At 36.9% G+C, this 144,179-nt stretch overlaps 3 protein-coding genes and 1 long non-coding RNA gene across 12 annotated transcripts in view; 3 read left to right on the forward strand and 1 right to left on the reverse strand.

The window, feature by feature from the left end:
* The first annotated feature begins 1,488 nt into the window (after positions 1-1,488).
* LOC129416275 (uncharacterized) lies at positions 1,489-6,428 on the forward strand. 5 transcript variants are annotated; one of them, XR_012366071.1, is made up of 7 exons: positions 1,489-1,640; positions 1,722-1,884; positions 2,603-2,644; positions 4,502-4,574; positions 4,677-5,063; positions 5,153-5,310; positions 5,909-6,428. It is a non-coding gene; the product is annotated as an uncharacterized lncRNA (long non-coding RNA). The 5 variants fall into 5 exon arrangements; XR_012366069.1 differs by adding an exon at positions 3,162-3,390 and having other exon boundaries at positions 1,491-1,884; XR_012366073.1 differs by lacking the exon at positions 2,603-2,644 and adding an exon at positions 3,162-3,390 and having other exon boundaries at positions 1,491-1,884.
* A 2,464-nt stretch (positions 6,429-8,892) lies between these two features.
* fbxo41 (F-box protein 41) lies at positions 8,893-70,282 on the forward strand. Of its 3 annotated transcripts, none has more exons than XM_055204783.2 (13): positions 8,893-9,013; positions 22,339-23,313; positions 38,119-38,326; positions 39,796-39,869; positions 48,147-48,508; positions 51,943-52,166; positions 52,348-52,463; positions 53,038-53,190; positions 53,708-53,803; positions 55,485-55,603; positions 56,170-56,328; positions 58,155-58,270; positions 62,892-70,282. In XM_055204783.2, exons 2-13 carry the CDS (start codon positions 22,598-22,600, stop codon positions 62,952-62,954), a joined length of 2,406 nt encoding a protein of 801 aa, XP_055060758.1. In that variant the 5' UTR covers positions 8,893-9,013; positions 22,339-22,597; the 3' UTR covers positions 62,955-70,282. The 3 variants fall into 3 exon arrangements, with proteins under 3 accessions (XP_055060758.1, XP_055060756.1, XP_055060759.1); XM_055204781.2 differs by lacking the exon at positions 8,893-9,013 and adding an exon at positions 9,132-9,266; XM_055204784.2 differs by lacking the exon at positions 8,893-9,013 and adding an exon at positions 10,780-10,879.
* A 3,041-nt stretch (positions 70,283-73,323) lies between these two features.
* rnf24 (ring finger protein 24) lies at positions 73,324-112,283 on the reverse strand. Of its 2 annotated transcripts, XM_055204785.2 has the most exons (7): positions 111,766-112,283; positions 109,009-109,062; positions 94,657-94,806; positions 87,184-87,226; positions 86,969-87,010; positions 80,737-80,816; positions 73,324-78,112 (listed from the first exon to the last, which is right to left on the reverse strand). In XM_055204785.2, exons 1-7 carry the CDS (start codon positions 111,774-111,776, stop codon positions 77,971-77,973), a joined length of 522 nt encoding a protein of 173 aa, XP_055060760.1. In that variant the 5' UTR covers positions 111,777-112,283; the 3' UTR covers positions 73,324-77,970. The 2 variants fall into 2 exon arrangements, with proteins under 2 accessions (XP_055060760.1, XP_055060761.1); XM_055204786.2 differs by lacking the exon at positions 109,009-109,062 and having other exon boundaries at positions 111,766-112,273.
* A 17,117-nt stretch (positions 112,284-129,400) lies between these two features.
* smox (spermine oxidase) overlaps positions 129,401-144,179 on the forward strand; it is an 18,837-nt gene continuing 4,058 nt past the window's right edge. The window contains exons 1-5 of one of the 2 annotated variants that reach the window (XM_073862244.1): positions 129,401-129,561; positions 135,020-135,250; positions 135,586-135,816; positions 137,467-137,640; positions 142,124-142,814. In XM_073862244.1, the coding sequence (XP_073718345.1) occupies positions 135,047-135,250; positions 135,586-135,816; positions 137,467-137,640; positions 142,124-142,814 (1,300 nt within the window). In that variant the 5' untranslated portion in view covers positions 129,401-129,561; positions 135,020-135,046. The remainder of the gene's footprint in view (positions 129,562-135,019; positions 135,251-135,585; positions 135,817-137,466; positions 137,641-142,123; positions 142,815-144,179) is intronic. The other variant, XM_073862242.1, reaches the window with a different exon arrangement.

The following is a 144,179-nucleotide window of genomic DNA, read 5'->3' on the forward strand; positions in this document are numbered from 1 at the left end:
AAGGTAGACATACTGACCCGAAATACCTTAAACCACAAAGGAAGTAAAATATTGTGATATGCAACTGATGAGACTGACTGATGATTATACAAGATTAAAGACATAAAACTTTAACATTACTCCACTTACACCTTGTTCACACTGTCAGTCCAAATCCGATTTTGGTGCATATCCGATTGAAATCCATTCCCATTTAGAATGTGCGAACGGCCAAAAACTGGATGAAATTCATTTTTTTTCTAATCAGTTTCAGGCTAAATCCAGAGGTGGTTTTAAATTCTTTTCAAATCGCATTTCCGGAAATCCATTTTAGTCTGACCACTTTGATCGCTTTGTGTAGCTTTTCGGTTACGTCATGCTGTTGAGTCATGTAAAACGTAAGCACGTCAGACGTCGAGGTAGATAGATTGTCGTGCCAGCGCAACGTCATTGCCATAGAAACAGTGCAGATAATTCCGAAAACGTCAGAACGCTACAGGACGCACAGATCGGATCTGAACAGTTGTGATACACAATGTGGACAGTGAGTCTGTCAAATCGGATAAGCACCAAAATCTGATTTGGACTGACAGTGTAAACAAGGTCTATGTGGAGCTGTGGTGCTCCATTGCGCTGCTAAGAAGAGTCCATCTGAGTTGACATCATTTGCCAGCATCACATTTGTAACGTCGTACAACACATCTTAAGATGAGAATATCCTATCTGCTTACATCGCGGACGCAAACATGCTAGCATGTATAATCGGCCCGAGCTCGGCTGCCCTGCGGCAGGTGCGGCTCAGACTCGGCATCGGCGTGTGTTAACCGAGCCGATTGTGCCCCGCAGCTCGCTCTGGCACATTCATTTTTGTTCTGGCTGTAAGCACTGGGCCGATTCATGTTCACCGTAACTGGTAACCCAGCTCTGGCTGTATGATCTGGACCACTTTTGGAAATGACTCGGCTTATGTTAAATCAAGGATGGTTTTAATGGATGCCATTCAATGTAGGCGACTTTCTTTAACACAAATGTAGATTTTTAACTCCAACCGTTTTAGTCTGTCCATAACAAAAGACAGTAAAAAACAAAACATGCACAGACAATCCAAATTAAACCCTGCTGCTCGTTGATGTCCTAAGACACGAAACGATCGGTTTCTGTGAGAAACCGAACTGTATTATATAATTTATACCTCTAATACGGCGCCTTCTTCTTCTTTTGAGTTTTAATGGCGGGTTGCGAAGCAACGTCATAGTTGCATACTGCCATCTACTGTATCGGATGCACGGCTTGAGGGCTATACAGGGACACCCGAAACCGTAGGTGGCGGTATGCACCTATGAAGTTGCTTCGCAACCCGCCATTAAAACTAAAGAAGAAGGTGCTGTGCACGGGCTCATTAGACTACGCATAGTACTGTATTAGAGGTAAAAAAAATCATATAAATACTGTTCGGCTTCTCGCACACACCGATCGGTTCGTTTCTTCGGATATCAATGTGTCGTCACGAGCGGCAGGGATTAATTTGGATTTGTATGTGCATGTTTTTACTGTCTGAGATTTTGTTACTATTCACATGCATACAGACTGAAACGGTTGGAGTTTCTACATTTGTGTTGTACTGAAGAAACAAAATCACATACATCTTGGATGACCTCGGGGTAAGCTGATAAATATAAAAAAATCATTTTAAGATGAATCCCGTACGTTGGCGGCTGTTTTAAACTGGGTGCTCGGCTCAGACCCTTTTGCCAGTATGAAGCCGATTTCAACGGTAACTGCAGAAAGCGTCAGCACGCTCAGCTCATCACTGGAGTAACGTCTGTACAACGGGTGAGATAAAACTCAACGCCTGACTGAATCATCCATTCCCTTTTCGATCCTACGCCATACGTTAAACTTGAGGTAAGTCTTGTGTTCAGTTTCCTTAAAAAGCATCAACATTCACGCTAAGCATAGTTTCAATCGAGTTCCCGTCACATCATATATTAACTCTATTTCGAACTGTTGCTGATTACATGTTGGTTATTATTGATTCGTTCATGTTCCTTTGACATGTTCATGTACTTTTTTCCAGATGAAACAAACATAAAGAATTCATAATTCATTTAAGAATTATTAATTAGGACAACATCAAATTATTTATCATGTCTGAGAAAAGTAGTGCAAATTTTGGATAATATGAAAGTGGCTCCAACTTTTATGGCGCGAACGAAGCTAGCTGGGATGTTAAATAATGGAACGCAATTTTTATTAAATGCAATTTACGTGACTAATATTTACAAGCATAGTGTTCGTTGGAACAAAATTAAGTGGAACAAAATGTTAGCTGGTAGTGCTGTGACAAATCGCAGTTGATCCGAACCACGGTTCGGTTCGCATGTGATTCGCGGATTAATATATACCAGTGTATGGAATGTCACAATTATAGATTTGTGTGTAAACTTAAACATGTCTTGATGGACCCTAATTTATGCACTGTGCAGTTATGCTGGTAGTTGGGTAATGTCATAATGGTTATTGGGTTGGGCTTGGACTAAAAAAGGGAAATTGTAATGGTTTAGTATAATAAGACATTATGTATGGTTTTGTACAATGCTAATCTTTTTTTCTTTTTCCTCAGGTAATCTTGCTTTTGCTGTTCTAAAATAAACACTGCTCTTAGGTAAGAATGGCTGATCAAATGCATTATTTTAAATCTGAGACACAAAGCAGTTAAATCGTTGTCTAATTTTCTGCAAGGTATTAAGAACGACAGTAAGCTTGTTGACGATGATCTGACTGATGACTGATATGTGTGATGAGATTAAAACTAGGGCTGTGCAAAAAAAATCGATACAGCTAACTACCGTGATAGTTAGCTGTATCGATAGTGTATCGATATTTCGATCTCTACTGTCGATATTTTAAAAACCATCAAATCCCTCTGTGTGCGTCAAACGACCTCCTCACCGCTGCTGTAGTTGTCACTGTCCAGTTGTCTGCCATATACGGCCATTCGGCCAATGTCTCAGAAGTTAGAGGGAGTGAGAAAATGGCAGAAAATGTAAAAACGGCTCTATTTTTTACATTTTTGATTGTATTGTGATACGTATCGTATCATGACCCATGTATCGTGACACGTATCGTATTGGGAGGCCCTTGCCAATACCCAGCCCTAATTAAAACAACTTTTCTTTTAGCACACCACCCGTACATGGCACACAAAACAGGTCTTGTGAGGGGGCTGTGCCCACACATAGAAATTCTGTAGGTCCACGGGCTTCTCCCCTTTCAGCGAACATCACAGCGCTTAGTCCACCATCGTGGTCTCCAATCTCCATTACCAACAGCCTGAGTGCTACACCTACAGACACCCCAACCCATGCAGCAGCTGGCAGAAGTCAGACATCAGGCCAAACTGGATTTCAAGTAAGAAGGGCGAGATAGCCCATGGAGAGAAAAAAATCACTTTGGTATTAGGGCTGGGTATTGTTTCGGATGTCTCAAATCGATTCAGATACATTAGATCTCAAATTGATTGGATTGCGATTTTCGATTCAATGATTACATTTTCACTGGCCCCACCACAAAAAAAGTAATAAATGAATGAAATAGTTTTTGTAGTTTTTACCCATTTATTCTTGTAATAAGGTTATGACACCCAATATTTTAAATACCAGTGAAAATTAACAATTATCAATTCTATTTTTGATACTACAGCTAAAACTACTAATATCAATTTCATAGATTAAAGACAAGTTAATGGTTGTTAATAAAAATTAAATGCAAGCAACGCAATATAAGTACAATAGAACAAAGATACAAATGAAGAAATCTGTGCATTTCAGGTAGGTCTAACAGTATTTTTCAGATACAGAAATTGAAAAAAGTAATCAAATGTAAAATAACACGGCATATCTTCACTAATTAGGATTAACCTTTATTTAATCTGCACAAAGTTACAAATCGTTATTCAGTGAAAAGCAGGGAGTGACTTCCTCTTTTGTAGTTTGATTAACATTTAAAAACACAGACAGGTGAAGGTTACTACCACTTTAAGACTAATCCACGGATCAAATTATGATAGGCAATGAATGCATTATTTTTCTACTTCTTCTCATAACCGTCTGTTTACTCGCAAAGGCCGGAATTTTTTTAAAAAATGTGTGAATTTGCAAGGAGAGAACTAGAATTAATTTCGTAATTTGCACGCTGTCGCGCAGCTGTAAGCGCTTGCAGTGTGCGCTCTTCTCACATAGCGCATGCAAGTTCTCTTTCGCTTGAATGCTTAAATTGACAAGGCTTAAAAATGCGTGCAAAATGTAAACTTTTATGATCATGCAGCACTGGCCCAATCGGGACATTGACAGTTCCTTCAACAGGAATTCTTTTCAGATATAATGTAATGAAAATAAATACAGAAAAACGATGAGAATTGATATTGAATTGGCCACATTTAATTTTTTTTTCCTCACTTTTTTTTGCCTATTCCTATTTGGTATATGTGATGAGATTAAAACATATTTTTCTTTTCTTTTAGCACACCCCACCCTTACATGGCACACAAGTATACGACACACAACACAGGTCTTCTCAGGAGGCTGTGCCTACAGGTAGGAATTATACAAAGTGATCTCTCTCGGTTTACTCTGACATATCTACGTACAATGTTTTGCTAGTAATCTGCTATGCCTGCTTTTTCTTGTGTTCTACAGCAATAGGCTTTACGCCCAGCTGCACTGCTTCCTGGGCTTCGGCCGGCTCCTTGTTTCCTGTCTGCCATTATTGGACAAACTGATTAATCCAGGTGTGCCTCAGCTTAGTAGTCACAACAACAATAATCAGACACACCTGGATTTATCAGTTCGTCCGGTAGTGGCGGACGGGAGGCGGGGAGCTGGCTGGGGTTCAGGAGGTGGTGCAGCTGGGCATAAAGCCTATTGCTAAGGAGATCCTCATCCAGCTCGATTTTATTAGAGAGCAGCAGTTGCAGACTTCACCCCTGACCCAACACATTTTGGGCTCCCACTTTCAACTATTGAGGAGCTACAATGTTTGTAGGAGACATTAAATAATCCAGATGAGAAGAAGAATTTGGTGAGGTAAATTATGGTTTAATCAGATCATTCCTAAAAGTCACTCATGCTATATTCCTTAAATAACTAATAAGGTACATGTCTTTTTGTTTCAGACTGTTTTTCCTGGAATGGTCGGAGACAAGACTCTTAAAGACACCGTGGGGTGGGTCCTGAAAAAAACAATAAACTCTTCGTGGCGAGACTCATCAATTGAAGTGGGGTCAACTGAAGCCTGCATTCAAAGGGCTCACTTTGAAAAGTGTGGTTTTGGGTGAGTGTCAGTGCTGGAAACGGCATGAAGTGACATCCCAGGGCTCTACAGTGCGACTGACTCGATCAGTGGCTGGTTGCATAAACCTTTAAGACTAGTCTTAAAAGTTAGTCTTTTTTTTCTTTCTTCAAGACTGATCATAATTGTATTTCTATACTCAAACTCTATTTAAAACATTAACATCATAACATTATCATAAATTGAAATGCATTAATGCTACTTCTGAGCCTCATTAAACAGTCTGTAAATATAACTAAATCCCACATTTCTGTTATATGCCACCTCTGCAGTGCAAAGATGAATTGTGTTGCTACTGATTTCATTTGATTGGTAACTTATTCTTCCTGATTGCCTCTTATTATTCTAACTCAATTTATGAATTTGAAATTTAATAAGGTTAAAATTTTATAGTCAAATATCTCCTTATAATGGGAAGGTTATTTTGTCATTGATCAGAATGTGCTCCTAAATTTTTGAATGTGCTCCTAAACTAAAAAGAAATGTAAGCGTAGAGCCCTGCATCCAAAATAAGTTTTGGTGGTTTTATGAGTAACATCACATGGTCATGCTGACCTCTTCTATCTTTGTTTTTTTTCAGATGCAGTCCGCCGGAATGCCCTGACCAAAGATAACACAGAAAAGGAGATAGAGCTCCTCATCACCAGGTGGTCGGTGCTAGCATATGACAGGGATGGTGGCCGAATCCAGACAATAGACAGACAATGAATTAAAATGTTTTAAATTTAAAAATGTTGATTTTTGGAAAATTCGTATTTGAACTGATTTTGTGTGTGTGTGTGCACCTGGTAATTATCACGTTGTGTCCCCACAAAGATAGGAATACTAGTATTTTTGTGACCTTGTGTCCCCATGAGGAAACAAGCTTATAAATCAAACAAAATGATGTTTCTTGTAAATGTGAAGTAGGAGAAGGGTTTCTGTGATGGTTGGGTTTAGGGAATGGGGTAGGTAAGGGGAATAAAATATACAGTTTGTATGGTATAAAATGCATTACGTCTATGGAATGTCCCCACAAAACATGGAAACCTGTTTGTGTGTACGAGAGAGAGAGAATGTGTGTTCAAGTGAATAAAAAATGCATTAAACGTGAAATCCTTGTTCTTCCTTGTGTGTTTTATTTTCAGTTAATGTTGCATAATGGTTGCTTAGCAATTTTAGTATTAACCAATCAATAAAATCAATCAATTAAACAAACCCAAATAAGGAACAGGATTGGAGGGGAGCTTACGTCCTCTCACTCGGGGTTCCGCAATCGGGCCGCGTTAAAACTGAGTGCTCGGCCGTGTCTTCGGGGCGCGTGAAAACCGAGCGCTCGCAGAGCAATCGGACCTAGATTCATGCCGAGGATCGGCCGAGTGTTCCAGCATTAATCGTTCCGCTTTCGGCCCGCGCAATTTTTGCTAGCTGGGTATCTGATTCATATTCATATAAATATAAGAGAATATCAGATTTTATGCAAATCTTTAATTTACATCCGTGGGTCATATCCGATCCGAATCGAGTCACTTTAAACAGGCAGTGTAAATGCAGCCTGACAGACTACACACGTGCAGTCTCAGGCCGTTTCTCAATCCGTATAGGCAGCCTCCGGAGGGCGCAAGGCTGCTAACGTCATCAAGACGTTTTTATTTCAGAATATTAACAATTATAAAGTTGACTATTATTCTTAGTTAATAGTAAATTGTTGTAATAAGCTTATGACAAGGGTTGATGACGTATGCAGCCTGCATATGCGACATCCGCACGCAGCCTCAGTTGAACGCATGCCTACTGCAGACGTGCATACAGGTTTACACCTACGTGGTTTAAAATATGCTGTTACTGTTTACAAACAAGCAGGCAGTGACTTGCTGGCACACAAAACATTACGCAGACAATAACGTCTGAATGATATTAAATACAGCTACTTAAATAGCCTAATTGATTATTATTATTTTTTTATTATTATTATTTTTTTGCCTAATTGATTATTAACAATTGAGCTAACGCGTAGGTCCTTCCGGTCTCTTTTGGTATAAAATGCTGACCTAAGAAATGTCTATTGTTAATTAAAACCCATTTGTCTTGTATATTTATCATATTTTATATTTCAGCAGTAAGTTAAAATAAAACATAAATTATTTTCTTTCAGACACCATCGTTCACGATCGTAGAAACATCGAAAGATCGTAGAACCGTGGAAAGATCGAAAAACATCGTAGGCCTAGGCCTATAAGTGGATCAAACAAATCTAGGAAATGTTATAGCTTTAGGGATCGCTGTGGTCATCAGATGTCCTTTTACCCAGAAACCAGCATGATTTAAACTTGAAGTTACATACCTGTTTATTAATTTTGTTGAGTACTACGGCGGCTCGGGCCCGTCACAATTTTTCCTCGACGTGTCAAATGCACATGTAACCACAAGATGACGCTATTGTCATGCTGTCCTCTACAATCACCGCACCTGTTTCAGGGTTCAGACTTTTCAATCTATGCACTGTGCGTTTAACAAAGTGCCGATTGTTGGTTTACTTGCTAGTGGCATTTAAAATTGTAATCTTAAAATTGGGTTGAAAGTGTTAAAGAACTTAAACATAAAATTTAAAACATTTAAGATATGCATTTTAAAACAATAATTAAAAAATGTAGCCTATAATAACAATAATATAATTGTTTTATTTAAAATTATTAGCAAAATTATTAGCTTATTAAAATTATTTATCTTAATATTTTTTTATTTTATTCATATAGAGCATTCATTGCAGTTGCACCTTTTCACTTCCTGGTTGCTTCACCTGACTTTTTTTAGAGAAATTAAAAATATTTTTATTAAGCCATAAGAATCACTTGGGGTCCTCTGGGTGATGCAATATCACACAGATGGTTTATATTTGTTAACCTCTTAAAAAAGGCCTTTGATTGTGGTTGTACCAAAACACCTTAATTGTTGGACAAAGTTTTTCAATAATCCTAAAATCCCATGATATTTAAAAGTTTTTGGACACAATAATATATTATTTGAATTTTGTATTATTCAAAACACCATTTTAATAGGCTGTCTTAATATGTTAATTTGTATGGACAGTTGCCCCACCTGCCATTTTGAAAGTTTGAGATTAATATTTATTAATAAAAATACTGGAAATGTATTTAAACTATCTAGGGTTCAAAATGTTACTAGAGTTTAATACAGTAAAGTGTACAACAGTATTTTTTATATGAGAAGAATTCGTATTAGCCTGTAATAAGAGCACATTAGTGAGTCACTTCTTCAGCTGTTATAATGCTATGTTTATTGCTATGTTAATATTACATTATTACAGTATTATATCGATAGATTTTTTCTGTTCGATTAAGCAGACTCTTTAAAATAATATGCGCAGTTAGGAAATTTGTGTTATGCTTTTGTCATGGTAAACAAGCCTACAAGTAGGGCATGTATTTTTTCATTGCGGTGCGCATCTCTCTCTCTCTCTCTCTCTCTCTCTCTCTCTCTCTCTCTCTCTCTCTCTCTTTCTCTTTATACGCACACGCGCGCGCGCGCGTACACACACACACACACACACACACACACACGCCCCTTTATTTCCCCACGCCGCGCGTGTTCGCGCGCGTTCTCTGCTGCAGAGAGCGTCGGTCGTGACGTCATCCTGCCGGAGCGGCTGCTGGGCACGGGCGGAAAATGGGCACAAATCCGCGAGGTGAGAGGCACGCTTTCTGACACATGTAACGTTAACATGTTTTGGAGTGTGACTGTCGGACAGTGTTTTTAGACATCGGTGCAGGGACGACACTGCGTGATATTACAAAACGGCGATTGAGTAGAGAGGCTCGAGGAGACGGACTAGGACCGGGGCTCTATCGCCTACGTTATGGACAAAAATGGTGAAAATCGGGCACGAAATTGTCGGGCACCTCCAAATATAGGTCCATCAATAACATCCACAGATCTAGGTGAAATTGGCATTCTGGATACTATTTCTTATTAAAATATGGCATCTTAATAGTTAATAAGAAAAGAGGCAGAGCCGCATGCGGTATTATTCTCATATCTCGAACCCATGACATCGTATTAAGCTCCGGTTTTGATTATTTTGTGTCTCCACCCTTACCGTACGCACCGTATTTTACGTGACATGTTTGCATACGACTAAATCAGCTGTCAATGACAGAGCGCACGCATCCTGGTGTTTTAGTAGAGAGCTCTTGGTTTCAAACATTGTGAGCTGCCCACCTAGACAGCATTTTTGGGCATGATGTCCCTTGCTTGTTCCCTGTCTGTTGATAGAGTGTGTGACTACTAGTACAGTATATGAACAAAACGAATATGATCAGATACATTTAGGCTACACTTTTTTTGCAGTTTAACTTTAGTCAATTTTGCACTAACAACAAGAAGGCAACATGTTATTTTTCTCCTGTAAATCTACAGGTACCGTGTATAGTTTAATATTTGTATGAATTCATATTCATAGGTCATAAATAGCTTAGTTTTGCAGATTTATACTGTCAAAAGTAGACTTAGCCTATATGTCATCTCAGGAGTCGTAGTAAGGGACAGGCTTTTATATTTTCCTGGATATCAGATTATGAGTGCTTCATACATTTAAAGTTTTTTTCCTCAGAGGTTTTAGAAATGTTCTTATCAATGAAGTTCAGGAACCTGAAAATAAATGCTAAGCTCCATGATGCATTAGTGATGATCCAGAGTGACTGAAGTTGTTCCCAGATGAAATCAAGAACCAGACATCCCACAAAGATTCAGTCAAGGCTAGATTATGGGACTAAGTCGATTGCCACAATGTTTTGTGATGTCTGGTTCATGTCTAATTTAATTGACACTGTAGTTGTTTCTATTATGTTGGTGTGGTATATTGGTTATGAAATGGTCCATGCTCACTAATGTGCCAAGTATTCATTGCAATACTTGATGAAAATGAGACTTAATGAAAAATGACAGAGGGAGATTGGTGCTATTTACTGCTTTAGGCACTGTTTGTCCCCTTGTGTTTGAGTTTTTTTTGATCTCAAGTATTCTCCCCTGAATGTAGTCACGTTTTGCCAGCTGTCATAGACTATATTGTGTCAGTGCCACTTTTTAAAAAAAAAAACTGACCTAAGATCATTGTTAACCATCTGTCATTTTGGGTAGGCTGAGATAGTTTTTGACTATGGATCAGACTGAGCCACCTTTGGGACAAGTAAGGAATTATAGCTGATGTTTATACTGTATATATTTCATTCATAATTGTAAGCCTTGTATGGAGCTATGTATGGAGTTCATTTGGCAGACACTTTCATCCAAAAAGACTTTCAGTGCTCCTACACATTCATTAATATGTTAGTTTTTTAGCATTCAAACCCACATCGTGTGTTATGCTTTACTTAGATCAGCTGGAAATAGTGGTGCACCAGAAAATGGGCACCAGCGTTCTTTTCTTATTTGTCATTCTATAAATATTTTTATTCCCCAGAAGCTGTGATTAGGGGCTTACAGACTCTTAAGGCTGCTACAGTGTGAGCCAGGACTTTATTTCTGACTTTTCTGGCTGCATCAGGAAATTTTGGTACAGTTTTTCATTTTATCTACATTTGATTTATGGTCATACCATACTTTCCGGACTATAAGCCACACCGGAGTATAAGCCGCATCATTCAAAAATGCGTCATTAAGACGAAATAACATATATAAGTCACAGTGGACTATACATCGCGTTTATTTAGAAAATTATTTCACAAAATCCAAGCCGAAGAACAGACATTTAATCTGCAAGTTATTAAACTAAACAATAGCAGACAGAACAGCAGGCTGAATAGATGTCTGTACATTAAAGTAATATTATTAGTTATTTAACGATACACCATATCATACAGAACTTACCTGGAAGGTTGAATAGGCTAAATTAACCGAACAAGCCAACTAGCGTAAAGTTCACAGACTCGTCATTCCGCATCACTGAATCTATTGAATTACATAAATACAGAAGCAGCATATGGTGAACTCTCGCGGCTATAGACGGTAATGTTGTCTCTTGCCTCATAAATGTCTAAATTAATTCATACTGATTTACAAGGTGCACCTGATTAACCTATAAGATGCAGCACAAGCCATATGATAAAAATATGATACTACCTAACATGTGGCATCTAAGCAATATTTTAATATTAGGCCTACAATTGACCTATAATGACGAAAATGATAAAAAAGAAGATAGAATATGATGAAACCATTCTTAAAGCAGATAGGAATAATTTAGAAACCAGGAATATTTTATAGCATAATAGAGGTGTTGACATGTTCAAATTTTGATTTGACAAAAAAAAACTATCACTAAAATGCAATGTTGTTGATATGCTCAATGTATTTGCTGAAATTGTATGAATTTTTGTGAAAAAACGAGGCCTGTTGCTGGCTGTGAAGTGATAATTAAACCAATCCAAAATTCCAGAAACATTAAAGGGGCCATGGCATGAAAATCTGACTTTTTCAATTTTTAAGTGCTATGATTGGGTCCCCAGCGCTTCTATCAATCTAGAAAATGTGAAAAAGTTCAACCCAGTAACTAAGTTTTGGTAAACCCTTCTCTACAAGCACATGAAAAAATAGGTCGTTGAAATTTGGCTCTCCTTATGATGTCATAAGGGGCTCTTATTATAATAATACCACCCCTTAATCTGCACTATCCAACCATAGCGCTGCCATTTGGTGCAGAGACAAAGAGAGAGACAATAATTCACAGCACAAGTGCGTTGCAGTTGCAACAAACCACCATCATTGTGATCAGTGTTTGCATTTCATCAGCTCATTTGCATTTTAAAGGACACACCCAAAATGGCACATTTTTGCACGCACTTACAAAGTGGCAATTTTAACATGCTATAATAAATTATCTGTATGGTATTTTGAGCTAGAACTTCAAATATGTGCTCTGGGGACATCAAAGATTTATTTTAAATCTTAAAATATTCTTGTGCCATGGCCCCTTTAAAACTTATTCAAAGCTGCATAAATGGTAATTTTAGAGAAATTCCCAATTGTCTGTGATTTGTAAGGTTCTTCACAAAACTTACTTTATAAAACCTTTTTACCGCCACCTCAGAAAGCAGTGTTAATGCATTGCACAAATCACAGTTTACGTATGCGACTACAGGCCATTGGTGTCAATTAAATAGAGAACAGACTTTACTTTACAGAGTGAAGAAAATGCAGTAGTTATCCACAGCAGGTGGACTACAGCAACATGGTAAATGTTTGCCAACCTGTATGGAGTAAAAAAAATGTTGTGTAATCAATCGGCCTGCATAAGCTAGTGCTACAGGATGGGAAGTGCGAGAGGGCATTAACTACATTATTGGGAAGCCTCCATAGAATAGTGGCATGCGATGAGCTGTAGGTAATGAGAGATAATTGGCTCAGTGAAAATCCGACGGATCAATAGGAGCCAGACAAGTCTGTAGCCATTGGAGCTTCAACTTTTGGAATTAATCATATAGGCACGGTATGGCCATCACTCCCTTTGGTATTGCTGAGGCAGCGACAAGGCTTTTTTTGTATGATTCATACTGCCATTAGTAATGTCCTGGCTCTTTTAATTGTGTTCTTTCATGTTATTTTTCAACATAGACTTGATGCATGTTTGGCTGTATGTAGTCCACTGAATTAGATCATGAAAAGTGGTCACTATAGTGGTTGCAGAAGAGGGCTTTAGCTTTGTGAGATCTTATGAAGTTGCGATTTATGCATTTCATATTTGTTTTTGGTGATTTGTGGATCAGTAATTCTTTTGAATGTTTTCTATTCAATCACTTGAAAAAGGATAATCCGATGGCTGATATTTCAGTCATCAGTCATAAGTCCAATTGTCTTCTGAGAATCAAAGGAAGTTGCACATTCGCACAGTAACAAAATAAGAAAATGGAGGAAGGAGAGCCTGTATACATGTCCCAGACGTGCATATTTATACACTAGTCTATGCCATTTTGTACTATGTATAAGTGCACTTCAAGTACCCAGATGATGCACTCATTCAACCGAAAATGAAGTGTGTAATGCTAGACCCTTCATGCACTCAACTGCTGAAGTTTGTCTTGTGTAGCAGAAGAGAGAAGGTGGTTTCAGGCGATGTGCGAACAAAGTTTACCTGAGGAGACGCTTATGCTTCAGTCTGACAGTGACTGAGATCATGTGGGGCAAAACAGGTAACATCACAAGTACAATTTTTTAATTAGATTTTCATGTTGACACATTGATACTACCCTTAAAATTAAATTCATTTACTAAATGGTAGAGTACACAGGTAGAGTGGTTTGAGACACAACTTGTGTTTATTCAATTGAATTTTTTTTCACCCTGACATAGATTTTCTAAGGGAAGACCCAAAGGGACACACACACACACATTACACACATTTACAGGGTTAAGTTACTACACTCACTGCATCCTAATTCAGTTAATACTTGACAGGGAATCAGAGTAAAATGTTAGAGGCAGTCGGTTAGCGTGTCATTCCTTCTTACTGTAAACGGTTAGTGTGATAGAATAAGAGGGCTAGATTTTAGCAAAAAAATAGTTGGTAGGTGTGATATCCCATACTTAAATTATTTACAATCAGCTAGTGGAACAAAAACAGATTTGTAAACCTATTCTAGTGAATCTTTACCGTAGCTCTGTTTTTGTGCTTTGTAGGCTTTTAATTTCTATGGAGCTCAATTTTTTAATCACAATATGATGGACTGTAAGGGCTAAGCTGTCTCTGCGTCACAGGGACATTGTTTGCATCCACACGTTCATGTTGGCATATCCAGCTGTATTTGCTCATGAGAAAGAAACCACCAGGAAACAGTGAGGCTGTATGTCTGGATAGCTTTGTCAGACACATGCTTCACTTTGGCCTGCTCTGTCTTTTGAAATATTCTTTTTCAGCAAAAATCACAAACTACAATGCAACCAAATCTTGCCCCTGTTTCTGAATCACAGCCATTGATATGCATTAGCAATTTTGCTTGAATTATTAAATAAACGCGGGATGGCTTTGAACCATGAACCATTTGTGGAAAAATAAGTTTCCAACTGAACCAAAACAAAATAAGTTTTTTTCTAAATAACCACGTATTAGTACATTGATGAAACAAGAAACACTGTTTGGGGATTACATACATACGGAATAATTGATGACCGGCCATTGAATTATTTGAAAATAATGCATTCATTGTACCGCTCAACACAGTCCTTCGATGTTAAATCAGAAATGTCTTGTCTGCAAGTCTTCATTTATCACAAATAGAGTAACACGAGTAACCAACTCATTTACATTTCAGTAATTGTAACTGCGTTACTTGATTAAAAAAAAAATACTTTGTTACATCATTGCCGCTAAAAGTAGTGGAATTACAATAACGGAATTAGTGTGTAACCCGTTACTCCCATCACTGTTTTTACTTGTGTTGGCCCTTTCATTTATTTTAACATGAAATAACGCCTTAAATGACATGACACACACAATGTGTAAAAAATTAACACATCATTTTTTGCAGTGTAGTTGCTAAACTGAACTCTTGAACAAATACCTCTTCGAAAATAACAAATGTTTTGGTTTTCTATGTAATCTATGTGTTGTTTATTTTGCTTGTTATATAAATAAACTAAATTTAAAGTACTTTATTTATTTATTCTTAGTGGAGTTTACCTGAAGTTACATGTTGACCACGAAAGCCGCCTGTTTATGTTGTTACTGCTGAAATCGTCTATACCACAGTTACGACAGACATCGCTCTGCACTGTAAAAAAAAACGTTGCTGCCTTAAATTTTTTTGTTAAATCAACTCAGATTTACAAGTCGTGTCAACAGAAATTAGTTGTCACAACAAAATATATTTGAGAAAAGTCAACTTAAATTTATAAGTTATAACAACTCACCTCTAGTCAGGATAAACAATAGTAAGTTGAAATGACTTGTAAATCCGAGTTGATTTTAAGGCAGCAAAGTATTTTTTAAAGTGTGGTGGTTAGACTTCTGACAGGTCGTATCGGAAAATAATGCATACCTCTGGAACATTTTTCAACCAATCGGAATAAAGAATTCAACAGCCTCGTGGAATAAAGTACATTTCAATCAAAACTTCAATCAAATCTTTTATTGTTCTTTCATGTTTATTTTTGCTATAAATGATTGTACAGGGAAGGGGTAATGAGGCCACTCTGTATAGCGCTCCTGTTTAAATTGACTAGGCAGCTAGAGCGATTAGTCACAACACATTAAAGAGCATTAACCAACATTCAATCAACAGTCACGTTTGTGTTCATATAAATAAGCCACAAACTGAAAATTATTGAATCTTTCACATGCATACAGTTTTACTACCACAAAAGGGGATTTCATACAAAAGGTTTGAAGGGTTTGTCAGGATCCTGAATATCATTATGTGTGTTTAGTCTTGTTTCTAGTGCCAGGATCCTGACACCCTCATATAAGGGGCTGTCCACACGGAGATGCGTATCACTGTATTCGCATTAATTTGTTATCGTATTGGCATTTCATCAACACGGATCCGGCGTTTTGGGAGACTGAATCCGCTGTTTTTTGAAACCGGGTCCTAAAGTGGATAAATCTGAAACCGACACCCTTGCGGTTTCGTCTGTACAGCCAATCCGTATATTTTGTGAAGCGAAAACGTCATCACATCACATGTCGGAAGCGTCACACGTAACAGCAACAACAATAACGGCAGACTACGTGATTGTGTTCGTGCTACACAAGCTACTAAAGCCTACTAGCTTTATTACAGCAAAATCTATTGCTTCTATGCAATTGTGGTGACCAACAAGCGATAATGGACAACATCATACGTTGGTTATGCGCATGCTCAAAGTCTTCTTCTCCGTGTATAGTGTATATCCGTGGCAGAATTACAGCGCCCCATACTGGTCCGGCATATATACTACACCGCTTTCAGTCGGTTTTAGTGGTTTCGTGTTTACGGATTATTTTTTTAGAGCAAGGAAAAAAATGATCGGATAGGGAATGCACCAGCTTCGTGTGGACATAGCCTAAGTGTCTGTGTTTGTCTGGAGAGTCACGTGACCTATGTGTTATGTGTGGCATGTGCTCTCCTGTCTCTAGTTTTAACCTTACCCTCCTGTTTCCTAATTATGTATGATTAGTTTCCTTACCTGTTTGTTATTGTCCCCTAATTAGTTCCCCTGTTTAAATTCCATTGTGTCTCTTGTCTTTGTGGTATCATTGTATGTGTATGCTGTATGTCATTGTCAGGAGTCTCTTTAGTTTTGTCATGTTTGCTATTATTTCAGTCTTGGCTTGTTTTACCCCTCGAGGGAGTTTTTTGTTCTATAATAAAAGTCTTTTGAGTTGAGAGCTGTCTGCACTTGGGTTCATCCACCACCATCCCTGACAGGTTTTTTGATATGGGTCGTATCTTACTATGGGCAGATTTTAGGTTTCTTCCACATCCAAAATACCAGTGTAACCCCTTAAGCCACACTGTTTTACTGTTATTGATAACTATTATATGACATGGCTAATAAGTATGCACGATTATGATTTTCTATGGCAATTGCCGATTTGTTTACAAACAAATGGGTCAGTTCCGATACAGATAAAAAAATTATTTGTTTAAACAACAGACAGGAAAGAATGAAAATGTACACGATTAAGGAGAGTGATATTTTCGGTTGCCGAACATTAAGTGCATCCCTAGTACAAATGCTTGCAATATATAGTTTAAAAGTTTTTGATATATGCAGCGATACCCAATTCTTTTAACATTTGTCGCATCTTCCTTTGTTAATGTACGTTTATGTATTTTGTCTGTTAAACACATTCACATTACTCTATGCTCACTTGTTTCCAACAATCCTCTTGTCCTCACCCCGTCCTTCTCTCCTTGTTACCTCTCTGTGGTGATTCATCAATACTGGCTGGCTTGGTCGTATCCATCTTTCTCTGTGCTTCACATTGTGAGCTTGTATCCGTGGCAACAATAGGCCTCCATCTTGGATGACACAAACATCTCTCTACTCATCAAGGTCAAAGACAATTTTAGGAATGTTGATCGTGATGTAGCATCACACACCAGGCACATTCATAACCTCTGACAGCACAGAACTATAACTCAATCTTTAATACCTGTACACTGTTCAGAAAAGGCATTAGATTGTTTTATTTATGCTTTTGCTCTTTACCCTCATAATGCTGGCGAAGAAGGTCCTAATCAAAAGCCTTTTTGTTATCCTATTAGAGATCTGAGACAGGAGATTCTTCAAATCCCATTAGTAATGAAAAAGTTTGCTTTGTCTCGCTTAGCTTAACATGTAAGACTCAAACCCAGATAGACATTTGTGGGACAACACAGGAAAAGGCCAAGAAGCACCAATAATGATATGCTGTCCTGACAGAATGACATATGAAGATATTTCATGTCTTTTAAATGTAAGATGATATACAGTTATGATGTTGTTAAATCAGTAAGTAGCCTAAGGGCAAGATCTCAGGTTTTATATTATTTGGGAGAATAAGAAGGTCACTAAAATAACCCGATGTGATTTGATGACCAATAACAGCAGATGCAGACTGGATTTTGAGAAGATTGTTTAAGCTTGTTGTCACATTTGTGTTCTTTCAATCATTTTTTTGACATGAAATACAGAATTCTAGTTTTATGCGGTTGTGTTAGAACGGCACCTTTTATTGTTCATAAGTTGCTTATTGAGAGAGTGTTAATGGTTATAGTTTAATTATCAAATAATTTGAAAAGAAATGCATGAGCAACTTGTTGATTTAGTTATGTAGTTAAATCTGAGCACAGTTTAAAACATTGTTGAGATCACTGCTGAAACTCTAGAGGAGCCATCTGAGATTTCTGAGGGGCTAGATTTTTGATGGATTTTTTTTTAGGATTTCCAGCACATGCATTAACATGGCCTTTCAGCTTATCGTTTGTGAAGAACAGTCTAGTAATGGTGTGTAGCCATCCATTAGCTAACTGAGTTACTGGTTTCTGTGTCACTTGTATGTAAGTGATGATGTGGATGGTTCATGCAGAATAATTCACATTTTTGTTTTTGAGGCAGACCATTAATCTAATCTTATGTCATCAACAGCAGCAGCAGCACAGATTTTAAAGTTTACATCTTTATAAACTGTTAAACATCTATTGTAGTCCTACCCAGTCTCGCGAGGTTTCGTGATATAGTCACGTAAATGTTTGAATCTTTTTTCGTGATATTATCACGAATTTCCGTGTTTTTCCGTGATTGTATATAGAATTCATGTTTTCGTGTGATTATCACGTATTGGTTACTCAACTGCTTTTTCCTATTTTCAAACCATTGTCGCTTTGGTTTAGGGTTAGATTTGGTGCTTGCATTAGAATGTCACTTTATGTATTGTTTTTTACAATTTTTTCTGATTTATTTTTTTTATATGTTGCCGGGCGTTAGGGTTAGAGTTGGGTTTGGGTAGGGATGTCATTTTATGTAAATCCAGAGGTGGAAAAAGTACTAAAATATTGTACTCAAGTAAAAGTAAAGTTACTTTAATAATATTTTACTTAAGTAAAAGTAAAGTTACTTGTCTAAAAATCTACTCAAGTAAAAGTAAAAAGTAAATCATTTTAACTTTACTCAGAGTAAAAGTTACTTTTTTTTTTACAGCGGGAAGAGGTGGAGGATTCTAGTATAGTTAAAAAACGACAAGGGAATATACATCTCAAACTAGTTGTTTTTAATTGTAGGAACATCTTTACAATTAAAGTGCAATAACAAAAAGTTAATAAAATAAAAAGCTTTTTTGAAGTAAGAAACATTTATGTAATTGTTTAATGATTTTTACATGTGAGTTATGCACTTTTGAAGGTGGTCAGCAGCTTGTAAATACAATCACTATAGTAAGGTTGTAATTGATGTATTGCTGGTAACATACATTATTTTATTAAACTATATATAGTTTAAATGAGCATATAATGAGATGAGTGCCATGTCTATATACATTTGACACGTTTATTATCTTCTTACTTCCCTGACCTGGGTACCTGATGACCTTTATTCTTCTCTCTCTCTCTCTCTCTTTCTGCAATGTCTTATGACCTGCGCATTCGAGGACGTTTTGAAGTTGTGTTTGACTTGACGCGAAGCTGCTAGACCTCGGAAGATAATGCGCATGGTATTAAAAACGTGTCGTGCAATTTCGTACTTAAGAGCATGAATCCTACCTTTCATAGAAATGAAACACTCGCTTCGCCTCAGTGGAAAGTGGTCGCCCTAAATATGACCAGGGGTTTCTTTCATAAGATTTGAACTGAGGCGGGTCTGCATTAGCGCGCGCCTGTCTCGTCCGTCTCCAAGGTTCTTTTTGCGCGTTCCCCCGAGCCCCGCCCATTTACATCCGTTTCGCGTCTTTATCACCTTGCTTTTTAAAATATTTTTTTACTCAGTAACGGATATGATTTAAAATGTAGCGAAGTACAATACTTTAAATAAAACATACTTAAGTAAAAGTAAAAGTACAGATTTTAAAAACTACTCAAAAAAGTAAAAATACACAAAAAAACTACTCAATTACAGTAACGTGAGTAAATGTAATTCGTTACTTTCCACCTCTGTGTAAATCTAACCCTAAACTGAAGCACAATGGTAAGAAAATAGGACAAAACAGTTGAGAAACCAATACGTGATAATCACACGAAATCGAAATTCGTTATACGATCACGAAAAACCGCGGAAATTTGAGATAATATTATGAAAAAAGAATAAAAAAATGTAATGAAAAAATTCATGAGACTGGGCTGTGTAGTCACACCTAATTTAAAAAAATGTACCCCTGCTGAAAACACTATAAACCAGCATTTTATGGCTTAAACCTTACTAGTTGGCTTCCCAACCTGACCAGAAGGCTGTGCAACTGGTTTACATGGTTGACCAACTGGTCTTCCAGCCTGATTAGCTGTTATGTGCCTGAAACCCTTCTAAAACCAACTAACTCCTAAATTAGATTTTTATACTTGATTATTTGAAGAGTTTCTTAATGGAGGATGGAGGCATTTTGGTAACAGGACTGAAAGAAACAGGACTGAGTTTTTAGCATAGATATAGCAAGTACAGGAAATATAGCTGGATGTGATTGAAGCATAAAGACACTGAGCAAATACTAGTGATTTACCAATTTTTTTATTCGAAAACAAACCGATACCATTAAATACATGATATAGGTGACAGGACGGAACATTAAGATTGACATTCCCAATCATAGCATCAATATCATAAAATATACAGAAAAGTAAATGAGAAAAGTAACGTTTGATCATCACATGGCCTTCAGAAGATCCAGATGATGTCATTTCCTCTTGTCAATGTAACTTGTGAAATATGTTGAGGGGACATGACTAAAATGTGCACTTTATCTAAAATATTATGACTTTTAAAATGGTAATTTTTTTAAGCAAATATGGGATATTGACCTACACAAGAAAGCAAAAACTAATTAAAAAATAAAGATATCTGAAGAATTTTATGCTTTATATATGAAGGTAGAGATGGGGATGGATAAAAATGCTGTTTTCCTCAGTGTTCTAGTTTTTATTAATGTTTTACATTTTTAAGTTTAAATTTGGTGTTAGATTATGCAGGACAGTTTGCTTAATAATAAAATGTATTTAAGAATGAGTTTTCTTGCATTTTTATACATAATGTCCTGGGGACAGAAATAGCACAGATTCAGTGGAATGCCCCAAATATAAAAATGTAATTTTTGAAAGTGCCTTAGTATATACCAATATTTTTCTTTATATGAAATAGACTGTCGGTGTTAACTGAACATTGCCTACTACAACAGATGATTCGATTTGAGATCTTAGATTAATTTTGGGAATTGTGCTCACCTAATCCTCAGATGAATGAATTTAGACCCGACTGTTTCGTTCACTGGGACCTGGTATGTAATTCATGAAACGTGTGCAGTTTAGGTGCTCATCATCATTTCCGCTGAATGTCATTATTATCTGCAATGTGTGCAATACTGTGGGGATGAAAATCCTGGTAATTGGAACAGTATAGAGGACTTGAAGCGCTAATGGGGATTAATTACGTCTTTATACTTGACTTGTGTTAATAAAGGGTCTGTTTGAGAATAGGCTATGGGTGAATTATTGTGACATTTCACACAATTGGTTCCTCCTTTCATGTGCTGTCAAACTATTCCTAGAATGGCTAAAACATTACAGAGAGTACTCACTTTGTATCGTGGCATATCAAAGGATGCAGAATAGTTTGATGCATGCACACATGGCAACATTTTACTTTGCATTAGAGCTCATGAATGCATCCTCAGCAAATTTAGTTTTTGAAACCAGGATAAAACCACTCACCAATATTAGCAAATTTATTTTTTCTGCTTCTCCTTACTGTATATTAGCTAGGCAGTCTTGTCTAGTCTTGTGTTTTAACCATTTTAAGTGCTCTTGTGAGTGGATTTTGACCCGTGAAATCATTACTCATTTTTGCTAGTCGATGTATGATGTATATTGACAAGGATAAAAGGTTGAGACATCCATATGACCTCCATACTTGGATGCTGTCCAGTTCTCCTGTGTCTATAGTTGTTTCTTGGTTTCTGGGTCAAATCATTATCATGCTGCAAAAGTTTATGCTTCACTTTAGTTATAATTTATCCTTTATTTAAACTTTACCAAAGAAATAAACTTTCTCATTAGCCGAGATTGGCAGTTAAAATAAAGGACTGTAGTTCGTGCAGCTTTGTTAAATAGATGCTTATTTTTAACTTATGATGACAACTGATTCTTTAAATGGCAGCACTTTGTATTGCACAAATATAACTGTGTACCTCTAGTGAGCTGATATCAGCTCTTGTATTTGTCAGGCTGCAAGCAAAGCATGTCTATGCACGCTTAGCTATACTGTATTCAGCTGTCAAAGCAAAACTAAACTGAAATTGCTGTTTAAAAGCCTTTTTAAAAATGATCTTTGGTGTTGTTCTGTTTTTTTTTTCTTTTTTAGGACTAAAGATTGAGACCCAAAGAAAGACAAATTAGGTGCAGCGGTAGGAGACTTAATGGTAGTCAAGACATTGTAGAAGAACTCAGTAACCTAAAGGAGAATGTGTGACGATCCCCCATTCCTTCTTCAGCCCTTCACAAACCCAATGCTTTTGAGATGAGTGGTCCTCCGTTGTCCCTGGCCACTGTACCTGCCTGCTCTTGGCAGTGCTTGGTGGCGTGAGCAGATTGCTCCACCCTGGCAGCCACGGGAGCGTGGAATGGCCTCTTTGGACCTGCCGTACCGTTGTCCTCGCTGTGGGGAACACAAGCGCTTTCGAAGTCTGTCCTCCTTGCGCGCCCATCTGGAGTACAACCACACCTACGAGACCCTGTATGTGCTGTCCAAGTCCAACAGCGTGTGCGATGCCGCTGCGCTGCTGCCCCTAGTGGCCGACGGAGCCCTCACTGCTGAATCTCGTTTTCCGTACCGTGAGCTGCCTTGCTCTGGCGAAGAGCTCGGTCTTCCTTCCTCTACCGCTTGCTACCTTCCCAATGTTGAGTTTCCTCTGGGTGAGATTCTGGTGAAGACAGCCATGAGCTCAGGCGATGCCTTGACATCCACTGGGAACAATGCAGTCGCAGTGGCCGCTAACGTGGCCGCAAGCGCTGTGGAGGCAGCTTACGAGGAGGGCCTGGCTCGGTTGAAAGCCCGGGCGTTTGAGAGGCTCGAGTTGGACGAGAGGTTGGAGAAGCTGTCGGAGGAGGTGGAACAGAAGATCGCGGCACGCGTCGGTCGCCTGCAGGCGGAGCTGGAGAGGAAAAGCTCGGAGCTGGAAAAAGCCAAACTTGAGAGTGAGAAGCTCGGTCAGGAAAAACAAGACCTGGAAACCAAGGCTACTGAGCTTTCAAGGCAGGTGGACGTGTCTGTGGAGATGCTAGCCAGTCTTAAGCAGGACCTGGTTAACAAGGAGCAGGAGCTGACACACAAACAACAGTAAGTTGACTTACATACTTACTTAACTCCGTAACTTACTTAAGTTATACTTTCTTAGACCGAACTTAATATTTTTTAACCAAGTGTAGCCATAATGAATATAATAAATATATTTATCCCTTTATCAGAGCATTTAATACTCAGCAAAGCATTGTGGGTGTTTTGTAGCGAATTTTATAATCCACCCTCCAATGTCTTTATTTATATTCTTTTACCTTCTCTCTTCCTTCATTCTCTCTCTCTCTCTCTCTCTCTCTCTCTCTCTCTCTCTCTCTCAAGTGGGCTAAGTTGTAAGCCCCCAAAGGGCTAAAACTTGTAAGTCCAGAATATCTCTGAGCTCCAGGCTGCTTTTCTAACTCTATATATGGTCTGTGAAAACATTACTTTGTTCTCTTATTGCTTTGTGTCCAAGATTAACTCTCATGCACAGGTGGGCTGTTTAATAACATAAGACTTGTACTCTTGTGGGCTGCAACTGTGCAAGTTTTACTGCCTCTGCCTAAGAACGGATGCAAACTAAACTCCACCCTATGGCCCATTTCCTCCAATTTGCAGTGTTTCCCTACTTCCCTATGTGGGAACTTACCTGGATGAGTCGGTTCCAGATGTACATATTGGGTTGGATTTGGGCTATTCGAGATCTCAGACTTGATGCCTGATTGTCTGGTGCATACAGCACACTTTAGCAGGAACACTTTAACTGGAAACACTTCATGATTCGAAGTTGTCCTCTTATTGGTTGAATTTATACAGGATTTCTGGGAGACGTGTGTTGCAATTTTTAAATGGGGGGTTCAACTGTATTTCATGCATTCTGACTTATTAACACAGTTTAAGAGTTGTTTCCTCATGCTAAACATAGGCAAAGTGTTACAGTTGGACGTGTTACAGTATTTACGTGCCGAATGCACTTCACCAGGGTTCGTACAAGTTTCAGAACGTTTTTTGACGTTTCAGTGGTAAGCTACATGTATCACTTCTTTTTATGGGCACTTCCCCCGGAAAAGCATGCCCACACGTCAATTAGCGGGAGAGCAAGAACCAAGGAAGCGAAGTTACAGGCATCACTTCACGCAACAATGGCATGAAAGAAGAAGTGTGTTTTTAGATGTAAGGATAAGTAAGCCAGCATTATGGAAACAATGGATATAGTTTGTTTATCCGGGGTACCAGCAGAGTTTTGCGTGTGTGTTTGTTTAATGCTGGATTTCATTGAAAAGTCCCAACCGGGTCATGAGTTGCATGCGGTAAGTAAGACTTCTGTCTTGTGTTGGTAATAGGCGCGTAAGTGCATATAATATAAACTACACGAACATGTAGTGAATCATAAGTTATCCAGTGTTGTATAAAGTGTTGCATGACTCGTGACTCCCTCCTCTCGCAGTTCGTAACTCCGCCTTCCGAATTTTTTGTATGTTATTGGAAAGAATCTGTAAAGCTTATCTGTCTTTTATAAATCTGATAAAACTAAAGACTCTTTGGAGATAAGAAGGATGTACTACTCTATAGGTACTCCAGATTAACATCAGATACGCAGAAACAGTGTTTTAGAAACAGCAAACTTTTTTACCAGTTTGCTTGGAAACAACACAAAACCACCTGATCGAGGAAGAAAGCTGTCATGTTTTTGTCGATGACAATGCTTCATCAAGATTAAATAAATGCTGCTTTTTAAACGTTTGAGCGGTTCCAGGCATAAATTCTTTAAAAGACGTCCAATAGTTTTGATTGAAGCATTTAGGGGAACCTTACACAGATACTGTATTTTAACGTGTTTGCCATTGTTGTGAGACGTTAATAAATGATGGTTGCACACCGGTCTGTTAATGTGAAGCTATCTCCACGTAGGCGTAGACGATTTTCCTAAAAAAGCGCATCACGATCTTTTTAACAGAAAATCACGATCCTTGATATGAATTGCGATCTTCTTTATAATTTTAGACCCAGGCTCAAACATGCCCATATGACCTTATTATTTGTACAGTTTAAAGCCGCTCTATGCAATTCGGCGTTTTTGTAATTTCCCACTCTAGAACTCCAAAGATAATGACCAGGTAATGTTTCACAATTTCATACAAATATTAGGCTACGACATAGTCTACTAAACTACAGATGATGTTAATAGGATAATAAGAAGTTTATTCCAAGTGTAAAGTGCATATAATAATAAAGTACCGCGTTTGCTAGCTTATAATGTTTTTACATGATTGCAGCTAAATCACAAGTAAACATTACAAAATGCCATGACAAAGTTAATTGTGTACGTTGCATTATCTCATAACACTGTTCGTTATAATGTCACTATACATGATTATTGGTATTTATTATAATAGTTTGCAAATTGTGCATGTTTACACTATTTACAACCTCTAGGCTTATTTATGTCCTGATAATTATGTGAGATATTGACAACTGTTGTCATGATAATTGCATGACATACTACAAGCAAGCGCAACAACATACAACATAGTCCGCAAACAAGTTTACAAATAAGAGATTTACTTACTAGTCCATCATCAAGATCGCCAGATCAGCATCCCTCCAGTGCTGTCTTTTAGCTCACGCCAACGAGTAAAAACCTGACCGAGTGGGACTCTTGTCCGGTGCCTAACGCGGTCAGATTCTCTTTTCCTTTTCCTACTCGCTTCCGAACGCGCTTTCTTAACTTTTAAATAGTTTAGCCTCTCGTCTCAAATTCGCGCGTGTAGTTGTTGTTATAGGCTTGATCGACTTCATGCAGAGCTGCAAGAATCGACAGCCAGATGACGTCAAAGTGCCGTCTCGGATCATTCTCGCTGTACTTTGACGTCATCCGGCGGTCGGCTCTTGCAGCGCCACACAAAGTCGAAAAAGCCTAACGTGTGTGACGTCATTGCCGTAAAGCAAGTCCTGATTCTCGCGAGATTTGTCAGGGGCGGTTCTCTCAAGCTTACATTGCTGGTTTTGGTAGCGGCGTCCTCCCCGAGCTTCAACAGGAGGATGATTCGCCTTACTATGACTTTGTTTACCACCGAAATAACTTTAAAGCTGTTATATTAAAGCTGCGGTCGGCAACTTATTTTATCATATTTTTTGATCATATTCACTGAAACCAACACTATGCTCCGATAGAACAACATCAACTAGACTGTTTAAGAAAAAAACCCGCGCTTCTAGCTCCACCTGGAGCCTGTTATTTGTTTTGCAAAAATCCACCGCTCCCGGTTCATTTGGTCCAATCAGCGCAGGCTGGTTCATTTGGTCCAATCAGCGCAGGGCTGTGTAAAATCTGCCTGTCAATCACAGTACCTGCACGCGCCACAGATCCCCATCCCCCTCGCGCGCGTTACAATATCACGTGCATCCGCCTGAATTCATAGTTGTTTTGGTTTGAACAGCGTGATGGCAGAGAGAACTTTCAGTAACAAACTTCCGATTTCTCGGTTAACAACTAGAGCTAGGAAAACAACCAATGAAAAGAAGGAAACAAAGATAGAAAGCGACTGTGACCGTATTAAAACTAGGATCAATATCGGACCGGCATTTGAAAGGAATCTACGAGATTTCAAGCTGGATGCAGAGCTTGCCACATTTCTTCTCAACAGGTAATTGTGCTTTATCAACCATTGATTGTATTTCGGAGTGTTATGTAAGTAATCTAAGTATTCTTGCTAAGTATGCGTTCACAATAATACTTTTGCACACGCGCTGACGAGAACGTGCTCTGAGGGAGGTTGCTCGGAGGTAGTGGGGGAGGGACATGAAATTGTAAACATTTGGAAACTGCTCAATCCTCCAGAGTTGCCGACGGCAGCTTTAAGGTAAAATAACTGCATAGTGTGTCTTTAAAACACTACATTACATCTCATTGCATATTTTGTTCATAGTAATTTTCAACTCCTCTAACTCATCTGTTAGTAATAACATAATTCAGACTTCATAAGATGATTTGATTCATTGGTGAACAGAAAACACAAAATGTTTGAGCAAGTTTGTTTGCTCAGCGCAGTGTTATGTATGTGTGCACGTGTAGTGTTTGAGCGTGCAGCATTTCTTTACCCAGAGTGCTTTTCTGAACAAAACATGTGAAATACATGACAACTAAATGCAGAGTCAAGTGTTTATGTACAGTGGTTTTTACCTATACGATATACGATATTATCTATACGATACTTGCTGTGCGACTCAGACACATTATTTGGAAGAAATTGATAAGATACAATAGGCATAGATCCACATTAGGCAATAGTGCATTATGAAAAACCCATTTATTCCTATGAGAAAAACAGGGAGAAATCCTCTTTAATAGACATTTTTAATCAATGAAAAGATATTGGTATATGCTCGTAAATTAAGCATATGTTTAGGGCCAGTTAATGGTTAAATTAACATTTGAAAATGACATTCTGAGGTAAAGCAGCATTCAGATACTGAATATTGGCTATAAGGCTTTCAAATGGTATACTGGCTGTCAAGATAAACTATGTTGTTGAAAGACACGCTGTTTTGTTAAAGCTTACCCATAAGTGGTCATTATGTCCCATTCATATAAAATTTCACTGCCCCCAAAATGATTTCTGATCAATATACTGAAATAAAGGGGGCAATTCAGCCGGTGGAGTGGTCTGCGCATTGAGGGTCACGTGGAGTGGGATATTCTCAGCAGGGCTTCATCTGAAATATAGACCCGCCAGGATTGATTTGCAGTTCCCTGTGGATTAGTGCTGTCTTGAGAAGCCATTCACGTACTGCTGTAGATAGGACGAGAAAGAAGCCTCATTTTTTTCTTTTTTTCAATTTCTCTGTTATTTGACCCTTCCTCTATTTTTCTCTTCTTTTTCACTTTGATGATGCAAACACCTCATACTGATCTCTGATCTGATCTGCGCCTGCTCTGCATTGTGTTCAGCATTTTGGAGTAGTTGCCTTTTCACCCCTTGCTGTTTTGTATCAAGGCTATATACAATACCAAAACAAGTTGCGTAGAATGTGTACTATGCAAAATGTTAATGCAATTGAAGAGGCATGTATGACTTTTATCAAACGGCAACTTTCCCAAAAGATTATTGTACTATATGCTGTCTTTTATAATTAAGTTCCATAATTATTGTATTTGTTTAAAATGTTGTGGCAGATTGGTCACGTCTTGTTACTTCCAGAAAATTAAATAGGTGCTTGACACCCTTAATAGAGAGATGAGATTTTTTGAGAGTATAACTTGGTCTTCTGAAAACAAATTTAGCAATTAATTAAAGCTAAGATTATACTCATTTCATGTCCATTTGTGTTACAATGCCCTATTCAGGTATTTTACATATGAATATTCATAGATCAGGTGTCTATTACTTCTTTTATTATGCAAATGTGAGGTTTGTATTGTGATTCATTCAGTCTTCTACTATTGAAGAACCTGCATAAAGCCTTCATAGGCTCACAATACTGCATTCTTTTCATAGTAAAAGATCACATATACCATTTCTATCTTTGTACACAATTTTCTTTCCTCTCTGTCTTTCTGATTGCTTTTAATTAAGCGCCATGGTCACTACAGGGCGCAACAATAAATATTTTGCATGTTTTACAAATGTTTGCAGTCCCATTACAAAAATATTTTATTGTTAAAAATATATTCAAATATTATAATTTTTTGTGTAACACAATATGAATGTCTGTCTTATGTAAGTAGTTGGTTTGCATTGAATATGAAGCTTTCAAATATATGTGCCCAGCATACTTCAAAAAGCAATTTTAGTCCCCCTCTTACATCTTCTGTTTCTTGTATCTACTGTAATTATCATTCATACTCCGGGGACCACATGTGATTTACAGCATTGCAGAATCTTTTCCTTTACTGATCCGAATACAGTGAGCTGCTTATTATCTGTCTGCTGCTATTTTTGTGCACTTTAAATAATTGTTACTGTACAAATGTTACAGATAGATGTTAGATGTCTACCACTTAATGTTTCAGTCTTTTACATTTATGGATTTGACAGACGCTTTTATCCAAAGTGAATTATAGTCCATTACACTGTATGCTTTTTATCAGTATGCCTCTATACCGTTACAAAGTATGTTAATTTCTTCTAATACATCCCATCTGTTGATTGAAATAATGCCCTACTGGTATACTTTCAGTCCTCAAATTGTAAAACAACAGATGTTTTATGTATTTCTATTTGTGGGGCGGTTTCCTAGACAGGGTTTATCCTAGTCCCAGATTAAAATGGATGTTTGAGCTGCCTTAATTTCAAAACACCATGTACTAACATATCTTAATGTATATCAGTGCCATTGTTTTGTCTCAAGATGCACACCAGTATTGCTTTTTGTAAGGTTTGTTTGTAAAAACTACTAAATTTCCTAAAATAACTAAGGCCTAATTAATCTAAACCCTGTCCAGGAAACCGCACCTTTACGTGTACAGTTTAAAGGTATGGTTCACCCAAAAATGAAAATCCTGTCATCATTTACTTACCATCATTTTGTTCTAAACCTGTATGAATTTCTTTTTTCTGATGAACACAAAAGAAGATATTTTGATAAATGATGGTAAGCACACAGCTGCGTAACCATTGGCTTCCATAGTAGGAAACCAAATGTTATTAAAGTATTATGATAAATGGTGAAGATATTTTAATTAATGATTGTAAGCACACCGTTGATGGCATAGATATGTATAAAGGCTAGATGTCTTGTCCGCGCTGCTGGCCAAATAAGTGAAACATCTGCATTTGGCGGCCATCTTACCACCGGCAGCTCGCTCACTCACTAGTAGCATTGAGTTTTAATGGTGCCGGTACTTTTAAATAAACACTTGCTTAAATTTTTACCAATTTTCAAACGGTTTGGTTTGTTATAAACATTAAAGATGTACATATGACACTGCATACTTATACTAAAAAAAATTAATGAAACATCCAGAATTATAGCCAAGTTAAAAACGTTTGTAAGAAACCAAACCGTTTGAAAATTGGTAGAAAATGGGGCAAGTTATGGTCATTTAAAAGTACCTACTGTCAGGAATGGCTAGACAGATGAACCCAGGCGCAGACACGGATAGAACACTGAACAGTTTATTGGACAAAACAAGAAAACAAAACCCACGAGGGGGTAAAACAAGACAATATAGACAGGACTGAATGAACACTAAACTGGACTATATGACATTAAACTAGACTTGACTGACTAAACACTAACAACAAACAATAAACTTGGCTTACTCAGTATTGACACAGTACGATAACAGACAGAACAAAGGGATACAAGACATATATATAGGGGAGACATAATGAGAGGGGCAGGTGATCACAGTTAACAATCAGACATGAGGATAACAAGGGAGCGTAGACAAAGTGACAAGACACGGGAAACACGTGATCTATAACAATACTGAGACCACGTGATCCCACACAAAACATGGGTCTGTCATGATCCTGCCTCAAGACTAGACTAGAACAATGACAGGAGGGCAGAATCATGACAGGACGCCCCCCCTAAGGAGCGCCTTCCAGACGGTTCTCAGGGGCACACTAGACACGAGACATGACAAACTGACCGAATGACAGACACCACGAAAACATGACAAATAAGATCAGCGGCAGACAAGAATTCAATACATACGGTTTAGGATGACATAATAAAAATAACAAACAAGTCAGGGGGGGTGGGGGAACAAAAAAGTTCACAGGAGGTGGTCCAGGGCAAGGCTTGGGGTGGGGAGTCCAGACCGGCTTGACAGGGGGCCTGAAACGGACAGGCTTGGTGGGGACAGGGCAAGGAGGGATAGTTCCAGGCGGATCAGACAGAGGTGGGGTAGGGGGCTTTCCAGCTGGCTGTGGCAAAGGCTGCGCTGAGGGCGGCAAAGGCTGCGCTGGTTGCGCTGAGGGCGGCAAAGGCTGCGCTGGTTGCGCTGAGGGCGGCAAAGGCTGCGCTGGTTGCGCTGAGGGCGGCAAAGGCTGGGCTGGTTGCGCTGAGGGCGGCAAAGGCTGCGCTGAGGGCAGCGGCAAAGGCTGGGCTGGCTGCGCTGAGGGCAGCGGCGGCTGGGCTGGCTGCGCTGAGGGCAGCGGCGGCTGGGCTGGCTGCGCTGAGGGCAGCAGCTGCGCCAGCTGAGTATCAGATGCCGGGGAGGCGGCAGCTGGCTGAAGAGCCGAGGACCCTTTCTTCCTCTTCTTTTTCTTCGGGCGCGGCGCAGAGAGTGAAATTGAAGGAGGAGGTGTGGTGGGCATGACAGGCTCAGTAGAGGACCCCTCGGAAGGCGACTCCCAGGAGATCCTCCGCTCACGCTTTCCTCTGAGACCGTCTGGCTGTGCTGAGCTGCCGAGGATGGGGGCAGAGAGAGCCGGGTCCTCCTGCGTTGCCACTCCAATAATTAAACCCTCAGGAATGGGAGGCAGTGGGCTGGACAAATACCTTGGAGGTGGCGTACCACTATGGTCCTGTTGCTGCTGTTGTTGGGCGAGGTGGTCTACCAGGTCCCAGTAGGGCAACTGTAGCAGACTCTGTCGTTCGTGGAGAGGAGGAGGGTCGTTCAGACCAGCCACCAAATAGGCACTGGCCAGAAACTCGGTGTAACACCCCCTACTACGCTCCACTGCCAGGGCGTAGTCCATGAGAGGAAGCTCTTGTTGGGGTGGAAAGGGCGCTCTACCTGAGAGCGTCTGGGTGGAGATGGATCTCCACCACTCCGGGTCCGAGGCGCACAGCATGGCTGAAGGGGCTGTCTGCTGGGTTCAGTTTTGCTGGTATCGTTCTGTCAGGAATGGCTAGACAGATGAACCCAGGTGCAGACACGGATAAAACACTGAACAGTTTATTGGACAAAACAAGAAAACAAAACCCACGAGGGGGTAAAACAAGACAATATACACAGGACTGAATGAACACTAAACTAGACTATATAACATTAAACTAGACTTGACTGACTAAATACTAACAACAAACAATAAACTTGGCTTACTCAGTATTGAAACAGACAGCAAACAGATCAGGATGACACAGTACGATAACAGACAGAACAAAGGGATACAAGACATATATATAGGGGAGACATAATGAGAGGGGCAGGTGAGCACAGTTAACAATCAGACATGAGGATAACAAGGGAACGTAGACAAAGTGACAAGACACGGGAAACACGTGATCTAAAACAATACTGAGACCACGTGATCCCACACAAAACATGGGTCTGTCATGATCCTGCCTCAAGACTAGACCAGAACAATGACAGGAGGGCAGAATCATGACACCTACACCATTAAACTCAATGGTACAAGTGAGAGAGCTGCCTGTGGTAAGATGGCCGCCAGGTGATGACGTTAGAGACTCCGCCGTAACACATCTAGCCTTTATAAATATCTATGGTTGATGGTACCCTTTGAATTCCAGTGTATTTGTTTTTCTTACCATGGAAGTCAATGGTTATAATCAGCTGTTTGCTTACCGTCATTTATCAAAATATATTCTTTAGTGTTCATAATAAAAAAGAAATTCACACAGGTTTAGACCAACACGAGGATGAGAAAATGATGACAGAAATTTCATTTTAAGGTGAACTATCACTTTAAGGTTTGAAAATTCATGCCAAAAGAATAGTTAAAAAATCTTTAAGTTAACTAATATAGCATTATTACGCACCTTGATGAATATTTCACCCAAAAATGAAAGGTCAGTGTAAATTATGAAATAATTGTTTGGGTAAACTATGCCTTTAATGAGTCTCTTTGTCAAGTTGAGTTTTCCTGGATAACTTTTCATGTAATGAAATGCAAGAATCACAAATTATGTCAGTATTTGTTTTTGTTTTGGGTCCAGTAATTCTCTAATGCAGCATTTCCCCTCTGGGTGCATTGCAAATAGCTTTATAGTAACTGCTTATACAACTGGTATGTGCTCTAAATTCAGTATGGACATTTTATTTCTGCATGTAAACACCCACAAGAGTTCTTCCATTTCTGCATAAAAATGATGAATATCCATGAATATCCATGTCAGGTTTTGGGTCATGTGACAATACAGTATACAAGTTAACAAATGCTCTGCATGCTACTGTATCTATCATACTTTTTTTAAATAGAACACAGCAGAAACCCATTGATTTACTACATATTCAGTACAGTAGTATATTATTTTAAAGACAGCAAGTGTTTAATATTCATCAATCTTCTCATGCTAAGAATATCCCTCGATACATTTTCTTCAAGTGCATGGAATATTCTCCTTAAAACTGAATGAAATAGCTAATATAATCACTTGTCTGTAAAACTAATTGTGTGCTGCTTGTTGTCTCTGTAAAGCAATAAAAATCACTTTTGTTTAAAGACATATCCCACAGCCATCCAATAGTTGTTTCCATGGAAACCAGTCCAGATATCATTCTTTAGTCAGTGACAGATCAAGGTTTCTCTAAGCATTTTCCTGCTAATCTAGAAGTCTGTGAATGCAGAATACTGAACCTCGTCTGTCAGCACTGGCAACATCATATCTAACGCAGCTTTAACACATTGCTGTTAGATAAGTGTGCTGCAAAAGGTCATCACACAATTTGTCAGTATCTCTGAAGAGTAGTTGTGTGATGGGCTTGATCTTCAGGCCACCAAGTGCTCACACACATTCACCAATTAAGTTGGTTTAGGCAAGTCATAATGATCAAATATCGATTCTATTGTGTACGTTCCAAATAGGTTGTGCATTCCAATTAATTTCAATTCAACTGCAGTTGGTTTTTTTTATTTAAACCTTCATAACTTAAAAACATAATACAGCTAATTAGCACCATAAAACAAAATAATAACATGATAACATAATAATAAACATGTTTAGACAAAAATGTAAAAAAATGGATTTATCTCATTTTGCACCGAAACTCTTCATTTGCAGACGTTTACCTGCAGACAAGAGCTTGAGGACAAACTAGTCTTTTGATTTCAGCCATATGTACCAGTGGTCCTCTAAAAAAATATTAAACCGAGTCTGCCTCTTTAATGCTTGTACCCTTGGAATTTAGATATCAGCTTTCTGAGCAGGTCTTATTTATATTTACGTTCCCTCTGTGAAGATGCTTCAGTCAGCTCTGAGACTATAAACTCAAGTGATTAGTGCAGACAGCAGGATTGACTAAAATAAGCTGCTTCTCTCACTCGGTTGCTATCTGTAGGTCTCCCAAAACCGATATATCGGTTATCTGTTTAACTGCCTGATTTGTGCCAAATATAAGGTTTAATTTCCTATTTTTAGTAGATTTTAGTACATTTAGTGCATAATGCTGTGTACATCTTATTAAATTGTATTACATGCATATATCAACATTATTTCTGTCATTCTATTTATTGGTATCGGCCATTTAAAAAACATTAAAAAAGACTGGAGAAGGAAGTCAGTGTTCATTTGTTTGAAGTCATATAGATAAAGGCATTAACTTCATCCTCATTAAGCTCTATTAGTGTCCACAGAGAAAAAGAAAACCTGATAAATAATTGAGAGTTTGACCCTGAAACAACGGCTCTTACAGAAGAATGCTCTCCACTATCAGAATAAGGAATTTTATAGACATACTAGCACAACTGTTCATCTGCTTCGTTCATTTAGCCCAGCTGGTTCCTTCCTTTTCTTTTTTTGGGCTCTTACACACCATCTGCCTGAAAGCATAGAAAAGGACATTTCAGAGTATGCTGCAATAATAAAACCTGAAACAGTGAAATCATAGTATTTGCCTGAAGCAGATAAGATGCACCAATGGTGTTCAGATCTACTGAAAGACTCCATGAAATGCTTTAAAAAGTGCATTTAAAAAGTTGTGGCATGAGATAGCTATGGGCTATTAATTGCTACATTTACATTGATGCATTTGGCAGACATTTTTTTCTAAAGTGTCTTACAGTGCATCCAAAGTATGCATTTATATCATTATGTGTGTATCCTGGGAATCAAACATGACCTTTTGCAGGAACAGTGTGCTATTTTTTATTGCTTGTCAGTTGTGGTTATTATTACTGTGCATTCACACCAGACACGGAAGAGGCGGCAAGCGCGAGTGATTAACATGTTAAGTCAATGCAAAAACGCGAATAGGCATCCTGCGGCACGGAAGGCGCAGCTCGAATGACGCGGGATGTGCAGAGGGCGTTGATGGCGGTTTTGCGCGACTTGAGTGTTGCTATGGGAAATGCGCGAGTTAAAAAATCTGGACATTGACGGATATTCGCGCCGCGATAACCAATCAGAAGCTTGCTGTAGTATTGACGTGATTACAGGAAGCGAGCGGAGTCACAGAAGCCCCTCCCATGACCCGAATTTCCGCATGAATGTCTCGAATGACTAGAATTTCATGCGCGAATGAAGCAAGTAAACTCAAAATATTCAAACGTCCATCTACGCTTGAATAGCGCGTTTTTGCCGCCTCTACCGTGTCTGGTATGAACGCACAGTTAGGGTATATTTTCATTATAGAAAGCATTTTTGGACAAAAGCATATTTTGCATATATGTGGCAAACATTGGGGGAACACAAGTGTGATTTTGTCATCATATAAATATTGTCTGGGTTGTATTGATAGTTTCAGTTAATTCATTCCCGTCTGCATTTTTTGTGATTTTCACAAACGTTTCACAAAATACCTTCCAGGAAAATGTTCTTCTATAAAAATATAAACATACAAATATATCAAATATAAGAACAGACCCTCTGCTTTCAAACAAACAAACAAAACGGGACAAAATGTTTCATCCTATCTTCATTTGTTCTCTTTTTATAGCCTCTTAAATATGGGTAGGTTATAAACATTTTAATTAATAGCATTTTTGTAAAATAATTTTGTTAGAGATCAGGTTCAGAACGATGATCAAAACATACACGGAGTTTAAAATGATGTTAAACTAGTTTTTGCTTCAGTTTTTTATCAATTGGCCATCTAGTGGATAATAGCGGAATTACAGATTACCGTAAAAACTCGTCAGGAAAGCATAATTGGCAGGGAAATGTTTTCTTTTAATTGACAAGATAACTCGTCAGTTGCAGGGAAAGAGTTATTGGGTAATAATGGGCAATTAAATATACTGTAATTTATTTTTACATTTACATTCATGCACTTGGCAGATCCTTTAATCCCAAAGCAACTTACAATGCATTACAAGTTATACACATTCTCAGTATTTGTGTTCCCTGGGATCGAACCCATGGCCTTTTGCTTTCCTAATGCAACCCTCCAACCCAGCATTGGGTCAAAAAGGGACACTGGGTTAAATTACCCCAGAAAATGGTTATATTTGACCCAACTATGGCTTAAAACAACCTGACATTTTGGGTTGAAACAGTACAGCATAGGTAAAATTACAAGCCAACTGGTTGGCTCTCGTCCCTTTTTGACCCAAAGCTTGGTTGAAAATAACTACAAGCTACAGGAACTCACATGCATTATGAGTAATCGACGTTTGTACATTGTACTCATGTAAATATATAAACATTTATTTTGTCAACATTTAGGAATGCACTTACATGTACTATACATGTTCATCATACCAGACTGAAAGCCACAAAACCTGTTGATTTCAAAGCAATGCATGTAAATTACAGGGTTGCTCTTCCGGTACATTAAAGACAAATGCAGCTTTGCCAAGCCGACCAAAGAAATTAGATGCCGGCCCTTTAATTACAAGAAAGGCCATACAACATTGAGATCGACAGATACAGTGAGTGGCAGAGAAGTAGCGGCCATAATGCATTTACATGTGTGTGTGGAATAGCATAGAGTAAAAACTCGTTTTGATTTTGCATGCTATTAGTCTGATTTACACTCTTGATTGACTTTCATGCAGATTGTTGTTGGTTTGTAAGAGAAATGAAGCCTACGTTTGCTTTCATTCCTTTGAGCCATCAGAGTTGTTTATAGATTATTCTAAGTAGCTGCTATTGACTGTGTTCAATACAGATATCCTCTGTAGTTTTGATATTGTGCTACTTTGTTTGCTACAATTTGTTATTTTTCATTTATTATTTACAGTCTGTCTCTTTCTAGTGCTCTTCAAATAAAAACTCATTCTTCATTCATTGATTTGAGCCTTGATTCGGTTATAAATCATTATGGTGGTGGAGAAGACGCATCCTAGAAGTAATAATTCTTATGCGATGGATTCCATATCTCAAATTAAATTATAAAATATCTGTAGCATAGACTGCAGTCTAGCATGATAATTTAATAGAGTCTGATCTGTATCATTGTCATTTATCATTTGGGATTACAACGTTACATGAATGTGATTAAGAGTACATTTAAACACACTGATTTATATTATGCTGCTTTCAATTATCGAGGATGATTAAAACATTCAGTGCATTAACAATAACCGCTTCATTCTTAAACTGTAGGGGAGCAGATATGAACAGGCAGCCAAGAATAACTGAGGTGATGATGTTGACATTTTTTATTTGTACAAAGACATTTCCTACACAAAGATAACACTCACTGTGCTTTCATTGGATGTCCACATGCTCCGGGGATTTGCAGAATGCTGAAGATAAACAAACATGAAAAGGGACAAATGGGAGGCAGAGGGTGATGAGTGTTACAGTAGATGCCCTTTTCAGATTTGTGTGACAGGTTTTACATTAGCATGTGTTTCATTTTTGTCATAGGAAATCCCAATCTGTTGGTAGGGGTGTGAATCCAGTCATGTGCACGTAATACTTTATATTTTTGGGAGCCTAGAAATAGACACAGTTTGTCAGTTTTACGAAGTACAAGAGTTTACAACCCCTCAAGTGTCTATATCTATATTGTGGAGGTTGCCAAGTATTGTCAGTCCTCACCAATTTCAGTTTTTTCTCACTCAGAGAGGTGGCCCAGATCGATCAGTTCCTGCAGGAAACAGCTGCACGTGAAGCCAACGCCAAAGTGCGTCTTCAGCAGTTCATTGAAGAGCTGTTGGACCGGGCTGACCGTGCTGAGAAACAGCTCCAGATTATCAGCAGCTGTGCCACAACTCCCAACGGCAGCCTGGGACACTGCAGCCTGCAGGGATCCAAACCTAATGGACGGCAGGTACAGTAGAAAAAAACCCATGGTGGTTTATTGGCCAATAACTGTTATGCAAAATAGTTTCAATTCTAGCTTGACTGCTGAAAATGTAAATGTGAATCAGTGTTGATAATCTCAAAGCATAGTTTAGCTATGAAAAATCATGCTGTACCTTGTAACTCTTGTACTGTAAATCTCGGACATGCTTTGTAATGGTTATGGTCTACAGTTACTGTGGAGCACAGTAAATAAATCTGAATTCAGCACTCCAAAAATGTCACTTACTAAATCGCCGTCTGCGGTTACCTGAACCCCCAGATACCTTAATGTGTTGATAGCTCCTACCAATTGTAAATAATGGAGCCATACAGACTGCATACAGATCACCAAGGACCAATCTGGCTTTTATTACCCGAGTAAACGCAATTTAAGACATTTTTGCACGGTCAGTAACATCCACACTCACTCCACTGTGAAACAAACTGAGTTAATGTGTCCCATAATATTTAAATAATTCAACTATATGTGTATGTTGGGGTGCTTTCACTATACAGCTTTGGTTCATGCAGATGACACATTCAGCATTCAAGCAACTACCCTTGTGACATCATCAGGGATTAATTCATTGCCCTCAATCCTTGGTCAGTCCTTGTGCTGCACAACGCTTGTGAGATTGACGGTCTCATTTCTGTGGGCACAACGCCCAGTGTGTGTTGGTAAAGGTGTGTGTGTGTCCTGTTAGCACTATGGTACCTTGCCTGGCCCACATTTTCTTAGGTTTATCACCCAGCCATCTAAAGCAGCTATTTAAAGCCACAGTATTTATATTTCTTCTGATTGCTGAGTCGTATACTTGCATATAAAATATATTTCACGAGGATAGGTCTGCTATAGGATGTCTTGTTAGCAGGCTGGCTTAGGGGCCATCCACACTAGGGACAATAACAAATAACTATATAAGGTACCTATAAAACTCATTCTAAAGCCTGGAGTATAGTCTGTTTTTAACATGTATGCATGTCTTAGCATAGATTATTTGACTCGTACGTGTACGCAGACGTTTGGTGCATGCGCATTGTGACAAAATGCAATGCATCTACTTGGCTACATACTACATTCTCCTGTACGCTCATGCCCGACCTACATGTACAAATGTGTGCGCCTACTATTCTGATTTTAAATTTGTGAAACTTCACAAAGCGTCACATGCACTGTACGCAGACCCTTGCGTATGCGTAAAATGGGACTATGCTTTGGTTTAAAAAATAAAGAGATGTCTATGGCAAAACTAAATGATAAAGATACAGAGGAGAAAGATATTTCTTCTTTGCCTTTATCATTAACAGTTTAGACAGCTCTGTGGTTTTATCTTGACACTATTTGATTTTGCTTATATTTTGTCTCTTTCTGATGTAGATATGCCTCTGTTTTGTTTAGTAGGCATCATGGTTGGAATAGACTCATCATAATGTCTGTCTCTGTTTCACCCACAGAGAAATTCCAGCATCTCCGGAGCATCCAGGGGAATGTACCAAGTGTCCGATCGCCGTTCCTCCCCTAGCACTGCGTAAGTCTTGAGATAGCAGAATTCTGGCTATTGACTTTTTTTTAAAAACAATATCAGTTGTTTCCAGCAACATCTAAAGTGGCTGGTTTAATTTGAGATGGTAAAGAATTTGATTTTACCTCACAATAAGAATCATAAATATTAGTTAAGTTTTTCTTTAGAATTATTTGAAGAAAGTGTACGAGGAGGCAAAATTTACTATTACATCACACACTCCCTTTTCTTTCAATCAAATGTTAAAGGTCCAGTTTTCCCTGTGTTTTTGAAGCCTTGATTTTGTTTACGGTGTGCAATATAACATATCTCGTGGGTAAAAAACAAAGTATTTTTTACAAAATTTACTTATCTCTGTAGCGCTGTTTTCACTGTTTTAAAAACGGGCTGATGTCTTCCTTGTTCTATGAAGTCCCTCCGAGTTATGATTGTGTAGCTGGTTTAGTGTGTTGTGATTCGACAGCAGCTTAGCTTAGCCAGAGCTGTTTGATTTTAGCTGGTGACTGGTATAGTGTTGGGCGATATGCCCCAGTTTGAGATCATCCTATTGTCAGCCTTGCGAGATTGTCGATACATGATATTATTGGGGGCAGGATAGTAGTTTACCAATTTATTTATTTATTTGTTCATTATTTTACTGTTTATGACAAGTCACTTGATTGATGCACAAAAAAGAAGCAAGGGCAACACTGTCATGACCACAACCTTCTTAGAACTGATGCCATTAATCCGAGCAGCAGAAAAGCCCAGGCGCTCAAAAATTTCCTGCATGCCAGGGAGCGGGAACAACACACTCGCCAATTTTATTTCTCTGCACGCTAACAACCTCTCTAGCACAAGGAAATGACAAAGCTGTGCATAGGGCAAGCTCATGTTCGAGTCCAAATCATGCACATTAAAGAAGGAGTCCATGCCGCGTGCATTCATGTTCGAGCAAGAGTCCAAGACGCGCGCATTAGTTTCAGGTGCATGCGAGAAGGAATCCGCATCCTCTCATGCGAGGAAAAGCCCGCAATGCGCATATTAATGTGAGGCTATGATGATAATAATAATAGTCATCGGCAACTATCGTCATGAACGCCTGCTATTGGCGATATGTCTGACGATCACCGATACATCATACTATTGTCTATCGGCACAAACCTAGCGACTGGCGTATTCTTGTGGACGGAGGTTAGTCAAATATTGCAATATATCACAATTTAAATAACTATAGAGATTAAACAGAATCTTAATAGTCTATCTTGAGTCACATATTGGTAAAATATTGTAACTTTGATTTATTTTAAAATGTGGCACCAGACTTTTGCAGCTAAATCTCAAATAACAAAGATTGCGTTTTATCTGCTTTATTCTGGAATCTGTCTGGTTTATGTGTCAAGGAAAAAACTGTTGCATTTACCTCAGGGTTAAACCACTCTGTAATATCTCAGACATGCAGATGATGTGTGAAAATAGTTTTTTAATGCACAGATACACACACACACACACACACACACACACACACACACACACGCACGCACGCACGCACGCACGCACGCACGCACGCACGCACACACACAAACACACACACACAGTTTGTCTGGCAAAGTAAAGTACAGTATGTCAAGGCATAGGGCCGTGAACTTATGACCGTGAGTACAGTCAGTACCCAAAGCTTTTGAAGAGACAGTGATGAGTGCTTATTTTAAATGTCTTTGCTCAGTCCTTCTTGTGTGTGTGTGTGTGTGTGTGTGTGTGTGTGTGTGTGTGTGTGTGTGTGTGTGTGTGTGTGTGTGTGTGTGTGTGTGTGTGTGTGTGCGTGCGTGCTTGTTTGTGTGTGTGCAGTATATGTCAGCGTATGTGCACAAACAGACTGTGGGTTTTTACAAATGCAAATTGTATACATTATTTACAGTAGATGTCATGAGTTTCAAGTCATGCCACTATGCGGACGTTAGCCGAACTTAACAGAGGTCATTTACTGTATAGTACACAGACCGTAGAAGTCTTAAAGGTACAGCAGCCCAAACTGTTTAGATGTAAGGGCCAGAAAGATAATGGAAATGTAAGGTTAAATTATGTCTATTTATGGTGCAAGAAATGTTGACCTGAAGGAAAATAATTAACTACTTCAAAAGGATAGAAAAGGACTTATTCAGATTATGAAATAACTGGCTACTAACCAACAGCACTACATTGTATATTTGAATAAGTTTTGTTTCATTCAAATGTTATGTTTTACAATCTTTTATGTCATACATTTTTGGGGGGGGTGGATGAGGGGTACAAGTAGGGGCTACCGTACACTAGGGGGACCACACGCCGAAAAAGTTTGAAAACCGTTGCCTTTAGGTACAAATATGTATTTGATACCAATATGTATTCTTGAGGTACAGGTAAGAACTCTTTAGGTGCAAAGCTATACTTTTTGAAAGGGTACCGGTCGAGTGACAGTACCCCCAGACAACAGTGTATAAAATAGGTGCTATATAACGCACCTTTGTGTTGCGTATCTTATAAAAGGTTCAGATCTGTGAATAAAATGGCACCATCTGTCTGTTGCATGTGCGTGTATGTCTGCTACGCATGGGCAGGCATGTGCATCGAGTCATTTGGTGCACTGACATGAAAGGAAGGAGAGTGGGTTGCAGAGTCTGTTATCCCTAAATAGTGACATCACACATGCCACAGGTCTTCCTCTTGAGTCAGACTAGAGAGAAAATATCAGACAGTATTTCATTATGACATAAACACCATCACTACTTATAATGACATAACATTCATCATGAGTATTTTAATACCACTTGTTTATGTAATGTTTAAGGGAAACCAACATGTGCCAAACATGTTCCAAATACGTAAGGAATAATTGACGACAGACCGTCAAATTATTCAAAAAAGTGTGCATTATTTTCAAATAATTCAAAGGAATAGGTCAATTCTTCCGCTTATACCATGGTTACCACAAACATTGGGTCTCATTCATTAATTATGCGTACACACAAATTTGTGCGTGAGATGTGCGTATGGATGTTTTCACGAACAACAAAAACTTTCGTATCAAAATGTCTTCTAAATGTACGCAAAAATTCAAGAAAACCTAAAACCACTCGTACGAAATAATCACGTACACTATAATCAAATACTAGGCTATAATTATAATGTTTATAATAACCTTGATATATATAATATACAATTTACGTGATTATATTTTATATTACAATATTTTCTGTATTATATATTATTATACATGATCTGTATTATTATACATTTATATTATACATTATTATAGTCTACTTATTTTTTCTATACATATAAAAAAGATGCACGTAATGACAAATTGTCATGCTTTCTTCCTCAATTTTTAAATCTCTATATAAAAGCATTCATGTGCGTACACATGTGTTGTGAATTAGGCGGAAAGTTTTCGTGAGAAGTTCAAGTGTGCGTATAAATACGAAAAACTTACGCAATTATAAGTGAATGAGACCCATTGCTCGTGTGGTTATTTTCAGACATTTGACAGGACATATGTGCGTTTATCCCAAAATAATGCATAACCGTAAAATATTTCTTAACCAATCGCAATAAGCATTCAACAGCCCTGTGGTATTATAAATAAATATTGAGTACCAGATATTAAAGCGGCAATCTCCGTAACTTTTGCCAGTCTATCAACAGCTCTGTTTACAATATGAAATTGCAGGTTACTTTACATACTTTTCTTTATGTGAGCTAAAGTCAAACTGACCTTACAGAGAAATCGTACCCAGTTTTTATGTAAAGGTTATTGTTAAATTACAGATTGCAGCTGTAATTTAGATGGTTTCAGCAGTAACAACATAAACACGCGGCTTTCATAGTCGTCACGTAACTTCCGGTAAACTCTGCGAAGAATAAATAACAACAAAGTCCTTTTAAAGTAGTTTATTTATATAACAAGCAAAATAAACAACACGTAGATTACATAGGAACCCAAAACATTTGTTATTTCCGACGATGTATTTGTTTAAGAGTTCAGTTTCAGCAACTAGTCAGACCATTAAACAAACAGAAACCGGAAGTAAAGTTCGGACCAGACTGCACGTGCGCACGATGAAACGGTCTATATAAAGTACAATGTCTCTAAGGTATTTAATTGATTCTGACTGACCCTGGTCTGTACAGGAAGTATTTTATGTGGTTTTTTAAACTTTTAGACTAGGAAAAATTGGTCGATATCTGTCACTGTGGTGGTACCCTTTTAAGTACACCTTTGCACCTATAGAGGTCATATTAGTACCTCAGAGATGCATACTGGTACCAAATGTATAGATATCTGTACCTAAATGGTACGTATTAGGACTTTTTTAAAGATACAAGCTTGGGACCATTTTTTTTTTTTCTTTTTTTTTTTAAGTTTGACAGTGTAATTGTGAAATTTCATTGTGGAACTCCATTACATTTATTATGCGTTGGTCGCTTACAGCTCAGATTTTACATTTATGTACCATTGGTATACACCATATATACAGTACATGGTATATATATTTTTTTACTACAAAAATGTATTAGTCTACAGAGTTGTTCTGTTGACTACAGTAACACTTTGTCTCTTAAAGGCTCAGTAAAAGTCTCTGAACTGTAACATCTGGAGAGTAACTAAGTGTCTGGCTGGAATCCCTTGTGGAAATTCTGTTCCTGCTATAAGCCTTAGATGAGAGCATTCCTTACCCACAATTCCATGCGAACTACAACACTGATTTAAGTTTAGTGATATCTCTTATAATAGGAAACTATACAGCCCTGTATCCTGAGGTCAGGCGTGTTCATTACAATACTTTCTTCTTTCCCAAACTTTTATGTAGATAGCTGTGACTTACTATGAGTAAATTCCTATTTTTAAGTTGATTTCATTAAAAAGTGTGCTTTGTGTGAATCACACCGGTGGCAGACATAGGAAGTGTTCAAGGTATCACATTCATTATTTCTGGTGATGTTGGAGGAAGTTTTTTGTAGTGTCTTGGTCTTGATTTAGTGTTGTGAACCCTGAGCTCAGTGCTGAGAACCATCATTAACTGAGAGGTGTTTTGCTTGAGAATGGCGGTGAGTCAACTATTATAAGTAAAAAAAATATAAGGAAATAACCCATTACTCATTCAGGCTAAAAAAATAACATTTTGTAAAGTTAAAGCTATTATTCTTTCTTACCACAGTTTAAGTCTCATATTTCTAAATTAGAGGGTGTGTGTTTATGCGTTGGTAGATTCTCATGCACTATATTTCAAATCTTACGAAGTCATAGAAAAGCTTTGTGCATGAACAAAAATCAAAATAAAAAATACGCACATATCAGTTATTTCTTACATATGTCAACTAGGGATGGGCATTCGATTAAATTCTTTTAGTCGATTGTCGGGAGAATTAACGATCGACTATCGATTAATCATTAATATTTTTATAATAAAAAATAATTATTTAACTTTTATAATTCAAAAATGTTGAATACAAAAATACAGCGCGTTTTCCTCCATGAGACCTTTATTACAAGATCAACTTGTGGCAAACAGTTAAACTACATTTAGTTAGACAAATGGAACATATATGCGCTTGAATATGCGGTGCTCTAAAGCAGCGGAACCTGCAGCTGCGAGCCGCATTCTTAAAAAGAGACCTCATTTGTTCCAAAAAATCATGACCTCTTCGTGATTTTAAAAAAAAAAATCAAAACGGAAGATCACAGATAACGGAGTATGGTGTCAAATATTGCACCCTGTGGTAAAATGTTGAATTGCTGCCACACAGTGAAATTAATTTAATTGCTTCAAGACACACGCTAAGCTAGGCAACGCAACCTGCATTAGATAAAAAAAGTATTCGATTAATCAATAACAAATTAACGTAATCGACTAAATTCTTAACGATCAATTATCGATCGTCGATTAATCATGCCCATCCCTAATGTCAACTAGGGTGACCATACTTTATTATTATTAGTACAGAAAAGCAACCATTACATTTTAAGGTAAGAATTAAACTACAATTGTATGTCTTATGTTTTTAACTGAATGGCGTATGCCAGGGGTCGGCAAGTAACTTTGGCCGCGGGCCAATATTTTTTTTAGCCAGTAGATGGCGGGCCAACTGTTGTTGGCACACTTACGTCTTATTTTGAATTAGCCTAGTATAGGCTATCTGATCTTTTGTCAAGAAACATTGTCTTTATTTCCTATTTAAAAGACGAAAGACGGCATTAAAAATGGCTAAAAACATGGTAATGGGTCTGTGTATCATTCATTCAATCGTTTTTTTTTTCAAATTAAAAACAAAAATGAAAAAATTAACCACCACAGGTTTTCTGATTGTGTGCTCAGATAAAAAAATTAATTACTGGATTAGACATTTTTTTTATTTAACTCCTTTATAGGCATAATATATCAATGAAATCATTTTAAACAGATCAAGTACTATAGTGGTAATATTACAGGCATTTGTGCTCTCATGAAATACTCTTACAGTCCGACTTTTGAACTATTCCTTTTTTTATTAATATTTAACCGGGACACACACATACACACCTAAGGTTTAAGGAGGTCTCCGCTGGATTGTTTTTTGTCCAGCTCCGACAAGGTTCTATTCATAGATTCATTTGTGTTCACCCGCTTTATTTCCCGACCTGACGGGTCCGCAAAACTTAACGTCACGTTTCGTTTCCAGAATCTCACATTCAACTGTCTCTAACGAAAAGAGACAGATAATTTTAAATGTTATACAAAAATTGTGTTCGTGCCAATAAAAATATTATTTTAACATTGTATTCATTGTATTTATAATGAAATATAAATAATAAATTAAATAGGACAAAGCCTCTCACTCAAATTTCTCACCATCATAAACCGAGTTGGTTGCGGAGTTGCTGTTCAAATTGCTGAACATCCTCCTTTGCCAAATTTATAACGTTTTAAACGGAGGTAAAGATCAAAGAACTATGCGTTAGGAAAATTAATAATGGCTTTATTTTAATAGACATGTAAAACCATATTTTGGCGGATTACTTTCATTTTTTTAACGAATTTACCTGCCCATTTAGTCTTAATAATTAACGGTAAACGAACTTGACTTGCTGTTTTCGAAGGCAGGTCGAACCTTAGGTCGGGTGCTCGAGCCCCAAGTTCAAGTAGCAGAAAACAACAGTATTCCTTTCAAATCTACTTTAAAAGTGTATTAGTTAAAATATTATTGCAGTAAAAGAGTTTATTTTTATCATATTTTGTAGTGGTTTCTAAAAGCCAGCAATTACTTTTCAGTAATTTGCAATGTCACGGAGTTTAATGTCTTCACGCGTGATGAATTGACATGATTTACGAGGTAAATTTGCAAATGATTCATGAAGTCATACCTCTGCAATTATTTGATCGATTGTGTTTTAGAAGAAGCCTATGCTCAAACTCTAATGACAGTTATGATCGCGGATGCGCTGGTAGAGAAAGAGAACGAGAAAAAGCGGCCCGTTAAGATAGCTATTATACGCATTTTTTTCAGGACATTCTTGCTATTTGTCAGTGTAGCAATAAATAATAATAATAATATACGCGAATAAATAATAATGAAAAAAGTTCAAAAGTCGGACTGTAAGCGAATGAGACTTACAGGAAAGCATGGTTGCTATTCAAACCCTTATAAAAACCCTTATTAAAATGTAATCTGTTAGTACCTGATCTGTTTAAATTTATTTCATTGCTATATGTCTGCTAAGGTGTTCAATTAAAATTTGTCCGAACCCGTTTTCATTCTTTTTTTTATTTTTGATCTGAGCGCACATTCAGAAAACGAGTCGTTTGATTTTAGTTCAGGAAATAAATAATAGAAAAACAAGTCGTTTTTCTTTATTTTCTTTTTGGTTTTGATTTGAAAAAACGAATGAAGGAATGATACACGGGGACATTTTTGTAAACTGTTATTGTAAAATAAAAAAGTCTGATTAAAAAAAAAAAAAAACGGACTTCAAATTAATCCGGCGGGCCAGAAAATATTGCTGGCGGGCCACTTTTGGCCCGCGGGCCGCCAGTTGCCGACCCCTGGCGTATGCGGTCAACAAATACGACTTCCGGAAGACCGACCGAAATCCTGGCCAGGACGTGTCCGGGAAGAATGGCACGTATGGTCACCCTAATGTCAACTAATTATTAGCAAGGCCTGATTCCTGATCTTATCGTTTTAGCTCATAACATTTTTTAAAGGCATAAATAGTTTCATGAATTAAAAAACATCAATATCGTGGCTGTTTTTTCTCTAAACTTCCTTTTGGACTTTTCTTAACAGAGCATCGGGACGAGGAAAGTCAGTGTCTCAAGGTTCAGGAGGTTATGACAGTGACAGCGTGGACCTCCATGCTCTGGAGGACTGCCCTGATGCTCAGTACTATCACGTCCAGTGCCGGCTTGGGGAGGGAGGCGGAGGAGGCTACGAAAGAGCAGGCGCTTCTCGGAGTTGGGGTCTCCGCAAGCAGGCCATCCAGAACTGGCAGCGCCGGCCATACCGGAACAGCACAGAGGGAGAAGAGGGTGACGTGTCAGATGTGGGCTCCCGCACCACCGAGTCCGAAGCAGAGCTGTGGGAGCAGGACAGGAGAGCGGAGTGTCAGCAGCACGCGGCGAGCCGTGGGGGATACAGACTGGCTTCAGGTGCGCTGACCCGAGGAGTAAAGATCTTTCTGTCTGTCTATCTGTCATTTTGCAGTATGTTACTGTGTGAGATAAAAGCTTGAATACCAGTTTTTTAGGCCCAGGGCTCTGGGTCCCACTGTGCTCACTTTCTAAACAATGACGATACAGTGAGGTCAGAAGATCAGGACGCCAACCGAAGGAAATTATGTCAGCATGAGCGCGAATGCCGTCAGGACAACAGGCCAGAGAGCAGTAAGAGCATGTGTCAGAAAGCCATGAGTAACGTTCAAAGTTTTCCACCTACTGACTCCAAGTCAGCGTAGGAAGAGTGTAGCGTGAGTAACAGTCTGCATAATCCCAAACCATATGCATCACAAAGAATGGGACCTGGGGTCATAAGACTGGGGCTAGTTGTCAGAAGGGCACACAAGTGTGTTTTCTCTTGCGGTTGTTTTGTATGTTGGTTGCAAGCCCCTAGGCTAGTTCAAGAACCTCTTTGTAAATTCAGTGCTAAATTTCACTGTCGTCATACTTTGTTATAGCTGCTGGGTGAACAAAATGAAGAGGAAAATATAACCACACAGGATACATTAAGGCAATGGCTAACAAAGAAAATGTAGCCAAAGCATTTCTTCTTCATAAGATCCTTGCCTGACAGGCCAAACCCAGTCTCACGGAGTTGCGTATAAATAGCACAAAGTGTGAAGATCGTGCATACGATACGCCAGTCCTCCCCATTCACTTAAACAGCGTTTTATTTATTGGTTTCTCAATTTTTGTCGCTTGGGTTTAGGGTTAGAATAACTTTTTGTAACATAAAAATGACATCCTAACCCAAACCCCAATTCTAACCCCAACTCCAAGCGACCGTGGCTTAAAAGTAGACAAAAACCTGGAGAAATATATATTAGTATAGTATATTAACCTGATAAGGAACACTGTGCCGTACACGGTACACCCCTCCCTTGCACGTGAGGCTGCATAAACGTCATTGTAACTTTGAAGCATTAAATCTTCAAAATATATGGTCATGCGGCACATCGTTGAAAAGCTTAGACTTTCAGGATTCCATTAAGCGCACACAAAGCATAATATGATTTTTAGCAGTCATAAAACTGTAATCTAGTTTTTAGTTAACTGAACCGGGCGGCGCAGATTTAGGATATTTACTTACCTTCAAAATCTTCCCTTTATTCGCTTCAGTGAAATTGTCCAAAACAAATTGTTTATTAATCACCCAAAAGTCCAAGGAAATGGAATATCCAAGCCTTTTAATCCAAAATGATGTGTTCATCTCACAATCTTGACTTTTCTGACCGAATTACGATATAAATAGTGTATACAATTAGTTCACTAATGGACATTCGTTCGAATCTCACTCTTCATTCACAATTTATAATGAATATATTCGGATGTCACGTTTATTGTGCAACGTCTGAGGAACAAATACGCCCACCTTGTGGAATTTCAGCCGTTCCATAAGGGGCCACATAACCTCTTTAAGCAAATCTGAAATCTAACCCTAAACCCAATCGAAAATGGTTTAAAAACAGAAAAAAATTTAATAGAAAGACAAAAAAAGATGCGCCGTTTAAGTGAATGGGGAGGACTGACGTATCATATGCACACCAAATTGGAATTTGGCACATGTATTGCTCGATTTTCACACTTCGTGCTATTTATACGCATCTACATGAGACTGGGTAGTTGTTACCTTTTGAAATTGTGCTGCTTTATATATTGGTTTTATGTCATTTTACTTTCATGTTAACCAGGCTGTTAATAGGGTGACAATATGCCCCAGCACCTGTCAATAGATGGTTTATTACAATATTGCCAGTAAAGGTTTTAAACATTATTCTTTTAGTTAAGAACCTATACTGAGATTTAAATAATAAACATTATCTAGAGAAATATTCTTGTTTTTAACCATCAGATTGTGCAGGAGAAAATGTAACCTCTGCAGGATATGTTTTAATCAACTGACCATTCAGAGCTTTTTTCTTTCTTTTCTCTTTTAACTTTCTATCATGGCTAAGAGCAAGACTGTAGATGAAGCAGTCTAGTGAAATCTCTACCAGCAACCGCCCATCAGTTTACAGCTTCTCTGCTGTTGTTTAGCACCATTTGATCTTTTTTTTTTTTAAAGAGACAGCATCCTATTTCTGTGACAGCTTCTGGCAGATTTTTCTTGATAGATAGATGTGTAAATTTAGGCAAATGATGCAAACACATTTTTCAGAGGCTAAATCTCTTTAACATGGCTTATATGACTCAGGAGAGCCGTCTGTCAGGTGGGAACTGTTAGAGAGAGATGGTTGGCTGCTGAATGCATAATTTGGAGGATGTACAGCACCTGTGGGAGGGAGTGAGAACAGCCCATCCAGTCTTGGAACTATTCATTAATGTAGTTTTGGCGCCACTATATGGACATGTTTAGTATTGCAGCAACTGCTAATACAAATGTTCAAATATGTGTGGGCTTGAAAAGGTGCCATAGAATGAAAACCTGTATTTACATTGACAAATATGAATATTATGAGCCCTGTACATGGTAATGACATATGGTACTGTAAGCCTCAAACATGATTGTTTCCTCATTCTTATGTAAGCCTTGTGCATGCCAAAGTCAGCTGGAAAACAGGCCAATCTCAACATAACAGACTGTGACGTTACAGTCAAGATGTACGCCACAGCATTCAATTAATTACAATATTGTTACAATGCTAAAAAAAAGTTGTGACTGCTGAGTTAGAGCTATATGCTAGTTAATGTTGTATGCTATTGTTAAGGCTGAAGTTCTGGCTTTCGCGTCGTGCCTAACAACGCCCCTTAGCTGTTATAAAATGCACTGTAACCCACTGCTTCTTGGGGCTTATTGCTTTATTATTCCCTGTGTAATGTAGGATAATATCATAAAAATTCTAGACTTTTTAAGCACACGTGCTAAACTGTTTGCTTTAAATATTTATATCTTCTGTATGTGAATGTTGATTCATACCAAAATGCGTTTTTGCATATTTGTGTTCAGCACATGAAAATGTCTCGGGTTACGTATGTAACTGTTGTTCCCTAAGAAGGGAGCGAGATGCTGCGTCTCCCTTGCCATACTTCCCGCGTCCCTGTAACGCCGTCTTTGGCAATATTTCAGATAACGATTTACTTCCTGGCTCCCACATCAACCTGTTTTTGTCGTTAAGTCTCACAATTGGTTGGATTTGATATACACATTCCGCAGTGATGCAGCACGAGTTCCCTAAAAAGGGAACTGTAACAATATATCTTAAAAGGTAACACAATGTAACTTTGCTCTCACTTGAAAAGTGTCCCCACATTTAGTCCTTGAATTTGAGGATATTGCACCTGGAAAGTCCTTGAATTTGAAGTTAACTAAGGTGTGGGAACCCTGAATGCATTTCTCTTATTTTCTTGCTTTCTCTGTCTCTCTGAAGGAGGATATAAGCATTGCCGACACGACAAAAGTCCCTCTAAAATCAGTGAGGTGATCAGTCCTGAGGTGCTGAAGATGCGTGCCGCTCTCTTCTGCATCTTCACCTATCTAGACACTAAAACGCTCATGCGGGCCGCCGAGGTGTGCCGGGATTGGAGGTTTGTGGCTCGCCATCCAGCAGTGTGGACCAGAGTGCTGCTGGAGAACGCTCGCATCTCTTCAAAGGTTAGCAACACTATTCATACCAATACTTTATAGGCAAGGCAATGCATATTTTTAAAGAACCAATGATAATTGATCAGAAAACCTTTTTGTGCTAACATTAACATTATCTGTTGATTGTTAATTATCTGAGTATTCTTGACTGGTAAAAAAGCCAAGTTGACTGTCTCTCGCTGTGTTTTAGTTTTTGTGCACGTTGTCGCAGTGGTGCACACAGACCCATTCCCTGATCCTCCAGAATCTCAAACCCAGACAGAGGGGCAAAAAGGAAACAAAGGAGGAATATCTGAAGAGCACACGGTAACTACAGCGTCCCACCGCACCTGGTGTTTATTGCACTGTACTGAACCTGACTGCTGCAGACTTCCCACAGCTCCGCACACCTCCGCCTTCCCTCAGCGCTATTTTTGCACTCATTCCTGATTGCACTTTCACGCCAAACAGATACACGCTCGCATGCACAATCTGACACGTGTGAAGTGTTTGTCCGGCTTGAGAACGGAGCAAAATGAGATGCCTGTTAATTGCTCTGCTAATTCGCCTCATCCGGAGTGACAGTCAGAAGCCCCTGGAGAATCGTGTTTGCAATAGACACGTTGGATTTACATGTTAATAAAAATTTGGACTGTCATGTATGCAATTTTTTGGTTTTGTAAAGCACACGAGGAGATTACGAATAAGTGTATTTTAATGTTAGTGTCTGACACTGTCAGTCCTCATTCACTAATAAAAAGACTTATCAGCTTCATCATTCTTTAAATTTGCATCCCATGTTAGAAGTCCAAAGGTTTTGAACAACATGGTGATGGGTAAATGACAAGACCTAACTCAAACTATACATATGCTAGCTGAAACCTTTACATTTTTTGTTTAGTGGCTGTCTTGAGGAGGGTCTGGAGGCCTTGCTGAAAGCTACTGGCAGTAATCTACTCATCCTGAAGGTGTCTCATTGTCCAAATCTATTGACTGATCGCTCGCTGTGGTTGGCTAGCTGTTATTGCCGAGCGCTACAGGCTGTCACATACAGGTTGGTCCACAAGGGGTCACTATATTACTTTTAATTTGCTACATTTTTTATACAGAGCGACTTTGTATTCAATCTATACATTTATTTTATCAGTATGTGCATTCTCTGGAATTGAACCCATGACTATTGCAATGGTAATGTAAGGCGCTACCAAGTGAGCTACAGAAAAACACTGCATTTGGATGCTCTGGATTATTTAATTCAGCTCAGTTTGTAACTGTATAACTGGCTCAGACAACTAGTTTCCCCACATAACAACTTTTTAATGCCACTTGTATCTTTTACTTAGAAGAAATAAAGTCACAAAGAAAAGTTTTCTTATGCACTTAGTTATATTTGTGCTTATGAAATGTATACATATACACTATTAGCCATACCATTACGTAGAAAGGACCGTTGTTATTGTGTCTGGATATTCTGTTACTACAGACAGATCAAAACTGGGAATATAATGACAGGAAGAGAAAGAGCAGGTCTGAGTCCTACACCGGTTTCTCAAATGTCATATGTGTGTTAGGAGCGCCACAGACCCCGTTGGACAGGAGGTTATCTGGGCATTGGGAGCTGGTTGCCGAGACATCATTTCACTACAAGTGGCACCATTACATCCATGGTAAGACAGAATATGGAAAAATCTTTTTTAAAGACAGTCACATATACTGTATGTGATCCTATCTGTGAGATCCAGGCTTAAGTCTTATTATTGATTTATGAGATTATAGGAGCATCAAGTTTGTTTTTACTCATTCATTTCACACAGGATTTCAATCTTTGACATGACCTTACTCAGTCAATATTAAAGGCGGAGTCCACGATGTTTGAAAGCCAATGTTGATATTTGAAATCACCCAAACAAACACGCCCCTACCCCAATAGAATCTGGACCTTCTGTTGATAGACCCGCCCCACACATACGCAACCCGGCATTTGATTTGATTTTATTGGCTATAAGTGTGTTTTGGTAGTCGGCCCGTCTCCTTTTCCAACGCGTTTTTCAAACATTGTGGACTCCGCCTTTAATGATATCAGTGTTATATTTTCACAGAATGTTAATTATATTATGCAGGATGATTTTATGTAGCAAACATTAAATCATAAAAATACTTTAGCTGGGTGTTTTACAAACTGTGTCACGTATTTTCTGTTTTGTTTAGCTCATTCCCCGCCAGCTATTTTTTGAAAAGTTGCCCGCCAGCATTTTTGTGATTTTTTCAAAAGTTTCACAAAACGCCTTTCAGGAAAATATTCTTCTAAAAATATATAAACATACAAATATATCAAATGAAAGAACAGACCCTCTGCTTTTAAACAAACATAAGCAAACAAACAAACAAAACGGGGGGGGGGGGGGTGGACGTTTTATCCTATCTACATTTTTTTCTCTGCTTATAAACTCTTAAATATGAGTATTTTTCTAAAAAATAATGCAAAAACTTTTTAGCAAAAAGCTGAAATAATAGCATTTTTGTGAAGGAATTTTGTTAGAGATCAGATTCAGAGCGATTATCAAAACATGCAGAGTTTAAAATTAGTAAATCATTTTTTGCTTCAGTTTTTTATATATTGGGTAAGTTCGCCATCTAGTGGATAATCGCTGTATTACAGATTAACATAAAACCTCATCAAGAACATTATATGCAAATGTTTTCTCTTAATTGACAAGATAACTCGTCAATGATGGGGAAAGAGTTAAATAGCTTTGATAGCTAAAATATATTGGACCACCAAATCAGTCCCAGGGACAATTCTTTGAAATTAAGATTCTGAAAGTTGAATATATAAGCTTTCTGTTAATGTATGGTTTGTTAGGATAGGACAATATTTGGTTGAGATACAACTATTTGAAAATCTAGAATCTGGTGGGCCCAAAAAAGACGCATTTAAGTCCAAATGAAGTCCTTAGCAACTGCATTCACTCACAACAATAACATTTTGATATAGTTATGGTAGGAAATGTACAAAATATCTTCATGATACATGCTCTTTACTTAATATCCTAATGATTTTTGGCATAAAAGAAAAATTGACCTTTTTGACCCATACAATGTATATTATCCAGAGTCACATATTAATTTGGTTAAATATATGAAGTTTAATATGAGCATTTGTAAGTGGTATTGGCACCTTTTAGACCTGGTACACTGAAGATGATTATGAGTGGTCAGCACTAAGCCAGTATTCTGCTGGTAACGTTACACTTATGCTAAGATTAAATTAGTAAAGAACAAATTTGTCTGTAACCTTTGCGTCTATTGCCTCTACATCTATTATTCATAATATATTTCTTCTTGCAGTCAGCAGCCAGCACGCTTCAGTAACAGGTGCCTGCAGACGATTGGCAGATGCTGGCCACACCTACGAGCTCTGGGTGTGGGCGGGGCAGGCTGTGGCATACAGGGACTGGCTTCTTTGGGTAAGTAAGAATGAAGTGAGTGTTAATAATACATCAAGCTATCAGGTTTTCATTGAAATTGTGTAATAGCCTTTGTATAAAGAACATACTACTACACACAGTATCTTATATCATTTATTTAAAGAAATACAGGAGATTTAGTAGCAGCATTCTTACATAGTTTCAAACATTATTATTCATAAAGGTGTTTTCAGATCAGCACTACATGGCTACTCTATATTCTACTATCTTTCAAGCATAGACATTAACTAAAGAGCGTGTATGTGCTATTTGCATGGCACCCTGGGACACACACAGAGAGAGATACCTAAATTAAACTTTAACAATAACATGCTCCTATGATTAAACCAGAGGAATGTGTTTAAGTGACTATCCTATAAATAAATGTTTTCAACAGTTTTTAAGTACTGTTCTGTACAGACTAAACTTACAGTTAATGGTTTCAACCTTTATAAAAACCACAAGACTTCCTGACTGCATTTGTAGCTGTTATATACAAAGTCTGATTCTGTAAGATTAACAAAATAAGTGATTTTTCTTGATTTTCTCTTTGTGCGTGTCTTCAGCGAGGAACTGCATGAGACTGCAGGTGTTAGAGTTGGACCACGTCAGTGAGATAAACCAGGAAGTGGCTGCTGAGATGTGTCGTGAGGGACTGAAAGGTCTGGAGATGCTGGTGCTCACATCCACTCCTGTTACTCCTAAAGCCCTGCTGCACTTTAACAGTGAGTCCAAATGCTGATTCACATACTGATTTGTCATTTATAATTTATTTATTCTTAGTTACATTTTTGCATGGGTGCACATCAGACATCAGCCAAATTAAAGCTTGATGTCAAAGATGTTTCAAACACTCAGGTGCGGTTTCCTGGACAGGGCTTATTTAAGCTGCCTTAATTCAAAAACATCTTGCACTGACATATCTTAACATATATTGTTTTGTCTCAATATGTATACCAGTTTTTGTTTTGTAAAAACTACTTAAATGTCTTAATACAACTAAGGCCTAGTCCTGGCTTCACCTAAACCCTGTCTGGGAAACTGCCGCTCAGTGTTTTTTAAATTATAATTTGAATCAATTTGCTATTTTGTCCCAGTTTTTTCACTGTTTTTGCACGTAATTCCAAGTGGCATTTAAAGCAACACCAAAGAGCTTTTTTTACCTTAAAATAACGTTTCCAAAAAAGTTTCAGTCGTTTATCCACTCGAAATAGGGTGAACGGCACTTTCACATTTGCTTTGCAGCTTGCTTTGCAGCTCTCTATTGGCCAAAACCGCACTAAAGAAGTTTTCAATCGTTGTGTCGCAGTCCTGTATTTCGAGTGAAAACTACAAAAACTTGCTTTACGGCAAGTTACAATCCAATCAGAGCCAGCTTTGCTGCAGTAGGCTAAATTATTTACAACAATGGTAATGGACAATTCCGCTTCCAACCTGTAGGGGGAGCAAATAGCAAAAACTCTTTAGTGTTGCTTTAAAAGTAGTTTAAAAAAAAATTCTCCTCATACTATCACGCTATAGGTCATTTTGTTAGTTTTACCTCTTTCCCTGCCATTGACGAGTTATCTTGACAATTAAGAGAAATTTGCATAAAAAAGTATTCCTGATGTTAATCTACGATTATCCACTACATGGCGCACTTGCCCAATTTATGAATAAACTGAAGCCAAAATGTATTTACTAATTTTAAATTCTGTGTATGTTCCTTCTGAATCTGATCTCTAACAAAATTCCTTCACAAAAATGCAACTATTTCATCTTTTTGCTAAAAAATATTTTTAAAGAAAAATATCCATATTTAAGAGTTTATAAGCAAATAAAAAAATATAGATAGGATGAAAGTTTTTTCCCAATTTGTTTGTTTGTTTGAAAGCAGAGGCTCAGTTTATTCATTTGATATATTTGTATGTTTATATATTTTTAGAAGAAAATTTTCCTGGAAGGCATTTTGTGAAACTTTTGTGAAATCACAAAAAATGTTGCCGGGCAACTTTTCAAAAAATGGCTGGTGGGGAATAAGTTAACACAATATTTGTTTCAGTGTTCAAAGCTTTGTTCAGAGAGCAAAGATGTTCGAATATTTGGCATATCCAACTCAAATCTGTGTAGCTTTTTATAATCTGAACAGCATGTTGAATATTCACAAACCTGATGAAAACCGTATCTGATTGTGAGAACTGATTTGGATCGTTAGAAGTTGGGCCATGTTGCTAAATGCTAATCGCCATAATCTTTTACCGGGCAGAAACATCTGGATCTCCGATAACCCCACCCTTGTGATATTCCTTGTAACAGGAAGTGAAGGGGGGAGATTCACATTTTTGATTAAAGATTATTTTAAGGGGAACATAAATAATAAAGTCATTTAAAAAACGCCACAATATACCAATAAAAACAAAGTTTTTAATTTCAATATCTTGGCGATTTTAATAATTTCACCAGATATTAAGAATTGGAGCTTTACATTTTGAGTCATGAAATACTCCCACACTTCCTGTGAAAGAAATCCTCTTCTTTTATTTTCCCTGCCCACTCTCTTCTCTTTTCACAGGTGTGTGTCGTAACCTAAAGTCCATTGTAGTGCAGATTGGTATAGAAGACTACTTTGAAGACCCCAACAGTCCTGAGGCCAGAAAACTGTTTGATGAAATGGTGAATAAGCTCCAGGTATGGGATTATCAGAGCAGATGTTTTCTATTTTCAGGTCTCAGAAGTGAAGGCCAACAAAAAACTGCTCAGTGCAGGACTAAGGGCCAGATTTACTAACAGCTTGCGTCAACGCAAACCATCATTTTGTCGTTAAATAACGACTGTCAGGGTTTACTAAAGACGCGCAGTGGATCATCACTGAAAAGGTGTGGTCTAGTTATTTTTGCGACTGATCTTATTGAATATGCATTTCTAGGAGTTTCCCTTTCAGACGCAACATTTTTGGGAGGAGAATATTTTTAAAGTATTCACGCAATGTAATTTAATAATGTTTGCGCATGTGCTATGACTGGTATTTGCGCCATTATTTAACACCGAAAGCATGTCTTAAATTAAATTCTGATGCATTTTTTTTTGCAATAATTGCACTGCTATTAGTATATTAGACTGCGTCTGTCATTATGGAAATCAGCTGTTGCGCCTGTGTTATTTAATTTGCGCTTTTTTAGTAAATAACCTGGAGATATTACCACTCCCATCGGCGCTTTTTTGGAATTGCGCTGTCATGCTAATTTGCCCCGTTTAGTAAATCTGGCCCTAAGGCTGTGTTTAGACGACAACGATGTAGTAAAAAAACTGAAAAGTGTCCCTCAGCATTTTGTTTTATGCCAACTTTCTCACTCTGAAATACAGGACAAAAGATGGCAGCAGCGTGAATATGGTTTTGTGTATACAGTATATTTAAGCCATTTGTCAAAATGATAGCTAATCTCCTTATTAAATATAAATTTACAACTCTTATGCCTTGTCAACATATGGTTGGTTTATTAAGAGTTTGTTCATTTACAGAAGGTACTTTTAACACAGTCCTTTATTTGAACCATTACCTTTAATGTCTAAAACAAAACACTTGCATGGGTAAAAAACATGTTAAAGGAATATTCAATTTTCTTAAAAGAAAAATCCAGATAATTTACTCACCACCATGTCATCCAAAATGTTGATGTCTTTCTTTGTTCAGTCGAGAAGAAATTATGTTTTTTGAGTAAAACATTGCAGGATTTTTCTCATTTTAATGGACTTTAATATACACCAACAATTAACACTTAACTCAACACTTAACAGTTTTTTTCAACAGAGTTTCAAAGGACTATAAATGATCCCAAACGAGGCATAAGGGTCTTATCTAGCGAAACGATTGTCATTTTTGACAAGAAAAATAAAAAATATGCACTTTTAAACAACAACTTTTCGTCTAGGTCCGGTCCAGCGCGACCTAACGTAAATGCGTAGTGACGTAGGGAGGTCACGTGTTACATATATAAAACGCACATTTGCGGACCATTTTAAACAATAAACTGACACAAAGACATTAATTAGTATCATTCCACATACAACAACGTCAGAACGGTCCTCTTTCAACACACTTGTAAACACTGGGGCGGAGTTTCGCGTTCGTCTTCTGTGACCTCTTGACGTCATGACGTATTGCATGGGGTCACCTGGCGCATCACGACCAGATCTAGACGAGAAGTTGTGCTTTAAAAGTGTATATCTGCCATTTTTCCTGTCAAAAATGACAATCGTTTCGCTGGATGGGACCCTTATGCCTCGTTTGGGATTGTTTGGAGTCCTTTGAGGCTCCGTTGAAAGAAACTGTTGCGTGTTGAGTTGGGTGTTGATTGTTGGTGTCTATTGAAGTCCGTTAGAATGAGAGGAGTCCTGCAGTGTTTTCCTCAAAAAACATAATTTCTTCTCGACTGAACAAAGAAAGACATCAACATTTTGGATGACATGGTGGTGAGTAAATTATCTGGATTTTTCTTTTAAGAAAATGGAATATTCCTTTAATCTTACGTGTGACAAACAAAACTAACATAGATTCAGTGAGCTGTAGTTTTTTTTAGAGTTAACATCAAATACTTTAATTTTAAATACACTGACAGGCTGTAAATCAGAAGTGCAAAAATTTCCAAAGTTGGAATGTCTTGGGGCATTACAGATTGAGGCGCTTAATAAGGCAGGACTGGATCGGCGATCTCTAAAGAATTGAGAACGAACTTTGTAACTATGCAGATATTATATACATGCACAGACAGCCAAGGAACCCACTATATAAACATGAAATTGTATTATTTGAACGTCTTAGAAAAAGGCTCAAAATACGGCTAATACAGGACTGTTGGCACCGTGCAGAGAGGTTTGGCAGCCAGGCACGATTCAAAGACCTGTAGCTAACATTGTATACTTTGATTTTACACAGTGACATTAGCTCCGTGTAATAGTTGGTATGCATCAGATATCATATATGAATAAAGGTAATTTACTTGTCATTTTGTTATCAGCAATAATGTCAAGTGCATGCAGGATTTTCGGTATCGGTTTAGCTCCAGAATTTTCGATCCGGTGCATCACTAATGAGGAACTGTGAGTCAAATGAAAGTGATTCATCTCATCCATATGGTTTCTTTGAGGGCACCGGAAGCTGCCTCCTCTCTGCCTCTAGATGAGCTGGAATAGGAAGGGAAGCAGGTGGATTAGCCCACATTAAAATTCGAGTTGAAAGTTACAAACAGCACACAGTGCTGAGGCTGCTGTGGATGGCACTTGTGCATTGCTCCCTCTTATATCAACTTATCTTAAAATATTTTGTACTTGTTAAGAAAGTGCCCACAGTGTATTTCCAGCTCAGAGTTGAAACAGATGCTAAATTAGTTGTGAGAGCTCTGACCATAATTGATTAAGCCGTGTATTTTTAAAGGGGTCATGAACTGCCTTTTTTATTATTTTGTACTATATTCTGTGATCCACTTATGGTTTTACCTACAAAAAACACAGATATTTTCCACCATCTCGATCTTAAAACACTGTTTTTAGTCATGCCGTATGAAAGACACCCACTGCCATTATTGGGTAACAGTGTTATATAATAACTGATCTATAACAAAGCAATAGTAAAACAGGATAAACAAAAACTTTACTCACAGACATGTGTTGCCCTGTTCCTTTCGCCAGATCCAATACAGAAGGCATAGCTTTGTCTTTCTGCAAATCCTGTGTCAAATTGTTCCTTGTTTACACACAAATCTGAAGTAAAATGTAGTAAACAAATGGACACTGTCTTACATGATAAGAAACTCTATGATCAGCCCTATTGACCAAGTTACAAAGTTAAAAGGGGTTTGATTTTACTGTGTGAGATTAAAAAAGTTAAAGGCGGGGTGCATGATCTCTGAAAGCCAATGTTGATATTTGAAATCAACTAAACAAACACGCCCCTACCCCAATAGAATCTGGACCTTCTTTTGATAGACCCGCACCACACATACGCAACCCAGGCAACAATGTTTGTTAGTAGACACAAGTGTGTTTTGGTACTCGGTCCGACTCTCTTTTCCAAAGTGTTTTTCAAAAATCAAGCACCCCACCTTTAAAAGGATGAGACAATCAAAAGACTTTAATAAAATTAAATAAGAATGGTGTCCCCGAGGACAATGAGACAAACACACCGAGTTCCTAGTGCCGTGAAGGTCATCACACCACTGATCTACTGGCTGTCCTTCAACGTGATGCCCAGCCAATGCGCGACCAACGACCACCGGCTGAACCAGTTTAATCCGCTTACCCGCTTCCTATCCCTACCGTGTTTATATATATATCAATATATATGAATCTCTCCCAAGGGTTTTTGTCCTTCTAGGAGTTTTTCCCACTGGGTTTTCTCCTAGGGGGTTTTTCATCCCCGGGAGAGTCAGCCAACTTTGCCTTAACTTAGCACTTTACTATATATGTTACATTATTACTACGCTCGCTTGTACGGTTTATCCCAAGCCCCTATATTCTACCTCTTATATTATCTATTGATTTTTTGTGTTTTCCCCTACATCTACTCATGTAAAGCTGCTTTGCAACAATTAACAATTGTGAAAAGCGCTATATAAATAAAATTAAAATTGTATTTACAATGTACACAAAAAACAATTAACAAAAACTTAGAATGTTAAAAGCATGGAATACAATACCATAACCTAAAACAAAACACAAAAATCTAAAAGTCCAAGTGTGTTAAAAGTCCAAAGTGTAAAGTGTTCACCGTGTGTACTGTATACAATCTAGTGATGGTCGCTTTTGAAACACTGCTTTGTAAGGCTTCAATACCTTTACAAATCATTTGTTTTGAATCATTGGTTCGGAGCGTGTTTCAAACTGGCCAAGTCACGTGAATTTATCAAACGAGGGTTTGTTACATCAAAACAATTTTGAAATGTTTCAAAACTCCGATGGTTCACCATTAGGGGGTGTTGATCTAAATATTAAAGGGACATTCCACTTATTTTGAAAATATGCTCATTTTCCAGCTCCCCTAGACTTAAACATTTGATTCTTACCGTTTTTGAATCCATTTAGCTGATCTCTGGGTCTGGAATTAGCACTTTTAGCATAGCTTAGCACAATCCATTGAATCTGATTAGACCATTAGCATTGCGCTAAAAATAACCAGAGTTTCGATATTTTTCCTATTTAAAACGTGACTCTTCTGTAGTTACATCGTGTACTAAGACCGATGGAAAATTAAAAGTTGTGATTTTCTATGCACATTTCAACACATGCTAATGTATTTTTGCTGTCTGTCTCTCAGGCGCTGAAGAAGAGGCCTGGTTTCTCCAAAATCCTTCATGTGAAGGCTGATGGCTTGTGCTAACTCTGCTGGGTTGAGGTCAGAGCCATCTGAAGGTTCACTGTTTATTTCGAACCGATCGAGTCATCGTGTCCTCCTTGAAACGAGGAAGAAATCAACACGTCCTCTTCAGTTTGAACACCAACCACCAGTCAATCATATCGCGACGGAGGCAAACATCTGTTTGATTGGATGTGAGGCAACCAAATACAGGAGTGTGTAGACTGTACCTAACCAAACTTTGAGAAAAGCAGTCAGACACATTTAAAAAATATCACAGACTAAGGAGTGTTCTCCTTCTTGCCAAACAAACTAAACTTTAAGAAGATCTCTGACTATGTCTTCTCTCCCTTCAGAGCACAGGGCTGCAGGTGGGAGATGCCTTGTTTTGCAACCTGCAACGTAAAATCAACGTTAAATCCAAACAGCACAAATTTAAAATGCACATTTATGTTGGGGTAAGTTATACAGCTGTGTGTTTGTAAATGTGGGAGTGGTTTTTGTGATAAACGCGATTGCTTCCCCAATATTCAGCAAGACCTACAAGGAGACAGATTAAGTTATTAGTGTTCACTTAAGAGAGCATTACTCTTTGAACTGAACGCATCGGTCAACCATATTACCAGGACAATTTCAACATAATCACCAGCTTCGGACATGGCTTACCGATATCCTTATTTAGGGATGCCTTGTCTCCATAGAAACTACTGTTACATACAGCAATTGTGTGTCCATAGCAGGAGTACAAATATGAATGAAGAAGCCAGTAACCATGAAAACTTCGTCCACCTGCAAGATGTTCATTCATCAGCTCATCTTCACCTTGTGTGTCACCATTCAGTCCTATTGCCAAGACAAGAGTATCTCAAAGGGTTTTTGCTTTCATTTTTTTGATCTGTTGTTTCAGCAGGATCATAGAAAGCCCTTATGTGCCATCTATAGGTGTAGTGTGTTCTTGCTTTATTTTAAAGTTGATAATTTTGTTTAAACCCAATGTGCCATTAGTGAACTTTGTCATTGGAACCTAAAGTTTTTTAGGTCATACCATGCCAGGTGTGCGCTTATCTAAAGGGATATAAGGGCAAATTCATGTAGTGAGGTGCCATGGTGCTGTTTCATGTTTGTCTCCATTCATCAACATTCTTTGTAACTCAGGCAGGTGCTCCTGAACACCCATGATGTGCCCGATTTATTTCAGAGGGTGCCATTTAACTGCTGTAAACGTGGACGACACTGATTAGGATCATGAATTATGAATGTAAAACATTGCACAACCGAATAATGGAGTTCTTACACAATTGGGCTTTTGGTTCGGCAAGCGGTTGGGCATGAGAGTTTGATTTGATCGGTTGGCGTAAAAGCAAGTGAGACACGCTATGAGTCCGCTTGAACAGGTGGTCTATGGTGATGTTAGTGTGAACGGCATATTGTATGGAATTAGTATGACATCTTTACGTCTTAAATTGTGAAGGTGAATTCCTACTGAGGTACAACCTTTGCATGCTCCTGGTCACATTAGTGCAAAAAAAGAGATTAATTTCCCTAATTTCTCATAGCATGTGTCAGAATATTTGCCATTGGAAAGCATTCTTCGCATCTCTTCTGCAGCAGACAACATAGTGTGCATACCCATTTTGGTGACAAATCAAAAGGGAACAAGCATCCTTTCCTTATAAGTGGTTTCTTGGATATGGGGGTAAACAGCTAAAGCTGGTACTTATGATGCAAATAGACACGAAAAATGGGGATAGGGGAATATTCTAACTCTGGTATGGACCATGCATGTATGACAAAGACATGTACAACTAGACAGGACAAAAAAAATAATATTTAAGACTCTGAAATGATTTCACTACTGATATTTATGTGTAAAGGCTCTGGCTTCAGGGTACACTGTAAGAAATACTTTGCTGCCTTAAAATTTTATGTTAAATCAACTCGGAATACAAGTCATGTCAACAGAGATGAGTTGTCACAACTTATAAAATATAGTTGAGAAAAGTCAACTTAATTTTATAAGTTATAACAACTCACCTGTAGTTATAACAACTCATCTCTAGTCAAGATAAATAATAGTAAGTTGAAATGACTTCTAAATCCGAGTTGATTCAACAAAAAAAAATTTAAGGCAGCAAAGTCTTTTTTACAGTGTAGGGTTGCACCAGCCATTCGTAAGTTCTTTCACAAACTGAAATGTAAAGCCCCATAGTAGCCCACTAGCTAGTGTGTACACTTAAAATGATTTGTTGGTTCAACTTAAAAAGTAAGTTACCTGCAAGTTAATTCAACTTAGAAAATGTTAGGTAGCTCAGAAATGTTTTGTAAAAATTGTTGTGTTAACTAATATTTTTTAAGTTGAATTAACTCAAAATTTTAAGGCAACCAAGTAACTTACTTTTTTAAGTTGAACCCAGTGTGAACACTTAAAATTATTTGTTGGTTCAACTTAAAAACTAAGTTAACTGAAAGTTAATTCAGCTTGGAAAATGTTAGGTGGCTCAGAAATGTTTTGTAAAAATTGTTGTGTTGACTAATATTTTTTAAGTTGAATTAACTCAAAATTTTAAGGCAACCAAGTAACTTACTTTTTTAAGTTGAACCCAGTGTGTACACTTAAAATTATTTGTTGGTTCAACTTAAAAAGTAAGTTACCTGCAAGTTAATTCAACTTAGAAAATGTTAGGTAGCTCAGAAATGTTTTGTAGAAATTGTTGTGTTAACTAATATTTTTTAAGTTGAATTAACTCAAAATTTTAAGGCAACCAATTAACTTACTTTTTTAAGTTGAACCCAGGGTGTACACTTAAAATTATTTGTTGGTTCAACTTAAAAAGTAAGTTACCTGCAAGTTAATTCAACTTAGAAAATGTTAGGTGGCTCAGAAATGTTTTGTAAAAATTGTTGTGTTAACTAATATTTTTTAAGTTGAATTAACTCAAAATTTTAAGGCAACCAAGTAACTTACTTTTTTAAGTTGAACCCAGTGTGTACACTTAAAATTATTTGTTGGTTCAACTTAAAAAGTAAGTTACCTGCAAGTTAATTTACCTTAGAAAATGTTAGGTAGCTCAGAAATGTTTTGTAAAAATTGTTGTGTTAACTAATATTTTTTAAGTTAAATTAACTCAAAATTTTAAGGCAACCAAGTAACTTACTTTTTTAAGTTGAACCCAGTGTGTACACTTAAAATTATTTGTTGGTTCAACTTAAAAAGTAAGTTACCTGCAAGTTAATTCAACTTAGAAAGTGTTAGGTAGCTCAGAAATGTTTTGTAAAAATTGTTGTGTTAACTAATATTTTTTAAGTTAAATTAACTCAAAATTTTAAGGCAACCAATTAACTTACTTTTTTAAGTTGAACCAACCTTATTTACAGTGAGGTCAAAAGTTTGGAATCACTTGACTAAAATGTTTCTCATGATCTTAAAAATATTTTAATCCAAAGGTGTACTGTGTTAAAATGTTTGAAGTTAAAAATACATTTACCATTAAATTTAATAATAAACAATTTATTTAAAAAAAATGTTTTAAATAGATGAATTTTCAAAGAAAAAGCAGCCAATAAGAATGGAAAAGACTCATTCGATATTATTCACAATTCATCTAAAGGCTTCTTGAATCCTCAAGAAGCTTGTTGATAAAATGGCAGTAGTAAGATTTTGCAAGTTATATAATAAAATATATCAGAGTTTAGATTTTATTTTGGATGCTTTTAGTCACAACACAATTCCCACAGTTACATTTGTGTTATGTAATAGTTTTGATGAGTTTATTATTATTATATAATGTGGAAAAATATAAATAAAGAATAAGCAATTGAAGAGTTTCGTTGCAAAACGAGATAACCACCGTTTTTTTAATTGTTCAGAAATCTCATTTTTTGGTTGTGCATTCCAATTAATTTCAATTCAAATGCAGTTGGTTTGTTTTGATTTAAACCTTCATAACTTATAAAATACAGCTAAGTAGCACCATAAAACAAAATAATAACATGATAACATAATAATAAACATGTTTTGACGAAAAGGTTAAAAAATTGACTTGTCTTGTTTTGCAACGAAACTCTTCAATTGTTTCCAAACTTTTGACTGGTAGTGTTACTCAGTTGCACCAATTATTTTTTAAATTGACATAAATTTAAGTTTTAAATCCTTAATTTTTGCATTACAATACCGCATACTTGTTAATAATGCAATAGGTATTTTAATTCCAACAATTGCTTTTTCATTCCAACCATTACCCGTAATCAGTAATCTAAGTAAAATTTGATTATATAGTTAACTGTCAATTGAGTTTAATGGTGCAAAGCAAAACTATTTAACACTGCTAAAGTTGTAACTTGGAGTCTCTTTAACTCATTCCCCACCAGCTTTTTTTTTGAAAAGTTGCCCGCCAGCATTTTTATTTGTTTTTCCTAAAAGTTTAATAAAATGCCTTTCAGGAAAAATTTCTTCTAAAAATAAATAAACATAACAATACATCAAATAAAAGAACAGACCCGCTTTCAAACAAGCAATAAGCAAACAAACAAAACGGGGGGAAAGGGTTTCATTCTATCTTTTTCTCTGCTTATAAACTCATATATTTGGATATTTTTCTTGTTAGAGATCAGATTATCAAAACATACACAGAGTTTAAAAATGAATAAATAATTTTTTGCTTCAGTTTTTTTTATTGCCATCTAGAGGATAGTCGCGGTATTACAGATTACCATAAAAACTCATCAGGATCACGTTTGTTTTTTCCATGCAAATTTTTTTTTCTTAATTGACGAGATAACTCGTCAAGATAACTCATCAATGGCGGGGAAAGAGTTAAGTTAAAACTAGGCTAAATTGTAACTTGCGCACAGCTAGTACAACAGGCTCCAGTTGGATAGACTATATAGCCATAAAAGCAATTACATCACACTACAGTACAAAATCAAAATGTGTGTTTATATACACTTGATGGTTGCAAAAAGGTTTACTGTGAACATTAAGAAATTTAATGTGTTTTACATATGATATGAAGTACCATTCTAATAATAACATATCATAATGCTTCTTAAAAAATACTGTTGATGCAATAATACAAATGAAAGTAATGATTTCTGACACTCTCAGTGCTATACCACTTACCCATGAGGCATTGCTGCTCACCTTGGCCAGTCTGTGAGCTTAAATCGTTTCTTAAATAGCTCTAGTCAAGGCGAGCACTTCATGCCTTAAAATACATCACGGGGCTTCATTTACCTTGAAAGCAGTTGGCGAAGATGAACGAGTTGGTTACTTTTACTGAAATTTGCAACATGATGTGGAATGGAAACCTTAAAATATACTGGAACCTGCCCACAATACCATATAATGACTTAATGAGTGTGCTGGCACTCCTGTCTTCTTGAGGACTCTAAAATCTGTATGTATATGCTGTTTCTATAAGAAAAGGAGTTGTAAATATTTGAAATGTAAAATAAAGAAAGAGATCATCTGTAGTGTTTAAGGGGACCGCGAAAGATTTCCCGTGTGGTGCCAGATGAAACGTGACTTTCAAAGTTGCAAAGCAGTATGCTGTGTATGATAGATGCTTTATATCGAATGTGTATCAGAGTCCTATAGAAATGGAAATAATTTAAAAAGAGAGTACAGTTTATCAGCTATTTATTTCTATAAAAGAGATGTCTATGATGATGGCATGTTTGTGCTAAAGCATTATATATCATGTTGCCTTTTCAATTGTTCTGCTGTAGATGTTATTAGATTATTAGAGATCTGAGCGCTCTGGATTACTGCTTGCTGCCTTTCATTTTTAGACTGAGCAATCGTCGCACCATTACAATAATAAAGTAATTGCTAATGTTTAGTATTAAGCTATCGGTGTTATCATTTCTTTAATGTTAACCTCTTTGAAGAATTGGACTTGGATGTAATGCACTTTTCTTTTAAGGCGGAGCTCTTCAAGCGCTCTGTGATGGTTCGTGAATCATGTGCAATTTACCAGAAGACTATCAGCTTTCCATGACAAATGTTCAGTCTGTTTTTGTGACTTTTAATTGGAGTGGTCCTATTTGATGCATAGCATTAACCTGCCATATAAATAAATGGTATTATTCAAATATAAATGTAATGCTTGGTCATGTGAACATTTTATTACAGTTTTATTTATTTATTTGTTTTTTTAGATTTAGTTTGATATGATGTGTGGAGCACATGAATATGAAAACTGATTTGACCAAATTGAAATGTAAGCACTTATTTTTTATCTGATATTGTTTAGTCAAAAAAATTCTTCTTTGTGACCGCTTAGATATAAATGGATTTTGAGCAAAAATAACATTTAAAAAATGTTTGTTTATTTATTTAAACTGGCAGATTGGAAAGGAATGAATCTAATAAAACACAATACCACTTTATCCAGGGCGACTCAGAAAGATAAATCCATGATATAACCAGTTGTTTTGTACCGCAAGAACTTGAAACAATCAGTTATAGTGGTGTTCGCTATTGTAGATGCCGGGTGTTGTGACATTTCATGTGTAGCTGTAGTTGTAACCATTGCAAATAAGCAAACTACTGTATTATTACGAGTATTTCAAAAAGACTTAAATCTGCAAACAACGATTACTATCATCATTTAAAGTTTTTTTTTTTTTTGTTACATTTAAGGTTTGTGAAGAACAATAAAAATGGCAGGATATGTGCAAGATTGAAATAACATATTTAAATGCCACAGCCTGTGATAAAAACACAAAAGTATACGTTTCTGTATATGCAAAATGATCGAGTCTAAACACCTCTCATTTGACCATTTTTTATTTAATCTTTGTTTTGTTAGATTTGTCTTTTTTGAAACTCTTTACTGTACTATTCCAGCTTTTTTTTAGCTAAGATATATTTAGCAGCTTGACATTACCTCTTACACTCTTGCTTGAATGAATGATTGTATTTTTTTGTTCTTGTTGAATTGCTTTCATGCATTACCTCAAACGTCTTCAGGCAACAAAATGTGAATTGTGTTGCTTTTTATATGCCAAGAGATAAGTGAATTGCATTGACCTTCTTTAATAAATAACCTGCATATCGTGTTTCATTGCACACAAAGGCAATTCATTACCCAAAGTTATTCGGTTTATTATTGATAAATGTTCATGTTTAAACACTCTCTGGCTGTGGAAACAACTTTATTTTTAATTATTTGTATCGATGTGGTTTGCTTAGTAGCTTTTCTTATTGTCTGATAAGTTTGCGAAAGCTAAATAAGAGTGTGTTGGATTTGTTTACATTCCCAATCTCATGCCATTTTATTCTAAGCATAATCCTATGAGAACTTATTATATAATAAATCTTATGAGTTATAATAAAAACCTGATACATATATCGTGTGAGAACTTTGCCTTTTATGTGTCCATTAAGATTTCTTCGCAGTCTAATTTAATAGACAAAAGCACCATTCACATACTGTATGACCACATTTAACACTGTCAACTAAATGATTTTCTCCTTCCTAGTGTTGTCTCTGTGATAAACGTAAATACAATAAAACTAAGTGACATGTGGAAAGATGTACTACAACTACTTTTCAGCAAATAGTTCCTATTGTGGGCCATACATTGTGTGCAATACGTCTGTTCTGTGTCTTTTCACATGATTAGTATTTCAAATTATATATATCACCTTTATATTTTACAAAAATACATTCTAGCTGTCCACCAGAGGCCAGTAGTGTACAGCTTGTGTGTATGCTTATGTATACTGTAAATCGAATGATCCATCAATCTATTCTCTATACTCTATAAATCTCTATTTAACGCAGGAAAACAACCTGGACAAGTGTACAGCCCATTGCCATACAAAAAAAGGTCTTATTAAAATAATAATAAGAGATGCGCCGATGTTAAATTTTTCCACCTATACGATAGCTGATTATTCAGACTAATATCGGCCTATACCGATAGTTTGGTGGTTATATTAACTTGCATTACCAAACTTCTGAAGATGACATTTTCTGAATGTTATTTATTCATATATATTATTCATATATTTATAAATATCCTATAAACCTGAGATAACCTTGACAAGCTGTATATTGTTGGAAAGGTCTGGGAATGTAGTTTTCATATTTCAAAGCCATTTAATGATAGAAATTTAGTAGTGCCAGTAATTTTGTTACTTGTCACTGACCCCGTAGGAGTAAATATTCATATATATTCATAATTCTAATTTTCTTCAAATAAATCGATGAATCTTCAATAATCTTGACAAACTATATAACGTTTGGAAAGCTCTAGGAATGTAGTTTTCATATTTCAAAACCTTTTGGCATTTAAAACAATGCACAGACAGTAATTTATTAATTTGTGACAAGATAATGCAGCTAAACGTTGACACCTTGTGGCCTTCGTTGGTAAAACCACTAAAAGTAGCTTGAAATTTGGTTCAGAACTTTATGAGACTTGTGCCTTTATTGTTGTGGTGTTTTGGGAGTAAAACATTTAAATTTTTATATACATTTGGTTAGAGAGTATATACTTTATTGCATTATTTTTATTATTTCAAATAAATATAAACTGTGATAACTATTTTTTTATATTTACAACTTCACAAACACTTCAGTGAAACACTCTAAATCGTCTTCTTTAAAACAAGACCAAGAATTTGCTGCTTGACCAAAGAATGCCAGAGTTATAGTAATTTGAAGGTGCATATCACATTTTCAGGGGGGGGGGGTGACAGTTAAAGGGTTAAACTTTTCTTTACATATAAACAGAGCTCAAATTGCATTTTCCTAATCTCTTTTGATTGACAGGATATATCGGCCATGACTAGCGGCTGTTTTTAAACTATCATCCGATAGCTGATGATGTGAATAATTGCTTTTATCGAACGATATGCATTATTGGCCGATATATCGATGCATCTATAAAAGTAATAATGCTAAATAAAAATGTAAGCAGATAAGTGTCCTGTGCACAGCTTAGTGTTATTTGTCAAAGGTGTGCTTAATGATGTACTATTACTGTATTTGTTTCCATAACCGTTTACATATAAACCTGTAGTTGCACACATCATGTTTACAAAACTCACATTCTTTCTCAAAGTCTGTATTATGTAAACATTTATTATGTTCCACCATTTTTAGGTGGAATTTCCCCTTAAGAAAGAAACCCATAGCTATGTGTGTGTTTATTTATGTATAAAAGGCAGCCCTCTCAAGCTCTTGCTCTCTTATCAGCTTATCTAAACTTGTAAAGTAATTGATAAGCTGGCAGGTGATAGGCAAGGAGTATAAAATAGGTTAGTAGGACAGCGTAAGCCAGTGTAAACACAATGTTAGTGGTGCTTGCCCATGTGGACGGTTGAGTTAAGAGTGGTTGGTATCTGCAAACTGGACCAAGACTAAAAACTAAAAACAACTCTGCTTTCAAGTTTCTGTAATTGTTTGCAACTTAATGCATTACATTTTGTCAATTTTATATTCATAGTTACATGTTTACTTTTTTATGTTGCACATCATTGTATATAAATTGAAGACCTTCTTGCGATTTTCTCTCATGCAGCATCATCCGAAAGCAAAAAGTGTTTGTTTTGTAAATAAAGAAATATTTAATCTGTAAATATTTAAGGTACGATTGAAAATATGAATGAATGAAAGTAAGCATTTTAGTACATGCTCCAGTATCTCACATCCACTCCACAGTACAAACCCTCAGATGTGGCTAGAAAAGAGCCATGAGTGTGTTTACAAATGTTAATGCTTTACTTAGATCAAGGTCACTTATATAAACTGGTCTTCAGGATCAGTTTTCCAGTGTGCACATACTCTTTGCCGGTGTGGGTTTGCAGGCCAGTATCTCTTATGCTAATCGGTCATAAACCATTTTATTAACTAAGCACATATGCACATGCATTCAAACAATGTAAATGACAGTCCTCCTGTATGATGCCTCGTTTCATTCAGGTTTTACACCTTTAAGAAAAGCTAGCCGTGGCATATTTCCGACACTCTTAAAAATAAAGGTTATATAAGGGCTCTTCATGGTGATGACACAGAAGAATCATTTTTGGTTAAGAACATTGCCTCTTTATCACCATCTTTGTTTAAAATATAAAACTGACGAGTTACTTGTGATTACTTTGTTTTTGTGGGTTGAAATTAAATGATGTCGAAAATAGACCCGACAGCTCACATTATTCATATTTTAAGCTTACTTTTGTGAATCGGGGTAAGGTAATGGTTTTACATTAACTTTGAAAAGAACTTGCGCAATAAATGCACATGCACAAATGCATAATTTTATCTTAGTGCCTATCGGTACACAAGAAAAGTGTTAAAAGATAAAAAGTTGGCACAGTGCAGTACAGATGCATAATAATGCTTTTTTATTTGCATGTTTCAATAAAGACAACAAATATGCATTATTTCAAAAACTTGGCAATTTTATTTACAATTCAAGTCAGTCACATGCAACATATTTTAATGAATACACACAAAATTAGCAAAAAAAGCATCTTTGCATTTTTTCTCAAAATGTTGATTAAATATACAAAAATATAGTTTACAAATACTGTACAGAAAATATTCTGCTGCAGAATTCTTACTTTTACAAACATGTTCGTGAGATTCACAAACATTAGCAGTGTTAAAACAAGACTGTGCTGAGAAGGGATGGGTAACGCTATCTCATAGCAATTCCTACGCATTTTACAAGGTAGTTAATTTAAGTATGAATTCGTATGTCCACATTTTTGTACAATTTGCTTCTTTCCAGGTGATGTTGGGGTTTTGTTATTGTTTTTATGGTGTAATACATCTGAATTCTCGTGAGATCAGGCTGGATGGGGCTCACACATGTGTGAGGTCACAATGGAGGGAATGGTAAGGAGGTGGGGCAAAATTACAGTTGTGGACAAAATATTGGCACCCTTGGTAAATATGAGCAATTAAAGCGATCAAAATATTTTTCCTTTTGAGCTTTAAATAAAACAATAACAGAAATACAATGTTTCTGTCAAGTAAAACCAAAAAAGCGGGGGTAATATACAATAAAATACAGCTGGATCTTTATTGTTGTGAACCTACTTTTAGGTCCTGGACATCTTACTCAGATACATGGCATTATGGATTATATCAAATACCTTCAGAGAAAAAAAAGCCAAACTCGACTTGCTCTTTGTATTTGCTGAAATTGTATTTTTGTGATTAAATAAAAGATAAAAAGGAGAAAAAAATTCAATTTATTTTTCAAGCTTTCTTTGGACATATTTACAAAGGGTGCCAATTGTATGTAATGAGGCATGAGGCAAAAGTTTAGTGTGGGTAAGAAGAGGCAATATCAAGAAGAACTAAGGTGAAGGAACAAGTGGCATATTTTAAGGTGTTTGTCAATGGCTTTGGAATATTCGCGAACCTACAGCGTATACATTGGCAGTTCAGCTTTAATATGATGTATCAAATCATTTCAGAAATCAGTATTGATGTTCAAATTGTCATGCACCTTAGTAGACATTAATCCAGTTCTATTAAAATGACTAATGCTTTACAATCATGGTGCCAATCTCTACCTAACAGCCATTAAATAAAAACACATCTTCACTTGGTATAAAAAAACAGAAAACTACAAATTTCAAAGTCAAAATTTGGTTAACCAGATATGGCACTTAGCAAAGCTCAATATGCAGAGAAAAGCTATAAGTTAGTTTATCACTTATGATTCTCACTATCCTTTAGGACTACCTACCAAGTTTGCTAAGTTTAGTTCACGTTTTTTTAACAATGTCCACAAAAACAGACTTCCTTTGCCCAAACCTCATTATCTCTAAATTAGGGTTGTTAGAAATAACTAACGAAATGTTAGAGGTTTTACATTGTTGCACACAATAAATAAAACAACTGCCTCATCTTCAGTTCCACCTCTATCGAGGCACCAATACAACTAAAACCACCAGGTATGAAAAGTGCAGTGACGTAACTTTCGATTTTAACTACTTTCACATTATAATGACACAGTCAAACCACAGCTCTCTACACGCATACATTCATTATAAGAGTAAATCTTTGTACATCTTTAAGACCTGCTATGGTAAAAAGCCAAATATATGATCCTAATTTAGGACTCTGAATTTAACAATATGCATTCATGATAAGAATTTACAGAAAGAAACCCTCAGTGTTTTACACAAGTGTGAAAATGTACACATGTACCAAAATGTACCAGAGCCAACAAAAAAGAAAACATTTTTTTTTAGGCAATATCGATGTTACAACAGTATCCTCACCTACACAGCAAATGCAAAAAATAAATTGAACTAAATAAGCTAAACTGAAAATTTGAGATACTGTGCTTGGTGGGTAGTTTGTTTGCTAATAAATGTGTAGTACATGAGTCCCCCATGACCAGATCGCACTTTGAATCAAAACCACCAGCACAACAATTGTGCCGATTTAGTTGTGGGTTTATTAAAACCATACTAGTTATTGTTTTAACAACTACTTTTAACTATTTAACTTTTAACTCCCCAAACCCCACTCCATATACAATATTATACATATGCACCGATATTTTAACGTGGAAGGCACAGAGACCCAGCATGCCATGAAAATTAGCAGTACTACTATAGAATGGGGAAAGAGCCAGAGCTTCCATTCTATTACAGAGAATAAAGAAATCTGCTGACCGCATGCACCCGCTGGCTCTGAGCCGAGACCAGTACTGTCTCTATGAGTGGTGGTCATTGATCGTAATTTAATAAAAAACGAATCAGTGTTGAATTGATTAATTGATAGACTAAAAGATTCTGGAATGATACTAAACTAGACACTTTGTGTCATCTACTATAGGTCTATAATGAGAGTATTCACCAATCCTTATGACGTCAGGTCAGGTTAGTTTGTTTCTGTAGCGCGGCTATTTGATCGGCTTCACTAGAGCAGCATTTCATTTATTGATATTTGTTGGATACATCTTATGCCAAGTAACTACGCTTTTCTATCTAATCAGAAAGATATGGGGTGCTACAGTATAAGAGACAGAAGAAATACACACAGCCATACATAAAAGGTTTGATGCTTTGCATCGCATCACAGTTCCATGGAAGAAAATTCCACGCAATAAAAAATCAGATTTGAATGTTAGGTGGAAAACAGTATAAAGATTTATAGACCAGCAGTATCTGAGTCATTTAACCTAATTTAATATTTAAATTTATTAATGCTTTGGGCATATTTTGTTCACTTTAAAGTTGATTTAAAAAATAATAATTTTGAAATTGAAGCCAGAAACTATATACTAACTAACTTCACAGGGAAAAAAATAGTGCAAACAGGTTTAGTTACCTGGATATTGGAAAATATATTTAAATGACTGCCCCTAATATACAATGGGAAAATAAGTATTTGACACATCAGCAACTTTATCAGTAAGGGGACCTCCAAGTGGGCCACCGACACAAAACTCCCACCAGATGTAGCCATCAAGCCAAACACTGAACCCATACAAAGAAATCAGAACATCCAAGTATACAAGTTGAATCATAATAAGAATGGGCCAGAATCACTCCTGAGCAATGCAGACGACTGGTCTCTCCATACAAGAGGGGTCTAGAAGCTGTAATCACCAACAAAGGCTTTTCTACAAAGTATTAAATAAAGTGCATTCAATACTTAATCCCTGTGCAATTTCACTTTAGTTATTATGACTCAACTTGTATACTTAAATGTTCTGATTTCTTTGTATGAATCGAACACTTGGCCAGATGGCCACATCTGGTGCAAATGTTGTGTCAATAGCCCACCCAGAAATCCCCCCACTGACAAAAATGCTGATGTGTCAAATACTTATTTTCCCCACCAATATTTTCATGTTATTTGGAATAATCAATAGAAAACTAACTATAGTCCAATTTAGAGCATTTTAAAATTGTCTTAGCATTTTGGGGTATTACGAAATATAGTCTTGGACCAACTGTAAGAATTCGTACGTATTTTACGAAGTGGGTCCTCCGTATTATCCCACTCATGTGACGTTGTGTTAGGGACGGGTTTATATAATTATAATCGCATTTTTGTTCGATTTACTTCATACGAATTTGCCAACATATTTGTAAAATATGTAGCAATTACTGTGAGATCAGGGTGAACATTACCAAATGTGCATGTTTGTGTGTATTTAACACAGCTCGTATTTTTAAGCATTTCAAACACAAAGACTTCCACAGTAACAGTTCAAATATTGCTGGGCCACAACCGGACCCTCATAAGACAAATTCTGTACACATTATTGTTTTGGACACCAGCTAAAGGTCTTAGTGATGCACATGTTACCGATACAGCCCTGTAGTCTAATTTTTACTCAATTTCAGAGTCCTAGATCATTGTTCGAAGGCAGCACTTACAAATATCACTAATAATAGGCTGTATTTGTGACTTTTGTTCATTAGCTGGTACTAAATTAATTTCTACCGACTATCAAGACATAAACACAATCAAACATACATACATATACTGTACAATGGAGAGCTGTTGTCCCTTAAATATACATTATAAAGTTACCGTCCCTAATCATAATACAAAACTCACTTTTTGCTCTGTGGCTCTGTGTACATTAACAAAAGGAAATCAAATTTAAAATAAGATCTTGCTACTATCATATGTAACTAGGCTTGCGTTTAAAATTGTTTAAAGTGCTTGTTAAAAAAAACATTAGTTAAAAAAGTTGTGTTTTGTTATTTTTTTCAGTTCTCAGTATTTTTTGCCCCTTACTAATATCTTCAAAAAAGTGCTTTGGTGTGGAACGGTAATTATAAACATGTTGACTCAACTCTTCTTCATTATCCCACAGAAAAAAAACAAACCCAAATAAAAGAGATTGTGTAATTCAACTACTACTGTACATTTGTAAGTCCTTGTAAAGTCACCAAGGCAGAAAGCGAACAGAGGCAGGTCAAAGGTGACTGTGGCTCCGGGCACAAATCCTGCAGGCTGTCATTGGATATGAACGTGTACCTGTACAGAAGGGAGTCTCTGAAGGTTGAGGTGGTCACTATTTTAAGGAAAAGCAGGAGGGGCTACACCATGTTCTCCACTCCAGGCAGAGGTTGCTGCGTCGGGGGCATAGGTTCGGACATGCTTTGCTGCTGAGCCAGCTGTAGGACGGGCATGTTGCACAGCGGGCAAACCTTCCTCACCTCCAGCCATTTAATAAGGCACCTGAGAGCGACACAAAAAGATGAATGTAGAGGATGAAAGGAGAACTAAATAATGATGTGACTGTAATTTCCCAGATCACCAGTGAAACTGTGTGGCAGTATAAAATGTGATCAATCCCACTGTTCTTGTAAAACTACCTACTACAAATACATTTTCTTCTTTTATCAGCAGAAATATTTTGACCAATTTTTTTTTATCTTTTAATAAATTATGTAGACCACTAGCAAACTTCTTGTAATATGATGGTGTTTCTTTACAGGGCTCTCTGGATATTTAAGCAGAGTGGGAAGGAAGCCCATGTGGAAAGTGAAACTGATCTTAAATCCTGATTGACGCTCATCCCTGAACTGATGAATAATTCACTGTAAGCACAGATCTATTTTAGGCTCGATCAGATAAACAAACAGATCTATGATACAAGAGACCCTTTTAACCACTTATAGAGTCTACAGCATGTAGATTTATAGCTACATTACTTTCAAGTGCCATATAAAACCGGACCAAAACCAGTACACAGTTATCTAAATATACTGCATAAAATTATAAATGGTCCAGATTCATTTAGTTGTTCATCGCTGGGCTGAGGGAGTGAGGGGAAGTGGAGGGGGAATATCTGTCACATATTTCGTCAAAGTGTGACATGCAAAATCATATGATATACATACATCATATGATTTAGTGATGTGTTATAATAGGAATTAGGTCAGTCTGAGTCTTTGTAGTCACAAAACGCTAGACCCTCACATCGAAATCTGATAACACAGATCACGGGAGACACATTGGAGCAATGTGTTTTGGCTTAACTCTTCTTATCAGATGACAAGAGACAGCTGTTAACAGGACCTAGTTTAACTCTTTCCCCACCATTGACGAGGTTTAACTCGTCTATCAACTCTTTCTCCATCATTGACAAGTTATCTCGTCAATTAAGAGAAAACATTTGCATAAAAAAGTGTTCCTGATGAATTTTTATGTTAATCTGCAATACCATGATTATCCACTAGGCTTACTCAATTTATTAAAAAACTGAAGCCAAAACGTTATTTACTCATTTTAAACTCTGTGTATGTTTTGATAATCATTCTGAATCTGATCTCTAACAAAATTCTTTCAGAAAAATGCAATTATGTCAGCTTTTTGCTAATAAAATTGTATTTTTAAAGAGGAAAAAAAACATATTTAAGAGTTGAGAAAAAATATAGATAGGATGAAAAGTTTTTTCCCCGTTTTGTTTGTTTATTGTTTGCTTGAAAGCAAAGGGTCTGTTCTTTCATTTGATATATTACAGATGTATTGTATGCAAATATTTTTAGAGGAAAATTTTCCTGGAATGCATTTTGTGAAACTTTTGTGAAAATCACAAAAATGCGGGCGAGCAACTTTTCAAAAAATGGCTCCTAGGGAAGGAGTAAAGAAAAAACGCTTCCCTGCCAATGACGAATATGTATGGCTTTCCGCAATACCGGTATTATCCACCAGGGGTGCTCTCAGACTAGGGCAAACAGCTGTATGTCCGTGTATGTTTTGAGGATAACTCTGAATCTGATCTCTATCAAAATCCTTCACAAAAATTTAATTATCTTGAGTTTTTGCTCAAAATTTGGTGTTTTTGAAGAAACCAACCCATATTTGAGAGGTGATACAAAGACAACAAATGAAGGTAGGATGAAATGTGTTTTTTTTTTTTTAAAGCAGAGGGTCTGTTTTTTTCATTTGATATTGTATGGTTATAAAATTAAAGTAGAACATTTTCTGGAAGGCATTAAACTTTTGTGAAAATCATGAAGAATGATAAAAAAAACATTTTTTAAAAGAGTTAAAAGCCAATTTTTGTTACATTGACCAAGTTAACATCAAAGATCAGATTTTCATGCTTCCTTTAAAGCACAAGACTCTTTTGAACATCATTATATCATGCTGAGATTACATGTATCATAAAGTTTTGCCTAAACTTGTTTAGTCCATGACAACTCCAGTGTGTGCTGTCACTGCAGCAAAACTTGTGAGGGAAATATAGGGGGTCATCACAAGTAAAAAAGCATCAATTTGCCAAATTATGGTTTACTTGAAATCTAACAATGTCAACAAACTTCTGTAAGGATAGGGTGTATTGCTATAATTATAGTTAGGGATAGAAAGAATATAAGTCTATAAGAAGTCCTCACTAATGTAGTCAAAAAACCTTTGGAAGCAAACTGAATTGTAAAGGGCAGAGAGCATCTGCCCCTATGACAAGAGTCCAAACTTTACTGTGACATTTACTCTGACATACTGTAGAAACAAGTGCTAATGTCTCACTAACCTTGCATTGTACGGGTAAAATTTCAAACACTGCCTCAAACAGGAAGATCCATCCCTTACTCAACCCATTGGCCGGCCAATCACACGCAGCAAAACAAACTTTAATTTGTTGCAACTACTACATCACAAATTTACATTTATGTACAGTGCATTACAAGGTATACATATGTTTTATCAGTGTTTGTGTTCCCCTGTCAAACCCATGACCTTTGCCATGCTAACACAATGCTCTATTATTTCTGTATACAGATTTGCTGTTGGACTGTTAAAGCGAAACTAAGTTTCTTCCTCTTTAAGAAAGCAACAACTGCCAGAATACTCACTTTCTGTGGAAAGCATGTTTACATGGGCAAATTCCCAGCTCATCTTTCTGCTTGAACTCCTCCAAACAAACCGCACAAATCTGGGGAGAGAAAACAATGCGTTTAAATCAACAGTCAAAGAATAAATCTAAACATCACTGCACTCACTGAAGGAAACTCTGTTTCAACATTTGCATTTTCATTCATGTGTAAGCCAGTAAGGGCAGATCGCTGACAATGTCCTCCTGGCTTTATTTGCAATCTAGCTGTAAAATGTAGCACATGAAGATCTAGATATGGTCTTCTATCTCAAGAAATAGCAACATTTTATGGACCCAGAATTCACTGGATTTTTTTTCTGTTGAACTTGTCTAGACATGGAGCTATGAAACACTTTGATTTACAACCCGTCTCATGTTAGACAGCAGAATGCTATAAACTTTTTAAACTAATTAAACAATGATATGATGATGATATGATTATGAAAGCAATATGAATTGTTGCATAAGTCAACCAGATGGTTCCTTTCAAAAATTCAAGAGGAACGCACAAGAACACAAACTTTAAGGTTGTCTACTTTATTTGCTTATTTAATTATGTGATATACAGTATATTACCCAAGCCATAGGCCATAGTGATAAAGTGCTCGAGCCCCCACCAAAATGGCAGAGCCCACCAAAAATATCAGATAATTAATTTCAATCAAAAACATTTTTGAAATTTGGGAGCCTCTCTGATTGGTGGATCTCACCAGAAAGGTGGATCTCGACAATGCTTTGATGAATTAGCAGAATAAGGGGCGCTTCACATTTCGCATCTAAAACCGCACTCAACCGCGCCTTTCTCTTCCTTGCCAAAGCACCCCGTAGCGTCTGCGGTTGCTAAGCAACCTAACATTGTGCCAAGCACCCACTGACGTAAAAAGAAATTGGAGCCTAGAAAATAAGCAACAAATTATCAAATTAAACTTTTTTATGTTTTGTTAATGTCGCTATGCATTTTGTGTTAGCATGCTAATTAAAGCTAAGCTAACAAATGCAAGGTAAAATACAATGTGTTTAGTCAATCTTGAATTCTTTCCCAAAAATATCAGATATGCTTAATTCATTTTAATCAAAAATGTTTTTGAAATTTGGGAGCCTCTCTGATTGGTTGATCTCGCCAGTTGGAATATCTACAATGCTTTGATGAATTAGCTGAATAAGGGGCGCTTCACATTTCGCATCTGAAACCGCACCCAAGCGTGCGTTTCTCTTCCTTGCCAAAGCACCCCGTAGCGTCTGCCGTTGCTAAGCAACCTAACATTGTGCCAAGCACCCACCAATATAGAAACAAATCTGCACCTACAAAATAAGCAACAAATGATCAAACTAAACTTTCTGTGTTTGGTTAATGTCGCCATGCATTTTGTGTTAGCATGCTAATCACCTTGAAAGCTAAGCTAACTAATGCAAAGTAAACTACAATGTGTTTAGTCAATCTTGATTTCTTTGCCAAAAATATCAGATATGCTCAATTCAATTTAATCAAAACCTTTTTTGAAATTCGGGAGCCTCTCTGATTGGTGGATCTCGCCAGTTAGAATTTTTACAATGCTTTGATGAATTAGCTGAAAAAGGGGCGCTTCACATTTCGCATCTAAAACCGCACACAACAGCTCCTTTTCTCTTTCTTGCAAAAGCACCCCATAGCGTCTGCTATTGCTAAGCAACCTAACATTGTGATGTAAAAAGAAATCAACACCTACAACATAAGCAACAAATGATCAAATTAAACTTTTCTGTGTTTGGTTAATGTAGCTTTGAATTTTGTACAGTTAGCATGCTAATCACCTTGAAAGCTAAGCTAACAAATGCAAGGTAAACTACAATGTGTTTAGTCAATCTTGATTTCTTTGCCAAAAATATCAGATATGCTCAATTCAATTTAATCAAAAACTTTTTGAAATTCGGGAGCCTCTCTGATTGGTGGATCTCGCCAGTTAGAATTTCTACAATGCTTTGATGAATTAGCTGAATAAGGGGCCCTTCACATTTCGCATCTAAAACCGCACCCAAGCGTGCCTTTATCTTCCTTGCCAAAATCCCCATCTAGCGTCTGCCGTTGCTAAGCAACCTAACATTGTGCCAAGCACCCACCAACGTAAAAACAAATCTGCACCTACAAAATAAGCAACAAATGATCAAACTAAACATTTTGTGTTAGCATGCTAATCACCTTAAAAGCTACGCTAACTAATGCAAAGTAAACTACAATTTGTTTAGTCAATCTTGATTTCTTTGCCAAAAATATCAGATATGCTTAATTCATTTTAATCAAAAACGTTTTTGAAATTCGGGAGCCTCTCTGATTGGTGGATCAATGCTTTGATAAATTAGCTGAATAAGGGGCACTTCACATTTTGCATCTAAAACCGCACCCAATCATGCCTTTCTCTTCCTTGCCAAAGCACTCCGTAGCGTCTGCCGTTGCTAAGCAACATAAGCGTTGCATAGCATTGTGTCGAGCACCCACCGACATAAAAAAATCTGCGCCTACAAAATAAGCAACAAATTATCAAATTAAACTTTTTTGTTATTGTCGCTATGCATTTTGTGTTAGCATGCTAATCACCTTGAACGCCAAGGTAACCAATGCAAAGTAATCCACAATGCGCCTAGTTGATCTTGATTTTTCATTGTCACAAATGTATTCACAAAAGGCTTCTTCTTCGATTAGATAAAAACATAGCTAGGGGAAAGGACACTTATTACACCTTGTTATAGTAACACATTATTGCAAACGTGACTGATACACTGGACCTTCAGGATAATATATGTTCTGCACAAAGTAAATAATTCATTAACCTACATGTTGAAAGCAAACATGGAAACAAAGGAAATGAATAACTGTAGTAATTGTAAGAGAACAAAAGGTGTTTCAGATAAACAGTGCTTATCGTTGGTGTAACTACAGTTCTATACAATTCTGTGTGTGTCATTTAACAATATAGTTTGTATACAGTGATTTAGGTGTCATTGACTCCTCAATAGCCAAAGGGTTGGAAAATGACTGAGACACATCAGTTCTCTGTTAAACATGAGCAGACGTCTCAGCGTAAATTACTGCTGAATACACACTGCTGGGTTTTGTGAGAGAAGAATGGCAAGATGGGACAAAAAGGCCCATGTGTTTTTATGTGTGTATTGCTTCTTGTGTTCTGCACAAAATCGACAATGGGTTAATTTGATTGTTTTTATAGGCCAATGTGTTATACATGTCAGACATTATGTGTCATCTCAGTTCATTATTAACACAATATGTGAACAATAAAGGCAGTGTCATTGTTATCAAAACACTAAAACCAGAAGTGCAGAACAGCGAAGGTCATCTTTTGCCACTTTTTTGCAAGCAATTCCTTATTTTCCATTGTATTTGGTTTGATCCATTCACATACATCAGTAAGTAATTCTTACAATTTAATTTAAATATATAGTATTCAATATATTTTAGTCCCTAAAGCTCTCGTTCGAGTTTTATTAACCAAGCAAAACCTGCTCTCTCTCTCATTTGGCACTACAAGAATGTAATTATAGGCCATTATTGGTGTCACCGTGGATTGCTATGCATTATTGACATTCCTGCTCTCTATCCCTTCCCTTCTCTATGGCCTTTTGAATTGAGCAATTCAAAGGCCTCCCGGGGTGCTTTTAACAAACGGAAATAAACCTTTACATCCACTGCTCGGCCATGTTCACTGCGCCACTCTCATCCATGTGATCTATCACCCAGAGAAGTGCAGCTACCCGTGAGTCCTACAAAATACAAACCTTGCGACTTTATTTCTGTCACTGCCGCAGAATTACGCATGATTAATTGTACTCAATGACACTGTGATATTTATGTCCGTGTTGCCAAGCAGAGATCTATATTAAAGTCATCGGGAGCCTGCATATATACGCTAGATTTTTGCACTAGTGCAATGTCAATCATCTGTTCACAAACTGAACAATGCGTCTGTGTCTTACAAGAACTTTATTTTCCGAGGGCTGAGATTATATATATTCGTATAACTCCTCACGTAGATCACGTAGCTTATGCGAGATCAAGGACAGGGGTGGGAGCACAGCGGGAAGCCTTATACGTATGCTTATGTAATGCATGTACATGTACAGCAGAGAGCTAAACATTTCTTGTATTGTGAAAATCTCTCACGCACACAATCATAACATTGTTTTTCCCAGTTGGACACGAAAACTGGCCAGCTAGTAGTCCACACCTCTTTATGCAAGACCTTTATTTATGTCTGAGCACACATGCAAATGGTAACCAGATTTATCACTATAGCCGACCGGACTTACTGCATGTTAAAATCCCAAAAATAAAAGCGTATTTTATTTGATTCCTAAGTGATGCTTACCTAGGCTTAAATAATGAAAATACAACATAACCTCTGAGTGAAAATTATTTCTACACCACGAGTGTTTGCAAAAAAGAAAAAATGAGGGGCGTCAGGAAATTCCAGGGCGGTGAGCTCTGGTGCCCCACACCTCAATATTGTCGCTGACATTTCATTAGCACTTACGCATGATGTCGGGACAATGGCCAACTAACACGGCAAAGATAGCAGTTGTATACGAGTGATCTAGGTGAAGGTTAAACATGTCATAGGCTATCTTTAGCACGATGTTATTAAACACAGGAGCACTGATATCCTTGTAAATGTCCTCATATTGGACATAACATGTCTTTTGGGTTTAACAGACCATATTCCGTAACCACTGACAGGTAAAATGTAACTGATATGTACTAATGACACGGCTGACATTGGTTACTATGGTTACTGTGTAACTATGCAGTGATGAAACTCATTCTCAGCCAACAGGCCATGTGAAAGAAGGACTGTGCTAATTCAATGGTCTGTCTTGTCGTGTCTCTAAACCAGCTGACTGACTGAAGTACAAACAGCAAACGAGCAAAATAATCTTATTAGCATGTATAGGAAGTGCTCAGTGTAGGTTTTTGCCAGTAAAATCCACCTAACTGAAGGTATACATTTACATACTGTATGAAGAGCTCAGATGTAAAAAAATAGATAATGATATTGACTTGGCACATATTACCGTATTTTCCGGACTATAAGCCGCTCCGGAGTATATGCCAGATCATTAAAAAATGAGTCATTAAAACGAAATAACATATATAAGTCGCAGTGGACTATACGTTGCGTTTATTTAGAAAATGATTTCACAAAATCCAAGCCAAAGAACAGACATTTAATCTGGAAAGGCAAGTTATTCAACTAAACAACAGCAGAGAGAACAGCAGGCTATTATTATCAGTTTATTAAACGATAAACCATAGCATACAGAACTTACCTGGAAGGTTATAGGCTAAATTAACCGAACAAACCAACTAGCGTGAAGTTCGCATACTCGTCATTCCACATTACAGAATCCATTGAATTACATAAATACAGGAGCAGCATAGCGGCTGTAGACGGTAATGTTGTCTCTTGCCTCATAAATGTCAAAATTAATTCATACTGACTTACAAGGCGCACCTGTCTGTAAGACGCAGCACCGGCCAATAGGGCTGCACGATAAATCGCATGTGTTTGTCACGCGCATCTCGTCAGTAATGCCGGTTCTTTGATTAGTATTAAATCGCCAACAGCTGTTTTCAGATGGAGCAGCTTTAACTACACAGAGCCGTAGTTCACTGACAAAAACACTGCTTATAGACCGAAAAATACGGTATACGTTAATCAAATTCTTTCACTTCAAATGCACCTAATCAACTAAATCATTCAGACATACCCTTGTTGGCAGAATTTGTTAAACACCACACCGTCTTTTTAGCAAAGACCTCTAAATGCACGTATGAAGAATTGAATGATGGCACATGTTTTTTACTGGGTTAAGATAGGTCAACCTAATAATTTTGAATATCGTACCATTTTTTTAAGCTTTTTTATTTCAAAAGGACAGTGAAAAAGTGGAGAGTTTTGGATGTACTTAGAGGGTTTTGCCGCGAAAGACAGTCAAATGTGTAAAATACCAATAAAATGACTAAATTGACATTTATGCAAATAAGGCATTTTAGTTAGTGACTAATAACTTTTTCATTATCACTGAAGTGAAATTACTGAACCTAAACATAAGAGCCTGATAATAAAAAAGGTAATTTACAAGAAAACCTGCCAGATGCACTTAGGGTTTTGCATCTGAGCTCTTTGTATACATATGAATAAGAATATCAGTGGGATACTCACCTCATGTAAGTTTAATTCTTTCACTTTTTCCTTTTGAATAACCTGTAAAATAAAAATAAATAAAAAAACATATTGATTACATTTAATGTTTAAAATGAAACAGAACAGAAACATTGCGAAGATCAGTAGATTTGCTCTATTTACTTTTATACAAAAAGAGTTAAGTTGTAATAAGGGACATAAAAACAAACCATGTCAAGTGTTTGAATAGATACCTGTTTGTATGCATAGAGTTCTTTGTGCGCCTGATGCCGCAACCTGGAAGAGAATATTCATTTTAGTTCAGTGCATGATACAAAAAAATTTAAACACCTGGAGAGACATTCAACAAAAAATCTAAACACCAAAATCGTCCATTTAAACCATGAAAGTGCAAAAAAGTCAAAGCCCTATCCATTTGAGGTTTCATCGGGTGTGTAAAAAGAAAAATGCAATGTTTGAGATTTCGGACCACTGTGCGTGAGCTGTTTATTTATTCCAGCTGCATATGGTCAACATCTGTTTGGATCTCATTTTTCATAATTTGATAAGATGTAGCTTTTAGTACCCATAAGGCACTGCTTCCGTGATGATGATCATTTAAAAAAACTGACTATATACTGTGTAATATACTGCATGTTGCTTTCTTTTCCAATAGATGATGAAGTTAATGTAATTGTAATAATAGTTTCTGTTAATACTTAGCACACTGAGGTCAATGTGGCTTTTTATTGCCTTGCTTTTTAACTAGGGCTGTCACAATGAGTAAATAATCTTCTCATCGCAATTGTTTGATCTCATTGTGATGATTTCAGATCACCGTAATGATTGCACATCTCTCTAAAAAAACAAGGGGGAGCTGTAGCGCCTGTATAAACGAGACGATATTAGATGTCGTTCCTTAACTGACAGTGTAATGCAAACTGCAAAATGCAAACACATTGCAAAACCATTCAATACTGTGGAAAAAACAGCATTTAAAGAAATGCTGCAAAACTTTGATAACCAGTATGAACTATTATCATTAAATAATTACTTTTAAATATGTGCTATATGTGTATTAATATTCACTGCTAGGTAAACCTTAATTTAGTTTGAATAATCACAACAATGTGTGAAAATTATTTCCGAACAAGCAAAATGTATGAGAATTAAATGCCAAAGCAATAAAACAGATAATTAATCGTCATAACCAGCAAAGCCCTAAAACAGGCAAATAATCGTGATAATTATCACAATTTATTAGTCAATTAACCATCAGCCAGATTTCATAATCGTGACAGCCCTATTTTTAAGTGATTAAAAGTTAAAACATTCTCAAACTCAATTTCCATTTAATGATCTTAGTATAAGCTTTTAAGTGCCATGTGTTCAAGTGTCATGAGCTGAGGGTCTTTTCAGGGTAGTTTAGTTCTTCTGGTCTGATAAAGCATGGCCAGTCCTCAGCACTTTACACCCACCGCAAAGTTGTACTCCGTGTGACTTTACCAGAACTATATACAGATACTCTTGGCAGGAACACAAGAAATAAAAGCGGCAAGCACTGGACATTCATAAACTACTCTGATGTTGAGTAAGTGTGTGTGTGTGTAAGTGAAAGCCTGATGGAAAATAACTGGAATGCATCAGGCATGATAGAGGAGTCTCTAGTGAAAGAAAATGCTATTTAAAGAAAGCCAGCAAACACCAGACACTACGTTTAGCCTCTTGTGAACATGCATTCTGAAGTCTCAATGCCATTAATGCATGATGGACTATTGAAGCATTTGTATTATTCCAGCTTTGGCTTATTAATCTTGGTCTTTTTTACTTGCTTGTGGTTTTCGTTTGCTGAATTCCTTTCCATTAAATTGCAGCGAAAGATTTAACAAAACGCTTTTTAGCAATGCACAATGTTTCAGACTTGACCATAATTATTTCCTGCACAAAAGAAAATCAGCTGATAAACAAGATATAAAACTGCAATATTTTACAATAGCCAAAATCACTGTTTATAAAAACAATATACATATAGAAAAAAGATTAAGTATAGAGAAAGCTGGACAGATATGAGAATGGAGACGTATATGTTGTAAAATTTACCTCCGTTACAAGTAAGCTTAACCTCTCGCAGCAGAGTGAGAGGAACCTGTAAAACAGGCAGCACAGTCTAGGAAACAAACTGACATACTGAAAAAGACCAGCAGATAAAGCTACAGAAACTCCCTTTGCTGGAGGCATATGAGTTAGCAGATTGAATTTATGGCTTTTTTATGAGATTTATGGTCTTAATAATTTTCTTGATCAGTATTTTCTCATGTCTACCAATGCTTGTACAGACTTATTGTACAGGCTTATTCCCATATGTACTTATTGACTTGACAGTGCATTCAAAGGTACAATGGCCAAAAGTGATGTCCAAATTTGAACAACATCTTCACTCTTTATTCAAATATTTTATTAAAGATGCATTAATGGGGCTATTTCACAAGACTTTTTTATGATGTCTCCCCGGAGTTCGTATGTGAAGTTTAAGCTCAAAATACCCCACAGATAATTTATTATAAAATGTTAAAACTGGTGTGTCATTTTGTCAAGTCCTTTTAAGATGCAAATGAGCTGATCTCTCCACTAAATGGCAGTGCCGTGGTTGGATAGATTAAGGGGCAGTATTATCCCCCTTCTGACATCACAAGGAGAGCCAGATTTCAATATTACCTATTTTTTCACCTGCTTGCAGATAATAGTTTATCAAAACTAATTTACTGGGTTGATCTTTTTCACATTTTCTAGGTTGATAGAAGCACTGGGGACCAAATTATAGCATCTAATATGATATGTGCCTTTAAAATATTATATGCATGTTGCATTGGTCTGTTTGGAGTATAAACAGAAGCTCAGCTTTGAGAAGAATTTAGGTGCACAACACATGTGCAAAATTTATTAAGACATGGGCAGGGACATGGATCACCGAATAATAATAATAAACAAATACAATTCTAATTAAAGTATGCATTTTTTAGCTTTCAGCTTTTTTTCGTGTGTATATTTGAATAATATAATGCTCTACCAACTGAGCTAGAAAAACTCAAAAGGAATTTGTTGGTACTTATTTTAATCCTTAACTTTAAGACCTATTCTCCTAAAATCTTACCTTAATATCTTACACAAGTTTGCTTCTCAAGTAAATGTATATTTTTTTGTGTTTTTTACAAAAACACAAGACAAAATACCCTTAAATACTACAGTAGTCGAGTGTTGCAGTTCATCATGCTGAAAACCTTCTGATCATTTCCCTTTGTTGTCAAATAACAAGCACTTGGCGTAACTGTAAGCTTAGCTGTATCGTAATAGCTGTAGCTCTGGCAGACGTGCGTGTGAATGTTGATTTTCATCCCCTGAGGATGGCTGCGCTAGACAAACAGCGCTCACCCACCCTTTTTCTTCTCTAAGTGTGTGCTCACCGGACACAGGGGCATTTCACATTTGTGTGCCGTTGCTGGTGCGCGGGTGCTACGTGCGGCGTCGTGTCAGCCCGTGTTTTTGTTCTGAATCACGACGACCTTCACAGGTCTACTCGATCTCACGACGCACTCGTCTTTCACATAATGAATCTCCACGGGGCCGCACGACTCTCCAATCTGGTGGCCCTAGATTCAGGATACAACGTTCCTGATAAAATAGCTGCTTATGTTTACGAATAAACATGTCAACACACATACAGTCTCAACTTAAAAGAGCATCTGTAATGTCAAATGCAACTGTTAAATGCCAAAAAAAGTTGCGTCTAAGTGCTCTGCCCTCTTATTGTTTCAAGCGAAGGTAAAGTTAAAAATAGCAGTGAGAATGTAGCTATGTTAGGTGCTATTCTGGTACTTGCTGAATTGGCGAATGCTGTCATTTCCATTTTTCACTGCTGGTGTGCAGTATTAAATGTGCAGTTGTCTTAAATGTATTTGGATATTTATGGCACACTTAAACAATGTATGACGATCATTGCATAGATAACAAAATGTTATCACCAGGTGGTGTCTGCAAACAATCTAATCTTTGTAGTCATGTCCACAAATGCTTTAAATCAACTGGTCCTTAGATTATTTTTAGTACAGTGTATTTGGCAGGTTTAGTACATTACAATAACAAAATGTCTTACTAATATTTGCCAAAAGTATACGTTTTATTTGAAAAATGTGCCAACTTTATCTTAGTGTCTTTATGTGTCTTCCAGTGCCTTACTGTATATCATTTAGGAGTGTAGCAGTAAACAAAATTAGAGGTTCGGTATGTACGCCAGATTTTATGTCACGGCTCGGTTTGGTTTCGATACAGTTAGGAAGATGGAATGCAAATCATAATATTTTTGCCATTTATTATTAAAGGACAAGTTCGGTCTTTTACACTTAAAGCCCTGTTTTCAGATTGTTTATGATGAAATAGAACGGTTTCGACTGAAATTTGGACATATGATGCTGGCTCGAGAATTTTCGGTTTCTGTTGTATCACCCACTACCTCTACAATGGCTGTATAGGTGTACTGGAACAATCCTTCCTAAAATGCATTAAACTTTTGCTTACAAAGACGTGAAACTCACCGAGTGGTCAGGGGTGTTCACTGATATGCTCACACAAAAATCGCTGCAAAAGATGCTTTCCAACAGGTGTTTTACCATTAATATTAGGCTATAGTATCATTTGTTTAATGATTCTATTATTGATGCTTTTTAGGATGACACCTGTATTGGTATGTTTGTAAAGTGACCTAGAGTATCGTGAAAAGCACCTATAAATACTGTATTATTGTTATTTTAATTATGTGCCAACTTTAATAAAAACATGCCACTTGGTGTGAAATTCTGTAAGCTTTACATTATTACATTAATACATTTGTAGTGTCTTACACACTTTAATAGTGTAAATATACATTTTGAGCCATAGGTCTAACTTTGTAATGCGGAAGACATTCAGCATTTTTGTAACTAACTGGTAAGACTTTCTTATTTATTAATGTTAAAATACTAATCTTCCAATACAACTTCAGTGGGGGGGGGGGGTCAAAACTTGTATAAATGAGAAAAAACGTACCATCTCCCCAACTGCACTGAAAAAACGAACATTTTGGTGTAGTAATATTTATTAGATTAACTCTTATAATTTCTACATAATAATAATAACATTTATTGAGAACTAGATTTTCCTAAGTAAAATGATGATAAATACACAATTAATGCATGTAAAAAAATGAACTGTGTGGGAATAGTAAGTCTTATTAGATATTATAAGTAAAATTTACTTACATTTATTTGCACATGTTGTAAGGAATACCCACAATTCTTTGCGCCTGAATATTTTTATTTTTTAAGCTTTATCACAGAATAAGAACTGATAAGAACTTTAACTACTTAAATATTTGTTAGCAAAATGTCATAAAGGTTTAAGCTCTTATATTATTGATGTTGTTTTGTTGTAAATAATAATTTTGTGAAGTCACCGTTTAGGTGATCAGTGTTTCTTTACATGAACGCTGTTCAGAACATTGTATTGTAATTTTCTCCACAGTGCTGATAATGCATGTCAGAAACACAGTTTGTGTGCGTTTCTGTTCCGAATCAAGTTTATTCAATGACTGACTTGTTGTCAGTCATGAATTTTGTGTTATAATGCAATTTATAACACTAAAAATAACTAGGTCCACAGGAATATGTTAAAGAAAATAACAAACAAAAAATACGATTTATTTAATATTATTAGGACAGCAATGCTTCAATTTTAAAAAAAACTAATAGACTTTACCTAAACGATTAAAATAAATCTAACTTCTAAATAAAATAATTAAGTAACATTTAATTAATTATTTAACATATGTTTTATCATGCAATTTTAAGTAAATTTTATTTGATTTTAGTATGTAAGTTTTACTTATAAAAAGCAGTAAATTTTACTTAAAAAAAGTTCGTGCAAATTGTTACGAGGATTTTTTTAAGTAAATTTTACAAGTTGTTTTTTTCAGTGTGGTTAGAGTGAATTTGGATGAGAGTTGTTGGTTCTCACCGTCTTATGTAAGATATGCTAGATAATCGCACAGTAGGGCTATGTTCTGACCTCAAGGCATGTGGTCAGATTGGTTGTTTATCATTACTGGGGTTTTTGACACTAGAAAGGCTAATCAATGTCCTGTTTGTAACAGAAGCAGCTGCTGTAGCGTTCATGCAATTTATAAAGGAAGTTGATGACAAAACCGCTTCCTCGAAGATGCAAATAACTAGTTTGTCATTGTGTAAGTACAGCAAGCTGCTTTGAGTCATGTAATTGTGAAACTTCAATGCTTTACGTTCATCTAAATGGAAACTACTTGAGATTTTTAAGCAGCGGGAGCTTGTAATAGTGGTTTATATATATATATGTGTGTATATATTATCAAGTCAGTGGTTCTCCTAGCTTCTCCAAACTGTGCTGTTTGATCTTCTCACTCTTCAAGAGAAGCTTTGTTAATGTATTGAACACACACACAAACTAATGTAACAAAACCACTCAGGCAGAAATATTCATGGTCTTTTTTTGAAATGCCATACAATTGCCTTGTTTTCCAGAATGTTTTAGATTTAGTAGTACTTTATTTACAAGGCAATAACACATTGCTCAGATACAATCTTGCATTGCAATTAGAAAAAATAACAACCAAACAAACTTACAAATGTGTTAATACGTTGGCTAGCTTCTAAAAATTGTCAATGAATAAAACAATTACTTAAATCTGCAGTAGTAAGTAAAATGTTTTCTGTAGCAACTTTCCATGTATTATATATAAATGCAATATTAAATGTGGAATTCAAAGAAGTTGCTCATTTATCTCCATTTCCTTATAGACCCCTTCAAGGTTTGTAAACATTGAATGACGATCGGGTGCGCGCGCAGCATGGGGTCAAACTGTTCATACCATTTAGGCTTAATAATTTAATCTAACAGGGCTGAAGAATGATGACTTACCTCAAATGAAGTGGGCACTACAAACACAAGCCTCTTTGATATTTGCATTGTCCCAGTCTGCACGTTAATTGCTTGCAGACGCAGATGTTGTATTTTTTTGTTTTTGAAATTCTGAATGAATCGCGAAAACTTAACGGAAGACCTGGTGCGATTTTCACAGCCCACGACGTAAGTAGGCATTTTTGACGATACCGAATAATACGCAACTCAATCTGCTGTAATGACTTTTCTGACCCTGACATGCGCAGTGGGAACCGCCTGTGACATGAACCGTGAAGGGGTCTATTGAGCAACCACTAATAATTAAGATACGGCCCTGAAATTCAAAGTTGGTTTAGTCTTCAAAGTGAAAATTATTAAAGCTCCCTCGTGTGCTATGGACACGGTACGAAGATGAAAGAGAACTTTCCCTCTCCTCCATCATCTGTCAGCTTTCCTCAATCCTCTCACAGGAGTCTTTAAAACTCCCCTCCATTTTGTACTGGTTAAATTAACCAAATGGGACCTAGGATTCGAATCTCTACCAGGTGAGTTATAGGCAAACAGCAAATCCAAGCTAAACTATCATATTGGTTTCTTGCAAACCAATCAATGTTGTTTCAACCAATCATGATGGGAAATACTGTTCAAAATCTTCAGCAAATTTCAATACCATGATAAAGAGGATAAAAAGCAAATGTATGGCATTTCCAAGTCTTTTAAACACATTCTCCAGCCGCACAGATATAAGAGCGAGGTGGTCTTACCGAATCAGATAGCAGCAGAAGAGAAGGCTGAGGATGAAGACGAAAATGGCCGTCCCAAAGACAACAATGTAGATGTTCAAAGGAAGGTTCTGGAACCCTATATTCGGCATCCTGAAACTGTAATGCTGTAAATCTGAGGTCATGGATAACCTGGAGAGACGGACAGCGAGACAAGAGGAAAGGGGTGGGTGGGGACGAACATGAGAATGAGAGAGAGAAAAAACAAAGAGTGATTCATCGATCACAAAACGAAACGCCAGTGAAGACCAAGTGCCCATTAGTGCAGTAATCTATCATAGTAATCTATCATTCCTCTGCCAGCTCAACCTCAAGAGGTTTGATCCATTTTGCCAAGGCACATCCTGGCGAATGCTCTCCTCAGTATGATTACAATCTTATACACAACTGGGCATCATTTCTGGAGCGTTTCCACAACAACTGCTCGTGTACCCAACAGACCAATGATTAAACTCATTAATGCATTATGCAGTGCACATAATATTCCAGAAGAGAGAGTTTGAGAACATTGGTCCTGCAGGAGCTATTAAGTAATACCCACACTGTCTATCTGTGGGAAATTAGTGTTAACTAATGTACTAGCATTCCGTGCAGCTTTCATTTGGTCCCCTCTGAGCGTTTAGTTATGTGTAAAATTTATTTTAGAGTGAAGAAATACTCAAACTAAAACATTACTGAAATGACTAACATCATTTATATAGTCTAACTTTCCTTGCAAAAACGATAAGAAAAACCTTATACCCCATCAGTTTACAGCCCTAAAATGTATTCTAGTGCAAATGTTAATTTTTTAACCCATGAAAAGAAGTGATGCAGATATTATTCTAAACAGGAGCACATTTTGTTATATACTAATATAAAGAATTTAATTTATTAACAACATAAGTCAGTAGAACGTTCCTGCCATGATGCAAAAAGCAGTTTTAGAAGTTTTAGAAGTAATCTATTTTTTGATAAACGCTTGCACCTTGTAATACCACAGTTCAACTACAAACATTATGGTCAAGCTATGGTCATGCTAGACTTTCAGCATGCAAATTTTCTACACGGACACTTTCGTACGTGGGCAGAAACTGGATATGACATCAAGTTTTGCTTTGTATTTCCACATCATGGAATTTTGCTGTATGACGTTTTTACTGTACGAAATAGGATTGTGCAATGCTGATATTTTAAGTTTGTCCTCCACCAAAAAAAACATGCCGTGACATTTAGATCATCTATAGGTCACACGTCTTTATGATACGAATTAACAGGTCAGAGTTCACCAAACTTGAACTTTGCATGAGCTTGCATCTGCCACATTCTCATTCATATGAATGTAAGTCAATGGAATGAAAAGTCACTTGTGCCTGTGATTTATTTTAGTCACTGTACATGTTGTAAACAACAGAAAATGGTCACTTTGACACAATTGCAAACATTTGAACGTTAAAGGAACACGCCTACATTTTGGGAATTTGGCTTGTTCGCGGTGTCCCCCATAGTTGGATGGGTCCATGCATACCTTTCTCATCTCCGTGCGTGCTGTAACGCAGCCCCCGCTAGCTTAGCTTAGCACAAAGACTGGAAGTGAATGGCTCCAGCTAGCAAACTGCTCCCAATAAGTGACAAAATAACGCGAACATTTTCCTATTTATGTGTTGTGGTTTGTATAGTCACACCGTGTACAAATAACAAGGTCATATGAGACAGCGATCTTTTAACAGTATACATACTGGGAACTATATTCTCAGAAAGCACAGCACTGCTACTTGGGCGGAGTGATTTGCACAACTCTGATCGAACTCTCTACTCCTCACCAGGGGGCTTCACGGGTGCTGCGAGCAAATCACTCCGCCCAAGTAACAGTGCTTCGCCTGCTGAGAATATAGTTTCCAGTATGTATACTGTTAAAAGATGGCTTTGTCTCATATGACCTTGTTTTTTGTACACGTTGTGACTATACAAATCACAACACATAAATAGGAAATTGTTTGCGTTATTTTGTCAATTATTGGGAGCAGTTTGTTAGCTGGAGCCATTCACTTGCAGTCTTTGTGCTAAGCTAAGCTAGCGGGGGCTGCGTCAGACCGAGTTACAGCACACACGGAGATGAGAAAGGTATGTATGGACTTATCTAACTCTGGGGGATACGGTGAATAAGCTAAATTCCCAAAATCTGGACATGTTCCTTTAAGTGCAAATCTGTGTATTATGACAGTGAATGTATTTCACTTATTTAACCAAGTTTCTGTTTGTATAAGAGCCTTATTATAAGTTAGATACTCTCTTAACAGTTTAAAATAGTTAAAAGTCTACAAAAATCTACTCATAAAAATCTAATTAGTGTAATATTATTATGTTATTATATTATCTGAACCATAGCTATTCATTGTCAGAATCATCACAGGCATAGTCATCGAACTTTTGATTACCCCGTGCATGTTTATTTATAGCACGACTAGTTTACCTTATACTCTAGCTTATATTTAAAATAGCAAGCACCTTGCCCCAGTATGCACATAACAATAGCATGACTAGTCATTGGACTCCTCCTCATCAGTAACTTCCCCATCATCCGATCCTTTATCTCTGAATGTGAAATAGTCCATTATAACTTTGCCCTCACATCACAAGCCTAAGAGGTGAGCAGAATCATTTCTGTTATTCTCTGAGATTTCAAGATAACAGTGTATACAAATATTTTGAATGGCATAGTTTATACAGGACTGGTGGGAAGTGCTTTGGGTGTTATTTAGGGCTTTACTGCCCGACAGGATCTTGTCTGGACATGCCTTCAGTAGATAAGACTAATAGCTCATGTGAGATTGAGGAAGAGTCAGAAAGTAACCGTGTGTGATGTAACACATACATCTGGGTGTTACCCAATATACTTCGCTCTCCCTCTCATTCTTTGAAGCTTCATTTTCATTTTCCTTGAAGCACTTTCCTTTCTGTCCTGGCCCAGTATGAATGTGTGACACATTGTAAAACACACCTATTTACACCCAGATACCTACTGACCAGTTCCACTAAAATATATTTTCTTTCACTTTCTATTTCTACCCAACACACCTAATCTATCCCCATGCAAAGCTTTGAACCGATGACTGTAAACATCCAAACAGAAGATCAATAACCAACTGCTTTCACACATGCTGTTATCTCAATAACAACACTCCTGATGAACTGATATGTACCGGTAAACAGCACTTAATGTTTTCTTGGCAATGTTGGAAGACTAAGTGTCCATGCCATCTTTTTTGCCCCTGGGCTGTTAAAACCACTCCTTTAGCCATGAAAACATGGGCGGTGTATGGTTATCCATACCCATTTCACTTCACACATTCCTTCTAAACAAATTTATTGGCATTTTGACGTCCTCTGACTCAAATATAAACTTAGTACGCACTCAAAACACACAAAGACATTTGTTAGCATGGCTTGGTAAACGTTCACAAGTATGGAAAGTAATCTGGAAGCACCTGCATATTGAAAGATTAACTAGCATAAGATGCTACTAGTATTATTCAAATGTAAACCCAAGTATTGATGTCATGATTTATGGGTAGGATTGTATGGTGTACTGCAGTGGTCCCCAATGTGGTGCCTATTGTCAAAAGGTTGATGGTTTGAGTCCAGGGTTAATCAATTTCATCATGGTTTCTAATATAATCTAATATGCATTCTAAATATTGTACATTTTTTATTCAAGTCTTATTTGAAGACTAATGTGATATGAATTGGCAGTATATGTTATCATAAAAAACAAATAAATCATTACACTGACTGCTGTTCAAGTAGGCTTGCCGCGATGGTCGGTGAAACGGTGATAACCGGTGCTTCAGCCTCTCACCGGTTAGATCACTTGCCCACCGCGACACCGTCTTTAACCGTCGTTTTGATATTTTCGTGTAATTAAATCATTTAGTTTCGTAAGAGAGAGCAAACACAACTGAATGTGTCTGCTGACTGAATTTAGCGGAGCTGAACGCGCGTCACGTCACAGAGAGCAGCAGGTGTCAGATTTCATTTATTCCTGTCAGAGTGTGCGAGGCGAGCTGACTGACCAGACGAAGGCAGAAGCCGCGCCCGCGTGCTCACTCGTTTTTGTTATAATATACATAAATGATGTTTAATATAACCGAGATCGTTTTGTTCTTGTGTTTTTCATCAAGAAAAATAATAAAGCCATCATTCAAGCAGCGCTTTATGGAGAAGTAGCCGGTTTGCTCTGCTTGGGACTGACAGGTTCTGTGAGAATTACCTGGGCACATTGGCCCTCATTTATCATTCTTGCGTAGAAACGGGCGTATATGTTGGCGTAAGATTATGCTTACACTCCTCTCACCGCCTGATTTATGAAACTGTGCGTACCGTTAATATTCAGGTGTACGCAATATCTGCCCTTCATAAATGCCGCGGCTGAAAACGATCCTCATTAGAATAACAAGCCCATATAAATTCAATTCTCCGCCTCCCCCACGCCCTCATTTTACGCCATTGACACACGAAAGACGGCAAAGAAGAGAATCCGGGGAAGTGAAAAGAAACAAAATTGTTTTATTTGGGAGTTTAAAGAGTGGGATTAAAGACACATTAATAATTGGATGACAATTTGTAATATTCTTATTATTTTTATTATTAATTGATATTTAGAAGTATAATTATTTATTATTATTATTATTATTTACTGTTGCCTACATCTAAATTCTATGTCTGCTTAATGGTTCAGTTAATTTTTTTTAAATAATATTTTAAAATGATGTAGTAACTTTTGTAGTGTGTTGTTCTGTATTTACATACAGTTGTTTGTTAGCTGTATCTTAGATCCAGTTTGATACAGAGCTCCGGATATAATTCAAATTAACAATTTGTTTCCACGACATCCACATGTTTTACTAAGCTAATTCATAATTTGAAGTAATAATAATTGTAATAGTAATTACGAAATATTATAATAATTAATTCCAAGGAACAAACTGTTGAATATTGGGAACAAATTCTAAATTTATGGCCATACTTTAGACTAGATAAGAAAAAGAAGTGTCCATAATGTTGCATAAAAGATAATTCGTGGCCATGATTTTGTCCGCATGTCATCATGATCGGATTTATGGCTCCATTCAACACAAGCATTTTACCTTACCTCATCTGTATTTATTTATCATCGAATGGTATGTAACTAGCTTACCTTCTGATGCATTATTACCATGTTTTCGTAGCACATCCTTGTGCTTTCTTGCAATGTGCCGCTTCAGATTCCAGAATGAATATTTGCTTTTACAGTCTCTCCGCACTCCCTTTTAATGTTTTCTTCCTGTCCAATCTTAACTTTGATTTCTACTTTACATTTATGTATAAGGCTTGAATTCCATAACTTATTGCTAGACGTTTTTACAGATTCTCGAACTAGCAAATTATCAAAGGGCGTTCTGGGTTCAGCGAGCGGAATTTTCGGAAAAAGGCGCTATGATGGTATTACCGCACCGCTCAACGCTCCGATCCGCTCACGTGCTCTGCCCTGAAACGGCTCGCAACTTAAGGAATACATATGCATACAAATCAAATGCTTTGGTAAAATCACACAAATTAAACATTGAAGTTCATGTTGCAAAAAAAAAACTTAAGTTTATAAATACTATTGTTGTTGTTTTTTTTACAGTGGGTCATAATATATCCAGTGTTGGGTGTAACGCGTTACAAAGTAACGCGTTACTGTAATAATATTACTTTTTTCAGTAACTAGTAGTGTAACGCATTACCCGTCTGAAAATGGTAATATTATTACAGTTTTCCCGAGCTAGTTACTTGCGTTACATTCGCCAGTAGCACCTTCATCACACAAAGGCACACGACAACACAGAGAACAAAAGGGAAGTGGAGGAGGGCGTGAATGGAACAGTGATTGGTCTAAGTTTGGCACGAGGTATCATTTACCATCACCGATTGGTCGACACCCGGCAGCCAGCGGCACACTCAAAGACAGATCGGGAAAATGGAAGCGTCAACAACGGCAAGCTTTTTTTCAGAGGAAGGTTCGCTAGTTTCGACGGGAGGAGATTCAGTCATTATTTTATTATGTTCAACGGAAGGAAAATAACTTGACGGTGAAGTGCACACTCTTTAATGTTTCTCCGAACGCTGTGCCCCACGTCCGGTAGCGGGTAAGGAAGCCAGCAGTAATTTTTATGTTGTATTAAAATGTGGTGTATTTACGGTGTGTTTTCTCGCCGTGGAGACCTTGATGAATGTGAGGTTATGCCATGGTCTCCCGGTGCTCATTTCATTGTTTGTTTGTATGTAAACAGGGGTTGCGTGCAGGTTGCTTATCCCATCAATTTTGTATATCAATTTTACCGTAATTGACGAAGGCTGTGTCTTTAGCTTGAGTGATATTAATGATATTTATTGAATTGATTGTGTATTTATTACTTTGCGGTGTTAAATTGATATATTTATATGTTTGGGTGTTGGATGAATTTGCTGTGCATTGCTGTGTATAGTGGGTGGGTAAATAATGTGCACTAACATCATGGTATCCCCCTGCTAAGAATACAGAACTCTTGGAAGTCTTAATCAGGAAATAATTTATTGTGAACGTCATTATTTCATCAGCTGTCCATTTAAAGGTGTCCATCTAAAAATAATTGCAACCTGTTGTCATCCCTGTATTTTGAATGAGTAAATTGTTATCAAATTTAATCTAATAAAATTGTAACTTTTTATTGATTTGGGAGTTTTGTGTTTGGATGTTTTCTTGGCCGTGGCTTGCCCAAATAAATATTCTTGTCCAGAAAAAAAATGTAACTAGTAATATAACTAGTAATATAACTAGTTACTTGCTCCAGGGAGTAATAAAGTAAAGTAAGGCATTACTATTTTTGAGAGTAATATGTAATAAGTAATATATTACTTTTTTGAGTAACTAACCCCAACACTGAATATATCATATACTATTTTAGTTTGTCAGTGCGTTTTGTTGTGTTAGGAATTTTTTTCTGTGCATTTCCTAACTCAAAACGTGCGTACACCACCTCCTGAGCAGGCGTAGGATTTGAGTGTGCCGTACGCCAACGTCCATATTGATAAATCTCAAAGTCACCGTGGTTTTGGGTGTACGCAAGGTGTACGCTGGAAATTTGGTGTACGCACTTTTGATAAATGAGGGCCACTGACTCAAGCACTAATTAAACCAGCTGTTGCACTCGCATTGCACGCAAATTCATACGCGATTTAACGCAGCGTACGCAAGCACTGCATTTAAACAGTTGCGTAATTCAAAAGAGAAAGTAAAATGTGCACGTCTGCATGCGCATTTATAAGCCCCTCCCACTCAGTGAAACCGGGATCACCGGGTTTGTGACGCGCTGATTAACCGGTGAGAAAATTCTGTCACCGCGGCAACCCTATGTTCAAGCACTATGTTTTTTTATATTATGACATGACTGTACAAGCCTTGTATTTTACATTAAAGTATGTAAATAACCAAAGTTAATTTTTGTTTCATTTTGTTTTACTTTTGGTTTCATTCTTGGTATGAAAACTTTCACAACCCCAAGAGAATGCAAATTTTGTCTAGCCATACCGATCATTGCCACACTTAATTTTACATGTACAGTACTGTGCAAGTGTCTTAGGCCACCACCACCAGACTTGTTGTTTTAGAAGTTTTAATGTCCATCCATATTTATTTTTTCATCTATTTTATTAAAATACAAACAGAAAATACAGGAAATATGTACAAAAAAAAAATCAGCACTAAATGTCTTCTTTAAGCATTGTCTGTGTTTAGTGTGGCCTCTCTAAGTTGGCACTAAACACATCTTTGGCGTTTTTGAGCAAAATTAAGTAAAAATACTTAATTTCTTTAAAATTAGAAATTAGGTTTAATTTCACTAAGGTTTAAGAGATCCTGCAGTTCCCTGCTATTGCTCAAGTGGAAGGGGAGTTTACCCTAAAAACTTGACACATTAGTTGACACATTTTTTATACAATATACACATTTTTTGTATTTTCTGGATGTAATTTTATTAAAGAGACTGAGAAACAATTATATATGATCTAATTGTGGCGTGGTGGCCTAAGACTTTTGCACAGTACTGTATGTGTACAACATGTCAAATGTATCTCCATTTGAATTGTATCTTATCACAGTATCCAGAAATGACCAGAAAACTGTGTCGAATAACGGTTACCTTAATAAAGTAAAAAACTTAAGGTTCTCAGTATAAGCAATTAAATTTTTGATTAAATACTGCATGTTTGACTTGTAATAAAACAGATTTCTTAAGACTTAAGTTTTATTGCTCTGAGCTGTTGTTCTTTGGTATAAACCCAGTCCAGCACAGGAGATGCATTCAGACACAACTGGCTCCTCCATGGCATTAGAGAAATGAATCAATAGCATTATTGACTTCATAATCACGGGTAATTAGGTAACAGATAACAGATTGATAACAGACCCAGCTGTGCCAAGAAAACACCAATTTACAGCATGATGGCAAATGTCAGCAACTCAAGATTACTGTTTACAATTTAATATCAAGTTTATGACATAATTTCCTTGTTTGTTTATGACATAATTTAAAACATCTAGCACTGTTAGGGGGTTTCCCCAAGTGTGTTAATTGAGAAGCAGACATCATCCCTTCCTGTCTCATGCATGATGGACAGAGTAGGACATTTATGTAACTTTTCTGGGTATTTCCTAAACTGAACAGGTCAAAGAGTCTAAAACTTTGAAAGCTATTATTGGGAGGAGAAGAACAATAATCAAAGCTTTTAAAAGTCACAGTGAAGACACTGTAAATAAAATGACAAGACTCAAGAAACAGCATGTATAGAGGCCTGACAGTTTTCCTGGCCACTTTCCGTAGATCCTCAAAGTAGGGATCTGTTAGACAAGAGATCTGCCAGAGCAAATGTGTCCTGGCTCACTATGGATAAAGCTCCAACTACAAAGGTGTTTTGAGATGTCCATCAGGCCAATGCTACCAGCCAAAAAGGTGGCAAATGAAATAAACAGCTTTTTCTTTTGATCTTCAGTCAGTACCACAGGGTGCCAGACCTTTTCCCTTTGCAAAACACAAAACTTGTTTTTGTGTCATGGTTAAAAACGGGACAGTGCAAGGTAAGTAATATAGCCCAATATACTTTCAATAGACTAAGATTTACTAAACAGTGAAATTCCAAAAAAGTGCATATGGGAGTGGTAATATCTGCGAGTTATTTACTTAAAAGGTGCAAATTAAATAACACAAGCGCAACAGCTGATTTCCATAATGACAAAGCAATCTACTAAGAGCAGTGCGAATAAGTTCAAGGTCGCAAATATGCAAACAAAGCCATAGTACACTGAAAAGAACTGGAGGACCAAAAGATGAAGGTTTACAAGAAGGTTTAAAACACCTGCTATTGTGTGATTTCTAGTCGTCTCTTTTATTTCATCCAGCAAAAAACAACATGGCTTGGCAAACAATATTCTTTAATAATATGTTCCTCTGGCATTGCAAATAAACTCTTATGTTTGGAAAAAATCCTCTGCCTTGTACTGGCTCTGCCAAGCCTCCTATTATCAGCTACAATAGCAGCTGTTTCATAATTTAAGACATGCTTTATTGGCGTTAAATAATGGTGCAAATACCAGTTATATTATACACGCAAACATTAGTAAATCGCATTGCATGAATCATTTAAATAATCTCCTCCTATAAATTTTGCGTCTGAAAGGGAAACTCCTAGAAATGCATACTGTATGCAATAAGGTCAGTCGCAAAAATAACTAAACCACACCTTTTTGGCGCTAATTATCCACTGCGCATCTTTAGTAAATCCCAGCAGTCGTTATTTAACGCCAAAATAACGGTTTGCGCTGGCGCAATAACATAAACAAGCATTGCATAAACAAGCATTTCTGCACTATTGAAGCAGTGAAAACATCAGTATTGAATGGGGAGATCGAGATAACTTTAAAACTTCTGTGTCATAAAACTAAGTTTCACAAGTTAACCTGACAATGAATTATTTGGATTGGTAATGATTATCAAGGTTTATACTACGGGCCTGTTGAATGCTTTATTCTGATTTGTTGAGAATATTAAATTTAACTGCCCCTCGTCAATTATTCCTTACAGGTTTAACAAACTTTAACTAACTTGAGGTTTTTTAACTGTTGCTCTGCCATGACAGTGTTGACCTGAAGTAAGAAACTGATCATGTCAGTAAACAATTTACATGCAAGCGAACTATTGGATCTTGTAGTGACTGTAATGCACATTATGTTATGAAAAGGCTTTAATATAAACAAGACATCCTGGATGTTGACTGACCCAAGAAAAATTTCAAAGTCTGTTACGGGTAAATTCAAAAACTTTTCTGATGTTATAAAGCAGAACCTGGTTTATTCCAGGATCTCTCACTTTTTATTCCAGAATCTCTCACTTTCTTTTTCTATTTCTTGTTCAACTTTTTCTTCTGTTCTATTTGTCTATAACAACATGCTGACATTTACCATCACGTTTGAATTTCTACATGAGTCATACCTCACTTTTACACTCAACACAGATGCAAAAGGAACTATTTATTGCAGCAAATAGAGCTATAATTGCATACTTTGTGTTCAAGCCTGATTGCTAAAGTGTTTGCATAGCCAATCGTGTTGTGAAAGTCACTGAAGCAGAACATCAGCACACAACCTCTATATGGCCTATCAAACGTTGTCTGGCAACACTGACACAGTGGCACGTTTAGTGCACATATATTTCTTGCATCCACTAATAGGCACTTGTAAATGGAAATATCCATTTCCTAAATCCAACACAATCGGATGGTAATTTCTAACTGTTTTACCAGGTGGCTAATTTTTATGAACTTATTTGAAAGTTATCCCTTGTTATCCCACCCACCATTACGGCCAAGAACTGAATGTATTTATTCTGGCAACACGCACCTACTGAGCAGCAAATGTCTGCACTCGCACCTAAACATTATCAGTTGATCGTTCCCCTTTAATAACTATTTACACCTCAAACATGATCAGAAAAGTGGTGTTGTGATGCATACAAAGGTATTACCATGAAACAATGTGACATCCGTTATAAGCAATTTACTTCTCTCATCTGGACAGCTGTCAGTAAATAGGGGCATAAGTCCAGTGATCTTTTGATGCAGAAATCGAGGTAAAAGTGTGAACTGCTGAGTCCTTTAAAACAGGACCATGATTTGACAGTTTATTTGAACATCACAGGTCACACTGGTTTTGTCTTCTCTTATTCATGTTTAGAGAAAGCTGTCTGTTTGCACTCTTTCGCAACAACGTCCCCAGCCAATTTCCAGCAACTTGTGGTGAGCCCCTGCACCAGAACAAAGACTGCTGTCTCAGCCTGAAATGGAAATTTCCACTGAGCCTAGAGCCCGGGTTATCCCAGTTGCATGTTTGAAACTTAATATTACAACAAAACTATAGGGCCTCGAGCTTTGTAAGGAGAGTGATGCTAGTCTTGACAGTGTCAGTTTCAGACTGGATAGTAAATACATGATCACAAGTCTGCTATCACGGCTTACATATAGTTTTTCATTATACATGATTATCCTATCTGTCACTGTAGCAGTTGAAGAAATTCACTAAAATTGCAGCGCTTCTTACAAAGCTGTTCATCTAAGGGATTTAAGATAGCATCAAATGGTTATTGTCTGAATATGAAGAGCTCAGACGCAAAAGCTGCTAAATGCCACGTCTAGCAAAGATTAGATAATGATATTGATTGATTGCTCTCGGCACATATTATATGTTGGTCAAATATTTTCACTTATAATCTGCTTAATCCCACCCATAAAATGCATTCAGACTAGCTGTAACTAGCAGTAGCAGAGAGACACAGTCTCATTGGTTTCAATATAAGCTTGGCGAATTCCGGCGACCAAAGCGACATTGACCGTGCATGTCTAGTTACGCGACAAAGTTTAACTGGAGTTAAACATTAGTTACTGGAGTGGACGGTACTCATGTGGGTGATTCTTATGAAATCCAGACTTAAAAGGTGTCCACCATCAGATTTTTTAAAAAGCCCTTGACGCCAATTTTTTTGCACACATAAGATTAAGATCTGAACTTACTATAACCATTATTTTTAGAGGATTTAAAAATATTTCCTATAGAAATATTTACATTTTTTAGATGATCATTATCAAAAATCATTACCGCAACATATTACATTAAATATATGCATTTACATACTCATGTTTCGGTAATGAGAACTAAAAAGTTGTCTTGGTACTATGACAAACAAAATTTCAACTTTTATCCGGAGAGAAAACTGCTTACCTGGTAGCCAACTTGAGTGTCACAGTCAATTATGTCCCAACATTTTTTTTTTTTAAATGTTAGTTCAATGAGGGCTTAAACAATGATTGAAAATTGTTGCGGAGGATGAGAAAATTTTTCTTGGACACATTTATATTCCTTATTATTGTCTCTACATTTACCATTGATCACCAAATACTACATGTTTATTTACTGTAAATGTTTATAGTATAACATGCACTGAAGCTTTTAATTTTTTTAGATTTTTAATTATTAATATTTCCATGTCAAAGAACCCAAATCCCGTCATGGACACGTTGCTGTAATGAAAATTTCCCCTTAAATGTAGAAAAAAACAATAAAATTGGATTGTATGATGTCATTTGAAACCAAATGCAAAATAGTACGTGAAGAGATGTTTGTAAATATATGCTTCTAATTTTGATACTCTTACTTTGCATTTACTTTTTTTATCAAAATGTTTCATCATGACACCTCATGATAAGTATAATTTTGCGAGAATCACCCGTTTGTTTATGACAACCAAATTAAGACACGCCTCCTACGGCCTCTTTGAAAGAGACGGGCGACACACAGTAAAAAAGTCGCTTATAATGTAAATCTATCTTTAGGCCACTCAAAAAGAATTCCACAACGCCACAATGATTTTTCACCAAAGTCCTCTAAGTGCACAAAATAAGAATTGCCGCATGCATGTCAATGTGCAATAAGTTTCATACGATATCGAACGATACGCTGGTATCACTTTCAGAGTGCTTTTTTTAACTGATGAATGATAAAGCATACTGCCAAATGGACTGATGCTGATCAGATTTTTGCTGATGTCCTCTTTCACGATGTTCAGCACGCTCTGATATTGACTCAGCTATTGCTCCTCTCATGCTGAGTATATGCTGGCTCCCAATACTGGTCTGAGAACAGATCTGTCATTGCAGTATGATGGTGGGAATCTTAGATTTATATCCAGTCTTGTGAGCTTAAACAGTAACATAAGATGTCACAAACAAGCTTCAGAAGTGACAACAGCAGCTGTTGCCCCCCGTTTACCCTATCAGCCTGCACTCCTCAATGGCTTTCCCCTCACAAACCCTACTCAGACTTCATCACTCATAAACAACTGGGTTTACTTTTCATCTTCCCTTTCTGTTCCTCCTGTATACATACACATGCACACACAGTAACACTAGAGATAAGAAAGATCATTTTCTATGTCTACAAGATTAGGAATGTTAAAAGGTAATTGTCTCATATTTTAATGAGTACCAGACAACAAAAATACAAGAGCATCAGTTTGTTAAAATGATCATAAGCTGTTAGTGTAAGACAAAGCCTACCAATTATTTCCTAATGTTCCTAAACTATGATAACACACACATATCCTACAAGATTACTGGCAATGAACAATAACAGTTCACACTTGGTTGATTCCCAAAAATGTTTCTTCTGCCTTGTGTTAGCTTAGTCAATATATGTGACACTGCATTTGAAAACCCAGATTTGTTTCTTGTGGTTTACAGTTTTCTCAGTACAGAACATTCTGTGACAATATTAACTTGATATATTTAATATTGACTGAGTAAGGTCATGTCAAAGATTAAAATCCAATGTGAAATCAATGACTAAAATCAAACGTTGATTCTATAATTGATTATGAGATTTTTACCTTTTAGAGATTTTTGATTATGAGATTTCACAGACAGTGTCACATATATTGCACAATTACATTTTATAATTTTTCAATCAATTTTAAATTTTATAAATGCTGTACAAATATTAAGTAAATGTTGGCATAAATCACAGCCACCTCAATTTCTAGTTATTAGTGTCTGCATTGACTACTAGGAAAAATCAATATTATTCAAACATTACTTTTGAGTATTTTAGCTTTGCCTAAGCTTAGCGATCAAACATACATAAGAGTTTTACTATTTAAAAATGTGAAGAATCGCTAATAACTGCCCATTTTACATGAAAATCATGAAAATATTTTGTGTTTGTGAGAAGTAAGTTTGTGCTCTAACACTTACACTGGCAGATATATCATCTCTGTGGATGTTAGACGGGATTCAGAATTCAGGAGCCTGCAAAACATGATGACTAATTCACGTCTGTGTTATTTAAAACTTACATAATCTTACTTTTTTCACCTCAAAGAAAAGGGGAACAAACATGCAAATCTAGCTGCTGAAAAATAGTCACCTTAGAAAAACATCACTATTCAGGATGTTCGTCTCTACAACATATTTTCTACCTAAATAAAAGAATTGCAAGTAACTAAACTTACCACAAATGACTCATGAGTCATATCAGGCTATAATGTAGAACTTTTGCGCATTGCATATGACTGAGGTTCAACAGCTCATTTGCATGTTAAGTTGCCTCAAATTTACATTAGCCAAGTGTGCATTTATGTAAGTCATAAGCGTACATACAAGCATTTTTTTAATTGATTAAAAAGCATAAACTCCACAAATGACCACTTTAGATTTACAAGATAACAACCTCATACATATTTAAAAATGCAGTGTGAATGCAGATTAGAGCTGGGTCAATTATTTATTAATAAACTGTTGTTAAGAGCGAGCTATGAGTAAATGTTCATAGTTTTCGAGTACAGCTCCACATAAGGTCACACCGTTGACCCTTTCACCATAGGGGACTGTTCCTTTTATTGACTGACTGCCAGGTTAGCAAAAGGCAGACTGACATCTCTGGACATTGTGCACAAAAACAAGTACCTGAATGACATTTTTACTATCCCAGCAAGCAAATTTTGGCTAAAACAAGGTTTTGGTCAGTGAAAATAATAGACGTCTGAGAATAGATGATATACGTTTATGTTTAGAACACGTAAAAGAAATAAAAGCAAACACATTGAACACCTCTTCGGGTTATTTTGACAAAATGGCATGTAACCAAATTAAGGATATTTAGGGTAGAAGTTTGTTACTCATTGCCGGAATATATTGGGTCAATAGTTAGTCTCAATTTTTGCTTGCTGGGTATTAGATGCTGATCAGCCAACTAGACTAAAAAATCGCATGCACAAGCTCGGTGTACTACACAAGGAAGAGACCTGACCTGCCTCTCAGAATCCATTAAAGTAAATTAATTCATTTCTTGTGAGGACAAATAATAAACAAATGATGTGCTTAGTATGTCTATGGTACAAACAACGGCAACGTTTAGACCTACACCATAAAATGTTTTGCCGGGTAATGTGGTAGCTGATGGGTCATGACCCAAAACGTTTTGTAGGTCTGTTCTAATTGGGTTGAAACAATGGATCAATTTAAACGTCCCATGTACAGTATGTGTTGTTGATATAAAATATATGCTGTACTGGATCACTACTGGATCCAATGTAAACCTTTGTCATCTGAAGCAAACAAAATTATATAAGTCAATAAATCTATTTTAATTTGACTACATAAAGGAATAGCTGACCTAAAAATGAAAATACTCCCATCAAAGCCGTAAATGTGTGGATAACCGTAAACCCAGCTAATGGGTAGTTATAGTTTAAAAAGTTATGATGTAAGTTGGAGACCATCAATTGCATAAAAAACAAGAGCCAGACAAAGCTGACCCTACTGAAAAATCCAGCTAAGACCAGCATAAGCTGGTAGCTGGTTTAAGGTGGCACCAGCTGGCTCAAGATGGTCCTCCTAGTCCGGCAAAGCTGGTCATGCTGGTGGGTCAGCTGGTCTTCCAGTCTGACCAGCTAAGTCCAGCTAGACCAGCTTAAAAAGTGACCAAAACACAACTAGACCAGCCCGCCACACCAGCAAAACCAACCAAAACCCAGCCGGGAGACCAGCCAAAACCAGCTCACCAGTGTATGCTGGTCCCAGCTGGATTCTCAGCAGGGGTAGAAAGTACACCTGGGACGGCATGAGGATGCGTAAATGATGAGAGAATTTTAATTTTGGGGTGAACTCTTCATTTAAGTTACACCAATAGTATTTTAGGGGTAGAAATAGTATTTTAAGGTTTTTACATTTACAGTGTATGATTATACAGTCATTAAAGTTTAACATGTAATGCAAATCATGCATCAATGCAGCACAACTAAAAACAATGTGCTGCAGTGCAGTTCAATACGAAGATTACTATTGTGTTTACATTGGGCAACAGCGGCACGTGGTAAACAAAGAAAGAGCTAAAGCCTCGAACATTCTCATCGCGCGTTTCCCGTCAAAATTATGACGTCGAAAAGTTTGACACAACACATGAACGCACGAACATTAGCAAACACATGAATCTTTAACCTCCAACACAGATACCTGTATCAAATGTCATAATTCTCATATTAACTTTTAGGCTATTTTAATTTTGAGTTGCATTAGATCAGTCATTGATGGATAACTGTTACGTTATTCCGATTGAATTTGTACTGTATCTCTCCAATAGTAGGCGGTGTCTCTCTCTACCAGTTCAGTCTACACATGGCAAAGAAGACCATCTGATGCTAGAAACAGCTGCAAATATGCATACCTTTGATTACATTAACTATCATAGATGTATTAACCCCGTTAATCACTTAAACACGCTAAAAGTAGCCGCTAGCATTCTGCTATTAGCAGGCTAACGGGAGCCTGCAACGTTACGGGACGCACAAGCAGTTTCAAGAATTGAAATATTACGTTTTTATGAATACCCATTTAAATCACCGCGTTTGAAAAAAGAATAAACATAAAAAAGATATATATCCTTCTATATTCATTACAGTATAATAAGCATATTATTTATAGTCGCTAGAGGTGTAACGTTAGGGGACTTACCAGCCGTTCATCCGCCACTCCTCCCTCCTGCTCGACCACAAGCCAACACTGATGAAAAAGCGCTCAAATTCAGATTAAATCCGGATTAAATGCACCCTTTACTCACAACCTACTACAAATAAATCAATCAATCACGTCTTCCTTATGTGCATAAACCCGTGCGCTGTTTAACAGTTCATATAAACACCCGTTCATATAAACACAAGCATCGCGGACTGCTAGTTCATAAACTGTAAAGCAATCTAATCATTCGTTCCTCTGATAACTGGAAATAGTAGTAAGCTGTACGAGCTCCTCGTGAACGCAACGCATGGGATAGTCGATTGAGATTTTTGGTGGTGGGTGAATATGAACTGTGCACGTAGCTCACGACACGTCCCTCCTCCTTCACGCAGAGAGTGGAGTTCAGTCTGCGCGTGTGGGGAGCGATGCAGATGCTCACAGAGAGGGAGGGGGACTGGACTTGTATGCGTATGTTTCTAAACATTACATCCTCCTGAAGTCAAGCTATGAATCAATACTAGTATACGTTAGTCTAATAGATTATCTTAAATTGTATTATGATAAAGTATTGTATATGATTTACTATACTTTGTTAGTAGCCTACATAAGTGTTCTGTATTATTAACTATAGTGAATTGATATGTAGTAAATAACACATAACATAACATAACATAACATACGCAAATGTCATGAGTTTGATTCCCAGGAACACACATACAGGCTACTGATAATATATAAAACTAAATGTAATGTAATAATAATAATGCAAACAACATATAATATAATAAGAATTCCATGTTGAAACTATTTTAATGTATGAAAATTAACATGTAAACATAATAAAAGTTTTAGTTGTTTCTATAAGATCATATGAATTAAAAATATGTACTATATTTAACATGCATATAAGCAACATTGCTAAACTTTTTCATGTTATATGAATCTTAGCCTGCCAGAGAGTTTAAATGAGTGCCCAGTGCAAACCGTCTTTGGAAAGCACAGCAAGTGGGCACGCTTGGTAGAGATATTCAAGCGTGTGTGCCACTGCATGCCAATGAGGTGCCACTGACAGACACATATTGTACCGGCGCCAAATGTGCGGAATTGTGGGAACTCATGAATAGCCTCGTGGGGGTGTTTCGGGAGTCCGGGATGGCAGCACTTACAAAGCCCTATTGAGGTCGCCACACCGGGCCCTAGACTGGCACAGAATCAAGTGACATGCAGAGTATAAAGAGTACAGAAAGGCAGGAAGTATTATGCTTGCTACAAACTGATGAACTACAATGGTCTGACTCTAATAATGTTTGACTCGGTGCCTAAACATCCACTGCTTTAAATACTGCGTCCACTTAACAGGCAGTGATCAGATGTTATAGACCTACATGTTATACATGTGACCATGTTATATACCTTATCTTTAATGGTTATTTTGAGGCTTATTAGTTTGTCTAGCAATCTCTCTATCATTCTTATCTTATCATATGTAGGGTCACAGGGAGTGCTGCTGGTCACAGGCCTATCCCAGCATGACTGGGCCAACTTGTAGACAACACCCTGCATGGGTATGTATTTATTGTTTATTTGATTTGTCTCTTTTTTCCAGGCAATAACCTACCCAGTAGCTTGAACACATTGAAATTGTCGTTTTAATTAACATCTATGTTTAATCTACAGAGATATTATCTTATTCAATATCTTGTTATTACTGCATTATTATGGGCACATAAGTGCTGAATTCACAGTGCACTTCTAATTGCAACATGACCAAACACTAAACTGTAACATAATTTCCCAGCTAGTGATTTGTGATACGGTCATTGAATAAAATAGAAGTCCATGTCATAAAGATGTCAAAGAATTCAGATTTTCTATGAGTATTCATTCAGAATGAGTATTCATTGACCTGCTGAACTGAATTCATCAATTTTTTGTAACGCTGATCTGTGACATATATATGAGTCTTTTATACTTTAGCACAGGGGTTCTCAAATTGGGGTCCAGGGACCCCTTGTGGTCCTCAATGCTTACCCAAGAGGGCCGTGAAATAATTGATTATGAATTATATAATTGTGTTGTGTTATTGAGAAGGGGATATTGTTTATTTTATGAAAGGTTTTAAGATAATTTGAAAAGCAATGTAATTTGAACAAAACAACCCTCTTAAAAATACATACGTTGAATCACTATGAAACAAGTGTACAAATATGCTTTAACCCTCATAAGACCCTATATACCTGTATACGTTATAGTCCCTTGGGTAAAAATGACCCCAGAGATTAAAAGAGTGATTACAAAAAATATATATACATTTTAATGATACAAATAATTTATAACTTTTTCATTTACTTCCCATCTATACAATAATGCTGTGTTTTGGGAGATATGAAGTGCTTTTACACCCGTTTACCACTCAATTTTACACCATTAGCTTGCCTGAAAAATATCAAATTTTTATGAAAAATTGACAAATTATGATCTAAATTTGATTTAAATTGTTTTTAGATATTGATCTAGATGTTATGTGTTGAATTCAGCCATTTGGTGCTTAGAAAAAAGTGTTTTATGGTTACAGTTTAGGAAATAAATCACTTTGACCAGCAGAGGCCCATAGAGACCAATTCATTTTACTGTATGTGGCCAACTGCTCAACCTCAGTAATTTATTGATACATTTTGTGAATTTATGTTTATATAAACATTAGAAAGGACATAAAAAAATAAATAATTAATAAATAATTCAAATAGTATAATTTTTTTTTGTAGTTTTTGATGCATTTTGAAATGTCTGATATTACAAAATGCCACAGAAATTTGATTGAATGTAAGTGTGTGTGTGTGTGTGTGTGTGTCCTTCTTTGTGTTTGCGTGTGACTTTGTCCTTCTCTGTGTGTGTGTGTGTGTGTGTGTGTGTGTGTGTGTGTGTGTGTGTGTGTGTGTGTGTCTGTTTTTGTGTGTGTGTGATTGAGCATGTATTTTCTATGTAACATTTGTGCTGTAGTACCAGGCCTACCTTTCTGTGTTGAAATTTTCAGATTTATTCTGGATGCATTGCTTTTTTTGACAAATAAAAAGAAAAAATGTTTTTTTGCATTTCCCATTCATTTCAATTGGGGTCATTTTTACCCCCAAGGGACTAATTAAGTTAATTTTTTACACCTCTTTAGAACGACCGAATCAAGCCCAGCTTTTTTATATGAATCTTGACAGATAATCTGGAAAAGTCACAAAATCTTATTCCACTGAGATACCATGTTTCTAAACTAAAGAAAAGTGGCTTGGGGTAGAATTGACCCCAAGGGTCTTATTAGGGTTAAGGTAAAAATATGCTTTGATTACATTAACTATCATAAATGTATTAACCTTATAAAACTATACAAATTTTGAAGGGGTTCTTGGAAATTTTTGTTCCATGTAAGGGGTCCCCTGACCACAAAAAGTTGAAAACCTTTACTCTAGCAGACAACTAAAAATACTTTTAAGTATTGTGTGTAAAATTGTGAGACAACAGGGAAGCTATATCCATCTATCTCCATAATCAGATAGACTCAAAATTGTATTTTCTTGACCTCTAGTGTTTGAAATTTGCCATTGCATTTGTGGCAGAGTAAAAAAATCAAGTGCTGCACTACATTTTATAGTTTAAAGTTTGAATTCTTATGTTATGCATCACTTAATGTTTATCATTACTGTCAAAATTTACTCTAGCACTTAAAGTGGATATGATTTCAAGCCAGTGAACCACCTTTAGTGCTATTTAGCACTGATTTTTAGAATGTACATGCCTGTTATGAAAATACATTAATCCATTGGTGGGTAACTAAAACCACTCCTTTGCCTCGGTGGCAAAAAGATTTAAATAGATTTTTAAAAACACCTGGCATAGAAGTAGAGAGCTTCTCCTTTTGCTGGATAGTGTGTCATGTGACAGCGTCAAGGCTGCCATTTCTAAGTGCTGATGGGTAGGATGAGGGGACAAAACCCTTATTATCTCAACCGTTGCATAGGTTAAGATAAATATAAATAAATACTCAGCGAGTGTGCTACTGTATAATGTTTTCATTTGCTACAGATGATTGAAAATAACTTCCTATGAAATGTAATAAAACATGTCAGGTACATCATCGTAATTTTATTGAATAAATACAGTTGTTGTTGTTTTTCAACTTGTTATGGAACTTAAAAAATATATTTTATAAATATTATTTTATAACATTAGGCCATGGAGTAATTTTTATGTACAGTATTAATCAGAAAAAATAATTATATTTGCTCTCACTGATTTTAGTTTAGGTATGTTGAAGAACATTAATTATCTGCATAATTTAAATACATTTAAATAAACTATGAAGTATTTAATAATTTATGCAATACTTTAAATTATAACAATGTATTCATAAAGAAGTATAATATTCATTAAAATATATTCATAGCTTTATGTATCCTCTAGGTGGCAGCAAATACAATTGACCTGACATGCTTATAAAGACTATTATTTTAAACATGATCTCATCCGCATCAGGATTTGAAGCTTAACTAATTATAAGTGAGTAATGTTTAACCTCTAACAGCAATGTCTTGGTAAGACTGATAATGACAAGCGCTTCGCTTTTTTCTTTCTCTCATATTTGAAGCTTCACTGATGATCAGGCCAATGATCTACAGTAGCAGGGTACATATGACTCACAGATCCTCTCTGTGTCAGTAGCAAGTGAAGATGAATGAAGTTGCCATGGTTTCACTGAGCTTATCACATTTCTACACAAGACTAGATAAAGCTGTAAGACTGTAAGAAATCAGCGTAGCAGTATTTCAGTATATCATTCACTAAAATTTCTGTAATTAGATGGCTGTGCTTTTTCTAATAATTTTTATTAAGATTTGTGGAATAGAAATTGGTTCCAGTTCAATAAAAGGTCACTTCTTTGTGGCTTGCCCAGTGCTGTCTACCCTTCTGAAGCAGAACAATAAATCTAATGGTTTTCATTTACAAATACCATTATGAACCATCAGCTGTATGCCATTAAAACCCTTAAAAAATTCCTATATTAATAAATCACTGTTAACAGAAGATCTCATTATTCTGTTTTTCTTAATGTTCATTGGCTGTTTGCTTGTCTTTAGTAGGTAATCGAGCCTGTGGCATCCCCTACAGCTAGAGAACAGTTGCGTAACATCCTCATGGCCTCTTTGAAGAGATGAACATTCAGCTCTTTGACTTTTTATCCTTTAAAATACATCCTTTATGTATAACTACTTATGCTTAATATAATGCTACAGCGCTTTAAAGTACCAATTAAAGCAGAATTTTTTGGCTTGTAATGTAAGTAAGAATGTCTGTAAACTAGTGCTGTACTTCAAACCATTTACAAATATTCACATATTTCAAAAGGGGAAGGAGCCACTGAATGTTTCTCATCTTCTTTTATTCTGTAAAAATTGCATCAGTGCATCAAACAAAGCTGAACATTTTAAGGCAATGAAATGGGTCTTTAGGAACAAAATAGAAATTTCACAAGACATTACTAAATAACTCGAACAGTATCATCACAATAAATCAACAAATACTTTCTTTCTCTTAGATATTTTTGACATTTTGTAATTTGCAACTAATATTTTCATTAATAAAAGTGATCTAAAAGTTTTACCAGCCAAAGTTGTATTGATTATCTAGTGATTAAAGTTGTGACACTAAGCACCACTGAGGAGAATATCTGCTAATGTTCACAACATTCATTAAGTAGAGTTATCCTAAATGGCTGTTTTTTAATTTATAATACAAATAAAGAATAAAAAAAACTATTCAATTCACTGTAATGTATTTTAATGAATTAATTTTGTGACTGGTCTTTTCTTTAAAAAAAAAAAACCATTTCTCATGAAAGGGTTACACTGTAAAAATGTTTTGCCGGTAGTTGCCCGTAACTTACCATAGATTTAAATTTATGTTATTTACTGGCAACATTTTGTTCAAAGTTAAATGAACATTAAATATTTACAAGTCTTTGTCTTTACAGAATAAAACTAGAAAAACAGCATCAAGCTAAACATTCTGGGAAACAAAATCTGACGCAAAAAAACAGAAAAAAGTTGATGATGATTTCTGGTTCCCAGAATGCTTTGCATGAGGCTGTTATTGTATAGTTTTATTCTGTAAAGATAAAGATTTGTTAATATATAAAATGTATTTAACTTTGAACAAACTCTTGCCAGTTAATAACATAAATTTAAATCTACGGTAATTTACCGGCAACCCAGCTGCAATAACATTGTAATTTCTACAGATTTTTTTTACAGTGTATGGTAAGTAATAAGTGAGTCTATAAAATGCAATTCCTAAATCGTACATCTCCGATTAAAAACATTTACAGAGATAATGTATTCATAAGTCTCTTGTCTAACATAGCAGACCTTGTCTACAATACTGTGCTACCAAAGGTTTTTCACAACAATGTCATAAAAGAACAGTTTTTGTTTCCTTAAAGAACCTTTCAGTCAAAAGTTTTCTAAAAAATCATTTCAATATACATAGAGTCTGAAACACAGAGCTTATGAAACCATAGACTGTAAAAAATGTTGCATAATAGTTAGCTGTTTGCCAGTAACTTACTGTAGCCTAGATTTAAATTTATGTCATTTACTGGCAACAGTTTGTTCAAAGTTAAAACATTAACAAGTATTTGTCTTGATGAACAAAACTATAAAAAACAGCCTCATGCAAAGCATTCTGGGAGCCAGAAATCCTTATCAACCTTTTCAGTTTTTCCTTTAGATTTTGGTTCCCAGAATGCTTTGCATGAGGCTGTTATTTTAGTTTTATTCTGTAAAGACAATACAGGCTTATTCTATATTATTTACTGTTGCCAGTAAATAACATCTACAGCAAGTTACTGGCAAACAGCTGCCAGTAATACTGTAATTTCTACAAAAACTGTTAAAAACATTTTAACAGTTTATAGCCAAAAATAATTATTTTTTTGACATTGTGTAGCACCTTTAACACACCTTTAAGAGTGTGTTAATGGAAAACAACTGCATAAGGCAAAATGGAGATTCACAGCATGTAGATCTGCAGTACATTTGCCTCTGTGATCTGAGTCTGTTTGGAGATTTTGACTGTCCAGAGAATAGCAGCATGTGTCTGTGAGATTCACAGCTGCTGACCCATGACATACAGGTCTGTTAGGAAAATATGAATGGCCAAGTTCAGAGCGTCAGCTCTGGGTGAATGTGAAAAACAAGTGGTGATGGTATAGTCAAACTACAACGAAACATTTATGGCTACAAAAAAAATCAACAGATTTTGTCTCAGAAAAATGTCAAATAAGCAGATTAGTCCAGCCAACAAGTCAATATAAAGGGACATTTAAACGATTACTCCATTTTCTTAAAAAAATCCAGATAATTTACTCACCCCCATGTCATCCAAAATGTTGAAGTCTTTCTTTGTTCAGTCGAAAAGAAATTAAGTTTTTTGAGGAAAACATTACAGGAATTTTTGGTTCCTTAAAATTCTACAGTTTCAAATGGCTCTGAACGATTCCAAAACGAGGCATAAGGAAAAACAATTGTCATTTTTGGCAATATAAAAAATGCACTTTTAAACCATAACTTCTCATCTTGTGCCAGTTGTGTATGACGTGTGAGCGCGACTTCACGTAATTGCGTAAGCTCATCGAAAGGTCACGTGTTACATATGTGAAACGCACATTTGCGGATTTTAAAGACATTAATTACCATCAATACACATACAATAACGTCGGAACAGTCCTCTTTCACCACACTTGTAAACACTTGTTTCGCATACGTCATCCGTGACCTTCTGATGTGATGACGCATTACGTGAGGTTGCACTGGCGCATCACACGACCGGTGCAAGACGAGAAGTTGTGGTTTAAAAGTACTTATTTTTTATTTTTCTTGCCGAAAATGATAATTGTTTTGCTAGATAAGACCCTTATGCCTCGGTTGGGATCATTTAGAGCCATTTGAATCTGCATTAAAATGGCAATTTTTAACTGCATTGAAACTGTAAATTGTTGGAGTCCAATAGAGTCAATTAAAATGAGAAAAATGTTTTCCTCAAAAAATAAATTTCTTCTCGACTGAACAAAGAAAGACATCAACATTTTGGATGACATGGGGGTGAGCAAATTATCTTGATTGTTTTTTTTTAAAGAAAATTGAGTATGCTAGTATTATTGTATGTAGTACTGTACTTCAAGACCGGCTGTTTTACAGCACAAAGGAAAATGTCAGAACTTATATAACCACCATCTAATCTAAAATCTAAAAATGAAAGGCTATGAGTTGGTAGACTTAAACATAGGACTGTACATCTATTGCAAAATACTGGTGTGAAATCTCCAGCGGAAATAGTCTTTAAGCAAAAGTCCACTAAATCCTCCAATGAGGTCCAGAGTGTTTGTGTATGTTCTTTGGGGGTTTGGTGACCTCTCAACTTGTAACTTTGTGTACATGTGTGTTTGTGTATAATATGATCCTTGTCTCTCAGTCAGGGTCTGACCCGTCTGGCTGTGAAGGTATGCTGACTAACCCAGCTGATGGAGTGTTTACAGTATCATTTTACAGCATGCTATAGAGGCAGGGGGTAGGACAAGGACAACCTTAACTTTTAGTTTCTAATACTAATAACAATCCAAATGCCATCTTTATATTCAAATATATCAAAAAACAACTTTTTCTTTGAATAATACACTGTCAGAAAAAAATGTACAAAATCTTTCTTTTTTTTCTGTCGCTGGGGTGGTAAACTCCAAGGTACCTTTTGGTTTATACCCTAAAGACCTATTGTGTACTTATTTTATACCAGTTAAATTTCAGGATAAAAACTGTTAACTGTACCTTTAAAGGTACACAATAGATCCTAATGTACCCCAAAAGGAACAACATTGTATTATGTTATGTATATCTGTAAAGGTATAAAACAGCACCTCAGGGTACCACCCTGGTACATGTTAAGGTACATATTAAGACCATATTACATATTACTTCCTGGGGCATTACTCGATTTTAAATATGCACCTAATGTGTACCATTAAGGCACAGATATGGATACATTTGGTACCGAGTTGTACTGTAACAAACGTAACCCCAAATATTTTTAGTAGGCTACAAAGTGTCTATAGTACAGTATACGTAGGTGCTTGAGCTAGCTTCTGGATAAGCTGTGACCCATGTGGTGTTGTAAAGGTGAAGTGTTCAGATTCCTGTTCTGTTACTGTAAGAAACCTGGAACGGGACCCATCATTACTAGCATTACTGAACTCTGCTGATTTGTGCTATCAACTGTCTTGGATGTTTTTTTTGCTGGTTATAAACCAGTGTTGTCAATTGCTAGATGAATCCCCTGATAGGTACTTTTGCATATAGTTAACATGTACTAATACACACTTACACACCAAAGGAAATGTAATATTGTGAATCGGACCTATTGCTCTTTAAATGTGTTTATACACTGAAAATAATTCCTTATTGCACTTAAATTTTTAGGTTTATCAACATGAATTTACAATAAATTTCAACTTTTCTGACACTGCTGATGGTTTTTACTTCTATGAAAGCTACAATTTCGTTGTTTTCAAGAGTCTTCAGGTGTGTAAGATACTGTGTAATTCCACAGGTCTCAGAGAAAGCACAAATATCACAGTTTAACTTAGAGGCTTCAGCACAGATCTGGACTATGGTCCCTGTCCAAAAGACCTCCGTTTCAGTCCACCACTGTCAGGCCTCAAGCGCTTCCTTCCTATGATTCAGACAGAGGATATGGACCATGTTATTACAGGCACACCCAAGGTAAGACATGGGATCAAATTATGTCGGGTGTCACCTCACACAGAGTACCACAACCTAAGAATAGCAGGACGGAAGACACACGGAAAATGATAGGTGTTGGAGGAAAAGGATGCACTCCTAGTGTTCACTAAATGGATTAGACGTACACACACCCATAGGCATTTCCAAGATTTGCTGAATTCTTTATACATATTACCACTTTGAACAAAAATAAAGTACATTTATATAACACAATTATCACCCAAGATATTTGATTTTAGTTTCAAATTTATATAGCAATTTATTTCTTCCTATTTAGGATTCTTTTCACGAGTGCTTTAAAGGTGCTTCACAGTGAGGCCATAGAATAACCTTATTTGGTTCCTCAGAGAACCATTTAGTCAAAGGTTTTTTAAAGAACCATTTCTTTATACTTTTTATAATCTAAAAAAAAAAAACATTTTTCACCTTAAAGGAAAACATTATTATAAACAATATTTTACTTTGCGCAGTAATATTGATGGAAGTTTGAGCGAGAGAGGGGGTAGTCAGGAGGGGCTAGGCTAAATGCTAACACATTCACAACGCGCTGTACCAAGATGAAGTGTACAGATTGAAAAAAGATAGGTATGTATTTTTTCCTCTAATTTGAGGTAAGAACATAGTAAAATGTTGAAAAATGGTGGTGTTTTCCTTTAAAGAAGAACACAGAGTGTACCATTAAAGATCAGGTGTATTGTTGCTTGATCAGACTGACCCTACGTGTCAAATCATTTACAATTTATATTCAAATTACCATATTCAAATCTCATCTCTGAAGGGTGTGAAGATTTAGACTATAAAATTCTTAAATTTGAAACTGAATCAAAATGACCTGCAACAGCACATTACAAGGGTGTCAACATAATTTACAGTCACGGACAAAGTTTGTGTGGGGTATTTATAAAGCATATCAGCTTGTGGTCATGAATATTAAATAAATGATGTAACACAACTCCGACCGCTTTAATCAGCTTATAACGAGAGGGTGGGCTGCCCTGATAAGTTATGGCACATTGGTGAATGAGATTTACTCGTAACTCAGGGTAACAAAGCACTGTTCCAAATAACCACAATGAACAGAAAGTTACGTAGCCAAGTGTTGCGCAACCAGGGGTCTCATGAATAAAGCCTGCTCACGCAAAGGTTGTGATCTATAAAAAAAAAAAACTTGATGGGAGAATAGGCTTGCAGGGTGGGATCTGAGGATGATTCATATATGCACACTTGCAGGTGATTTATAAAGGGGGCATGGCTTTGTTTTATAAGCCAAATATTTTTTGGCTTTTGGGCGCACGTAAACTTTTAGTAAGGATCCTATACACAGTTTTATAAATGAGACCCTAGGGCTGTAAGGGGAAGCATGCAAAATGATGGAGAGAAAGAGAGAGCAAGCACAGACCGTGTCGATCAAGAGATATAAGTGTCTCGTCTCGGCTTGTCTGTTAAAATTCCTCCCACATTAGGAACAGCATGTTAAAGATCTGTTTGTACATCACTCGCACTTTTATTACAAACACACACACACACATAAATGCACACACAGCCTACGTACCTGATGACCCAACCAGGTCCCCATGATAACTGCACACTAACAACACATGAAATAGGCCCAATATTGTTGTGATTGCACTGTGGATGGTTGAAAAGGGTAACCTGGTCTGACGATTCAAGATTCCTGGTGCATCACGTTGACGTGTGAGCGCGGACACTTTGATTACCAACAGGCTTTTGGATAAACTGTTTGGGGGTCACAGACCAAACGATGTTTTTGGGACAATTTAGACCCCGTTTTGACAACTGGACCCTCCCTGACAGCTGTCAGGTATCTGACCATCATTGTGAAAGTGCACCCATTTAGTTTGGATTTTATTGTGTCATAGAAAGTATTGTAGCCTGCTCTGTAGCGGCCTGTGAAACCCAGGCCTTACTCAGTCAATATTAAATGTATCAAAGGTTATGTTTTCACAGAATAATCTTTACATTATGTAGGAAGATTTAGGGCCCTATTTTAACGATCTAAAAAATGCAAGTGAGAAGCTCAAAGCGCAAGTGACTTTGTGGGCGGATCTTGGACGCTGTTGCTATTTTCCCGGCGGGAGTAATAACTCTTGCGCCAGGCGCAAATCAATAAGGGGTTGGTCTGAAGTAGGTTCATTATTCATAGGTGTGGTTTGGGCATAATGTCAAATAAACCAATCAGAACGCTATCCAACATTCCCTTTAAACGCAAGGGCGCAAGTTCCATTGCGGGTTGCTATTATTATGACGGATTAACCAGGCGCACACCAGGAGCGGTTCACAGCCGAGGAGACCCACGTTCTTGTAAGAGCAGTCAAAGACAGAGAAGTTGTTTTGTATGGGGATAGGAGAAACCCGCCCAAATCAGCGTCGGTTAAACAGGCGTGAGAGGAAATAGCCACAATTGTCTCATCAGCTGGCATCCCCATCGTTGCGCCAAGCGGTACATGATGTCAGGTGACGGGGGAATCCCAAGCTTGCCAGCATAAATCGGGCACGCAGTGTAACAGAAGGTGAATCTGTCTTTACACATGACCTGACACCAGCAGAGGCCACCACTGCGTCCACCCTCACCGCTGAAAGGGTTTGGGGGCTTTGAAATCGGACCCAAGAAACGCAAGCAAGGTCCAACCCCAAAGTACACTTACAAATCAAGTTCATATACATTAAGGTTTCTTATGAAAACATTTTAATTATTATTTACATAAAATAAACGTAATACAGCCACACAACAAACATATGAAAATATTTTAATCGTTATTTGCATGAGAATTTTTTAACGCAGCCACACAATAAATAAAAACTATCACCACAATGCTCACCACAATGATTTCCCTTAGCTCATGTGTTAATATTTTTTATTGTAACAATTTATGATTTGCAAAAATAACTGTTGCATCTGTGTAGATTAGATAAGCAAAGTGTGTGCGCGTTGTGCACGCTATACATTATGGTCAAGAATGCGCCTTTAAAATAGCATAATGAACCACGCGCAACGTGCCACTGACTTTAGACTAGTTTTTTGCGCAATTGTTTTTTGAAACTGCAAAATAGCATCAGGGATGGTTTGTGCCGGAACACGCCTCCTTTTTTGCGCTGAACCGCCCAGGGAGCGCAAGTTCATTCCCTAGTTTGCCGACGTGCGTCGGTGGAGGGAAAAACCCGCTGTGCGCCGGTGCAAAATACGAATGATACATGCGTCACTGACAAAGTCAATTGCGCTGGGTGCAAGATAGGGCCCTTTATGTAGAAAACAGTAAATCACAAAAAATAAGTTTGCTGGATTTTCACAGGCAGGGTCACAAATATTTAAGAAAAGTCTCTTTTTGTTCTCTTTTATAATTTTCTAAATTACTTATGAAACTTGACGTTGCTGTACTGCGAGCATTGTCTGCTCTTTTTAAGGAAAATTTGCTGCAATGTTCCACACAGGGTTCATACACAGACTAAAATTATAAACGCAACACTTTTGTTTTTGCCCCCATTTTTCAGATCTAAGACTTTTTCTAATAAAAAAGGCCCATTACTCTTAAATAATGTTCACAAATCTAAATCTGTGTTAGTGAGCAAATCTCCTTTGCCGAGGTAATCCACCCACCTCACACGTGTGGCATATCAAGATGCTGATTAGAGAGCATGATTATTGCACAGGTGTGCCTTAGGCTGGCCACGATAAAAGGCTACTTACTTTAAAATGGGCAGTTTTATCACACACAAATCTTTCAACATGGTAAGGAGCGTAACATTTCCAGCTGACGTCAGAGGTATTCAAACCAAACCCAACATAGGCTACACATTAGCTGGCCAATCAGGGACACAACGCTTTTCAAATTGATGAGTTTTGTCCAAAACCAGTGTGTTTCAGGAAGACAGGGATATCTGGAGCTACAAAAATGAACAGTGTGTGGAAAATAATGTGTTTTTTAACTACGCAAACACATTGTATTATACTAAATACACAAAATAACGTTTTTTTAATGAAATAGCTCTTTAACATACTTAATGTATGTAGATTATAACATAATTTTAATGTTTGAACTATCCCTTTAAATTTCAGAGGAGACCATTGGGTCCATCCAAGAATCGTGCGGTGCATTTTAACCATATAACTTTAGGATCAGCCTCCCCATTCCAAACAAATGATACGAGAAAGTAGAAACCACAAAACAAATCAGCCCACAAGACAGCCACTGCCAACATCCACAAAGGCCAGCCGATGAGAACTCTTCCACCCAGTTCCTGTGCTTGCTTTAATTTTGCATCGATGAAAAGACACTTTCTTCCTTCTCTTTTGTACTGTGGAGGCACATTGCCAGTGCCAATTGGACTGAGAACGGAGGCTAGGCGGGCAGCATTCACAATGTGTAGTCTATGCACTTCTCTGAAGACACCAACAGAAGAGTCATTCTAGTAGACTCGTTCACTGGTAAAGGCCTATTACCACATTCCACTGCATTCCACTTATTCAGCAGACTCGTGTCTATGTGTGTGCTGGTCACATAACAGAAGCCATTTCTATTTACTTGTATTTGGTCCAGATGGCGGACAACATATACAAAAAGAGACAATGTATTACTGACTATACTCTCAGGACATTGTGGCCTATGGTTAGAGTGTCTTGTAACGCTTGGGGTTGCCGGTTTGACCCGGTTTTTGCAACGAAACTCTTCATATATAGTGTATATGTATACATACATAAATTAGAAACAAATTAAACATAAAAACATTTTGCTTTTCATATGTCTGTGTGCATTTATTACGCACAGTACACACACACATATATTATGCAAACACAAACTTGAAAATAAGTGGGCGATGTCAGAGCTGATAGTCTGGGCAGGACGCTGACATACAGTATAGCTTAAAAAGCATTATAATGACGTCTCAGATGCTTAAACTGTCTGTAAGTAAATTTCTTTACACGCTAATGACTCAATGTTTGCAAACCAAACACAGGGTTTTAATGAGCTACTGTATTCAGTATTGTCAAAACAGAGGAATTTGAGCAGGTTTCTCATTACACCACCCTCAAACATTTCTGCTCTGCCCTGGATTACTCACAGATGACATTTGGTAACGAATTTGCTTTCCGACAACTTCTAAAGAAATCTGAAGTTCTTTAAATAGACTGTTTTCTTATTCACTGTTGCGCTGTCTGACATTATTTGCATTTCAGCAAATCTGAAACAACTGTTTCACCGATTTGCCTAAACAACCAAGTGCTGACTTAAGAGATTCTGAATAGATTTAAGTTACTCTTAAGTGTGACTAACCACAGGCTGAGTGGTGACTGCTTGGCTTTGTGGATTTCAGACACTTAGTAGGACACTTTTTCTGTGGGCTCAGCATCAGTCACGCGGTAAGCATCAACGTGATCTTAATTTGATCGAAATCATTTTGCTGGTATGAGCAAACTATTTCCTATAGCCCAAAGCAAAGATTTAAAATAACTTAACTAAATATAAATATGTCTAAACATACAAGATTTTAGACATTTTTAAAATATATATGATAATAGTTATTTGCAATTACAAAAAATACATGTGCATAATCCTCAGTGTTTTAATTATAATCAGTTGGCTTTGGCATGCATGCATTCATGGGTTTTAAATAGTTTCATATAGCTTACAAGTAAAAAAATACTGACCACTGCTAATCCTCTTTAGATTTTTTTTACCAAAGCATGTAGAATGTGAACTTTTTAATATGCCTGTTACAGGCCTTTTCGTGTTTGCATGTTTGACATAAATGCTGTTATAGTAGTTTATAGGTGTTTGAGCTGGTAGCAGCTGTTTTGGGGTTAGTGAAAGAGGAAATTCAAGTAAAAAGAAGTATGGCTTTTCCAATGCACACAGCAAAATCACTAGTGTTAAATGTACACTGCTGGTCTTTATATAATTACTATGTCAACTATGATTGATAATAAGAAAATTTACAAATTAAAAAAGATTAAGTGCCACTGTGAATTAACCTGAATATTCTACTGCTGATATTTCAATCAACCACTCAACTTTTAAATGAATTTCATCTAAAGGTTTTGTTTGTTATGGCAACATGGTACTGAATAAACTTTAATACTACACTGACAGAAAAAAGGGATAGTTTACCCCCCCCCCCAAAAAAAAAAAAAAATTGTCATCATTTACTAACTCTCATGTTGTTACAAACCTGTATACATTTCTTTGTTCTGATAAACACGAAGGAAGATATTTAAAAAAATGTTTGTAACCAAACCCGTTTACTTCTATAGCATTCTTTTTTCCTACTATGGAAGTGAATGGGGTCCACACACGGTTTGGTTACAAACATTTCTCAAAATATCTACTCAAAACAAAGAAATTTATACAGATTTGTAACAACATGAAAGTGAGTCAATTATGACAAATTTTTCATTTTTAGGTGAACTACTCCTTTAAATAAGTACCCTATCTGGGCCTGTATCTTTCAAAAATGTACCTTTTCAGTCATCAGTCATATATCTCTAGGACACCATATAAGAAAACATAATTTTGCTAAAGTTGTACACATGTGACCCATCAGATATACACAGATGTCTAAGAAACCTATTTCTGCCATTAATTTGTTGAGAAATATTATTAAGCAATAAAATACAAAACATTTTCCCTGTTTCCTTGAAGTCCTTTCCAGACAAGCACAAGATTTCTTTTACACACGCACATTGCACTATGTCAAGGATAGTTTATTATGCTTTGTGGAAAACATAGCAAGTTTGGGTGGAAAACATTGGTGAAAGCAATGTACAAAGAACTGACTACTTTATGTGTGAAAAAGATTAGATAAATGCAGAGAGACAACATTATTATTATCATGTAATTACTTATTTACATTTTTAGAACAAAATTATCTATTCACAATTAATCATATCAGGACATGAAATGTACAGACATAACAAAATGAGTAAGTATTTTGTAACAACAAGGACACGTTGATCAACAGCTGAAGTCACAAACACGAAATCAAACGTCCTCTTTTCTCACTTTCTTGGTTAAAAATGGGAAATTAATCTGCTAAATTGTATTTACATTGACACAACAGCTCGAAATGAGATTCTGAGAAGAGAATACTGATTAAAAGAAATAAAAACATGTAAATAGCAGTCTTTGTGAAAGTGAGTAAACAGTAAAGTACATCTCTAAGTTGAGTACATCTTGTTCCCAAGTACTCTTGAAAGCATATTCTGCAAAATCGGTTTAAAGCATTATGCGTTATCATAACCTTTCCCATGGGGTGTATTTGGGGAATAAAACAATCTTCCATATCAGCTGTGGCTTATTTCTCTTGTGGTCTCTGATAACAGTAATGCAAATTTACAACACAACATATTCAGATATCATTTGTGTGTCTACAGTACAATGAGTGATATCCCGTGTTTGAATAAAGGGTTCTACAAGATTAATAAATAATTACTAAATGTATATAGAAGTAGTATATAATATGACTATATATAACATATAACTACATATATAGCCACTATATATTTAACATATAACTACATATATAGTCACTATATATAACATATAACTACATATATAGGCTATATAGGCTACTAAGAAGAACACTAATTTTACTAGTTTAATGTAGTAAATAGTAAAATACAATATTTTTATGTGAGGTAGAAGCTAGAACTTGTTTGTTTGGCTTTAAAACAATGAATCAAGTCTAAACAGACCCGAAGTAGTGCTGTGCTTTGTATACAGTCCAACCCAGCTGAGTTAAACAGTGAGTCACGCCAAGACTTTCGTATTGGATTCAGGGCTGTACGTCACAGTTCCTCATATTTATTTAGCGAGGAGGCAGCGGCATCGACCAAACTGGCTGCTTCTGGTTTCAAGACACATAAATACAAAGCGATACGCTGCTAATACACAAAGGACTGAGAGGTTCGCGCTCCGGTTTAAGCTGAAGACGATAAAGTCAGGTAAAGACAATACCACGATTATGATATTGTATTACGCTACAGCGCACGTTTACGGTTTAATGCTCAGTGTTTGTTAATCGAGACATTGCGAATCAAAGCTGAATTGTAAACAAAACTGACTACCAGGATTGATCGCTTACGGTCGTTGTTTTGAAATGATACGGAACATTTTTTTTTTTTCCGTTTTTATCTCGAAAGCACAATCTTTTGTCTGTGGTCATTCTGTGTTTATTCAACAGCCTGTTATAATAAGGCGTTATAATCACATGCGTAGCCTACTGACTTGAATATTGGGTCAGTTGAATAGGGTAAAAAGTGATAGTCGATTTTATGAAAGAGGTATTTTGAAAAACGTGCGGTTATCAATAAAGGCCATTCGCCTATGACCGTATGCAGGCTACTGTATTACGTGGCAGCGCTGATTCGGCTGGATGCACTTTGTGCCGCTACTTTATCAATACCAAAACTTCTCTTATCTAAACTCCCAGCGCTTGAGCTTCTATTATCATCATCAATATGTTGTTTACATCCATATGTAAATTATCAGTGACATAATATTATAAATAGGACATTGACCGTTTTGTTCTTTTTGAAGTGAACTACAAAAGCACTTCATCCCACCAGGTAGGGATGCGCAATATAGAAGAAAACGCGATATACGATACTATACTTTAAGGTTGTTAAATCGATTTAAATTATCAAAAAATATTTTTAAAAGGGCAAATTTAAACGAAAAAACAAAAAAACAAAACAAACATCAATCATCATCACTTTTTGGTCTTGCCAGCCTCTCTCTGCTATCTGCATTGACCTTAAACATGTCATGGACTATGCAAAACTTTTTAAAGTGTTGAAATAATTTAGTTACCACAAACAATGTCAATTCACATGTTGCGATATCTCCCGCTATTTCGATATATCTTGCAGACCTTCCAGATTCCTCGAATTAAGGTTGTTTCATGTGGCTTAACTGTTACACTACAAGTGTCGAGTATACACTTTTCCTACTCGGTTTTTGTCTTGTTTTCCAATAATAGGCTACAATACACATCCTTAAAACATTTTTATAATCTTAACATCCAAGATATAAGCTTAATAACATGAGAAGCAAAATGACACGAGATGTGTCCTGCTTTCAGATAATTCTGAGAAATCTTTGAGATGTTTTTCCATAAAACAACAAAAAGCTGTTTGCAGAGTAAGAAAAACAATCTAATTGAAAAGGATAAACAAGATAATTTTTCTTACCCTAGTGGCAAACCTCTTCTTTTCTTGTTTAAAGCATAAAATCAAGACGAATTGCTTCTCAAGATTTAGATTTTGTTGAGATAATTGTATTAGAAAACAAGACAAACAAACTGATTTGCAGTGTACCAGAGTGCTTTCTGACAGTTTTTAATCTGTGTAAACTAATTATTTGTTATAAATATAGAAAAAGGAAAAAATAAAGATACATTTTAACAAAAAGGATCAAATAATGCATCCTCTGTCCAGTTGGAGACTATGGGGCAGGCATTGTAGAGGATGTGGGTTGTAATTTGTAGGTCATGTGGAATGTGTGGACCCCCAAAGTCCACCTATTTTTATTCCGGTATAGGGATAACGCTCATGAGGTTCAAGATAGATTAAAAGACTTAGGTTAAGTAATCTAAAAACAGCTAAAAAATTGCATATAAAGCAATATGTTGTTCTGATAGCACATAGTGAAGTTCAGATTCATACATGCCGTATGACCATAGAGTCCAGGAACTTAAAGGATTGCTGTAATAAATCTAAATGGAAGAATTTTTATGGGTCAGATTGCATGGTGTATGGGAAACATGCGTCATTTACTTCATCTCCTTTTTGTTCACAAGATCTGTGACCTCATGCTTTACCTTGAAGTTTGACATAGCACAGAGCATAGACTTCCACATTAATACAGTGTTACATATACAAACCATCTCATCTGTGGCGGCTGCATGGATGCATGTAGTTAGGTTTTAGTTGGTACAGCTGTTTCTTAAGCCTGCAGGATTGTTTTGGCAAGCTCTCATGTGTCTGTTAAACATTGCATGCACACTTTAACTGTGATTAGACCAACCTGATCTCACGAATTTCCGTGGCGTGGTCGCGGAGTTTTGTGCTCGTTTTTCCGTGGCGTTCTCACGGATCTCCGCGTGTTTCCGTGGCCCTGCCGCGGACTTTCTTTTCCGTGGCGTTCTCACGGATTGGTTGCTCAACTGTTTTGTCCTATTTTCTTGCCATTGTCGCTTCGGTTTAGGGTTAGATTTACATAAAATGACATCCCTACCCAAACCCAACTCTAACCCCAATGCCAGGTGACAATTGATTAAAGTTTAGAAAATATAAAAGAATACATCAGAAAAAATTGTATAAACCAATACTTAAAGTGACAAAGTAACGCAAGCACCAAATCTAAACCTAAACCGAAGCGACAATGGTTTGAAAATAGGAAAAAGCAGTTGAGTAACCAATCCGTGAGAATGCCACGGAAAAGAAAGTCCGGAGATCCGTGCGGAGATCCGTGAGAATGTCACGGAAAAATGAGCACAAAATTCCGTGACTATCCCACGGAACTTTGTGAGATCATGTTGGATTAGACAGCCATTTGAGGTGATAAATAAGAGTTTTTAGAAATGATCACTGAAACTACACGCAGAATTTGTAGTGTAAACACCAATCTGCCCTGATGCATCCCGGATAACCGTGAAAGACATATCCAATCATCCACTTTGCTAAAATAAGGGTTGTAAACTTTGCAAACTGTCTTACTGAAACACTTGTGAGTGAATCACCCAGGGTGCATGATAATACAGAGCGTAAACGGTGCTGCAATTTGGTACGGGTGGGGTTGAGATCACTGAGGTTTTATCCATTATAGCTCCCAGATCCAGGCCCTTTCAATTTAGGACAACATCAAAGGATGTTGCAGCAGTTCCTTTTTATATAGCAGTGACTTTTGTGAGTCATTGATGCAGTGGACGCTTCACTGATTCAGGAAATGTCTCATTGACCTACAAATGCACGTAATAACACCACACTCTCATGCTTGCTAAAGGCAGCCAAAATCAGGCATTTTTTCCATATTCTCACTGCTGTCACTAATAACTGACTTTCAAAGATAACCAGTTTGCTCTGTTTATGCCACAGGACAAATAACTGTAATATCTGTAATTTCAGACATACAAATCCAAAATGTATTTGCTTTGGGACACACACGGAGAGCTTTCCAACTTGTTTACTGTGTGTCTGTGTGTGAAGCGCTGAGTATTAAACTATTATGTGTTATTATTACACACAGATTGCATTGATTGATTGAAATTACAACCAATGGCTCAGTCCACTGCTCACCCCTCCCCTTCACAATGCATAGAGAAGCTACGACATAGGACAAAGATGTCGTCATCTGAGAGACAACGTAGGGACGAAATGCGCTCTGTTTATCAGCTGAGGGCTACTTTAGAAACGATGCGGTGCAAAATGCTGACTTCTATGTAAGGGGATCCTGCGGTATACGTCAATAAAAATGTCTCATCATTCTAACGTAACAGTTCATTATGTAAGATCTTTATACATCCCTGGCAATATAGTTATTTATATTATCAGGGTTTCCCGCGCCATATTTCAGTTAAGGCGGCCCGCCTAAGCTTGGAATTCCTACCGCCTTAACTAAGTCGTCCCCAAAAAAAAATGCACATCAAGTGCATCTTGGAGAATAGCGCATACGCGCATCACACTGCGAGCGTGGATGCGCGCCACACGGCCAAAATGAGATAAGACGTGGTCCGTCATGTCTGGAGGATAGCCAGTTGATAAAACGTGTGTCCGTGAGAACTGAAAGTGGACTAATGTTTTAGGTTTATTTAAGCCTGTTATTGTATTAGTCTAAAGTTCTTGCAAATTTAAAGTAAGTTAGCTGGTGATTTTGTTGTTTGAGCAACCTGCTTGGGTTTCACGTGCCTGTTGATTAGATATAATTGTTGAGCACTCTTGCTCACTTTATTTATGTGCATTATTTACATGCTACAGTAGTTACACTCCTTTACAACATCTGCTTTAGTTTGTGTTTATTAACCCTTTAGTTTCACTTCATCACGCAGCTATTCCCGTTAGAGGTAAAAAATTTAATTCATTAATAATCTAGTATTTGTTCATTTTTGTCATAGTTTCTTCAAAATTAAGTTTAATTTGAGTGTTTTAAAAATGAATATTTTATTTATTTATTTTATTAAAATATTTAAATTTTCATTATGACGCATACCCTTTGATTGCCACGCCCTCGGCCCCACCCACACACCCAACCTAACAAATTTTTTGCGGGAAACCCTGATTATATTGCATTATTGTCAAGAGATCCTTCATTAAAGTTACACAGTGCACCTTTAATGAAAGTATACTGTCCATTATTGTTTTTATTTGTTCAGTATCTAAAACCACCTATAGTCAGTCAGCAGCCAATAACATTTCAGGCTTTTCAATGTGCGGTTACATTCAGCTAAGGTCACATGCTCCATAAATACACCCAGAATTCATAGCGCACAAAGCTTTTTCACGGTTAATACCGGTATTATGTGTTCTGTATACGATTCTTTAAAATGTCTTTATGGTAAACTGAATTAATGACTAAGGCAAGTTTCCCAGAACTGCAGAGAGTTGTTCATTCAAATCCTATTCATTCACAATTTATCTCTTCCTCACCGCACGTGAACAACGATGTCTCCAGGGTACGATAATAATGTTGGCAGACAATGACTGTGTGTATGTGTCCTATTGTATTGTAAGTTATCACTGGCTGTGTCCAGTAGTGGTACATTCTCTTTTCACTTTGACGTGTAGAAAGATAACAGCTTTACAGATTAAAGTTTTGTTTGGTCTACCGTAACATCCTGTATCCATAACAGTATTCCATTATAGCTCTTCCCCCTTGATAAACTTCTCGTATGCGGTCTGTCTAACATCAGGCAGGCATTAGGCCTTTTCTTTTGGCTGTCACACATAAGCTGGGGTGTTTATACAGAGACCTTGTCTGAAAAGCCTGAACGGAAATGTAAAAAGCACTTTCATTTCCTTGTGGCTATCACAGTGAAATTATTTTCACAGTCAAATTTTTTCCATTCATTGGGTGTAATGGACTCCATAATATAGCAACATGTGTAACCAATGGCAAATTTTACACTTGCACCCATGCGTTTGCTTGATATACACACTTAAAATATAAACCCTCACGTATAAAAGGTCAAGCAAGAAGACATGTACATGTTTTTAAATAGAGCGGTGTTGCTTAAGGTTGTGCTTTGAATAGTCACTCTGTGTTGCACTCGATTCTTCAACCACTTGTTTGAAGACACAAAGCGGTTCACTCTTTCTTTTCCTCTGTGAGTTATTTCGATTGTTTGTCTAACCAAAGGCCGTAGTGTTCGCTCTAATGGTTTCTTCCCATCTCACCCTCACTCAGATTCCCTAAAAGAGGAGCTTGGACGGCATGCAAAGTTGTGAAATATCTTCAGACAGCACTGATGATCCTCTTAGTAGAGCCTTACACAGACATCGACAACCGCGAATAGTAGTGATTGGCGCGGGCTTGGCCGGCCTCGCCACTGCCAAAAGCCTATTGGAGAACGGCTTCACCAATGTCACGGTGCTAGAAGCTGCAGACCGTATCGGAGGCAGAGTGCAAAGCATTCAGCACGGTAAGAAACCTGTTTTTCCTGAAGTCAAACTATTTTATTCGTGATTATGCCTACATGACAAAATCATAATGTTTGATTATTTCGCTTGATGTTGTATAGGTGATTATTAATTCGCTTTACATCAAAATGCAAGTAAATCAAGTGCCTATACGGACAACTTTAAACCGGTTTAAAGCCATGCTCTTACATCATTTGGCTGTTTTGTTTTGCCATGCCATATGACAGCATTATTTTAATCGAAATTTGTCTTTACCTTGAAGTTTAGATCAAAAACATACTTCTATTCTGACTCCTGATGTTACCCATCGAATAAGCTCCATCTTTTTCTTTTCACGGTAAAGCCACTTTGGAACTTGGAGCAACCTGGATCCATGGGGCGAACGGGAACCCCATCTACCACCTGGCCGAGGACAACGGGCTCCTGGAGCACACTACAGAGGAGGAGCGGAGCGTCGGCCGCATCAGCCTCTACGCCAAAAATGGTTTGGCCCACTACCAGACCAACAATGGCAAGCGCATCCCCAAGGACCTGGTGGAGGAGTTCAGTGATCTGTACAATGAGGTCAGAGAGCAAAGTGTTTGCATCTTTTTAAGCTTGTATTAATCAAGCTCCTGTTGCTCCACAGGTAGGACCAGGGTTCCCATGGGTCCTTGAAATCCTTGAAAGTTTGTGAATGTGGGAAAAAAATTGAAGGCCCTGGGAAGTTTTTGGAAATTAACATACATAGATACAGGTCATTGAAAGTGCTTGAATCTATTTTGTGCAAGAAAAAAAATCCATATTATTCCCTGTGTAGTGTAGGATGACAAAATAAAAATTCTAAACTTTTTAAGCACACATGTAAACTGTTTTAAATGCTTATATCTTCTGTATGTGAATGTTGCCAAAATGCTTTTTTGCATAGTTGTGTTTGACACATTAAACATCTAGGGTTACGTATGTAACTGTTGTTCCCTGAGAAGGGAACGAGATGCTGCGTCTCCCTTGCCATACTTCCTGCGTTCCTGTAACGCCGTCTTTGGCAATATTTCAGATAGCGAAATACTTCCTGACTCCCGAATCACCCTGTCTTTATCGTTAAGCCTCACCATTGGTTGAGTTTGATATACACATTCAGACGCACTTTCCCCTGGAGGTGTCCCCAAAGTGTCACCGCAGCGACGCAGCGTGAGTTCCCTCGAAAGGGAACTGTAACAATGTACTGTATCTTAAAAGATAACTCGATGTAACCTTGCTCTCACTTGAAATGTGTCCCCACATTTAGTCCTTGAATTTGGCTTTAAAGTCCTTGAAGGGTCCTTAAATATGAAGTTAACTAAGGTGTGGGAACCCTGTAGGACATTATGTTTAATGTAGTGGCAGTGCAAAGGTCATCGGTTCAATTCTTAGGGAAGACGGAAAAGTGCATCCTGAATGCACAGCAAAACACTTTGGACAAAAGTAGTTGCAACTGCATAAAGCAATGTAAATCTGGTCGATTTTTCTGGCTTTACTCTGAGTAGGGACATTTGTATTCATAAAATCTCTTTCTACAAAGTAGTGTTTCAATGTGATTGCTCTAAGATGCTGATGCATTTGAAAGATTCTGTTGTGCAAGCTTTGCTAAGGATGAGAAAGAGCTTATAAATCAGGGATCTCTTTGTTATAACAGATCATATTTCAACAAGAAACCACTGTTTTTTTACCGTAAGGTCTATCTTGTGTCTTTAGTACTGTACCTTATTTTAAGGATATTTTAAGGTTTTATCTAACATCACTGATGCATCTGTTTCTTTGACCAACTATAACTGCATGTTATTTTCCACAGAGCAAAACTTTTAATTTCATGAATTATGCTCTCCCATGAAAGTCGTTTCAGAGAAAGCACATTTAATTTATATCACTGGGGTGATAGTCATTGGTTACACTGTTGTTACCTCTTCTGGAGCCACTCTTCTCTTTGCGGTCCTTCTCCCTCATATCTCTTTTTATCGTTCTTTCATGCCCATTTATTCGGTTTACTATTTTGTCACGGGCTGACTACACTGAGCATATTATACAGCCAAATGAGTGCAACAGATCACCACTTAAAGTAATGCAATGCCTGACCATAATGTATTTCAACTATAGTCAATAATGCAAATAAACTCCTATTTGTGGCAGTGACATCACCATGATAGGATATCTCTTGTGTTTAATCTTGTTCTCCATCTGTCCTCTGTGTTGGTACAGGTGTACGAGTTGACTCAGGAGTTCTTCCAGAACGGGAAGCCTGTGGGAGCTGAGAGTCAGAACAGCGTGGGGATCTTTACACGAGACGTTGTGCGCAAGAAGATCACGCTTGATCCGGATGACTCAGACAGCACCAAGAAACTCAAGTTATCTATGCTACAACAGTACCTCAAGGTGAGCAGTTCTCTAATGTCATGCCAGAGAGATTTTTTTAATGCAGGTAATTTAATGCAGGTAATAATTATTTAATTTGCATTAATTTATTTGCTTGCGTAAACTGTTCTGGAAAAGTTAAAATAAAATTAAAATAAACATAAAATTACTATTTAAAGCTGCACTTTTGTCTCTCTGTCACCACCCCTGTGTGAAACATAAAATTGCAAGTTGCTTATGGAAAATTGATTTGTTTTTGTACCTGCTCAATAACTGATTTTTGTTTATTTTGAACAAGAATGTTATGAATTGCAGTTTTAAATAGATAAAATGTAGGCAAACAGTTGCTTGTAGTTAAATGGATAAAGTTTATTTATTTTTTAGGTTTAAATATCCATTATTATAATTAATAGTAAAAAATCTTTCCATCTAAAACCTCATCTATGGAGCTCATTATAGTCTCATTAATAATTGACACATAAGACATGCATATAACCTAATGTACGTGCATAAAGTAAAAAAAAAAAAAAAAAAAAAAAAAAAAAAAAAATATTTATATATATATATATATATATATATATATTATATATTAGGGCTGTCAATCGAGTAAAATATTTAATCTAGTATTATCGCATGATTGTCATGAGTTAAAGGAATAGTCTACTCATTTTCAATATTAAAATATGTTATTACCTTAACTAAGAACTGTTGAGTCGTCCCTCTGTCGTCTGTGTGTGTGCGCGTGGGCTCTGGAGCGCGCTGCGGCGCTGCGATGGCATTTGGCTTAGCCCCATTCATTCGACTCGCCTGAAAAGTCCGCTCCCCTTCTCACTCTCATAATGGGAGAGGGAGGGTGTTACTGCGCCGAGTCGAAGTACTCCCAAAAGTGCTATTACGCCATAAAATATAGTTACTCTTTTAAATCCGCTTAGAAAAGCGCTATGTTTTATTTTGTACCACCAAACTTGCTCGTATAACTACTTGTCTTAAATAGGAAAAACGTTGATGTGTTTGGTCACTTCTAACTTTATCTCTAAATGGCAGCATTGAATGAATGGGGCCAAGCCAAACGCCACCGCAGCGTCGCAGCGCGCTCCAGCGCTTACGTGCACACACACAGATGATAGAGGAATGATTCAACAGTTCTTAGTTAAGGTAATAACATATTTTAATATTGAAAATGAGTAGACTATTCCTTTAACATTAACAAAAACAATTCACGTGCATTAAATAAATTATATTCTCATAAAGTACATTTCATAAACTCTAAATACAATTCACAGACATACAAATACGCACAAAAAATTAAAAAGTACAAGTTTATTATGGAATGTGAATTTGCAAATCGTCACTCGCGTGTTAATCTCTTTAGATTTGTGTGTGTGTGTGTATTTTGAGACTCTCCTGGCAGCACTCTTCTTACGTGAGTTATCATACTCTTTAGCTAATCAGATTCAAGCTTATCATTCAACCAGTTGTAACCCACTGAGAGGGCATGACTTAAGAAGGTTTGCTTTGCGAAATTTTTTCGAAGTTTGCCATCGACAACTTGGACCGTATTACAGTAGTGCTACTGTTTATTAGCCAATCCAACATGTTAGGCTGGATACCACTGCACTGCATTACGCCGATTTTATCAACAATCTTCAGCACTTACGAGTTAAACTTTAAACGCCATTCACCTCAGCAAATCTGTATAACTCTGAACAGAAATTTGTGTTTCTGTATAGCTCAGGGGTAAAGCATTGCATTAGCAGCCCCCCCAAAGGTCATGGGTTCAAACCATAGACTGTAAAAAATATGGACGTAATATATCTGACGTCACCTATAGGTTTGGAAGCGCTTTTTGAAGCCAATAGTGGGCGGAGCCTGCCCTCTCCATCTTGGCCGCATGTCAATGCTCATCACTCGCGGATAACCGAAAATGGGTAAAGAGGCGGGACGTGGGTATGCTGAGGTGGATGGTTGCTGAAACCATGCCCGCCTAGCTTGACGGTAGTGACAGCAGTAGCACTTCACCTGTCACTCAAGTGGCCACGCCCTTAATTATGCAGAACTTTTAAGGCTTAATATAATTTAAACGGATGAGTTACAAAACAATTCACCACCTCACAGTTGTCATGAAGGGCAAAATAAGCTGTATAGACCAAAAACATATAATTTTCTGCTGTAAAGTTGGGCGTTTTAACATGGGGATCTATGGGAATTGACTCCCTTTTGGAGCCAGTCTATAGCGGCCAGTCGATTAATTGCAGTTTAAGTCACTTCCGTATTGGCTTCAACAGAGATATCAAAAGGTTGCCCTTCGGTTCAAACACAGGGTATACACATAATAAAACCTGTATACCTTGTTATGCACTGTAAGTTGCTTTGGACTATAAAAGCGTCTGCCAAATGCATAGATGTAAATGTAATAACTTTAAACAGAGCTCTGTTAAGCCATGTTTGTTTATATCTGTCCCTGTCCTCTTATGTGGCCCTGATATGCAGGTTTTCTGTAATAGAAATTACTTTCTTAGTAGTTTTTAATTTTTAAATTGTCATGTAATATATTCCACCTTAGCTGTTTTATATGTGACAGGTCATATTTAAACTTATGTTTTTTTTAAATTAACAAATAAATGTTTTTGCTTACCTCCCGCTGTTGTGTAACAAACATGAATTGTCTCCATTTCCAGTAAAGATCAGATGGCAGGAGAGATCATTGTGAGGACAACATGTTTCAGAATTATGATAAAGTCAGAAAAGTATCAAAGTTTAAAAGCAGGACAAAGTATAGCTGTGAGCTAAAGCTTGAATTTATCGTTTACATTTTATATAGTTTTACAGAGATCAGATGCATAGTTATGTACAATAAAAAGCATAATACAATAAACACAATAAATCAGAGATGGATAAGAGGTGAAATAACACTGAGCACTTTTATTGGTATGGTGCTAGTTTTAGATAGACCATTAATTATGAATGCATGTAAAATAGAGTTTGTTTTGCAATATAACACTTTTAAGGCAATGGTTGACATACTGTAATAATGTTTGTATTTTACCTAAGATTTACTGTATCAGTTGTTACATTGCAAACTTACAATATACTGTATTTATAGATTAGAAGACCTTTATTGTCATTTCACAGTTGTAGGTTGAGTGCACATGTAAACCAATACATATTAACATCATTTTTATTGACGGTTACATTGCAATGTGTACAAATAACAAAAAAAAAAACACCATCCCTGAGGCGGCACAGTGGCTTGGTGGGTAGCACTGATGCATAACAGCAAGAAGGTCCCTGGTGTGAGCGCTGGTTTCCAAAAACATGCAAGTTAGGTGAATTGGGAATGCCAAATTGCCCCTCCCCTAATTTGTGTATGGATTAAACCGTTCTCGGCATGAATATAGCCATAGATGCTGGAATGGCATTAAATATGTTCCTTGTGTTATGTCTAATCCTTAGACTCTGCTAATGCTAATGCTTTAACCAATGTGTTGTTCTTCAGTAGCGGACGTGCCGGCTCGATCACATCTGCACTCTTGATGTGATGACAACAGACTGTAGTATCAGGGTTTATGTTAAATCCTTACGTGTAGTACTTTAAATCCATGTGTGTGAAAACTCAGAACAGAGTTAAATCCCCGAGAAGCTTCATAAAACAGGACACAGCAATGCCTGCAGGAACCACTGCATCACATTTGAGGTATTTTGAGGTACACACATCCCATGATTGTACATTGTAAACTTTTGAAAATGCAGTGCATAGTGAATTGTATAAATATGACATTTATTTTACGCAAATGAATTCTTTTTTGTGAATGTATACTTATTGCATGAATAATTAATGAGACTAAAATTGCTCCATGCTCATTGGGCACCAGGTTGTGCCATACTGTTGCAGCTGATTTTGAAATGACATTGAAACTAACAAAACACAAATGGGCACAGCTGAGTTCATCTATGACGACAGCACCATAGTTGTGTGGGCGTCAGCCTCACCCTTAAAGCGCACTTCATTCTGTCAAAATAGTCATATCCTATTGTGAAACCTTAGCGCTGCACCCAGAGAAGAGTGGATTTCAACCCTGTTCAGTCAGTTTTCACACTCTGTTCTAGACTGACAATAGTCTTGTATTCGCAGACAATGGATGAATTAATTTCCTTCATAAAGGCTCAGTGTTTGTACCTGTTATGCAAGACTTGTCTGTATAATTCTGATGAAATTCAGTAATGAAACCTCTGGATTAATTAGGTAGAAATATGACACACACCAAAGGGTATCTTGTAATGCAAGAAGTTATGAGAGGAACGTCCAGAACCAGAAAAAGCGGTAACCTTAGAATGCAGAGCTCAGGATTTTACTATGTCAGCATGTAAACAATAGATATGGAAGTCTATACATGAGATTAATTGTTATATTTATCAGACTTGGCGCAGACCGGTTGTGGGGTCCAAAAAATGATAAATTATTTGAATTATGCATAACCTTAATATGTTCTTGTGTGTTCTTTAGGTGGAAAGCTGTGAGAGCAGTTCACCTAGCATGGATGAGGTGTCTCTAAGCGAGTTTGGTGAGTGGACTGAGATTCCCGGCGCTCACCACGTCATTCCGGGCGGTTTCATTAAAATCATCGAGATCCTGGCTCAGGACATCCCAAGCCGAATCCTCCGCCTCAGCAAACCCGTCCGCCGCATCCACTGGAACAGCAGCTCCTACGATGCCGAGGAAATCGCCGACCATAACCTGGACCAGCGGCCCAGCCCGGCCCCTGTCTGCGTGGAGTGCGAAGACGGCGAATGTCTGCCGGCAGACCACGTGATCGTAACCGCCTCTCTCGGGGTCCTGAAGAAGGCTCACGAGTCGCTTTTCTCCCCAGGTCTGCCTCAGGACAAGGCGCAGGCCATCCAGAAACTGGGCATTAGTACCACCGACAAGATCTTTCTGGAGTTTGCCGAGCCGTTTTGGAGCCCAGAGTGCAACAGCATTCAGTTTGTCTGGGAGGACGAGGCGCAGCTGGAGAGCCTGGAGTATCCGAAAGAGCTGTGGTATCGAAAGATTTGCAGCTTTGACGTGCTGTATCCACCTGAGCGCTATGGTCACATGCTGAGCGGATGGATCTGTGGAGAAGAGGCCCTGCTCATGGAGATGTGCGATGATGAAACTGTGGCAGAGATATGCACCAAACTACTGCGCAAGTTCACAGGTCAGTGAATTTTACATTAAAGAGATAATTATAAAACACTGTGAAACTGAACCTCACTGCTCTCCTTTCTTACTCATGCTTATTGTGCCACTGCGAAACGTAAAGGAACATTTGGACATTTATATAAATGTATTCATTTAGCAGTTGCTTTTATTCAAATAAGGGAGATTATCTTTGCTTTCAAAGCCAACAATAAGCAAGCTATACAAAATTACATTTACAAGTGGGAAAATAATGAATCTAGGGATAAGAGAACAACATAAAGATGAGTTTTTTTCCCCACTACATTAAAGTTAAAGATTGTTAAGGATCAATCAAAAGCATTCATGATAAATTCAGCTGTAAACTAAGCATCTTTTACTGGCTTCATTCAAGGTCACCTAATAGGAGAAATTCACTTTTATATGTCGTCTAAACATAATTACAGTATGTGTTGCCTGTGGTACACAACAAACCTGTATTAATAATAAGTGCTTCCAGAAAAACACAAAATTTTTTGTGATTGTTGCGGGCAAAAATCTACGGAGCCCCTAAGGGGACATGGAGCAAAAATTAAATAAAGTTTAGTTTCGTGTGTGCACGTGAAACTATCGCATGCGCACGTGAAACTAACGAATTTAGTTTCACGTGCGCATGTGAAATTATCGGTGCTCATGTGAAACTTTCGCGTGCGCACGTGAAAGTTTAGCTTTCCCGTGCGCATGCAATAGTTTCACGAGCACGCGCAAAAGTTTCATGTAAACTTTACAAAAAAATTCTGCACATGAAGTTTTACGTGAGCACATGAAACTAAACTTTAGATTTTTTTTATCCAATGTCACCTTAGGGGCTCGGTAAAAATCCTTGATCTTGCAGCACATTTTCTTAAAAAATGTGATAGAATATGCGGGATATTTAAGCAATTTTATGTCAATGAAATTGCGGGAACTTGCAAAAACTGCGGGAACTTGCAAAAACTGTTTGCAGCTTTTGCAGCTTTTCAGTGATGTTCACGTCACATAATCGTGTCACTTCATAACGTTCCCATGGCAACAAGGGACATGGCTGTGCTTGTGTGAAGTAAATGCAACATTTTTCAACTTTCTGCTAAGATCTATGTGATTTTTGCTACGAATTATGAAATCATGCAAGTCCGGCATATTTTGCACACGGAAATCTGCAATTTATGTTGCGAAAGTGCGGCGTATTTGAAAAAATGCAGCCCCCGCATAAAATATGCAGACTTTGGCGTTAAATCATGCGATCGCATACTCGTGTTGTTCTGGAGGGACTGAATAATAAATCTGCTCACTCCTTTTTTAAATCCCTGTGAAACCTCAACAGTCTCATGGGACGAGCTGTTGTCATTTTCTGAGCAAACTGAAA

This window comes from Misgurnus anguillicaudatus, chromosome 3 (assembly GCF_027580225.2).
Source record: "Misgurnus anguillicaudatus chromosome 3, ASM2758022v2, whole genome shotgun sequence".
NCBI classification, from domain to species: domain Eukaryota; kingdom Metazoa; phylum Chordata; class Actinopteri; order Cypriniformes; family Cobitidae; genus Misgurnus; species Misgurnus anguillicaudatus.

Coding starts and splice junctions, on each gene's coding strand:
- fbxo41 (XM_055204783.2), top strand. CDS start 22,598: ATGGCCTCTTTGGACCTGCCGTACCGTTGTCCTCGCTGTGGGGAACAC. Junction 52,167..52,347: donor ACGCTCGCATCTCTTCAAAG/GTTAGCAACACT, acceptor GCTGTGTTTTAG/TTTTTGTGCACGTTGTCGCA. Junction 53,191..53,707: donor CTACAGGCTGTCACATACAG/GTTGGTCCACAA, acceptor TATGTGTGTTAG/GAGCGCCACAGACCCCGTTG.
- rnf24 (XM_055204785.2), bottom strand. Junction 94,807..109,008: donor GAGATGATATATCTGCCAGT/GTAAGTGTTAGA, acceptor CCGTCTCTCCAG/GTTATCCATGACCTCAGATT. Junction 87,227..94,656: donor TTCTGCTGCTATCTGATTCG/GTAAGACCACCT, acceptor ATTCTCTTCCAG/GTTGCGGCATCAGGCGCACA.